Source organism: Canis lupus, chromosome 34 (genome assembly GCF_011100685.1).
Source record: "Canis lupus familiaris isolate Mischka breed German Shepherd chromosome 34, alternate assembly UU_Cfam_GSD_1.0, whole genome shotgun sequence".
Taxonomy (NCBI): Eukaryota; Metazoa; Chordata; class Mammalia; order Carnivora; family Canidae; genus Canis; species Canis lupus.
Window position 1 is genome coordinate 23,031,233 of NC_049255.1, and position 144,179 is coordinate 23,175,411.

Sequence of the window (144,179 nt, forward strand, 5' to 3'; positions counted from 1 at the left end):
TGGAATGCAGTTGTAAGAACTGTTTTTATGCCCCTGTCTACTAATTCCATCATCTATGTCATTTCTGGGTCTGTTTCATTTGTTTGTGTTTGTTTGTTTTTCTCTTATAATGAATTGTGTTTCCTACTTCTTTTCATGCCTGGGAATGTTTCATTGGGTTCTAGAGATTATTAATTTTACCTTATTGAGGAATACATTTAAAATATTTTGTTTCTATAAATGTCCTTGAAGTTTTTTGAGAATCTTTCCTCAAAACAAGTTAAATTGTTTGATCCTTTTTATTCTTGCTTTTAAGATTTGACAAATGGGACCAGAGCATGTTTAGTATAGGGCTAATTTTTCACAACTGAGGAAAATAAGGACTGAAAACTCTCTTCAGTGACCTTGGATTATGAAGTCTTCTACTCTGACTGATGGGAATAGAAATAGAAACATTTTGTGCCCTGTATAAATCTTATACAGAGATTAAGATTGTTTCTCTTAACTCTTTCAGGTGGTTCTTTCTATGGCCTTGGATAGGCTCCTCAATTAAATACCATTTAATCAGTACTCATTACAGAGCTGACCCCTCAAGGGGGTCAAGCTGACCCCAACTCTGATTTCCAGAGTTTTTACTCTGTGTAGTCCTCTTTTCTCTTGGACTCTGCACTGTTAACTTTAGCTACCTTGACCTCTCTGGACTCTAAAGTATATTTTCTCATTGCAAAGAGACTACCTGGTTCCACTTGGGTTCCCTCTTCCTGCATTGTTGCCTGGAAACATTCAGACATTAAGCGAAAATGATTGTAGGGCCTACCCTCTTTTATTTCTCACATTAAAGATTGCTATCCTTCATTGCATGATGTCAAATATCTTTAGAAATATTTTTAAAAATATATTTTATCTAGTGTCTGAGTTGTTTCAGTCATGGGGTATATCTGGCCTCTAAATTACGCTTCCTGTGTAATTTAGAGAAAGTTGCTTAATTTCTTCCAACCCAAATTTTCCTCAGATGAAAATGGAAATTATAAAAAATATATAAAAGTACATAATATCTTAGAGTATTTTGTGAGGATTCAATGAGATAAATTTTATAATGTAACAAGCATGCTATTTCATGCAAAGTAAATGATTAATGAATATTTATAAAGTACTATGGAATGAAATTAAAGAGAAGTATGAGAGCATATTGTGAGTGACCCATATTTTGATACAGTACAGACAAGCAAAAAGAATCAAAGTTTGAGAATCCCAAAGGGAAGGAAATATTCTGAAAGATAAAATTGGAGACTTTTACTTCTTTCATCCTCAGTAAGAATTTTTTTTTTTCCAGAACTCCTCTTGGCTTATTTTTTTTATCTTTTATTTTATTTTATTTTTATTTATTTTATTTTTTGGCTTAGATTTTTTTAATGTTTTTTGAGTTAGCCAAGGTATTTCTTTGTGGATCTTAACTATTCTATTAACATTTCTGAAACATGGTTTCTGAAACCATGACATGAAATTACTCACATAGTTAAAAATAAGGACCAGCTGAAGGAAAAGAAAATGTCTAACCTTAGCACTTTGAATGATTTGTAGAATATTACTGCCTGATTCTGCTGGAGGAGTCATCAAACTATACCCTCAGATTCATATAGAAAATAAATTTATTTTCAGAACTTTAGTTAGAGATTTCCATTAAGGCACTTAGCTGGCATGCACATGCACCGTTATCCAATTATTTCATGAATGTAAGTCACTTTTTCAGAGAGCAAGTCTTGATCCTGAAATCAGGGGCTATATCTGAAATTTCTTTATGGCTCTCACAATACTAAATATAGCCCTAAATATATTAACTAGAAACTTTCCTTAAGTATTTCCCTTTAAATTGGCACTGCCGGGATCCCTGGGTGGCGCAGCAGTTTGGCCCTGCCTTTGGGCCAGGGCGCGATCCTGGAGACCCGGGATCGAATCCCACGTCGGGCTCCCGGTGCATGGAGCCTGCTTCTCCCTCTGCCTATGTCTCTGCCTCTCTCTCTCTGTGTGTGACTATCATAAAAAAAATAAATAAATAAATAAGTAAATAAATTGGCACTGCCTTTCCCTACTCATTTTCATTTTCAAATACCCATATTTGGCTTAAATAGTAATACCTTGAAAAATCTTCCTCTACCCTAGCTAGGCAAGATGTGTTCCTCCTTGAACACTGCGGTACATTCTCTTGTTCCTATCCATTGGTGTTTACACCTTACCTGCCTTTTTTTTTTTTTTTTTTTTTTAAGATTTTATCCATTCATGAGAGAGAGAGAGAGAGAGGCAGAGACACAGGCAGAGGGAGAAGCAGGTACCATGCACGGAGCCTGATGTGGGACTCGATCCTGGGACTCCAGGATCATGCCCTGGGCTGAAGGCAGGTGCTCAACCACTGAGCCACCCAGGGATCCCCCTTACCTGCCCTTTGTGTGCACGCCTTATCTACTAGACTGCATGGTTAGTCTTCTTTATGCAGGGTAATAGTAGGTTGCTTCATGCTTTCTTATTTACAAAGCTTATTCAGACACATAATTTTATATGATTCTTATAATCTGTGGTGTAGCAATTTTATTATCTCTCTCTGAAAATCCTACTCAAAATTATTTGTAACTCGAAAAGCCTACCTTCAAACCCAGATATACCTTTTTTCTAGTAAAGTATATACATAGAGAAGTTACTTAGTCTCTTTGAACCTTAGTTTCTTTACTTGTTCAACAAATGATAAATACCTTTTGTTTAATGCTTGGTCTGTAGTTATACTCAGTAAATTATAGTCATTATTAACAGTGGCAACAATAACAGATAAATATATCAAGCTTGAATTGTCAATACATTTTAATCCAGCAATCCGTGTTTGCTTCTCTTCCCCCACTCCACAATTCTAAATAAGAGAGAACCAGAGGAAGTGGAACATATCAAATAATATCCCAATCCTATTTAAATTTGCTGTTTGTGGGGCACCTGGGTGGCTTGGTTGGTTGGGCATCTGCCTTTGGCTCAGGTCATGATCCCTGGGTCTAAGGCTTAAGATCTCATCAGGCTCTCTGCTCAATGGGGAAGCTGCTTCTCCCTCTCCCTCTGCCTGCCACTCCTCCTGCTTGTGCTCTCTCTGTCAAATAAATGAATAAAATCTTCTAAAAGATAAATAAATTAACTATTTGTCTCTGAACATATAGTTCAAAATTTATCTATGGTATCTTCTATATGTATTTATCATTTTACACATTACGAGTTTACACAAATATAATTTAGAATAATCAGATTGGGGACACTTGAGTGGGTCAGTGGGTGCCTTAGGCTCAGGGCGTGATCCCAGGTCTGGGGATAGAGTCCCACTTCGGGCTCCCTGTTAGGAGCCTGCTTCTCCCTTTGCCTATGTCTCTGCCTCTCTCTCTCTCTCTGTTTCTCATGAATAAATAAAATCTTTAAAAAAGAATAATCAAATTAATTAAATTTACTGTCTTCCGTTCATGAAGACTATATTTCTGAAGTACTATCAGAAGTGTCTGCACTTTGAATTATTGTTATGGCTCTTTGCCACAAAAAAATCACCCTATTAACTATCCTATATTTTAGATTCTAGAATTTGGGAGAAGCCAACAGACACCTATATAGGGGTCAAATCTATGACACTGAATTTTTGGTATCACGATGTGTCTGAGGCCGTTCTCTCAGTGTTAATTATATTTTCTAGAAACAGTATGTACTATTGACTTCAACTCCCTGATGGTGAAGCAGAAGTCTCAGCTTGAGTCCAGTGATTTTGAGTCTGAGCCCCTGCTGGTATTTTCCTCATCTAAAAACCTTCAACACATAATATGGTTGTGAAGAAGTGTAATATAAGTTAAAGGAGCTCTCCTTGAAAGGTTTTTTATGTTTTCGACATTTTTAAAGATCTTCTCAACTTTATTTGCTGAATTTGTAAGACTATTTTTCTTTAAAATTTTTTTTTTGAAAAAGGAACATTTACCCATCCAGTATGGCAGAAGTGTAAATGCCCATACTCTACGAGAGGATATTGTGTATAAAATGACAAGATTTTATAAATATAGGTCAGGCCCTTTCATGCCTCTCTTTCAAAAGTTTTGACTTGGGATTCAACTTTAAGAGTTATAAGGGGCAGCATACTTTGTAAATTCCAGCTAAGTAAGTTATAATTACAGTCCAGATTCCAATTAGGAAATTTCAGCATTGCTAAGCTGAGGAATGAAGCTTAAAGATACAATTAATATGAGCTTATATTAAAGACTTTAGTGGAATTAATAAACTCTGTAACAATAGGTTATTACTCAATCTTGAACACAGACAACAGGCTCTTGCTGTCAATAACCAACAAAGCAGCCAATCTTCTGTTTGCTGCTTTTGAATAGTGGTATTTTATCAAATAAAACCCTCTAACCAATGTAATTACAAAGAACTTGGATGATTTTAATGGAAAACAAAGAAAAAAACAGCATTTGGAATCCCACAGAGTAAAGTTTCCATTTAACCTTCAAACACAAATAATGCAACACTGATTCTGAAATATACAATAGAAAAAAAGGATAACGGAAAAGGCAAAAGAAAGTAGAGAAAAAGGATGCTTTTATTAGAAAAACTAGAAGATATCGAGGTACAGAAATGTTAGGAAGACAAGAAATAGGACTAGATTTTTGTTAGAAAGGCAGCCATGATGTATTGGCCAGATCCTGTACCTGGACCATTTCTTTTCAACGCAGGGATAAATTGGTCACTACACTGAGGGAACATTAGTGATTCCACTCAGTGACCTATTTTTTGACAAAATTTATCCAGGCAGTTCATTGATATAAATTCAATCAAAGGTCCATCCTTTTTTTTAAAAAAAGCTCCAACATCTGCATACTCTGGCATTAATGAAATTATATTCTATTTACCTCCAAAACTACCTTTCTTTGGGAATATCACATAACAGATGTAGTAGCCATATTGTTTAATTGGACAGTGTCTTTTCTGATTAAATATGGTTATTTTCCACTCTTCTTGTCAAATAACTATTTATGTTGAAGTTCTTGTTGAATATGTCTTTCCAAGATTCAAAGAAGGAGGAGGAGGTGGGGAAAGAGGAGGAAGACCATTTACTCCTTAAAAATTGCATTTTGAGGTACACCTGGGTAGCTCAGTCAGATCCTGGGATTGAGCCCCTGCATCAGGCTGCCTGCTCAGCAGAGTGTTTCTCCCTCTCTCTCTGCCCCTCCCCCATTCATGACCTCACTCTCTTTCTCTGAAATAAATAAATAAAATATTTTTAAAAATTGCATTTTGAGGAGTAATTGGGCAAGTATGTGAAAAAATGTTATTTACTTATGAATCCTTTGGAAATAGGACATATAGATAAAGTAAGCTATAGTCAAGCTCTCTCCTTGCCTTTTCTGTCCTTGCTCAGACCCCAGTTCCTCACCCATGCATATCAAATATTATGAGTATGCTTCTTGTCCCACTTTGGGTTATTCCAAAAGCAGAAACTCAGGTAAAGAATGAGTGAAAAACAGAAGTTGAAGAAAACATTAATGGGAGTTGGGAATTAAGACAGAGAAGAGATTTCAGCCAACAAAGGATATATCTTCAAGTCCTTTGTAGGCAACAGACTGAAGGTCTGTCTCAGGGTAGATAATAAGAACTGGAATCTGAAGAACACACATTTCAGAGTTATCCCACCCAAGGGACTGCTTCAGGCTGATGAAACAAAACACCAGGGCTGGTGGCTTAAACATCAGAAATTTACTTCTCATAGCTCTGGAGAATGGAAAGTCCAATACCAAGGTTCAGGCAGGATCCAGTTTCTGGTGAGAGCTCTCTTCCTAGCTTGCAGTTGACCTTGGGCATCCCCACAGGGTCTTTCCACTGAACACAAGTTGAGAGAGATCTCTGGACCTCTTCTTCTTTTCCTTACAATACCAATTGTAATGGATTAGATCCCTACAACTTATGACTTCATTTAACCTCTATCACTTCTTCACAGGCTCTGTCTCCAAATAAGTCACATTAAAAGTTAAGCCTTCAACATTTGAATTCTGGAAGGACACACACATGCAATCTATTATCTGGAGCTGAGGAATTTATATGCCAATTCCTATCATTTCTGGCACTTCTGGACTACAACGTGGATGAACAAAAGAGCTTTAGCAATCAAATTAAGATGTGCAAGTTCTAGAAGTGGGGCAGGTACATTGAAATGGTAAAGAAGAGGGAATTTGAGTGGGGTGCCAATATCAACTGCTTTATTTCCTTAATATTTTCCGAGTAGACTCCGAAAATTTCCCCCAACTAAATGAAGTTAGCCATATAATTGAGAACTCAGAAATTCCAGATTCATTTCAAATTGCCAATAGAAATGTGTAACAAGGATCAGTTTTTACTGAATCAGTTTTTTCTTTAATTTTATTTTTCTTAATATTTGTGTTCTCTTCCCATTGTGTCAAAATGAAACAATAGAATTGGACTCTAGAATCAGTTTCAAGTTTTGATTTCTTTGTAAAAGCATAGGAAATTGTTTTCATTTACCCATATATTCAAAGCACATCTTAATATTTATTGCACTTTTATTGCTTTCTGTACTTAATTCCTTGGCACTTTAAAATCAAAATTATTGTTTTGAGTTCTGTACCCTCAGCATGTTTGTAATATGATCCTTTGTAGTTAGTGGGTTTGGAAATTTCTGTTTATAAATTCACTAGAAGAATGGTAAGTTAGCAATACGAATTTATTTACTCCTCTTCCTGAGACCACACTATAGTTACATATGTATAGACACACACACACACACACACACATATACACATACACACATATATATTCCCAACATAAATAGAAAAGTCAGAAGTCATTAGCAAATTATATATTTCAACAATTTTCTTTTTTTCTTTTTTTAAATTATTTTATTGGAGTTCAATTTGCCAACATATAGCATAACACCCAATCCTCATCCTGCCAAGTGCCCCCCTCAGTGCCCATCACCCAGTCACCCCAACCCCCCCCCCCGCCCACTTCCCCTTCCACTGCCCCTTGTTCATTTCCCAGAGTTAGGTATCTCTCATGTTTTGTCACCCTCACTGATATTTTCACTCATTTTCTCTCCTTTCCTTTTATTCCCTTTCACTAATTTTTATATTCCCCTCAGCCATTAGAAACGACAAATACCCACTATTTGCTTCCATATGGAGGGACCTGGAGGGTATTATGCTGAGTGAAATAAGTCAATCGGGAAAGGTCAACAATTTTCTGAATGATAAAATGCAGATGGAAGAGTAGTTATGGACATCACATCACGGGAAACAGGAAACAAAAGGTTAAATTGCACTGATGAGTTTGCCTCTCACACTGCCTCACAGAAGGCAATAGCAGCAAGAAGGGGATTACTTTGTTTTGTTTGTTTGTTTGTTTGTTTGTTTTTGTTTTTTTTAAGGGGATCACTTTTTAGTGCAGAAACCCAGAGAATTTCAGGACTCTTTAGAGGAGCTGATTGGGAAACATATTTAGATGAAAAGTTTGGAGTAAGTTAGGATGTATTTCTTGGAAATAATGCAGTAACAAACAAAATAAAATTAAAACTAACATGGATGTGATTACTGGCACTACATGACCCATATTCATACAATCAAAGTAATCTAAGCATTATATTGACGTCCTATTTTTAGAATCAACTTATAATGAAAATACACTTAAGGTTATACAAAAGACGGGCAACCCCGGTGGCGCAGCGGTTTAGCACCGCCTGCAGCCCAGGGTGTGATCCTGGAGACAGGGGATCGAGTCCTTACATCAGGCTCCTTGCATGGAGCCTGCTTCTCCCTCTGCCTGTGTCTCTGCCTCCCTCTCTCTTTCTCTGTGTGTGTGTGTGTGTTTCTCATGAATAAATAAATAAATTAATTAAAAAAAAAAGATTATACAAAAGACAAGTGTAATCAGACCAGAGAGGACAAGAGTTCAAGGTGCAAGGCTCATTTCAGAGTGGGGAGTAGAATGACTTCTATGTTGACTATAAGGAAGAAATATATTCTTTCATACAATCCCACAATTTCTTATCTACAATTCCAAAATTCAAAGGGCTCTGAAAATCAGGAATTTGTTTTCTCTTAAATCAATTGACTGCAAAATTTACCTGATCTTAACTCATTTGGTGATGAAATGGGATTAAAATAATGTGAGGCTATTTATAGATTTTATCATATTTGTTGTGGCTATCTATACTTTTTGCTGTAGAAATACAGTAAAAGACTTTAATTGTAGAGTCTGCTCCAGATCATGCAAGGGGTGTAATATAACATATAATATTTATAAAGTAACACTTTTCTCACATCTGAAAACCTCTGAATTCCAAAAAACATATGACCACATAGGTTTTGAGTAACAGAGGATGGTCAGGCTCAAAAGAAATCAATAACTGTATGGGAATAACAAATATCAAATAAAAGGGGGGAGGTTTGAGGGGAAAAGAAAGAAAGACATCAATGTATTGACAATACTTTATTTAGAAACTGAGTAGTGGTCACATATGTATTTTTTATATTAATTTATGATCTTTTTCTTCCATGGAGGTAATAGGTGATAATGACAAAATAGGTGTTGGTGATAAAAATCCAGCAAAAAGAAAACTTAAAAATAGTGATATAGTCATATTGGAAGTGTATGGAAAGAAGAGACGAGCAGGTTGTTCAAATGTGCTAAGTTTTTTTTTTTTTTTGGTCACAACAGAAAGACAACAATAAATATATTTTCATAAACCAAAGAGTTGTACATGCATATTATTCAGAGATATGGAAATAATATAATAAACAACAAAATTAAATACAAGTCATCGCTTTTAGAAATTAAGATTGAGAATGGGTGAACAGTGTTGCCTTTAATCATTCTTATATATCACTTTAATGGTAACTTTAAAAATCAATGAACATTGATGTATTTCAAAGATCACATGGACTTGTTAGGTTTTGTTGTTTTTGTAAAACACAATTCTGCACTTTTATAATAAAAGGAAATTTATTAGAAAGTCATCAAGGTTTAAGGAAAATTGTTATTTTAGGAATAAAATGTAGTGAATATGAAATTACTATATAACCTGTGTATCCATATATATATATATTTATATGTATATTTACCTAGAAAACATTATATTTACAAACAAATGACAAACTGCCCCCATTTAATAAAATATAAACTCCTTCAATGTATGCTTTGTTATTCTTTTTGCTTTGTTATTTTTTATGAAACTTAGATACATACCACTAAATATTACTACAAACATACATAAATAACATTACCATAAAGCCTATTGGTGATGGGTACATCTTTCTGATTGTTGTTATTCTTGGTGTCCTTTTCCATTATAATCAGGAATCATTAAGCTTCTTCCAAATCATCACTTCCAGAGTTTGTTGTTCTCTTGCTCAAAAATCCTTCCAGAATTATCACTAATTTGACATTATATTTCAGGAACCCTCTACATTATACTTTCAGAAAGGATTTGTAAACAAGATTAGGTATCATACTATTCTTCATTGTGCCTCTGGGCACATTGTTATTTTTCTCCTTTACGCCTTGCTACTTAATATGTATGACCTAGAATATCTATTTCCCTCCATTCTTGTTATCCAAAAACTCCAAGGCCCAGCTCAGATGCATTGCTCACAATGCATTTCTTGACCACACTAAAAATTTTCTTTGGAGGTTTTCTCAAATTTAAAATGAGAGAAGAAAATTTGATTTGGTCTCTGAGGTCCATGCCCAGGAGTACTCCCAGTTACATAAGTGTCAGAGGACAGTTATGAGGTATCATTTATTGGCTCATTCATTCATTCGTTCAATCAGTCAACAAATATCTCAGGAGTATGTGCCAGGAGTAACACTATTTCACTTTTCAGGTTTCTACTAAGAAAAGTAGAATATGCTTCATGGTGGAAACAGCCAAACATTATTACTAGTATCAGATCATTGAGCCATAAAAATAGAAAATATTTTGGTTTTAAAACAAATTTCTTTATTTATTGAGAAAGAGTGAGCATGAGGGGGAGAGAGTGGAGAGAGAGAGGAAGAAGTAGACTCCCACTGAGCAGGGAGCCAGCCTGCCCAGGACCCATGAGATCATGACCTGAGCCAAAGGCAGCCACTTAACCAATTGAGCCACCCAGATGCCCCATAAATATTTTAGTTTTAATTAAAATTAAATTTTAGTGTTAGCTAAAACATGTTTTAACTGTTATGTAACAGAAGATGAGATGCAGTGCATTGAAACTAAGGACCGCAGATCTCAGAAAAGGAAGAGGTGCTGCATTTGGACCATGGGCATAGACTTGTTCCTTCCTAATCAAGTTTTTCCTTGTCTGGAGAATTTTTAATTTTATATGAAAACTATTATCTTAAAATTTTCAGTGTATAGTACAGTATTGTTAACTATAGACACAATTTTGTATGCCAAATCTCTGGAATTCAATCACCTTGCATAACTGAACCCTTATACCCATTGAATATGTTCTGAGCCTGAGCAAAAATTTATGTCATCAAAAAGGTTAATTATTAAAAACAAAGAGCATTTTTAGTGTTCTGGAAAAATTTCTTCCTAGTAATTACATTCAGTATTAGTTGTGAACATTGTAGAAAAATACATTTATTCTTTTACCTATGAATTATACAATGGATAGTACTATCTTGGCTATCTCTGTATCTCTCATAGTATTTGCTTGGGAACAGTACACTATATATGTTAATTACTCAGTGACTTCTTTCCTAATAGAAGGAGGTAAAAGAAATAAAATATTCCTCTTCTATATCTTGAGGTCCATACTCCAAACCTGACTCCAATTCCTATAATCACTCATTAAAACAAGTATACTGATAAAGAAATTTGAAATTATCATAAATAATTTTTAAATAATCTAAGAGATATGATCTTTTGGGGGGAGAGAATAGCCACTCTAATTCAGCTTTCTCTTTTCCTCTGAATAATTTATGCATTTGGCCTTTCTCTTCAATATTTAAAGAATGACAATAATATTCTTGTTCTTTAATATAAGTAAGTTTGAACAAACTAGTGGCTTTATTTTCATGACTAAAAAACAAAACACTGTGTGTAAGCATATTTCTAGCTTTAGTTCATCTTGGTAAATGCCTTAATTTTAACCCTGTGAATACAAGAATATGCCAAACCTTAACATTAGTCTTCACATTACCATTCATAGATAGATGATAGATAAATAAATAGAAAAGTAGAAAGATTGATAGATACACAAGTAATAGATACATAGATGAAAGGAAGGAATGAACTAATGACTATCATTCAATCCCCCTATCATTTCCATGGTTCCTTCTTTGTTATAGTACTTCATTGTCCCCATGCCTCAGCTTTCCTTTAGTGTTTTCAAAGAATTCTTAATATTTTTTTTGCTTTTTTGTCTTCCCTATTTTGCTATTTCATCCACAGGATATTATCTAACCCTTATTTTCTCCTGGTTATGTATCAGAGCACTCACCTTTGGAATAAATCCATTTCCTTTTCTAATACAGCTAATCTAGAGCAATTTCTCTTTTTTTTCAAAATTTTACAATCTCAATGCCTACATATCTTATTTTTAAGGAATGCTTGAAAGAATTATTTTAACGCAAGAAGCTATATAAAATAAGATCTCATGACAATTATATATCTATGGGTTAAATTTACTCCTACTCATACAGTTCTATATAATTACAAAAGTGTACAAAGTGCAGATAGATTATCATGTAGCATCTGATGGCTGCCCTTATGCTGCAAAGTGTGTTTTCAGAAATAATTTCCTGCCACATTCCTGACTGTATTTGCAGCCTGAGCTGATCCCCTTCCCTGCTGTTCTCTGATCTGCCCCTGGGTTACAAACAGCCCCAACAGACAGACTGGCTCATGCTACCTGCTGCTCAGACACAGATTAACTCACTACCAGCCATATGGGCTAGCGACTTCATAAATTCCTCTCCTTTTGCTTTTGGCTCTTAGGAAAGTTAATGGACAGTTTTCTGGTGGAGAGAAAAACAACCTGGTGGCGTGCAGGCTGGGCAGTAATCACCTGCACCCGACACAACTGGCACCTCCATCTGCCTTTCGGCAGCTATTTGTGTGAAGAGAACAGATTACTGCTTTCCGTGCTACTCCTGGCCTGTTGGCCCCGGCCATTTGCCTTAATTAGGAAGTCAAATGATTAAATACCGAATTTATATTTATATTATTTACGATAATGACTGAATGCATTTATTGTTTAAAAGGGTCTCAAAATGTTTCTAGAGTTAAAAGAAATAAAAGTCTTTTTGATCTATTGACAAGTATAATCTAACACCTATGCTGATTTTTAAATGTTATAAATATATGTTTGAACAAACAATGTAATGAAATTTTAAGATGATAGTCTGTAGGTTTTCTAGTCTGGGTTCATCATGATTTAGTTCCTTTTCTGTGCCTTAATCCCCTCTGAAATATCTGAGTTGGTGAAGGTAAACTGTAACAAAGCATAATCATGAAACGTTATCATTTAAGCATAAAACACCATTGTTAAATATTGACTTTTTTGGAACTCAAAAACAAAGTTTACTGAGGAAGCTATTCTAAATCTTAAAAATATTAAGTATTTTTCACAAGCAAGAGATGAATAACCCAGTCATAATGTTAATAAATCCAGGTGGTTTGCATTGTATCAATCTTCTGCTGATCTTGATCCCTGCCCCCACAAATTAGCCTTTTTGTTCATTTTACAGATAGAATAATAGAAATCAAATCATTGGCTTTAGAATTAAGAACTGATTAAAAATGGAATTTCATAAAATTTTTTTCCTCTGGTAGAGGTATAGCTTTCTCAAACTTTTGATAACATAATTTTGATAAGCTGAGGTATTTGATTAATATTTAGTGTTTTGTGAAGGTGATAATTTGGAAGTGATATTTATAAATAAGTTATTTTTCAGAGTTATCATTCCTTCATTAAATCTCTCATTTCCTTTATGCTTAATAATTCCTTGAATGAATTAAAAAAGAATAAACATTCTGTTTTGTTATTAAAATAATCTGTCAGCTTGAATGTCTTTTACATGAACATATATAAAATTAATACATAATTTTATATATGCGAACTATTTTTTGTATGTTTTATTTTATCTTTTATTTGAATAAGCTGGCTATAAAGGCTTTGTGGAAGTAATGTTAATTTGATACTGATTTCCATGGACAAAACAATATTATAATATCAAAACATTATTATAATTTTGTTATATTAGATGTATGATTTTACCTATGTTATATGTGTAGTACAATGTTTGTTAAATTATATGCATGCTGTGTGTGTGTGTGTGTGTGTGACAGTGCATTTTTGGCCAGGTACACAGTACTTTAAAAAGACTGGTATGTACTCAAAACCAATCATGTACTGTGTCTAATGAAAATGTATTTTACTATTCTCTCTACTCTTTATTTTTAAATATTTAATAAAGATGGGAAGCACACCTTAATTGACTTGGTGTATTACTGTCTATCACAACCTCAGATTATTAATTAGGATACAAATCTTCAATTGTTAAATGATTAAATGGGAGCAACCAGAATAAAAGACACTTGAGGGTCATCTATAATATGAGGGGTTATTACGCTTACCTGGCACATTAGAAATTGGAACAAGTGAATAAATTAGTGAGAGAATAAATGAACTGAAAATGCTTGTTAAAGACAGACCATGGTGAATTACATGAACAATAATCTGAGCTAAAATTTATTGGGTCCAGTATTTATTTTAAACTATATGATATATTCACTAAATTGCAAAGAGAAGTCATTGGCTAAAATTTGATATTGATCACTGACTATATATTATTTTAAGCAATCTTAATATTCAAAAATAACCTACAACTTCTCTCTTTGAAAAGACAAACACAGGCCCAAAATGGTATCACTTAAGCCAACCCATCAAATCTGGATTTAATACCTAACCTCATTGCAGTTTCAACCTCCTGCAAAAATGTAGTCTCAACTAGTCACTCAGGAATTTTCTGATCAGCATCAATGAGGTCATGTGTCGCATGGCCCTTTGCATCTCGCAAAGGAAGATGAGGTAATCTGCATAAAAAGGGCCTTGCTCTTTCCTATGATCTTGCCTGAAACAAGCCTTTGTTTCTTCTACTCATAACTTCTTGCCCCACCTTTCCTCTTATAAAAACCTTCCATTTTGTAAGTTCCTTGGAGCTCCCCTCCACTTGCTGAATGGGATACTTTCCAATTCATGAATCACTCAATAAAACCAATTAGATCTTCAAATTTGCTCAATTGAATTTTGGTTTTTAAATATTATGTATAAAATATACATATGTATTTAAAATAGTAAATTTACATATAATTTTCTACTGGTTTGTTTCTCTGGAGAATCTGACTAATGCAAGCTTATAATTACCCCAAAGCTGGAATGACCAGCCACATGTTAGTTCTGAGAAAAGCAAAGTGAGGTTATTAAGAATTCAGTTATTGTTCTCTGTCTAAAAATTTAGTGATGGGGAGCCTGGGTGGTGCAGTTGGTTTCCAACTTTTGGGTTTTGCTCAGGGTTCTGAGATCGAACCTTGGATTGGGCCCTGTGCTCAGTGTGGAATCTGCATAAGATTCTCTCTGCCTCTTCTGCTCATGCTCTCTCTCTCAAATAAAATAAATAAATCTCTAAAATAAAAATAAAAATAAAAATTTTAGTGATCTATCACTTACATTTGGCTAGTTGTCTGTTGGTTCTCAAGGCACTTTTACTTTGGTTTATTAACTAATTCTTTAGGCTAAAAAACACTGTCTTTTCTGATTGAAATGAGAAGCTCAAAACACTTTCTGTTTGGAAACCTTTTCTCAATTTCCAGCAGATTTCTCCTGCTGCAGCATCACCTTCTCATTCTTGCGAACAGCTTGCTATGGAGCTGTCTACCCTAACAGGTTGCCCTAGAGCACAGTATTACAAGCTTCACAAACTGTCTCACCTGCATTTTTTGTGCCTCTTTTGTCTATGGACTTCCATGAAATTAGTACCAAGGAACTTGTAGTAGCCCAAGATTGGACCTCATTTTTGTGTGCCAAAGGAAAAAGCCAGATAACAACAATAGAGGATTTGAGTGTTTGTTCTTAATAACTACTCAGAAAAAAAAATGCTCAGAAATACTTAATAGTGGTGTGCGAACAAAGTCATAAAAACTTAACTGTTTTTATTTGGCCAAATGAATACTCCTATTTCAGCCCATCTTTGTCATGATAAAAGAGCTCTTACATAAATCCTTAACTTGAGCTTTAAACATTTATGTGGGAAACTATGGATAGAAGGAGGGAAGACAGATCACATAAAATCACATAATATAAGACTTAAAAATGATTTTATTTATTTATTCATGAGAGACACAGAGAGAGGCACAGAGACATAGACAGAGAGAGAAGTAGGCTCCCTGAGGGGAGCCAGATGTGAGACTTGACCCCAGGACCCCAGGATCATGACCTGAGCCAAAGGTAGATGCTCAACCACTGAACCATCCAGGCATCCCAATACAAGACATTCATGATTCAAGAAAACACTATAATGAAAGACTTTCAATAATCAGCTCAGCTTAGGGTACTAGATGGATTGGATACTTCCATGGGTAGATGGGGCTTGCTCCTGGGGTCTCTAGTAGGTGAGGTTATTGACTATGCTCTGAAGGCAGGAGGGGTGTTCCTAACTGGGCTCCATATTCAAGTAGGGCTGTTGGCTGCGGTCAGGTAGAGTCATTACCTGTGTACTTCATTCACTTCTAGTCATATCTGATCACAGACTACGTTCCCTCTTAGGGTAGTACCCCAATTGGACTCTGCTATTGGACAGGAGCAATGGGCTGAGCTCCACAATTACTCCTGGTTAGATGGGGTCTCAGGCAGTACTATGGCCTAAACTCTGTGTTCAGAAGGTGTGTGGGGCCACAGATTGGGCTTCATGATTAAGTTGACCTCTGGCCATGTTTCACAGCTGAGCAAGGTCATTGGCTAGGCTCTCTGGTATAAAGGGGCCTTCAGCACCATCTTTCAGTTGGGTAGAGCTAGAGACGGTGCTCTGCACTCCCAAAGGGCTACTACCCAGACTCTCTCAATAAGTGGAGCCACAGTTTATGCTTCATGATTGCATAGAGTTACTGGCTGGGCTCCTCGACTGGGAGAGACAATAGGCTTTGTTCAGCAACCAAGCAAGACCATACCCTGGGTTCTGATACAGGGCAGTATCATAGGTTGGGCTCTGAGGCTACCCAGAGTCACTATTCAAGCTTTCTGGTTATGCAAGGCTGAACATTTGGGTGGGGCTGCTGGCTTGGCTTTTTACTCAAGTGGGGCTATAGGATGGGTTCTGTGGCTGCCTGTGTTCTCTGGCCAGGCTTTCTGATTGGGAAGGCCTAAAGACTATATTGAACAGTTGAGTGGGGCTGAAAATTTGCTTCCTTACCCAGGTAAGCTGTTGTATAGGCTCCATGGCTAATACAGCTTGTTCGTGAAGACTCGAATCAGACAGTACTATCAATCCAGCTGCCTGGCCAGATGGGGCCACCAGTTTGACTCCAGATGGGCAGATTCACTCTTGGGAACTGCTGCTGAAAGGAATGAGTTGGGCCAAGATCTGAGCCTTGGGTGCTATAAATTCATCCCCCTTCTCCGTCTCTATCTGATCCCCACTGGACAAACCATGTAGATTACCCCAGTGACCCACATGGGGGGAAACTCAATGCTGGGGGAACTGGATGTTCACCCTGGGGCTCTTTTCTACCTTTGGAGAAACCATAGATTGAGGAGGGGCTTCTTGGTGCAGTGCTATGCTGGCTGGGGGAAGGATGAGTATAGCCACATCTCTTACCCTTCTAATATGGTCCTTCTTAGTCTCTGTGGTCCAAGAAATGTTTCAGTCTCCTCTCCAGTTTCTGGGGTCTTCAGAGTAGTGTCTTATCTATGAGCGGTTGCTAGTTAATCTTAGGGGATCGAAGTCAGGAGAGACCTATGTTAACATCTTAATGATGTTACTCATCTCTCTGGAATTTCTATATGAATAATGGTTTATATGAAACAGTATGGTTTAACAGGGCTGTTTTCTTTATTCATGAGAGACACACAGAGAGAGAGGCAGAGAAAGAAGCAGGCTCCATGCAGGAAGTCCGAGTGGGAATGGGCTCTGTCCAATCCCCCTCAGTTTGCAATCAATCCACCCTCACTCCAAACCCAAATAACCATTTTTTAAAAAAGATTTTTATTTATTTATTCATAAGATACATAGAGAGAAGCAGAGACAGAGGCAGAGGGAGAAGCAGGCTCTCTGCGGGGAGCCTTATGTGAGATTTGATCCCCGGACTCCAAGATCACACCCTGGGATGAGGCAGGCACTAAACCGCTGAGCCACCCAGGCATCCCCTCATAGGGCTGTTTTCTAAAGAAGGACTATGAAAAGTGAATAATAGGTAGCCTGAATGTTGTTTCCTTGCTATTGATCTCCAAATTGTGCTGCATACTGATGAAGGAGGGCAAGACATTCTTGGATTGAAGATGCCCTCCTATCACTGAATATGGCACTGATTTTTGGGACAGGAATTGCTCATAGATAAGGCAGAGATTGGCATCCCAAGAAATAAATAGTGGTGAAATGTGGATCAATATTTAGTTCTCCGCTTTTTTTTTTTGATTCAGGCAAGCACTCTGGTATAATTATATAAAAAGAATCTTGTACTCAGAACTAGCTGCTAAGAATAAGTCAAAGAAAAATGTTTGATTTCATTGTAAAATTTAAATTAAAATTCCTTTCAGTCATTTCTGGATGAGTTGCTAGCCAACACACAAGTTCCTTAATTTTACTTTATTAGAAAGTTCTCTAATTTTCACCTAAACTTCTCCATGCCATTATCTAGGAATAATGCAGAATTCATTTTTTTCAAGTCCATACTAAACATTCATCAAGATAGACAAAACAAATAAACAGAACAAACAAAACACAGAAAAAAATCAATACATTTCAAAAGTATGTTCTCTAATCAAAATTCAATTAGTTTAGAAGCAACAAAAGAAAAATTTTTTTAAAAAAATTTTGAAATGCAGAAATAAAAAATACAACATGTGAAACTAAATGAAACTGAAAATAAGCTAGAAAAAAAGAAAGGTAGAAATCCAATAAGCTATGCTTATGTGTTAAGAAGTTAGATGAAAAGCTTACTAAACTCAAAGTAATTAGAAGGGAAAAATAATAAAGAGCAGAAATTATTCAAATAGAACCTAGAAAAAATGGAAAAAATCAATCAAATGAAATCTGGGTTTTGTTTTTAAAAGAGATAGGAAATTTCAATATTTTCAGAGAGACTGATGAGGAAAATAGAGAAGCTCAGGTTACCAGTACTAGGAACGACTAATGTATATCATTAAAGATCCTCAGACATGAGAAAGATAGCAAGAAAAAATTATGAACATCTTTATGTCAATAAATTTTTTAAAAGATTTTATTTATTTATTCATGAGAGACACAGGGAGAGAGAGGCAGATACACAGGCAGAGGGAGAAGCAGGCTCCATGCAGGGAGCCCAATGTGGGACTCGATCCCAGGACTCCAGGATCAAGGCTGGGCCGAAGGCTGAGCCACCCAGGGATCCCCATGTCAATAGATTTGATAACTGCAATTAACTAAATATTTGTGTCCCCTCCAATTCATGTTGAAATCCTCATTCTCCAATGTAATATCATTAGGAAGTGGGTCCTTTAGGTGGTAGTCAGGTCATGAAGGTCAAGCCATTATGAATGGAATTATTGCCTTTATAGGAAGGATCTCAGAGAGTTCTTGCCCTCGCTTTCCATCATGTAAGAAGACCACAGTCTGCAAACCCTGAAGAGGGCTCTTGCTGGAACCCAACCATGCTGCTATTCTGATCTCAGACTTCCATCTTCTAGAACTATGAGAAATAAATGTATGTAACTATCCAGACTGGGGTAATTTGTCATAGTAACTTGAATTGACTAAGACAACAACTTAAATGAAATAGACAAATTCCATATATATATATTATATGGAATATAATATATATAATATATAATATATAATATATAATATATATAATAAAAATTATATAATATATAATATATATAATATATATAATAAAAAAAATTTCTGGCCCAAGTGGCATCATTGGTGAATTCTATTAATCTTTTAAGGTATAAATAATACAAATCCTTCATAAGTTCTTTCAGAAAATGGAAGAGGAACAGAAATCTCCCAAGTCATCTTATGATACCAAAATGAGATAAAAACATTACCAGAGGGCAGCCACGGTGGCGCAGCGGTTTAGCGCCGCCTGCAGCCCAGGGCGTGATCCTGGAGACTTAGGATCGAGTCCCACATTGGGCTCTCTGTATGGAGCCTGCTTCTCCCTCTGCCTGTGTCTCCGCCTCTCATTCTCTCCCTGTGTCTCTATGAGTAAATAAATAAAGTCTTTAAAAAAAAAATAACCAGAAAAGAAAACTATAAACTAATATCTACAGTAAATAAATAAGTGAGATTTAACTCTAAAAATACAGACTTAACATTCAGAAATAAATCAATGTTATTTAAATATTGACAGAAAAAAAAGAGAAAAAAACATATGATCATATCAATATATGCAAGTATACTCTCATATATTTCCGGTGGAACTGTTAAATTATACAACAAGTTCAGAAAATAGTTTGGAAATTACTTATTAAGTTAGAAATACACATACTGGGGGGCACTTGGGTGGCTCAGTCAGGAAGTGTCTGACTCTTGATCTTGGCTCAGGTTGTGATCTCAGGGTTGTGAGATGAGCCTTGCATCAAGCTCTGCACAGGGCATGAGGCCTGCTTGGGATTCTCTCTCTCTCTCCCTTTCCGACTGCCCCTCCCTTACCTCCTGCGCACGTGTGCTGGCCACGTTCTCTCTCTCTCTAAAAAAAGAAAATCAAAGACAAAATTCACATACCATGAAACCTAGCAGTTCCATTCTTCGATTTTCACCAAAGAAAAAATTTTTAATAATTTCCTTCAAAGATCTATACATGAATGTACGTGGTACCTTTATTCATAATAGCCAAAACTGGAAATGACCAAATTTTAGAAGCCAAGTGAACAGCTAGGTAAATTGTAGTGTATACATAAGAGAATAGTATTCACCAGTGAAAATAAATGAACAATGAACTATTACTACATGGAACCAGATGCATGAATCACATATTACCCTGAGAAAAATAGCCAGGCACAGGGTATATATTGGAAAATTCTATTCATATATAATTCTAGAAAAGACAAAACTAATCTATTGCGATCAAAAGTAGAACAATGGTTATTTTGGGGGACACCTAGGTGGCTCAGCAGTTGAGCATCTGCCTTTGGCTCAGGTTGTGATCCTGGGGTCCTGGGATCAAGTCCCACATGAGGCTCCCCGCAGAGAGCCTGCTTCTCCCTCTGCCTCTGTCTCTGCCTCTCTCTATGTCTCTCATGAGTAAATAAATAAAAATATTTTAAAAAAATGGTTATTTGGGTTTGGAGTGAGGGTGGATTGATTGCAAAGCAGCATGAAAAAATTGTCTAGGATGTTGCAAATATGATACATATTGTTTGTGGTGACATTTACACCAAAGATGCATATATCCGCCAAAACTCATCAAACTGTAGCCTTAAAATAGTTTTTAAAAATTTTATCTTAGTAAGATTTATTTTAAAGAATAGTGGCCATTAGAAAGTTTTTTGAGGATTTTTAGTGTCCAAAGCTACATGGTCAAGGTTGTACATGGTTCCTCCCTTTCCACAGTATAATAAAGCTCTTCTCATTCAGGTGCCAAACAGCCCAGCTAGTTTAGTTCTCCACCCAGGGAGCTGAGCTCTTAATGAAACAGAGGCTAAAAGGTGAGCCCAAACTGCCCCACAACTGCTTACTCTGGAAAAAAAGGGCACCAATATCCCCGTAGAGGTAATCCTCTTAAAGATGTAAATTCACAGGAAACATTTTTTACAGAGTCCCTTCACTGCTCAGGCATTCTTGTAGTGTCTACTTTTTTTTCTTATTCTGAGGTTTTGTTTTGTTTTTAATCCTTCTCAGTATGATGATAGACTTATAGGCTGGTAGGGCGGGAAAGTAGCTAGATTAATGAATTAGTTCATTCAATACTTAACAAACTTTATCAAGCCTGGAACACTGTGTGGTCAAAGAGTAGTAAATGGACAAATGAGGCTCCTTTTCAAACCTTTCCCAAGACAAAAAAAAAAAAATGCAAATTGCAAGGGGACCAGGTGCCCTATCTTAATATCACTCCCTATCTTAATATCATTTTTTCTTATTTAACTCTCTTTAAACCAACTTGCAAAGGATAGTGACCAGGGAGAGAAAGGATTCTTTGTAAAGCATCAGTGCTCAAGTGAGAATATTTTCATTAATAAGTGGTAATCTGGGCCATGTCAGAATTGGTATAGTAGAAACACAACAAGAGATTCATGGCATAACAAACCAGGGTATTGTGGGGAGGAAAAATAATTTTCCCTCCATGCTTTTAGATTCTTGGCTGAAACCTCTCTGTAATAAAAGACAGATTAACAGGAGAAAAACAGAAATTTAATAACATGTATACATTGGAGATACCCAGGAAAACGAAGTAACTTCCAGAAATGGCTCAGGCACCACCTTAAAAAGCATCTCCAGCTAAGAATAAAGAAGACATTGGAGATGAGTTAGTTGTGGGAGGTTGCCAGGAAAAGCACAGCAACAAGGGTAAAGTTGTTATGAAGACTGATGACCTTGCTTTCTTCATTGATAAGTTTCTAGAGATTTAGAATCACCCTCCTCTTCTTGATACAGAAATAGAAATTTCTTTTTCTTTCTTTCTTTCTTTCTTTCTTTCTTTCTTTCTTTCTTTCTTTCTTTCTTTCTTTCTTTCTTTCTTTCTTTCTCTTTCTTTCTTTCTTTCTTCTTTCTTTCTTTCTTTCTTTCTTTCTTTCTTTCTTTCTTTCTTTCTTTCTTTCTTTCTTCAGATTTTATTTATTTATTCACGAGAGATAGAGAGAGGGGCAGAGACATAGGCAGAGAAGCAGGCTCCCTGCAGGGAGCCTGATGTGGGACTTGACCCTGGAACTCCGGGATAACACCCTGAACCAAAGGCAGATGCTCAACTGCTGAGCCACTGAGCCACCCAGGTGGCTCCACCCAAGACATCCTTCTTTTTAAACATGAATGTCTATTTCATGGTATACTGGGCAACGGGGCAATTTTGTCTCTTTCTCTCACAGTTTTTCAGTTGCAAAAATACTCTATTCCAGGAGCTGCCCCCAAGAAGTATCTTCTCCATCTTGACAGGACTTTGAACTAATGTTGTAAAATGGCAGGTCTTTGGTGATCTTTGGGGATCTTGAGGAGGCATGTTTATCTTTCATGTGAGATAAATGTTAATAATTTGTAATCAGAGGGTAGATTGTAGTCCACAAATTTGCATCCACAAAATTGTGTGTATAAATTATTTGATATTGCTCCTTTCAAAGGGTGAAGTTAAACACCCCCCTTGAGTGTTAGCTGGATTTAATGACTCATTTCTTATTAATAGCATATGGCAGAAGGTCTGGTTTGTAAGTTTGGTCATTAAAGACATTGTGAAGTCAGCTTCTCTCTTGGATGGCTCACTCTGGGAGAAGTCAGCTATCATATTGTGAGCACTCAAACTACACTGTGCAGTGAGCTTCATGGTGAACTGAGGCCTTTGGCTAACAGCCAGCAAGAAAGTGAGATCTACTTTTTCACAGTCACATAAATGAGCATTGAGATGGATCCTGTAGTCCTAGTCAAACCTTCAGATAATTGCAATAGTGACTGACATCCATTTCGCAACCTAAGGAAAGACCATTTACCAAAAAAGCACTTCCAAATTCCTGGCCTACAGAAACTATGATATAGTAAATGTTTGTTGTTTTAATCCATTAAGTTTTAGGGCAATTTGTTATATAGCAGTAGATAACTAACAATAGCATTCATAACCTAGAAGAGTGATGTTTTAGTTTAAGAGTGGGCAAAGTTTGAAGAGTTTATAATTAGCAAGAGGAAACAGGGAGTACTAATATTCTTTTAGCGCCAAACTTTTACACAAATTAAGTAAAATTTGTCAGTAAACAAAAAGCCATGATTTCCTTAACTTGAATTATTATTGAATTTATATCCATCTGGCACTCAAAATTGTTTTAACTTCTTCAATACAATCATGGAAATCCAAGGGTTTAAAGTCAGGTATCAATATACCCAATTAACAAATTTTAAAAAAATGCCACACGTCTTGAAGATATTTTTGGGCAGCAGAGAATTCTTCTCCTACATATTTACACATTTACATATTTTTTCTATCCAAGAGTAACATATTTAATGAAATCAAATGGTACGCTTTGAATTTTCTTTTTTTTTTTTTTTATTTATTTATTCATAGAGACACAGCTAGAGAGGGAGAGGCAGAGACACAGGCAGAGGGAGAAGCAGGCTCCATGCAGGGAGCCCGACATGGGACTCGATCCTGGGTCTCCAGGATCACGCCCTGAGCTGCAGGCGGTGCTAAACCGCTGTGCCACCGGGGCTGCCCTGAATTTTCAATTACTATCTTACTAGTCATTTCCAATGAGATATTTCTCCCTTTTTAGCGTGATTTTGAAGTGCCACTAATTAAAGCAAAATCTTGAAATCTTTGACACTCCTTAGAATTTATGTGCCACCAATATCCAAAAACACTTATTCAATTAAAAATTAAAAATGATAATAAATTGTGCAACAGAAGTATTATATAGGAAAAATGTAGTATTTGTTTAATGAAATTATTAAGCACCTGGAATGACTTTTATATGCTTAATATTTAATTACAGAGAGCAGAAGAAAAATATTTAAGTATTTTTTTCTTGCAAGATAGCAAAGGGAAGATAAGACATTTATCATAAGAAATGTGTTTTTCGTAGAACCAAATCCAACTAGAATGTATCTAAGGATTACTTGTATATGGGACAGAGTGAGTAATGGCTTTTCTGTCCTATACAACATTTGGACTGAAAGAATAATTCTAAAAAAATAAAGAAAGAAAGAATAATTTTGATACAGATCATCTGTACAGGTTGAAGGAGAAATGATAAATGATAAAGTGATGGAGATATATTTTTTAGAGATTGAGATCAAGGGGCCTAAGCAGTACAATTCTAATTCTAATTGTTTTACAGTAGAGGAATGGAACTTGGAGTCTACTGGCATATTAGCATAGCCATTTGTTCATCTGCCTGAAATATCAGACGTCTCGTGCAAATCTTTGCAAGCGCTAAATTGGCTCCGTTCACAGCAGAATTATCCATTATGTGATTGTTGTGCATGTGGTTGGCTTTCGTGAAAGTTTGAATCTGTGAATTTGAGGGAAGTAAGATGATCACTCTCTCTTAAAAAAAAAAAAACGGGGGGGATGCCTGGGTGGCTCGGTGGTTTAGCGCCTGCCTTCAGCCCAGGGCATGATCCTGGGGTCTCAGGATCGAGTCCCACGTGGGGCTCCTGCATGGAGCCTGCTTCTCCCTCTGCATATGTCTCTGCCTCTTTCTCTCTCTGTGTCTCTCATGAATAAATAAATAAAATCTTAAAAAGAAAAAGCTTTCTTATTAATTTGGGAGAGAGAGAGAAAGCAAGCACAAAGGAGAGGGGTAGAGGGAGAGAGAAAATCTCAAGCAAATTCCACCTTGAATGCAGAACCTAACAGGGGGCTTGATCTAAAATCCTGAGATCATGACCTGAGCAGAAACCAAGAGTCAGTTGCTTAACTGACTGCGCCTCCCAGGAATCCCTATCACTCTCTTTTGGATTTTTAAGAGACAGTTTTATTCCTCACGCAATGGTTCTCTTGGTTTTCATTATTTAGTGATGCTATAATGATCTTTTAAAATACTTTAGACCAAAGGGATTGTATTTAAACAGATATTGGCGTATTTGACCTGTGTGTGTGTGTGCATATGCACATGTACTCATATTCAGGGGCATGCATCTATATTCTAGATCCAGCTAACATGTCATTCTATCTTTTGAAGCTAAAGCCCAGAGTATAATTTTCCCCTTGTGATTATTCAATCCAGAGTATAGATTTGGGAAGAAGAAAACTTTGAAGAATGGCTAAGTTATTAGCAAGTCAGAATATGTGGAGAGAAAGCATACACTTCCTCCCTAGACCCCATGGCTCATAACCCTAGAAAACAAGACATAGGTTCTCCAATAACAGTTTATAAGAGACTCCTCCTACTCAACTTCTCTTCTAAACTACACATGTGCAGACACACATATACAGGCATATTATCCAAGAGTTACCAGTTATTAACTGCTTTTTACATGCAGACACAGTTCTAATAGTTTAACATGTATTTTTTTCATTTTATGCTTATAACATTCCTGTGATAAGGATATTAATTTTTTGGAGAAGGATATTATTATCTGAATTTTTGCCTATGAGGAAACAGAAGCACATGAAGTTTAAATAACTTATTTAAGGTCATTGCAGCTAGTGAGTGACAAAGCTAACCTTTTTTCATCTTTAATCAATGCTTGTAGTATGTGTTGTACTTTTTACCATAATAATATTTCATATCCTTTTTCATAATCTAAAACAGTAGGTGAAGCTGGGGAAATAGTCATAATAGGTAACCAAGATTATGTCCAATTTGAGTCCAGTTTTTAAAAATACACATATATACACACATATAATTTTCATGTCTATATAACTGTTATCCAGCCTTATCATCCTTTGCCCATGATTATTTTCTATAAATAACTTCTGACCTTGGGGAATGTGTTTAGTTTATTTATAAACTTGTGCGGTACACCTTTGTTTTAAAAGACCACATGTTAGGGGCACCTGGGTGGCACAGTTGACTAAGCATTCAACTCCTCATTTTGGCTCAGGTCATGATTTTAGGAACATGAGATCAAGCCCCATGTTGGGCTCCATGTTCAGCATAGAAAATGCTTAAGTTTCTCTCTCCCTCTACCCCTGCTCCCTGCTCCTCTCTCTCTTCTCTCCCTCTAAAATCAATCAATCAATCAATCAATCAACAATCTTTAAAAGATCCTATGTTAAAGGTACCTAAATTTGCACAAAAAGTCAGTCGGAAAAGCAAAACACAATGATTCAAAGATTTAGCTTTAGGTTTTGTCTAGGATCCTAGACTGAACAGACACATAGCTGGGGTTTGGGGATGGGAATGGATTGTTCCACACTGTGTCATTCCTTATTTTGTACTAACACTTCAAGTTTCTTAAGCATTTGTAATAAATTTCATATATTACATTGGAAAAGAGGGATTTTTTTTCTATCTAAGAGTAAAGCAGACTTCTTGAGAGTATCCCAGTAGGTAAGGTAACATGGTGCAATGAATAAAGCCTGAGTTTTCACACCATCAAACTTGAATTTAGACAACCACAATCCCATTTGCAAGTTGTGTAAATTGGACCAAGTCTCATAAATAATTTTATCTTGGTTTCCACATCCACATAAGGATTAAAGTTTCTGATAATATTTGTGTAGTATATAAAATTTAATTTCATCCTCATACAAGGAATAGCAATTTACTTACTGATTTATCTTTTACAGGGTTTAAGGATGATAAATTTAATTTTCTTGAAGTAAATTTTTATTTTTCATTATATTATTAGGCCATTATCTTGGATGATACAATTATTCTCAATTCACATAGGAAAAAAATCTCTACTTGTTGTCCAAATGCTTTGGTGCTTAAGTAATTTCCCTAGGGCAAGAGAAGTTCTTTACTGAAATATAAACAGTCAGCAGATTTTAGTAATATATTGTGAATCCAAGAAAAAAAATTGGATTAGAAGGCATTAAGGCAGTTTTAATTAAACAGAGTAGGGACACCTTCAGAAACCAAAAGTCAGTATTATGTTCCCCTTAGATTTCATCTGATAGAGAGTCTTTTTTTAAGATTTTATTTATTTATTCATGAGAGATACACAGAGAGAAGCAGAGACATAGGTAAAGGGAGAAGCGGGCCCCTTGCAGGGAGCCCGATGCGGGACTTGATCCCCAGACCCAGGATCATGCCCTGAGTCGAAAGCAGACCCCAAATCGCTGAGCCACCCAGGTGTCCCTGGTAGAGTCTTCATTCTGAGAAGATAAAATAAGTCCAGAGATATGAAACACCAGCAGCATCCACTCTAGGGAGCCCCCTCAAGAGTGCAGAACTTTATATATGAGTCATCATGACCTTTTGAAGGAGCAGAAAATAATTTATTTTTCTGTCTAGAACCTCAGTATGATGGAATGAGGAAAGATCAGTCTGTAGTAGTTGGCAGGACTCCGTCACATGCACAGGACATAGGCATAAGATTCCCCAACCCCCTAGAAAATGGTCCAAGAAGGTTACATGCGTGACACCAGGTCAGTCTGGTAACCATCCTGGATCTCCACCAGGTGGGGGCAATGTGCTTTTCCACCGACCCTTCCTAGAGCTTCATCTTTACAAAAATTTTTAAAGAGGTTGGAGAAAAGACGGATTCTTTCCCCCTTTTCTTGGACACGTTCACTAAGGAATCTACTCTAAGATAGGATTCTTCTTGTTATTTAGAGGACACTTCTTTACTCTGAGAATCTCTATGTATAGGGGTGGGTTCTAAACACTAGAAGCCTTAAGATTATGGTAGAAGTCCTGTGAGTAGGAGTAAAGACACTAGGCATTTGATTCGCAGAGTAAGGAAGGAAAGTTTCAAAGGGGAAAAAAAAAAAAACATTTAAAAGTGGGAGTTGTGTACCTATAAATATTAAAAATATTGTAATCTAACGATTTTATCAGGAATAATTTCCACAAGGTAGCCTCATAAAGAATGTTCTTTGCCTCTACATCTCACACCTTTCCTGCAGCTCACCCTTAAATTATTACATATTATAAATGTATTTCATGTTTGTACTGTGCCTACATCATAAAAGCATAAAAATATACTTAAAAATATTCCTTGAAATTTTCATGAGTATCCTGGTAAATCACTAAAATTCCCCAACATGAAACAAACAAAAAAACCATTCAGGTTATATCAGAAAAAACATTATGTATGATATAGATAAAGAGAATAATATCTGGAGTTAAGTGATCTAGGTCCTCAATGCAGCTCTTCCACTTACCTCTTGCATGATCTGGTCAAGTTACTGTACTGCTCTGAGTCTCAATTGCCTCACCTGTGCAATGGGGTATCAGTCCACATGTGATTGGTGAAAACATCACCAGGTGGGATTAGGGGGTTTTGTTTGCTCTTTTTTTTTTCTTTTTTTTTCTTATTTCTATATTTATGACTTTATTCTTACTTCTTTATATGGCTGTGTGTAATAGAGAAATGTATTCATAGTTTGGATCATCCTTATTAACAGGTATTGTTGCATGCAAGTACAGCAAACAAAATTCTCCAATTGACTCATGAGGTAGTAGGGAAACGTTTAGTTTTGAAACAGAGAAAACTGGGTTTAAATCTGAAATCTTTTCGGTTATTTACTTATTTATTTGAAGTGTAGGTAACACTCAATGCCACATTAGTTTCAAGTAATTTGTATAGCATAGTAATTTGACTTTTCTATACCTTACGCTATGTTCACCACCAGTGAACAGTGAAGCTATCACCTGTAACCATACAACCTTTTACAATGCAAATGACTATATTCTTTATGCTGTATCTTTTATCCCCATTACTTATTCATTCCATAACTGGAAGCTTATACCACTCATTCTCTTCACCCACTTTGCATATCCCCCACCCCCTCCCTCTTGCAACCATCAGTTTATTTTCTGTATTTCAGGTCTATTTCTGCTTTTTGTTTGTTGTTTTTATTCATTTATTTGATTGTCTTAATTACACATAAAAGTAATATTATATGGTATTTGTCTATCCCTGTCTGACTTATTTTACTCGGAAAAATATCCTCTATGTCTATTTATGTTGTAACAAATGGCAAGATCATTCTTTTTTAAGGCCGAATAATATTCCATTGTATATATCATTATTTATATATCTCAGATGTATATGCATACATATATATCACACCTTATTTATTCATTTACCTATCAATGACAGTTGTATTACTTCCATATCATGGCCACCTCATAAACATAGGTGCGCATATATCTTTTTTAAATTAGTGTTTTTATTTTCTTTGGGTAAATTACTGGATCATGTGGTATTCAGTCATTTATAAAATGTGATAAGGTTTATCTCAACTAATTGTTATAAGTTTAAACAAAATAACATGTAACTAGTATTTAACGTATGGTACATTGGATATTTCAGTTTCTCATTTGACTCAGTAAAGATTAATATAACTGTTTTACCTTCAAGAATCATGTAGATTTCTACTCAGTGTTTTTAATTTTTTGGTTTGTAGCCATCCTCTCACCTTCAAACTTTAAATATGTAGCAAGGATATATAAAACATAAAATGGAACTTTAAAAAGATATAGTCACATTAAAAACAATAAACATTCTATGACACAAATCAATACAGCTGAAGCTTTCCCTAGCTCTTGGTCCAAAATCAGAGTCAATCAGAAGTTCTGTTCTCAGGTAATAAAAGTTCTGCATGTGAGATGTGGCACTGACACCCAAGGCACAGTTTACAGTTAGGTGTTCCGCAGAACTCTCCAACTCTAATAAAAGAAGCTGAAAAAGCATCTGTTGGAACTCTGTGGTTCTTACATGGTGATGTGTGCTTTGGAACACAGGAGATCTCAGACACAGGCCTGAGTAGGAACCTTGGCCACATCTGAGAGATTGCCCACCATCATCTCAGGAGAGGATTTGGGATCTTATGTAGAAGATTATGTTCTAGATTAGGGTTACATGAGGTAGTATAACAACAACAACAACATCGACAATAACAACAACAACAATAACACTTAGGAAAAACGCTGGGGAATAGAGGTTGAGGAACCTCCCACTCTAGATGAGCCTTGGAATCAATAGGCCAATATTCACCTGGAACACTAAAGCTATTTCTAAAAATCAACAATTAGAGATAGGTTTACTATAACTGATATGAAAATACTACAACAATATAAAAATAACTATGAAATTATATGGTTGGAAGCATTGAATAAATAAATGAAATAATGATATCAAAAATTGAATAAGATATTATGAAAAGAACCACAAATGAATAAAAGAAAGATGAAAAAATTTAAAAACATGCTTATTTCATTAAAAAAATGATAAAATGAACTCTAGAATGGATACAGTAGCTGAGTATATGGAAGAAACAGGAGATAATATCAAAGAATTTATCCACAAAGCAGAGATAAGAGAGAATTTAGTAAATCTCTAGTTTTAGTAAATCTCTTTAGTTTTAGAACTTTTTAGAAACAAGTTAGCAAGATTATGAGTCTCCAACAGATATGTAAAAATAATATACCATACTATACAGTACTAATTTATATTTGAAAAACCCGTAATACAAACTTAAAATAGAAGGGAATTCCTTAATATGACAAAAGAATCTGCCAAAGAAAAAAAAGCATAACAAATAAATAATAAAACCATAGAACATTTATTTCAAAGACAAGGTCGCCCACTGTGCTCCCCATTTTCCTTCAATTTTACTCTAGGACATGACAATGCATAAAATAATAATAATTGCATAGATAGAAATAAAAGAACTTTATTTGAAAGGAGCTATATAAAAACCAGAGAATCCACAGTGGTGGGGATAAGGTAATAAATAGTAGAGTTCAGCAAGCTTGCTCAAAAGTGTATCAACTCACCCAAATCAATAATCCATTGGAAAATGTAATAAAAAAGGTGACATAATAAAATAAAAACCATTTCAAAAAGTAATAACATTATAAACTGCTTAGGAATAGGTCTTACCAAAAGATGTTCAAAATATTTATTGATATAACATAATCTAATTGAAACAAAATAACACTTTAATAAAGTACATCATGTTCATGGATGAGAAAACTTCCTTTCAGAAAAAATGAGTGGGAAATATCAGAAAGGGAGATAGAACATGAAAGACTCCTAACTCTGGGAAATGAACTAGGGGTGGTGGAAGGGGAGGTGGGCAGGGGGTGGGGGTGACTGGGTGATGGACACTGAGGTGGGCACTTGACGGGATGAGCACTGGGTGTTATTCTGTATGTTGGCAAATTGAACACCAATAAAAAATAAATTTATATATATAAAAAAGAAAACTTCCTTTCATAAAAATATGTTGATTTTTAAAAGATAATTTATAAATTTAATGCCATAAAAAAGAATATTAATGGAATTTATATGGAAAGGAAAAGGCCAACATGAGTCAAGAAAATTTCAAATGAAAAAAAAAAAAAGAAAATTTCAAATGACAAAAATGATGCGAGGAAGTTTTATAATTTTTGCAAAATAATTAAAATCGTGTGAATTATTGGCACAAATATAGAAAACAAACATTGGAAGAAAATAGAACAACCAGGAATATATATATAACATATTATTATATATTATATAGATTATTATTATATATAATATTTTATATATTTATAATATATAATATATTTATATTAATGTAATATATTTATATAATATAATATATTATATTATTGTATATTATTATATATTATATTATATATTTCATATATTATATATTATATATTTCATATATATTTAGTTGACATATGATAGAAGTGTCATTTTAGGTTAAGGGGAAAGGGAATATATCATTTTGGAAACAATTAGCTATCCATATTAAAATATAGATTTATACACAACATATCACACACAATTTTAAAATAGATTAAGTAGATACATGCTTTTTTAAGATTTTATTTATTTATTCATGAGAGGCAGAGAGAGAGAGGCAGAGACACAGGCAGAGGGAGAAGCAGGCTCCCCACAGGGAGCCTGATATGGGACTCTATCCCCAGACCTGGGATCACACCCTAAGCAGAAGGCAGATACTCAACCATTGAGCCACCCAGACGTCCCAAGTAGCTACATGTTAAAAACAAAAATTTAAGCATTTAAAGGGAAACTAAAAGTTATTTATCATTAATTGTTCCAGGAAAGTTTTCTTATACTAGACTTAAAAACCACTAATAATAAGGGAAATTATTGATATATTTGAATGCATTAAAATCTATGTCTTCTATATGACAAGGTAATACATATGAAAACTTACAAAGAAATTCAGACTGGGAAAGGTTATTTGCATGAATATCTAAAATAGATGAAAAAACTTCAGTGAATCATTCAGAAAAAATAATCTAATATAAAGTTAAGAAAGACTAAAAACTAACAAATCTCGAGGATGCTTCAAAATATATGTCAATGTATATTAAATTATCGGAAAACTTAATTTTTTAAAACAGCAAATATTAATTACTTGGTCTGGAGTTTGGCTTAGGTGTGTGGTTCTGGCTCAAGGTTTCTCATGAGGTTTAAGACAATAGGTCAACCAGGACTACTAGTGTTAGAAGCTTGATGATCTAGAAGGACCATTTCCAAAATGGCTCACCCTTGGAAACAAGCCTTATTTCCTTGCTAGTTGTTGGCGGGGGTGTCATTTTTTTGCTGTCTACTGTCAAGACATCTCAGTTTCTTGTTACATAGACTTCATAGGTTGCTTGAGTGTACTCATGATGTGGCTCTGCACTCCCCCGCCCCCAGCAAGGGAGCCAAATAGCATGCAGGCAGAAAGCCACAATGACTTTTATACTTGGTCTCTGAATGAGCATAGTGTCTCTCTCTTTCCTTTTCTATTAGTTAGAAGTGAGTCATAAAGTTTACACCACACTCAAGAGGAGGGAAAGTAAGCTCTAGCTTTTATATGTGTCAAAAAAATTGTACATATCAATCTCTTTTCTAGAGACACTTGCAACTCTAGCACAAGCACACAAAAGTACTACAAAAGTAGTAAGTCTTTTGGCATTGTTTGTAATAACAAAAATGAAATAATAGAAATATCCATCTATGGGAGAATAGACAAATAGCAATAAATCCATACATGTTTTTATTATACAGGTATAATAATTAATGAATCAGTGCTACATTTATCAATATTCATAGAATTTTAAAACAAGATGTTGATGTTTTTATTTTATTTACTTTTTAAAAAGATTTCATTATTTATTCATGACAGACACAGAGAGAAAGAGAAAGGCAGAGACACAGGCAGGCTCCATGCAGGGAGCCCAATGCGGGACTCGATCCCGGGACTCCAGGATCAGGCCCTGGGCTGAAGGCAGGTACTAAACTGCTGAGCCACCCGGGCTGCCCTATTTTATTTACTTTTTAAAAAGATTTTATTTTGAAGTAACCTCTGCACCCAATGTGGGGCTCAAACTCACAACCCTGAGATCTAGAGTCACATGCTCTACTGACTAAGCCAGCCAGGCATCTGGAGGTTTTTCTTTTATTTATTTTTATTTTTTATTTTTTATTTTATTTTTGGAGGTTTTTATTTTAAATATAGGTGCAGCATAATACTCTGTAGTAAAATTAAAACAATCAAAACTGTATATACACACATATGTATGTTATACTTATGTGTAATATATATATACATATATAATTAAATTCATATATGTTATATATAATACACGTGAAAACATCAATGGGAATGATAGATTTCCACTTTAGGACACTGATTTCTTCTGGAAAGAGAGAGATAAATGAATGAGTCAGTGAAGTTTACCAACAGATTTCAGAACTATCTGCAGTGCTTTCTTTCATTAAAAATTAAAATCTAAAAATAATAAATATAATGAATTTTGAAACTGGTATAATTCAATTAGTTTATTCAAGGCTCTCTGTAATTTTTAATGCTTATAATGCCAATATTTTTAAAAGAAAATTGAAATGGTAAACCAGACTATCTTGCCAGTCATACTACAGATTCAATAAAGGTAGGATTGGAATTTGGGATCTGTTGCTTTAAGTTGTGCAAACCAGGGAACATCATATCATCTCTTCAAGTTATAGGCTTTTTATTTTTAAGATAGGATTGTGAAATGACATCGTATTTTCAGAGTACCCAACACATACTAAATACTAAGTGTTAGCTATTTTGAGTTTGACTGAAGTGTCAGTTTTCTCTCCCTTTTAAAGGGTCACATTCTTCTGTTATATACTGGCAAAGATTCAGTTGAAATTTGATAGTTCTGGGTCATCTAGCTGACCATTGCTTCTCAGCCTTGTGGACTCTACTAATTATACCACTTCTCTTAATTATCTGAAGCTCATGACTATAATCACTGCCAGAAACTGCTTCTCCCTCTGCACAGGCATATTTCCCCACAAAAATATCACATCATGCTGTGTAGATATACTAAAATTTGCTGAATGGTTGGGAGTTAGCTATCCCAAGGGGGGTTAATGAGGGGAGCCTGGATGGCCTAGCGGTTTGGTGCCACCTTCAGCCTGGGGTGTGATCCTGGAGTCCCGCTGTCAGGCTCCCTGCAGGGAGCCTGCTTCTCCCTCTGCCTGTGTCTCTGTCTCTGTGTCTGTCTCTCTCTCTCTCTGTGTCTGTCATGAATAAATAAATAAAATCTTTAAAAAGAGAGAGAGAGAGAGAGGTTAATGATTATAATTGCACTGTATTTGACTTTCCCATAATCAGAATGAAAATTTTCAAGAAGATTCAACCTTTCACTAGAGGAATCTCATAGATACCTTAATCTGACTTCAGACATCATTTGGAAAGAATCCAAACTCACAACTGTTTCTGACTTTCACTATAAATCCTTTTCATTAAAAAAAAAAAAAAGATTCTATTCATTTATTTTTGAGAGAGAGAGAGCATGTGCACACTAGTGTGAGCCATGGCCAGGGGTGGTGGCGGGCAGAGGAGGAGGGAGAGGTACAAGTAGACTCTGCTGTAAGCTGGAGCCCAACCTTAGGACCCTGAGATCATAACCTGAACTGGAATCAAGAGTCCACTGATTAACTTACCCGGACACACAGGCTCCCCAATCTTCCTCATTTTTTAAGGAAACCTACTATGCACCCAATAGAATTGGTTTCCTTCTAGGACCTATTCTTTCTTTAGTCATATTATTCATTAAGGAACACACTCCATGAGTGTCACCAGGACAGTCTGGGGTGGCCTTTGGCATTCCTAGACCCACAGAATAGTTTAGGGTTGCGAGGTTGCTTAGCTACCCCAAGACTTGGAGAGCATTCCAGAGCAAGCATGAACACATCAAATCTGCTCCTTTTGGATTTGTGAACTATACAAAGCTTTGGGTTTCTTCATGTCCACCAGGTAACCCGTTTGATCTCTTATAAACATATATAGACCTACACATGTATTTCTCATCTCTCAAAGACATAAAAATAGCATCTAAACATATTTGGTGGAAAACACTTTCCTTAAAGCCTCCCAAGTATGCAAGACCATTTGCATCACAATAAAGTTGGCATTTCATATAATTATTTAAAAGATTGTGCAATTCTCTCACCCTTCCCATTCTCAAGTTGCACACTTATGCCAGAATTAAGAAGTAAGCTTTTTCTTGGGCCAAATACTATCTGATGATTTCTATTTTAGTTGTGAAAACACCAGGTTAAAGATTTTAAAATGCTACTTACAGCCGCTTAAGTTATTAGATAAGACTTAATCACTCTCAGCTTCTGCGGGTGGAGGGTAAGAGAGGTATGTTTGAGGACAAAAAAAGGTTGTTTTTAAATTAATTACTACTGCTGTTATTATTGTCATGATGGTTGTCACTATAAAATCAGAAAACTTTCCACATGGAAGGACTTACTATAAGTTTTTAAGCGATGGTTTATATTCAGGTTAACACTTAATCTTTGTGGGTTTTTTTTTTTTCCTTTTTACATGCTTTGTATATATGAATATGCCTAAAAATCTACATATACTTATAACTGAGTGGAATTTAAGAGATTTACATTTGCATTACTTGGCTTGGTAAGTCAATGAAGGAACAAATATTCTACAATCCTCATGTATCTAGACATCAAATACAGTAAAGAGGGAGAGGGACAGAATGAAAGAAAGAAAGAGTGAGCAAGAGAACTAAACATGAAGATTTGATAGACAACAGGGAGGTGTTCATTTTCAATCGAGCCAAGATGTGGTGTCGATTTTAAAGCAAGTTGCTATCAGCAAAGAGAATCTGTTCACCAAAAGGCAAACCAATGAAAATCCAATGGATTACATTGGATGAATGCCATTTTTCACTTGGACACTTTAAGTGAGATTATTCAGGCTTTTGTATTTCAGGTACAGTACTAAAAATATTGTGGCATGACAAGCAAGAGCCAAAAAATTAGTTTCTGCTTTGAGACCTAATCATCTCGTTTTTTTTTTTTTTTTAAAGTAAGGTTTTCTCCTACATAAAATCTATTTTATTGCAATTTGCAAAACAGCCATCCCTTTAAATTAAATCATTGTTTATCAAGGGAAAGTTAATTGAAAAACATGTTTTTCTAACTAAATGGAAGACTGCATCATGCAGGCAATAAACATTCTTGCTTGAAAGGAATTCTTGCTCCTTCTTCTAAGACTGCCATGGGAATAAAATAGAAAAAAAGGGGGGAGGGAGAAAAAAGCCCCACACAGTTCTGAAGTTGTGTCTGGCTTAGGAGCCAAATGGGACTGTGTAGCCCACAAGTTTTCTATTCACTTCTAAATTTAGCACCCACAAATTTCCCTTTTGGCAAATCGTGTTTTCCAAACCCAAGTGCAAGCCATTTTTGAGGAATGCTTGTGTTAGTTGCTCCCTGTTAACAACCTTAGCTAATCTGCCTTACTAGTCATTTGGCAAAAGTTGATTTTATAGTTCCTGGAAGCCCATACAAGTAGGATGACAATAAAAGCCTCAGTGGTGTATAACACCAGTACATGAAATGTGGAATTTTGGAAATGCTTTCAAATGCAAACTATCTGTGGGTCCGGACTCTGGGGAAGGTAGACTCTATGACATAGACCTATCCCTAAATAGGACACTGTGTTTTGGATTCTTTGCATCTACTTTTGGTAATAGGGAAAATTTCTTGCAGATACAATTTTACTCACTTTTCTCAGTGCTTTCATGGCACTTTTTTTTTGAGCCATTATAACAGTATCAAGCCTTGCCTTTTAAGGTTAATTGCTTTTTATGTCTGTCTCATTCACTTTTCAGTGAATTCTGTTTTATTAATTCCTAAAATCCTCATAGGGCCTAAATGAAGTTTGACCTATAGTATACATGTTTTGGAAATATTTGATAATGACACTAATATGATATAATGATATCAATTATAATAAAAATGACTATTTTCCTCTTTCTCCTATTTATTAATCACCTAGAGCCCCCAAAGATTTAGTGTTTAGAATAGAGAAGGTGATTCACTGGTGTCTATTCACAGATCTTTATCAGGTATAATCTCTGCACTTACAGGGAAATATGGCCAGGGAAATGAAACATACTCACATATTTTAGTGTCCCCTTTGTGCCAGATCCATTATCTTTTTAATCTCCCCCCAAATATTATAAATATATAACATTACCTCCATTGTTTCAAATTAAGAAACTAATTGCCTCAAACATGCAACCATTTTATGCTAGATATGGGATTCGAGACTAGATAGTAGCTCAAAAGTGTGTTACTGATCCCCTAAACATAACATATGATCACAAACAGAATCAGTCCATTTTAAGAGGAAAATGTGAAAATAAATTTATCCTGAATGAGAATCTTCTTGAATTCTTATCATATCAGAATGTTTTTATGATATTTGAATACAGAGACTGCAGAGTGGAAGCCAGATTTTGCACATTTACTTGCTTAGACTTTAAGGAAATGAAATTTGTCTTACCTTTTCATGAAGTTATCTTTTTAATACTTAGTCAACCAAATAACATTATGTGGTGGCATATGATTACTAGCATGTTTTTAGTACAAGTTTTTTTTTTTTTAATGTTTCTGAAATAATCAAACCTGAGGTTACCAAAAGACCATTTAGTATAAGAACACTCCTCAGAAATTCCCTCACTTATATGGGATTGAGGAGGAGCTCTTTTCCCACCAATTCTTGAGCTTCTACCCAAAGAGATTCTGCTTTTCAGTTTTTGAATTCAGATTGTACAAACTCGCATATCTATAATATCTTATATCTTATATAATCTATCCAGGTGACTAGAAATAAGTCCGTAGTTGAAATATTTGTACAAAATATGAGCAAAATGCACTCATTCGTCAACCCACATACATGCATATAGTCCTCCATAAAGGAATGATAGGAAAATGAAACATTATTCAGAGAAGGTCATAGAGAAATGCTAGAAATCTAAAGCTGCCAAAATGGTGTCCAAAATTGGTGTTCATTCTGTCCATATTTCTTCAAAATGCAATCTGTATAATAACTGATTTTAGAACAGTTGTATAAGTCATAATATCTTATAATAATATCTCTATGAATTAATCCGAGTAAGTTTCACTTTTTATAAACATGATGACTGAAGTGCACCAAAGTTTAGTGTTTTTTTCCTTTTGGATAAAAAGTGGAAGCTATTTAAATGGACAAATAGATAGGTGATAGATTGATATATCATTCATGAATTCTCAACAGGGCAATATCACCACGGTGAGTAAAAATTGATTTTTGAGGCATGAAAAATTATTACTTTTTAATAAACTCAGATATACATACAGTACATGACTAGATATACAATGTATCTGTGGTATTAAAATTTCATGGAAGGACAACTTGAAAAAATCTAAGGAGACTCCTTCAGGAGGAAATCATTTTTTAAAATAATTTATAAAACACCAAGAGAAGGAAAGAGAAAGAGACTGGTGCGACATGTGATATGCACATTCAGACGGTTTGCATAGATATTATTTTGTCATTTGTACTCTTTGGGATGCAAGAATTTTCCTGCATCTTTGATGAAGGGTTGAGGATTAAATTTACTTTGTGCTTAAGGATGGGAAAATGAGTATCCAGTTACTATGGATTCATACTCTGGTCCCCGTGAATTGGGACTATTATGATCTATGATGAAAGATTAATGAGTATTTGGTTTGAGAAGAGACTTACTTCTGAAACAAATAGGAAGGCAAAAGGAGGTCGGAAGATAGAATGAAGAAATAAATGAAAAGCATGACTAAACGGATTGTCAGAAGCTCAGGAGCTGACTTGAGAACATTTGCTCAAAATGGAAGTAGATTTGCAGTTGGTTAAGAGAAAAATAAGTGGATCTAGTAAAAGAGCACTATAAGAGGTGACATTCAAGAGGCCAGGATCCAAATGGAATTGGGTTTCCTATTTGAAACACATTATATTTTATTGGTCTTGCATTCTCTTCCTACTTTACCTGGTGAGCTCTTACTTATTCAAGAACTATCTTAAATCATTCTCCATGAAATATCCCCAGATCCCCCACAATGGACCCTAATGGTGATTATTAGTCCATATTAGTCAATGGATGACTAATATGTCATCACCCTGTAATATTCACTTAAAAGAGCATTTATCACATCTCATTATGATTGTTTATGCCCAGTGAGAGTGATGTTTTTAATATGTAAACTGTTAGTTTTTTCTTTCATCTTGGATTGTTTGTTGACTACATATATTGATGAATAAGATTTGCTCTACTTGGTACCTAAGCAAGTTAAATCAATGTATGGGCAGAGGGCATTATGCTTAGCTCCAAACTCTCTATCTTATGCATATTAGCCAGTTGGACTGAGAACTGTTAACTCCTAAGTCTTAAAGAAGAAAAAGTGGCTTATATTTGTTGTTGTTGTTGTTTGTTTGTTTTTGGATGGTGCAGACACCACAACATATAGAGGCACGAACTCCCTGCCCACTCAGGACAGTACACTTACAGCCTGGGAGTTCCCCCGCAGAATAAAAATAGCTGGTGATAGATGCAATATGAAGGCTTTCTCCTGGACTATGTGCTACTGGGTCCCCATTTTCAGTTGCAGTTATAAAATGGAGAGCATAAGAATTCAGTTGGATTTCAAAGTATCATCCTGATGGCAGTGTTCTATATAGTGAAACTGGACTTCATCTATCTCTTGTTTCTGCTTCTCCTGCATGCAATAGGAATATGATATTCACTGAAGTGTTTCTTTACATTTTTAAGATCACAAGTGATCTTTTTGTGATCACAAGTGATCACAAGATTATTTATCATTGGCCTTTTACTTGTGAAAAATAATTTCTTGTAGAATGTGGTTCTAAATTTTACTGACTCTTTTACCTAATGGAGCTTGATGAAGCAAATTTAGGACCACAAAGAACCAAAACCTTGTAGTCAGAAATTCTTGGAAATCTAATACTATCATTTGTATTTTCCCCCACAAACTTGATATTTTTCTATTTTCCTTTCTAAAGGATGAAAATCACAAATGGATTTTAGAGTTTCCTTAAAGTACATAAATATGTAGCATAAAGGTGAAATTATGCATAAGAAAAGAAATAAGGAATTCAGATTAGTAGTCATAGCTGGGGAAGGAGAGAAGGAATTATAATCAATGCTGGGTACAGAGAGGATCACAAATATAGTTTTCTCTCTTTAATGAAAATCTGAGCAAATGTTGGTACTTAAGCTGAGTGATTGTGTCACAGATGTTGGCTATGTTACTATCCATTCTTGTCCACATGTGTGAAATATTTAACCACTTAATCATAAAAAAATTAATCAGAAAAAAAATTCTTCAATAAAAGAAATTTCCTAGCCAGTTCACTGTGGCTAGTAGTGATACTTGTCTGTGCAATGGCTATTACCTCATCTTCTTTTTATGTAAAGATTTCCAATTTTTTTTCACCCTTATTTGAGTAACCTTGTTTTTTGGGTAGGCTGAGACTCTCCCCATCTGTAAGGAATGAATTTAATCATTTCTATGCCAATGATTGTTTTAGAGAAAGAAGTGTTATACAATTTTGGCCAATGAGAGGGATAGGGCATGGGAAGTGATTCTGGGAAGTTTTCTGGCTTTAAAAAAAGATACATAAAGCAAATTCTCTCTTTTCTACTTCTAGGCATTGCTACATCTACATGTAATTCCTGTAGCTACTGCAGACATCCTGATACCTGGGGAGACCAACCTTGACTGAATATATGGAAAAGCAAAGCAGAGAGGTGGAGGAAGGGATAGGTTATTTACTGAATTAATAAACTATGCAACTCTTGGCTTTATATTTCTTGTCATGTGAGATGACAAATGTTCTTTTTCTTAAAGCTATTTTTTGAGGCTGCTAAAAACTTTCCGATACATACTTGTTTGTTGATTCATTTTTATATTGGAATGTTAAGATAAATTCCCAAGAGTATTTTTAATCGCTCTTGAAATGTGTTTTAATATTATTCTCCAACATAATAACGTAAAGACTGCTAACTCTGGGAAACGAACTAGGGGTGGTAGAAGGGGAGGAGGGCGGGGGGTGGGAGTGAATGGGTGACGGGCACTGGGGGTTATTCTGTATGTTAGTAAATTGAACACCAATAAAAAATAAATTAAAAAAAATAAAATTCAACTCCCTAGGAAAATGCAGACTGAAAAATAATGACCATAATAATAACTGCTATAGGTAACTAGCCATGTTAAAAACTTTTGAGCTATGGATCTTCCATCCAGAAAAAAGCATCGCAGATGGGTCTAAATTCACAATATTGTCTAAAATTTCAGAGGCAGATTGGCTTCCTGGAACCAGTTCATTTTCTGTGAATTATAGATTAGGAATCCCTGATACAACTTTAAATTATATAATACTTACACATAAGTATGTCATTTAATGGTTGAATATGCTGATTTCTAAAAAATTCCACACCAATGCCTAGTTTTATTTATAAATACCTTTTTTTTTTTTTTATCCCAGCAATAGGTTGGGCTTTGAAGTTGATGTAATACAGTTTCCCTCCTCAGAATCCTAAACCATGTTATCCCTGGGCACCAGCCTTTCCAAACTTCTTTTAACTCATCAAACAAAAATTTCTTATGCAGATACTATTTTTAGATTTCTCCCTACTCTTGGTTTTTTAGGTCAAAGAAGGTGGCTCCAGCATTGTTGGCAAACACCAGGCATTTTTAATTATCATTAGCAAATTGTTGCAAACGGAGTGGATAAAGGAGCCTCTGGTTGTTAGAGCCATTAATGCTGATTAAAATGGGCTGCATGGGTCCGTGGTGCAAGTTTGTTTTGAAGCATTCACACTGTAAGGAATCCAGGCCAGCCTTCTCCATTGCCATGGCAATATCCTGATCTTCCTGTGTATATGATGGGTAGGGTATGTTCTGACAACTAAAACATGAGCCTGGTCCAAAATTGTACTCCAATAAATAAAGGGAGCATAAATGAAAAGGCATGTGTACTTGTGAACTTTTAACCCAGTCCAGCCATTAAAGCAGAATTATATAGACACTCTCATTCTTACCTTCACTTATTTATTCCAACGCACTAATATTGATACAACATTCAGCTTGTGTTTGAGCAAGCTCTTTTAGTCTTTTCCCCGGAATGTCTGTGTGTTAAAGATCCTTTATCCTTTTCATTGACTCCTTTTATTGTTAATACAGGGATTTTTAATTAAGAGAGGCAACCAAAACAACAGTGACACAAGCTCAAAGTATCAAAAGTCAGTTGAGCATTAATCATGCACATAATGCAATGCTGAACTCTTTATATATGTGATATGACTTAAGAATTCAAGCAAGTCTGAGATAAAAACTATTATACTTATTTTACATAGGAGATTGAAACTTAGAGACACTAATTAGCCCAAACTCAACTATACACAATAAAACCAAGATTCAAATCCAGTTTCACAGTATACGGACTTTTCTATATTTAAACATAGAGGTATATATGTTCCACATCCTACATCTATTAAATGAATATATATGTGTTTATATATGTCTTCCAGCTCATCTTTCACACTGAAACCTATTTATAGTGGTATAATTGACTATAACACTAGCTTCAGGTGTACAACATACTGATTTTCTATGTATATACATCATGAAATGATCACAAGTCTAGTTAATCCCTATCACCACACATAGGCACATACACACAGAAACATTTGAGGGCTTTCACGATTTACTTTTAGCAACTCTCAGAAATGCAATACAGTATTAACTAGTCGCCATGCTGTACATTACATATTTTTAATGTATTCATACAAATGGATATTCAACATTATGTATATGTGTGATTAAGTTACTCTCTAAATTTTATAGAATGCTTTATCTTAAATAAGAGTATAAGAAAAAAAGTTGCTCTTACAAACTTTTAGGAACACAAACCATACTCTACACAAAATTAAAGTGACTCCCTTACCTTTAATTTAGACTTTAAAAACCATAACACATATAAGTATTTTAGAAATGAACACTCACATTTTGACATACTAAGTTTACATGTACTGCATATAATTGCTTTTTTTCTGTGAATTCTTTTCATCAGGAGTGAAAGGGAACCCATTCTCATTTCTGTCATCACCCATTACAACGTAATGAGAAAAGTTTCTTGACAAACACGAAAGTATCCCCTTTCAACATTTCGCTCTTACTTCAGAGATTCAGATTGTTGGAGGGGATTTTCATTGAGATTGTTCTGATTGAGATTAGAACCTCAAAGGGGGTTCTAGTGCAAGTAAAATATTAAAACCTTGACACTGATGGATTCCAAGTACCAACTGCACATGTGCAGCTCAGATCATAGGAACACCTGAAAGTCACCTGAAGACCTTATTGCTCTTCACCAGGCCTTCCAACATGGTTTAGACAGGATGTTCTTCAGAGTGAATGTCTTTTCACGTTTTATTACCTTGATATTAAAAAAAAAAAAAAATCTTCCTCAACAGGGTCTCTTTCCTCTAGGAAAAAAGAAAAAGCAGTACTTTTGCGCTTTCCTGCATGTTTCTTATCTCCTTCACATATTCAGGCGACAGAGGAGGAATGTCCTCTCTTTTCTCTAACATATACTACTGGAAGCCGAAATAATGCTATTTTCTGGTCGAACGCCAACTCATCATTTATCTGGACCTCCCTGAAAGGACTTAATTTGTGTAACTAGTCAGTATTCTGTCTCTGTTTAAGGATTCCACACACACACTTGGACTTTTCTTTTAAAACTCACGTTTTCCCCCTGTTCACCCCAAACCCCACCTCCTCAGGCTTCCCCAAGTGAGAACTGACTGCCAATCCCTCCCTTTCACCTCCCTTCGGCTATTATTCCGTGCTCTAGTTACCACCAGCGCTCTGTCTCAAACCTAAGGACTCACATTTGCCTAAAATAAATAATAAGCAGAGGGAACAGACAACCAACTTGTTTGGCCACCTTTTCTGTGAGCATGAAGTAATGCTGACCTATTCAGCAAGTGCCTCAACTGGCTGACAGACATTTAGAGAATCTCAGTGGTGAGAGATGAGGAATGCCCCAGTGCAGCCTGGCAGCAGAGTCCAAACTAACACACAAGAGGCTTTTTAAAGGCACAGTGGGAAGAATTTTTAAAGTTTCCATTCAGAGAGGGATTTAACTGCACATTGACAAACCACCTAGACATTTTGTTATGCCTGGAGCTAGAATGTGTCTTTTCTTTCCCTTGGGCCCTTTACACTATTCTATGCAACTCTGAACAGGATCAATACTATTAAACCTTAATTTGTTCTATTGGCATTTCTTATTTTCTAGCCTGATTAAAAAAAAAAAGAAAATTAAGAATTTGAGGAAGGGCATTTTATTTTTTATTTTTTTTTATTTTTATTTTTTTTGAGGAAGGGCATTTTAATTTAATAATTCTCTATTTTCCAAGAATAATCAGCAGATATGATCTATTTACAGTTTGGAGGTCTCTGTAGAATTTTGTAATGGTCTTCTTCAAATTAATTCAATATATCTGATCTATAGATAGGACTACATTTTAGGATCCAGGGAGATAATAAAACATTCAAGATAATGGCCAATTCAGAGAATATATTACACACATATGTTTACATAAACATTAATGTGTGTACATGTAACAAACATGTATATGTGTGTGTTAAATATACATATTTAAACAACATATACAATGTGAAATTACATGTCATTCCCATTTATCTCACTTCTTTATCTGAGACTCCCTCCTATATAATAAGATTGGCAAGCTACAAGTCTCCAAGGTAACTTTCTAACTTATAATGAATCTGTAAGCTTTGAAGGTTTTAAGTTACACAGACTTTGAAGGAAAGTAGCTGATATGGGGTGGCATGGTTACAAAAATACGGAGGAAGAACTCAAGCAGTATATTGAAAGGTAGCTAGAATGTACTAGGAAGTATAGAATATGTGGAAGTAGATTTTTGTGAGTTTTTTTAAAGTTTCATCTATAATTGACAAATTATGTAAGTGACTAATCTACCATTCAAAATTTCAGTGATTAATGGAATTGGGAAAGCAAATCATTGCCTTAGTGAAGAAGAAGACCTGCTCTCTGCCATTTGTTATGAAAACTAGGGCACTGAAAGACTTCTTTGAGAACTGGTTCTAAATCCTACATTGCCCCCAAAGAAAAAGTTATGATCACAAATTTGTGCACTTGGTAGAGACACGTGAGAAGTTAGAATTATTTTTCAGCTAGTGATTTGGCTCTGGACCAGTGAATCAGGACTGGTAGAGTTCATAAGGCTTTGTGTCCAAGAATTAGGCTATGGACTATAGGGACCAGTTGAACAGCTTTTCCTCCCAGATTTATTAAAATATAATTAACATATAGCGTGTAAGTTTAAGTTATCGATCTGATATGTTTATGTATGGCAAAATAATTACCACCATAGGGTTAACTGACACCTCCATGATGTCATAGAATTACCATTTTTTTGGGAAAAAAATACTTTTTTTTTTGTGGGGAGAACATTTAAAGCTTAATGTACTCCCTTAGCAACTTTCATGTATGTAATACAGTGTCATTAACTACAATCACCATGCTGTATATTAAATCCCAAGAACTAGTTTAATTCTGGAAGTCAGGGCAACCCCTGGTGGCTCAGCGGTTTAGCGCCACCTTCAGCCCAGGGCCTGATCCTGGAGACCTGGATCGAGTCTCATGTCGGGCTCCCAGCACGGAGCCTGCTTCTTCCTCTGCCTGTGTCTCTGCGCCTCTCTCTTTCTCTCTTTCTCTGTGTGTGTGTGTGTGTCTCATGAATAAATAAATAAAATCTTAAAAAAAAGAAAAGACTGGAAGTCAGTACACTTTGACCAACATGTGCCTATTCCCCAGGCCTCAATCCCTAGCAACCACCATTCTACTTTCTTTCATAGGTTGTCTTTAACTTTACTGGATGTCTCCAAATTGAATCTCTATAGTAAGTAGTTGCTGTCTCTGCTCTATGGTTCATCAAATCATCTCAATTTAGAGCCATTAGAAGATTTATCTTAGGAGAGATAATAAGGAAAGAAAGACTGGTGATCATCAGTTGTATAACCCAAGAATGATGCTCATGGTATATATATTTGAAGTGAAAAAGAGCAGGTTATTACAGACAGAGTATTTTATGATGTATAGATGTAATATACAGATCCCACAAACTACTAATGTGAACCTGAAATTGGTCTTTGGCAGGCTTACAGAAGGGGAATTTGTGCCAGGATAGCATGAGATTTCCCAGAAGTAGAAAATGGTTATAATGAAGAGCAATATGGGATGAATTTGTTGTACTAGCTAAATTTCAGTTTTTCTCATAGAATTGTTAACTTTGTAGGTATGAGACAGAATGGAAGCATAGAAAGAATGTTAGGTCTAACTAGGAATCCAGGTGGAAGATGTGGTCTATGTATACAATGGAATATTACTCAGCTATTAGAAACGACAAATACCCACCATTTGCTACGATGTGGATGGAACTGGAGGTATTATGCTGAGTGAAATAAGTCAATCGGAGAAGGACAAACATTATATGGTCTCATTCATTTGGGGAATATAAAAAATAGTGAAAAGGAATAAAGAGGAAAGGAGAAAAAATGAGTGGGAAATATCAGAAAGGGAGACAGAACATGGGAGACTCCTAACTCTGGGAAACGAACAAGGGATGGTGGAAAAGGAGGTGGGCGGGGGTAGGGGTGACTGGGTGATGAGCACAGAGGGGAGCACTTGATGGGATGAGCACTGGGTGTTATGCTATATGTTGGCAAAATGAACTCTAATTAAAAAAAAGTTAAAAAAAAAAAAAAAGGAATCCAGGTGGATTATCCTTTGCGATGTTGACCAAACAGGTGTTATTTCTAGAAGCTTTAACAACCTCAAATGAACAAAGGTGTTCTAGTCAGTAAGGAAAGTATATGCCAAGTTGAAAGAATAAATATACTCTCAAAAACCTGCAAGGGTGGAGGTTAAAGCTAGTGGGAATAGTGTAGAAATAGAGGATTGAGACTGGCTATGTATAAGACTGCAGAGAGAATTCTTTCAGACAGCCTGGCACTTCTGGTTATTCCTGAATGTTCATATGCAAATGATTTTAAAACTTTAACCCCCTTCTGGCAAAGGAATGATATGGTCCTAATCTGTCCAAAATTTAATAGACATTTCAACTATACTTGAGACAAGTATAGAGAAATAAGGGTTGCATGAAAATTCATATAAATGAATCGATAATTAACTGAGTGAACTTCTTCAGGAAGTGGCTTTTGAATCTTCGCATTAACCTAGAGGAAGCTTCCCTTACAGTATGCCTAGTGATCTATGCTTGCTTCTGCCCTGTTCGATACTTCTAGTAATAACTTAAATTACTTAAACTTTCTAGTAAGAACTAAAATGCAAAAGTGACTACAGTGACAAGCAAAATAAAATATATTTAAAAGAATAAGAAAATATCTAAAATCTAGGATTTTAGATTCATTTAGGATTCACTAGGATTCATTTTTGAAAGAAATTAGGCTTCTAAATGACAAGAGGTGTATGCTAGATTCATTGATTAAAAGATTCAATATCACAAAGATATCCTTCCTATTCAAATTCATCTATAGACTTAGTCCCAATCCAAAGGCCGAAAAAACTTTTCTTGTGTTTCCAAAAAATGAAAAGTGATTCCAAAATATGTATGGAAATGTAAAAGAAAAATAACCAAAAAATCTTGATAAAAAACAAAATATACTAAACAATATAAAACAAGTATTTACTAAATATAAGACTTTATATATATGTGGGTGTATGACATTGCAAAAACAGTGGGGAGAGATATGGTCTTTACAAACATAGTACTCATTCAATTAAATACCTATGTGTTTTGTTTTTTAAGATTTTATTTATTTGTGAGAAAGAGAGAACAAGGGAGCAAGGGAGCACAGAGGAGGAACAGAAGGAGAGAGAGAATCTCAGACTCTTCACTGAGCACTGAACATCACATGGGTCAATCCCAGGATCCTGAGCTGAAATCAAGAGTTGGGTGCTTAACCAACTGAGCCAACTAGGCTCCCTTGAATACCCATATTTTAAAAATACATGAATATTATCATGTGCCCTCCTTAGCACTGGGTGTTATACTATATGTTGGCAAATTGAATTAAAATAAAAAAATAAAAATAAAACTTAAAAAAATGAATATTGGACATTACCTCATACTATCCCCAAAATTCAACTCCAGAAGAATTGTAGATCTAGGATTAAACCATAAAACAAGAAAAAAATCTACTCAACGATAACCCAGAAGGGAAACTCCTGTCTTTGGAGTAGTCAAAGTAGTCTTAAACAGGTTTCTTACACTAACCATAAAGTATTAACAAATTAGGCTTTGTGAGAACTGAGAATTGTGATTCATCAAAAGATATTAATAGGAAAATCAGTTGAAAGACTGGGAAGATATTTGTAATATACCTGTCCTACACATGTTGAAACAAACCCCTACAAATAACAAAAGTATATAAAACTCATTTAAGGGATGGGTAAAATACTAAACAATTACTTTAGAAAACAGGATATGCAAATGCCCAGTAAGTAAAGAAAATGTCTTCAAATCTTCAGTTATCAGGAAATTGCAAATTAAAACCACAATAAGCTATCACTACCCTCCCATTACAATGGCTAAGATTAAAAACAAAACAAAAACCACCAAGTGTTAAGCTGGATGTAAAAGATGTAAAGCAAGTAGAACTCTCCTACCTTTCTGCTGTGACCTTTAATGGATACATCTGTCTGGAGTATCTTTAAGTATTTATTAAATCTGAATACATAGGGGCATCTGGCTGGCTCAGTGGTTGAGTGACTGCCTTTGGCTTGGGTTGTGATCCTGGGCCTGGGATGGAGTCCCACATCAGGCTTCCTACAGGTAGCCTGCTTCTCCCTCTGCCTACGTCTCTGCCTCTCTCTCTCTCTCTCTGTGTCTTTCATGAATAAATAAAATATTTGAAATAAATAAATTTTGATATATAATGTCTTAAGACTTAATAATTCTACTCCTACATATAAACACAATAAAATGAGTGCATCCATGGACCAAAAGGACATACAAAAATATGAATAGCAGCTTCATTCATGATCTGCAAACTTGAACTTGTGGCATATTTATACAATGGAGTATTATACATAAATGTAAGAGAATTGCTATATGTAAAGAGAGACATAATACTGATGAAATGAAACCAGATAAAGGAAGTACATATTGTATGATTCATGTGTATAAAGCTTAAGCACTGATAAATCTATGGTAGTAGAGATCAGGAGAGGGTTTCTTTTGGGTGTTGTTTGACTGGGAGGGGTGTAAAGGAGGCTTCTAGGTATAGGTAGGAAACTGATTCTGGGGGAGTATACAACTGAAAATTCATCCAGTTGTAGCACTTAAGCTTTGCATGTTATACCTCAATATAAGAAAATGTAAAAAAACAAACAAACAAAAAACCTTCTAAAACTTAAAAAAAAAATCCATGAGTAGGTGTAGGAAGAGTTTAATCAAAAGAAGCTTATATTTCAGTATTATATTAGCTTAATTTTTGAAAATTTATCAATGCCATCAATGTTGTTAAGCATACTAACAGGTATTTCTTCATTAAAAGGAGAACAAATCATTTTGGTATATATAAAAAATTACCTGGTATAGCTCAAACCTATTTATGATTTAAAAAGAAGACAAACCTATGCAGACAGTTATAATTGTCAAGGAGGTACCAAGAGGTGCCCCAGTGAATTCCTAGGCTCACTCCTTTCTTCCTACTTGTGTAGCAACAACGCTAGGTCCCTTGTATAACCTAGATCTATCATCCTTGACACCTTTTTACCTGTTTTTCTATAGGCATAAGAAACTCCAAATGTTGAAGGAATAATAGGTTTTTGGGATCAGTGGAAGTTTGCTATAGACTCTGGTAAAAAGCACCTTCTTCCCTTTCCCTAGGAAAGAGGATTTCTAAACCAGCAGTGTGCTTAAAGGTGAATAACTAAGTGCACAATTCATAGTTTTGTCTGATATTTTCCTTCAGGGCCAACATCATTAGGGCAATCAATCTGTGAACCAGGCATAAATATTTTCTGTTAGGTATAGGGAGTTTCCAATGAAGTCATAAGTGTAAGTTGAAGGAATAGACTCAGGCAACAGAGGTAAATAATATGAGAGTCTGGACCATCTGGATATACACAGGCCTAATTTCAAACACACGATTTCTGTTAAACAGTGTGTTGTAACATTCGCCTGACCTTCTGTCATGATGGATCTGATAATGTTGCCTATAAAGAGTGGTCTACTTCTACGATCAGTTGCTCAGTTTCTGTAGGGCTTGGCAACATGCCCAAAGCTGGTCTTCAATGACAGATAGTCTTCTGCTACAGAAGTCATGGCTTGTTCCAGAAAGCCAGAGTCTCTAGTAATCTCCTATCAGGGGTCTCTAGAGCCTCCCATAAATCATCCTTGTATAGTATATGCTATATAGTATATAGGATATGCTGGGTCATATGGGCCAATAGATCGGAGAGTTTCCACTACAGCCTGGAAAACATTGCTCTTCACCCTTCACTCAAAAAAGTAAGCCTTCCAAGTCACTCGGTAATTAGTTACAACAATATTCCCAAATATAATACGTGCTACTTCTAGAATCCAAATAAATATGTCCTGATGAACATCAGGTCATTGAACCCCTAAATACTTCCTGATATGGCAGATCTTTGAGCTTCATGGAGATTATCTCCTACCCATATGTGTCTTGCAAAAGCTTCTAGAATATTTTATGTAGAGTCTGATTGAGATGTCATTAATGTAGTTGTAAAGCATAATATTCCTAGAAAGCCAACACGACTAAAATCTCTGCAGACTATGATGTGACAACAGGAGGCAAGACAATGAATGTATATGCTTTTTTCTCCCTCATAAATTATTTTTTGAACTTCTTTGCTGATGGGGACTGAGAATAGTGAATTCCTCAGACCAAGAGTCAAAGACCAAATGCCAGATATTTTGTAGATCCATTTCAGTGAAGACACCACATCTTTCAGAGCAACCAACATTTGAGACTTTTAGTTAAGCATATAGTAATTTACCATGATCTACCACAAACCATCTGGTTTCTGTAGGAGTAAACAGGTAAATTGAATAATAAAGAGTCCAACACCTGGTCCTTCAAGTCTTTGTGGAATTAATCTCTTCAATTATACCAGGGTATATTGCTTCTGTTTTATTATTTTGACTAGAGACCAAGGGTTGGGGGAGCCAATTTCAGAGACTTTCACTTGATTCTTTCTACCATAATGGTTTTTACTACACAGATCAAGGAGCCTGAAGGAAGTGAGGAAACAAGCTATACAGAATCTGGGACAATAGCACTCCAAGCTACTTTAAAAACAAAGACCTTAACTTTTGACTATGTTCAGAGTGTTTAAGAAATGCAAGGGATCCAGTTTGGCTGAGTAAGCAAGGGGAGCTTGTCAGTGAAGATTTTATCACCCATCTCACAAATTGGTAAACTATGCAGATTAAAAAAATAAAAAGATTAGAAAAGCCATCAATTAACCTCTTCTATTATTTACATACATTATCTTATACTGAGCAATCAGTGTGAATGTACATTTAACTTAAGGCAAATAAAGAACATTCATAAAAACTGAGGACTGAATGGATCATAAAGCAAGCTTATTATAAAAAGTATCATAGAGCTCACATCCTATGAAATTAAGTTAGAAATATAAAATATTGACAAATTCATCAACCAAAAATGTATATTTAGAACCTAAATATTTTAACCATAGGATTAATTAATACATCAGTAAGATTAAGGAGTACTTAGAACTAAACGATAATTAAGACTAATGAAGCTTATAGAAACAAGCTTCCAAACAAAGTGTTGTGGAAGGAGAAATGTAAAGGAAAAATGTGAAGTTTAAATAATTAGGTTTGGGGGTAAAGGCTAGATATTAGTAAGCCATGCATTCAAAATAAACAGACTGAAAAAAAAAAACCCAATAGAATAAACAAAAATAATAAAGGTAAGAAAAAGGAATGAATTAGAGAACTAATCCACATTTAGGAAGCAAACAAATAGAGTGAGTTCTTGGGAAAAATTAATACAATTGACAAAACTCAAAATATACATGAAGAAAAACATCGGATTTGGCAAATAGTTTGTTGCATTATCTCTGATCAAAGAGTAAATCCTCAAAAAGCAAAAACATTTAGCTTTTTGAACAGTGTGTGCAAAGACACATTCAATATTCTAATTGCTCATCCCTTTTATGGATATAACTAGATCTCTTAACCTATGAATTAATTTTTTCTAATGGACTAATTTATTAAGAAACCAGAAATATGCAGGAAAATTATGCAAAATACCACTGTTTACAAATTTGTATCTAAAACTTCAGCAATTGTGTACATAGAGTATAAGTGTATGACTTACAATTAATGAAAATTTAGAAGACAAAATTCCATTAACATCTCCATTTTTTACCCTCTTTAGTTTTATATAATCTTGAGAGCATCTAATTGCTTTTTTCCAGACTGAGAATGAAACTGTCTTTTTAATATATTTATCATTATCCAGGTTCAAAACTGAATATTGCCAAGTATTTTTAAAAATTGCCAAGCCCTATTGTCTACAAAAGAAAACATACCTCCTTCACTAGTGAAATTCCATCATCTATTGTTTAGGACAGGAAGCAGTATACATTAATATTTTTAAGTGAATTAACTGTGTCTAAGTATGTAAACCAAATCTGTTTCATGTATGTCCAGATACAGCAGTGACATTGATGACACTTTGTTTCTCTTGAACAATAGAGTTCCTCTGTGTACTAGATTTTGTGTCCCAAAACTCATCTAGTCCAATTTATCTCGATCCAGAAGGAAGAAGTTAGGAATTCTATGCTAAAATCTTACTGTAATCCAGTGAGGCCATTTTCATTATAGATAAGATACACTAATGTGAGTGAGTCAAATTTCAGGTCAGCCCCCTACTCTCTTCAAATCTAGAAATTCTTCTTTTTTCCTCCCTTTCTCTGTGTTTCACATTTGTAGATTCCAATCACCTTCTCTCCCCCACGCCCTACTTTCTTTCCCTGTCATTTGCGCCTGCCCCCAGAGCTTGGAGGCCCTCCAAGCACAGTGAAACCAAGAAGAGATCACCACCATCACCCCAGGTTAACATTCTTATTCATCATCACTGTACCCTCCCCTTCCTCCCTTCTCCTCACTATTCAAATTTGGTTCTGAGATGAAATCAACCTTGGCATTGATCATCAGCAATCTTTCTTTTCCTGCCCGCCCAGTTTTACCACTGCTCCTCCTTCACCCCAGCCTTTCCCAGTGCTTAGAAGCTTGTGAGAGGAGATTAAACTAATCCCATCCACCAACAAGCTCACTAAGCAGTTCCTGAGTAAAGTCCAAAATTCCTGCCAAGCAATAGAGCTGGGGGGAAAATTAATGTAACAATCAGCACATTATAGCAATAGCTTTTCCATGAAAATTCTTTCCCTTTTAATAATCCTATCCAAAGTCAAGAGAAAGTATGAAGCATGGAGTGTGTTTTAGGGAGGGGGAATATAGAAACAATTAGTTTTTTCTTTTCTTTTTCTTGTTAAATATAAATTAAACAACTAAGTATGTTGGCACCACCACACTTTTTTTTAAGGTAATTTAACCTATCCCTTTTCTTCAGAAAATGGGAATGAGTGTGTAAATAGCCAACATTTAAGTGGTTTTGGATTGGTTCATTTGCTAATTAATACTTAAGAAAGCAGGCTTAGAAAAACTGGGCAGGAGTAAGGCTATTTGAAAGTGTTTTGCCTGCAGCATATTGATGCCCTTGCTGGTAGCTCCAGCTCTGAGAGATGAGGAAAGCCAGATTCCTCACTCCATCTTTGGGAGAGTACAGTGCCTCTCACTCTCCTTATCCCACTACTTTGGCGCTCTCACCCAATGTATACAAGTTTCTCTAGAATAAAAGCCCAGAAATATCATTAGATAGGTAATATTTAAATCAGTATCTCCAATCCCTCTAGCTTTTCCAGCATCAGAATTCTATTTTTATTTTTTAAAAAGGAGCATATTTGAAATAAACACAAATCTCAAAAGCTGAAGTAGGCAGAGGTAGTCATTGCCAATGGCTGTGTAGGGGGTAAGAAATTTCTATTCAAATAAGGGTGAATGCAACTGGTAATGTTTAAAAAAAAAAAAAGTGGGAGGGGTTCAGGGGAAAGTTTAGCCTCAAGGGTAAATCCATGGTTTTATTCTTGGCATTCATTATGCCAGAGAATTCCATGTTAAAATGGAAAAGAGTTTTAAAAAATAAATGAACAGAATTCAAAGACACAACTGAAAGGCTGAAGCCACATTGAGGGTAAAACCCATAGAAGTATTAAATGGTGTCTTCTAGAACTAGCAGAGGAAGGCCCTAACCAAGTCTGCCAGCTTTTAGGTGCTTCTAAATGCCAGCCCCCCAAAAGTGAAAAGTCTTCACAAAGGCATTTAAACCACAGTTATGCAATGTCTGACTTCCCAAAGCAATGGATCACTTCCAAATACCCTCATGGTTTCCTGAGAAACTTTAGAAAGAGAGAAAACACCCAAACACCTAATTTGGTGTTCACTTCATTTTATATATATTTTAATGGAAAAAAAAATCAGCGACTGTGAATCCTTGATTTCTCTTGGCTATTGATAGGAACAACAACAAAATTTACCATTTCAACAAATGTTTACTGGTCACTTAGGAAATCACGGTTGGACACAAAACCTTGCACTCAAGAAGTAAAGCTATGTAAATGCTTCTTGTCTTATAATTGTTTTTTATAGTTCTCAAATTTAAATATATACATACATACTTTGAATTGAGGTTGTATGGAGGTAAATAATATCATACTCCATAGATTATTTCAGGTATAGTTCTTATGATAAACACATGGGAGGAACAATCCATTCTTCAGTTCCTTGTAGAAAGTTTTTGTTAATATTCTAGTTGTGAAATTTCAAGTATTATCAGCTACATGAATTTACTTAGAACAGTACAATATGTGATGTCCTTTCACATGCAGTGTCTATTAATTCTCACACCATTTTCTGGAATAGGAAAAATGTGAAATAATTAAAATGCTAATGGGGAGAATGTGGTATGTTTTTCTATGTCTTATGACCTGATCAGGAGCTACTGAATAAGGACTCAAAACTAGATTGTCTTGCTTCTGTCATATTGATCTTTCTAATACATATTGTTGGCTCTAATTCTACTGAATACATCACTCTTAGCAGACTGCAGCTTAACTTTGGGTATATTTCCTAAGACAAAATAAGAGAGGCATCAGGGAACTACACTCATTCATATATTTTATTTAAAATGATGTTGCTAGTTTAATCTTCCTCCCTCCCTCCCTTTCCTTCACAATTATTTTGACTTATAATGAGTGAGACAGGAGAAAGAGCAATGAACACAACAAACTCTTCCCTAAGAAAACATATAAATATAGAAAATAAGCTGATAGACTTAAAAATGCATAATATATTAGTGAACAAATATGGAGGCAAATTACTAAGGGACCACTAGGATCATGCCAACTTAGAGTGGTCAGGAAATGCCCTTCTGCTGAGATGACATTTGAGCAGACATTTCATGGAAAGGAGGACATCCAACATCCATGCAGTTTTCTGCGCAAGAAAATTGCAGACAGATGGGATAGACTGTACTTGCCAAAAAGAAGCCTGTTTCCTGTTTTTGAGGAACAAGAGGAGGCTAGCATGGGTGGAGAGGATTTAGAGGCAGGTCAGAGGTGTGAGGGATGTGATCTGCTCATGCACAGAAAAATGACAGAGGGCAAGATCATAAAGGGCCTTGTAGGGCATTGTATGGACTGTGACTTGTAATCCACCTGAGATGGAGAGCCACTGGGGGATTCCAAATAAAGTTGAGACATTTTATTTATTTATTTATTTATTTATTTATTTATTTATTTATTTATTTATTATTTTTTTATTTATGATAGTCATAGAGAGAGAGAGAGAGAGGCAGAGACACAGGCAGAGGGAGAAGCAGGCTCCATGCACTGGGAGCCCGACGTGGGATTCGATCCCAGGTCTCCAGAGGCAGGCGCCAAACTGCTGCGCCACCCAGGGATCCCGAGACATTTGATTTATACTTTTCACAGATCACCAGGGTCACTGGCTAGAAAATAGTTTTCAGGCAAGTTGGAAGCCAATCAAGTGGCTACTGTAATACTCAGATGGAAAACGATGGTGACTTGAACCAGGACAAGTGGTAGAGAGAAATGGTTTGATTCTGGATATGTGTTAGGTTGAAGTAGTTGAAATTTTTTTTTATAGGTGAAAAATGGTCAGAACTTAGCAATCTCGTATGAGTCCATGCAACATTTGACAGTACCAAAAGTATCTTGCAATGGATTAAACTATTGAGCTAGAAGACGAAATATATCACGGTTAATTGCAAGGTTTTTGACTTTAATGCAAATGGAAGATAGGACTGCCAGAGGGTGGGTTTTAGAGAAAATCAGCAGGTTATTTTCAAGATGTTAAGTTTGAGATGCTTATTAGATATTCAAGTAATGATATCAAATAGGCAATTGGATATATTTGCAAAAATTCAAAGTTGCAGATCTAAGCTTAAGAGTATCCGTATGAATAGTCATCTCAGAGCCGTGTGTCTTAGTCCATTTGGGTTACAGAATACTGTAGATTTTATGACTTATAACAATAGAAACTTATTTCTTTCAGTTCTAGAGGCTGGGAAGCCAAAGATTAAGCCAGGGACTGGCAGATTTGGTATCTGGTAAGAGCTGCTTCTTGGTTCATAGATGGCTGCCTAAGGTTTAAGAGGCAAAGAAGCTGTATGTTTTCGCTTTTAAATGGACAATTGATCTCACTCATGAGGCTTCTACTCTCATGACCTAAACACCTCCCACAGGGCCCACCTCCAAATACCATCACTTTGGGTATTAGGTTCCAGTATGTGAATTGGGGTGGGGGGACAGTCTATAGCATTCCACCCCTGTTCCCCAAAATTCATGTTCTTTTCATATGCAAAATGTATTCATTCCACCTGAATAGCCTCTAAAATCTTAACTTGTTGCAGCATCAACTTTAAAGTCTGTGTCCAAAGTCTCACTTAAATATTCTCTAAATCAGATATGAGAGGCTCAAGGTATAATCTATCCTGGGGCAAATTCCCTTCTAGTTGTGAATCTGTGAAACCAAACAAGTTACGTGCTTCCAAAATTCAATAGTAGGGCAGGTATAGGATAGGTATTCCCATCTTACAAGAGACGAAAAGGAAAGGAAGAAGGAGTGATGTAAGTCTAAGTAAGTCTAGAACCTAACAGGGCAAATTCCCTCCCTAGACCTTAAGGCTAAAGAACAGTTCTGTTTGGCTGGATATTTACCAGGAAGGCCCTTCAGCTGACTCTCTGCCAGGCTTGCACCCAGGGTTCTTCCCAGTTTGAGTCGCAAGGCTATTGGCACTCTGCCCTTTGAAAGCTAAATGAAGGTAACCATGCCCCTGGGCCCCTAGGTTCAGAGTACCAGCAGAGAGGCATGCAGGGATGCTATCAGTTTGCTGCCTGAACCCTCCAAAGGGATATCTTTGCAGCTGACTCCCTGGGATGGACAAGGAACTCCAAGGACCATGGCACTGGCTCTGGAGGTCAGGGAGCAGAGCTTGGAGTGTAAAGCCAGCCAACATAGGAGGAAATCACCTATCTCATGAGTAATCACAGTGAAGATTAACATGTGACAAACTTTAGGACTAAATTCAAATCCATCTATGCCACTTACTGTCTGTGCTTAAGAATGTCACTTAATGTGTTTTTATGCTTCAGTTTCCACAACTGTAACATGGAAATATGATTAGTGCTCACATCATAAGGTTGCTGTAAGAATTAATTGAATTAAGGTTTAATGCACTTAGAACAGTGTCTGGCATAGAGTAAGAGCTATGTAAGTATTAGGTTTTTTTCCCTAGCTTTTAACTAGGGAAGGCTGTGTTGGGAGGTTTAATGCCAATGCTAAGTTAAAATGAAAACCTATAAGCAACCTCACCTTCCTTGCTAAAGTATTAGGATTTCTTCAGGGTGCAAGTCATGATTCACAAATCATTATCATAGTTCTCACAGTTAGGATAATAGGTAGCAATAGGATGATTTTGTATCCAAGCTTTGAGGGGTTGTGTCTATTTTTATGTCTTCATGGTTATTTTTCAGCAAAGCTAGGAGAATCTATCATAGAATGCTCACTAGATGCCATTTTAAGCTGGAATCTCATTTACTATTATGAAGATCAAGAAATTAACATTTATGGGGTGCCTGAGTAGTGCAGTAGATTACCTGACTCTTGGTTTTGACTCAGGTTGTGATCTCAGGGTCCTGAGATTGAGCCCTATGTTGGGCTCTGAGCTCAGCATGGAGTCTGTTTACAATTTTCTCTCCCTCTGCACTCCCCTCTAAAAATATGTAAATAAATCTTTCAAAAAAGAAATTGACATTGATTATGCTTTTGCTATATTGCAAGAAATTATAGTAAATAGAGTAAAAATGCAAATATCAGTCCCATTACAGAATGATTTTTTATTTATTATTATTTTTTTTAATTTATTTTTTATTGGTGTTCAATTTACTAACATACAGAATAACCCCCAGTGCCCGTCACCCATTCACTCCCACCCCCCACCATCCTCCCCTTCTATCACCCCTAGTTCGTTTCCCAGAGTTAGCAGTCTTTACGTTCTGTCTCCCTTTCTGATATTTCCCACACATTTCTTCTCCCTTCCCCTATATTCCCTTTCACTATTATTTATATTCCCCAAATGAATGAGAACATATAATGTTTGTCCTTCTCCGACTGACTTACTTCACTCAGCATAATACCCTCTAGTTCCATCCACGTTGAAGCAAATGGTGGGTATTTGTCATTTCTAATGGCTGAGTAATATTCCATTGTATACATAAACCACATCTTCTTTATCCATTCATCTTTCGTTGGACACCGAGGCTCCTTCCACAGTTTGGCTATCGTGGCCATTGCTGCTATAAACATCGGGGTGCAGGTGTCCCGGCGTTTCATTGCATTTATATCTTTGGGGTAAATCCCCAACAGTGCAATTGTTGGGTCGTAGGGCAGGTCTATTTTTAACTGTTTGAGGAACCTCCACACAGTTTTCCAGAGTGGCTGCACCAGTTCACATTCCCACCAACAGTGTAAGAGGGTTCCCTTTTCTCCGCATCCCCTCCAACATTTGTTGTTTCCTGCCTTGTTAATTCGACCCATTCTCACAGGTGTGAGGTGGTATCTCATTGTGGTTTTGATTTGTATTTCCCTGATGGCAAGTGATGCAGAGCATTTTCTCACGTGCGTGTTGGCCATGTCTATGTCTTCCTCTGTGAGATTTCTGTTCATGTCTTTTGCCCATTTCATGATTGGATTGTTTGTTTCTTTGGTGTTGAGTTTAAGAAGTTCTTTATAGATCTTGGAAACTAGCCCTTTATCTGATATGTCATTTGCAAATATCTTCTCCCATTCTGTAGGTTGTCTTTTAGTTTTGTTGACTGTATCCTTTGCTGTGCAAAAGCTTCTTATCTTGATGAAGTCCCAATAGTTCATTAGTTCACTCTACATAGAAAACCCAAAAGTCTCCACCCCAAGATTGCTAGAACTCATACAGCAATTCGGTAGTGTGGCAGGATACAAAATCAATGCCCAGAAGTCAGTGGCATTTCTATACACTAACAATGAGACTGAAGAAAGAGAAATTAAGGAGTCAATCCCATTTACAATTGCACCCAAAAGCATAAGATACCTAGGAATAAACCTAACCAAAGATGTAAAGGATCTATACCCTCAAAACTATAGAACACTTCTGAAAGAAATTGAGGAAGACACAAAGAGATGGAAAAATATTCCATGCTCATGGATTGGCAGAATTAATATTGTGAAAATGTCAATGTTACCCAGGGCAATATACACGTTTAATGCAATCCCTATCAAAATACCATGGACTTTCTTCAGAGTTGGAACAGATCATCTTAAGATTTGTGTGGAATCAGAAAAGACCCCGAATAGCCAGGGGAATTTTAAAAAAGAAAACCATATCTGGGGGCATCACAATGCCAGATTTCAGGTTGTACTACAAAGCTGTGGTCATCAAGACAGTGTGGTACTGGCACAAAAACAGACACATAGATCAATGGAACAGAATAGAGAATCCAGAAGTGGACCCTGAACTTTATGGGCAACTAATATTTGATAAAGGAGGAAAGACTATCCATTGGAAGAAAGACAGTCTCTTCAATAAATGGTGCTGGGAAAATTGGACATCCACATGCAGAAGAATGAAACTAGACCACTCTCTTTCACCATACACAAAGATAAACTCAAAATGGATAAAAGATCTAAATGTGAGACAAGATTCCATCAAAATCCTAGAGAAGAACACAGGCAACACCCTTTTTGAACTCGGCCATAGTAACTTCTTGCAAGATACATCCACAAAGGCAAAAGAAACAAAAGCAGAATGATTTTTTAAAAGATTGTATCTACTTGAGAAAGAGAAAATCAGAGACAGAGCATGAGCAGAAAGGGAGGGGGGGCTAAGGGAGAGGGAGAAGCAGACTCCCCACCCAGTGGTGAGCCCAATGTGGGGCTCAGCCCCAGGACCCCGGGACCATGACCTAAGCCAAAGGCAGATGCTTAACCAACTGAGGCACCCCCAGAATTGTGGTATTGAGAAAGAGCTTTAGAGTCTAGCAGAATTGTAGTTGGGTCCTGATTCCACTGTTCATTTTGGAGAAAGATGACTCAACATGCTTGAGCCTCAGATTCCTCATCAATAAAATAGTAATAATAATAGTATCTAACTCATGATATAGTTATAGTAAGCAATGCATGCAAAACTCTGTGTAGAAGTTGGCACATAACAATTAAAAAATTGGCTTTCATTAGGTGGGAAAGAACAATGAAAGTTAAATACTTCTAATACAACTTGTATAAGCACAGTGAATAATGAAGAGACACACACAAAAAAGTGTAATGCATGGGTACAGAAAAGGAAAAAAGTCAAAGAGGTTTCCAAGAGAAAGTAGGCTTCACTTCAGCAAATAAAGATGAGTTAGTGTATTTCATTATAACAGAGACAGCAGCAACGAGGGAGAGCTCACAGGGTATATAATGGCAAAATATATATTTTGATCAGAGTGGATAATTCTCAAGGATGAGAGGGTGGTGAGAAATAATATTGGAAATGGTTTATCGGAGATAAATTTAGAGGGTAGTGATAGTTCTGAATTTCTGATAAGGATTTTGGACTTTGTATTAGAGTTCTCCAGAGAAACAGAGTCAATAGGATAGATACGGAAAGAGAGATTTAATCTAAGGAATTGACTTATGCCATTGTGGGGACTGACAATCCGAGGATCCGGAGGATGAGTCAGCAAGCTGGAGATCCAGGAGAGCTGATAGTGGGTCTCCAGTCTGAGTGGAAAGCCTCAGAACCATGAAGGCCTATGGTATAGTTTCATTGTGAAAGCTGGCAGGCTCAGAACGTGTGAAGAGCCCATGTTTTCAGCTTGAATCTGAAGGTAGGAAAAAGTCAATGTCCCACTCTGAAGGCAGTCAAAACAAAAATTATCTTATTGTTTGGGTGAGGGTTGATCAGTCTTGTTCTATTCAGACCTTCATCTGCCTGGATGAGGGAAGGCAATCTGCTTTACTCTGTCTACTGATTTGAATGTCAATATTATTCAAAAATATAAAAACTCCTGAAATGAAATTTCACCAAATATCCAAGCACCTCATGGCCCAATCAAGTTTACATGTAAAATGTATCTTCACAATACCTTTGCCATTTGGGAATCATTGAAAGATTGGAAGCAGGAAGTATATAATAAAACAATGAATTAGGAAGAAAATGAGGGGATGGGATTTCTGTGTCATGAAAGGTGTATGGAGGGATTTCTGTGTAGGAAGAGAAGATTATTGTAAAAGGCCTAAAATGAGGCAATGACAATATCAATCCACATGGAAGGAGAAAAGAAGAGAAAGAATGTGGAAAGGAAAACTATGTAGTACTATTTGCTAAAAAATGTCAAATCCATGTATACATATATATACATCTCACGAGTCTCTAGGTAGACTGGCTAGCGATCCAACTAATTCATAAAAAAGCAAAAGGACACTGATTAGAGAGTTTAGACAAGGATCCCACATAATTTAGTTTTGCATGGTTGATTTTAGTTGATTATGCAAAAGACATTTCCTCTATATTTTTCCTTGTTGAAAGAACTTAAGTGATTTTGTACAGGTAATGTTCTGGTGTCCAGAGGTCAGATAAAGAGCCACATGGAAACTGGACCCCTTTCCAGCCCTAGGATGTTGATTTTGAGTGGTTTAGGTGAGGCCTGGCAATTCTGTTCTTGTTGTTTAATAGTTTTTGGAATAGACCTATGATGCAATTTTAGCCAATGCAATGGAAGAAGTAATTTGCTGGGGATGTGTAGATGAGGTTTGTTGTTTGTTTTCCAGCCTTAAAGGATAGAAAGTACTGCTAATCAGAAGGGGAAATTGATAAGTTGAAATATATTAAAATTAAATTGATAAGTTGAAATATATTAAAATATATACTATATGTGTAGATGAGGTTTGTTGTTTGTTTTCCAGCCTTAAAGGATAGAAAGTACTGCTAATCAGAAGGGGAAATTGATAAGTTGAAATATATTAAAATTAAGAACTATTCTAAATGATATTGACCAGATACCATTACAAGATAGGAAAAAATAGTTTGCAAAAATGGAGGAGATATTTAAAATACCTTTAAACAAAGGGTAATTTTAATATATAAAAAAGTCCTTCTGACTAAATAGAAAAGACAACCCAATGGGGAGAAAAAAAAGAACGAAAGCTTTAAACACACACTTTACAACATGATAGCTATTTAAAAAGTAGAAAAAAATATGTCCTAATATGAAACAACAAAAATTTGTAAGTATAAAATTCATAAATATAAAATCTTTTATATCCATGATATCTATAAAATCTTATAAAATCTACATATATATGTATAAAATATTTTGTCTATATTTATATTACATTATATATTATATAGTAAATGAAAAAGTGTTTAGTATTTAGCCTTATTAGTCATGATGGAATGCTAACATATACTTATCAGGAGGATAAAATTTAAAAAGTTAATTATTAAGTGTTGAAAAGAATATAGAACAACTAGATTCATTATGCACAGTTGATGGGGGAATATAATTTAACAAAACATTTTTTGCTGTAGCTTCTAAAATTGGACATGCATACACCTTGTCTAGCAATTTTACTAAGTATATATGCTTTTGTTCACCAAAGAAATGCCGTCATTTGTTCACCAAAAGGCATTTCCTAAAATTTTCATAGCATAATTATTATTAAAATTTTAAAACTACATAAATGCCTATTAACAGTAGAATGAATTTTAAAAACCAGTATATTCAAATAATGAAATATTATACTAGATGAGAATGAATTATAACCACATGCAATATTAATGAATCTGACTAACATAATAATGAATGAAATAAACCAGATAAAATATAGCCCTCCATTAATATATAAAAAGCAAATTGATATTTTCTATTAGGAACTAGGATAGTGGTCTCATTAAGAATTGTGAGAATGACCATAATTAGGTAGATATGTGGCATGTGGACTTCATGCTAGCTGGGAGCTGATTTCACAGAAAGTTTTGTGAAAATTTATTAGACTATATATCATATAAGGTTCTCTAGAGAAATGGAACTAATGGGATATATATATGGAGGCAGATATTTAAAGAATTAACTCACACAACTGTGGCAAGTCTGAAATCTGCAGACAGGAGGGGCTGGAGGCTGGAGGCCCAGGGTAGAGTTGACGTTGCAATTTTGATTCCAAAGGCAGTATTCTTTCTTCCTTGGGACACCAAAGTCTTTTATGGCCTTCAACTGATTGGATAAGACCCAGTCCCATTAATATGCTTTACCCATATTCTACTGATTTAAACATTAGCTACATCTAAAACAAAAACAAAAAACCTTCATAGCAATAAACAGACTGAGGCTTGACCAAACAACTGGGTACCATAACTTAGCCGATTTAACACACAAAATTAACCAAGTTATCCCTTGTCGGCTTAGCACCCATACACATCTCCTTATATCCTATATAATCCCTTTCCTCAGTAGATGATGATAAGTCCTTGGGTGGTGTTAATTCTTCTCTTTGATATCTAGTAACTGAAATACTATGGTATGAGATCAACACATCTTATATGAGGGGGTAAGAGAGGAAAGAAAATATATTTTCCATATATATATATATGTGTGTGTGTGTGTATGTGTGTGTGTATAAATATATACACACCCAAACATTTAACAGAATAAGAAACAAATATTCATAACAAATTATAGATGTTGTTTCTGTAACTGGTCTCATGGCTATAGCTAGTATGTAGAACCACCTTCTTCTATTGCACAGCTCATATTCCCTTTGCCCTCACCAAGCACCATAGCTGGCTATGCCCTTTACCTAGAGGGTGACCCACACCTTTGTTCCCTAAGGGGGTCTGGGCCTTGATAATGTTGCCTAAAGTGGTTTATTGTGGTTTTCCATTGACTTTAATCGTGATATGATACTGAGAACAGAAGTCTTAAGAGATAGCCAGTATCCCAGACATACTTTCTTACCTCCATTGTGGAGTAGAAGTTCAGTTTTCTCCAGGTATTCAGGATCAATCATCTGAAGTAGCCATGTGTCAGTTTTAACTTCCAGTTCAGTGAAATCGTGTGTCTTCTGGTAGAAGCATTCTTCTCCTTGGAACTAAAACCCCTAGAGCAGCGGAACATGAGATCATGAGAAAGGAATAAAAAATTTTGGTGGGCCACTAGGAGTTCTAGAGAGTGGTATAGACTTCCATTTCCACCCCTTGATTGCTAGTCCATGAATCTTAGCCATGGGAGAAAGAGCACCATATACTCAGTGCTGATTTAGCACATATGCATCCTTGCAAAGAACCTTGCTTCAGCCCCTCAAGGTATTGCCGCCAAGACTGGTAATTAAGTCTTCAAAAAATACCATTAGACCATTGTATCAAGCCAGATGCTTGATTATCCATTTATCTACAGAAAGTGCCAGGGCTTTGTTCCAAAATCCTAGGGGTCTGCACTGTGATTGACCTCTAGGGGCCAACCAAAGATTCAAACAGCATCCCTACCTGACACTGACACTTCAAACACCACTATATATGCTAGATCATGTAACACAGGTGGTGAAACAGCTGGCACAGCAGCCTAAACCTGTCACAGAGCCCTCTTTTGTTCGGGTCTCATTCAAAACAAGCAGCTTCTTTAGTCACTAGTAAATGGACTGGAGTGGTATACTCCAATGGGGAATCCAAAATCCAAAGAATTGGATTTGGGGAATCCAAAATCCAAGGAATTCCACTAGGTATTGTGCCTCTTACTTGGTTGTAGGAGAGGCCAGATGCAATAATTTATTATTTACCTTAGAAGGATTATCTCCACATGTTCTCCAGAAATATCACTGAGGTAGATGCCCCTGAAATTTTTTCAGATTTCTCACCCTCTGACATACAAGTAACTTACCAGTAAGTCTACAGTGGTTACTTCTTGCTCATGAGGTCCAAACAGCCTTTCATCAATGTTATGGATCAGTAAAAGGGAAGGGGCAGCCAAGATCCCTGTGAACTAAATTATGACCTAGGGCTGGAGAGTTGGTACACCCCAGAGGGAGAACCATGAAAGTGTTGTGGCATTGCTAGCTGAAATCAAACAACTTCTGATGGTATACTGACAGGTATGGAGAGAGAAGCATTTTCTATATACATAGTTCCATACCAGCTACCAGAATATGTGTTAATTTGATCAAGTAGTGAAACTACTTCTGGTACAGTAGCAGTTGGAGTCACCACCTGGTTAAGCTTACGATAATCCATTGTCATTTCCCAAGATCCACCTGTTTTCTGCACAAGCCAATAGGCAAGTTGAATAGAAATGTGATAGGAATCACACTCAAGTCTTTGATAGCCCTAAGCTTTACAATCTCCCTGAGATTGTAAATTCACCTATGAATTCCAGGACTGGGAAAGTAACCACAAAATCAGTTTGACAAATATGAACTAAAAAGACCCATTAATCACTTGATTTCCATAACCCTACCTTGAGTGGTAGAACACGGTAAAATTTGGGTCTCCTTGAATTAGTGTCAGTTCAGAGCCAGTGCCCAATAATCCCTGATTATTTTCTTTTCCCTAAGGTAGTCACTTTGGTAAAAGTCTGTGGGTACCTTTGGGGAAAGCTGAAATAAATATTAACAGTACAAACTTTTGATGGTGTAAATAGGGTTCTTCCTCAAGAGGACTGCAGCCTCCCTTTCATTCCTGAGACTCTGGGTCTGTAAACTGACTCAAATCTGGGAATTGATTGTTTGAACATGACTCTATTTTTATTATTTCGGTTAGACTTTAGTTCACTTGACCTATAACTCTTTTGCTTATACAAATCAAGTACGAATTTAATAGACTGTGCATCTATTGACTCCTAGGAAAACCGTGCTCAACTAGCCAACATCATACATCTCTTCTAATTACACTATTCTGATGGCCACTTTGGGTCCGTTCTTCCTAGGACAACCATACCTACCTTGCCTTTGATTAAGTGCTTTCACTTGGCCTCTGCCACCCTGAAATCCAATTATCCCCTTGGCATCCCCTTAATTTAGTGATAGCAGCTTCCATCATAATTTCTAAGCTAGAAAAGAGTGACTACAAAGCTCTTTAAGGATGTTGGGGCTTCCCTCACAAATTTATTTCTCATAGTCCAAATGTAAGCTGTAAACTCTGGTGAGTTTGCAAAGGTGAGTAAGAATCTCTTACATGATAAATACATTTTAACCAATTTCCCTAAGCCTTTGTATCCTTTTACCAAGGCAGTTTGGGCATTTCAAGTTAATGTAGAGTAGGCCACATTTGGTCTATATTTCAGCCTACCAAACAGGGTTCTTTTCAACCCTCTATGCTGCAACATTACATCCAGATTCTCTGCTTAAAAGGCTGATATCAATAAATTCAGCCTGAGTAAATTTTGTGTTCCTTCTACCATTATTCCATATCCTCAATGTAGTTATTTTGGAGTATAGCCCACCTCTTCATAGGCCACACTTTGTACCTTAGTTTGCAGGGCCTGCTGGGACTCCAATCTAGTTATAGGTGTAGAAACCAAGAGCATGACGGTGGGGGAACCTGAAGAGAAATAGCAGTGCTGTAGTTATTTCAAGGGAGGCCATTATGGTTTCCTCAGGCAAAGCAGGGTTAATCATCTTAGATGGGGAATATAATTGGTAGTCTTCACATGCAAAGATGATTCAGCAAATTTAGGGGTCCAGCTTCATCAGGAATTTCCCATATGTTTCCATTCCCATTTTGAGAATCTTATTCTATCCTAATCAATGTCCTTATTTTAACAGCAGCACTCTGAGGTTGGGAATTCAACTTACATTATAATTTAGCGACTCTCAGGATAAGGCTCCAGGTTTGGTTTTCAACAATTTCAGCTCTGCAGCTACAGGAGATAAGGCTTTACTTTAAGGCAAACACAAATCTTCAGGTCATTTATGAAGTGCTTGAGCTGAGAATTGGAATCCCAGGATTATCCTTTTCTTTCTCCACTTTGTCCAGGAAAATTAGGAGTAACCAACCAATTTTATTACATTCAATTTGACCAAAATATTTTAAGGTATCAAGTATAGTATATTTCTGCATTCCTTTGTACATGCATGCATACCTCTCCTCTCTTACTGTACATATATATTCAATAAAAATAAATGTTTTCAATTCTTGTATTTTCTAAAAGACATCAGAAAGTCACTTTGGTTCTTAAGCATTGTGTGTGAAAGTGTTATTTTTGAAATTGCTGCAGCCATCATGTAACTAAGAGGGGATGAGACTTCAAAGATGAAAAGAACCGGGACCCTGTATGACATTGTTGATTCATTGAATCAAACAACCATCAGATACTTGGTCACAAGACTTTGTATTGCATGAAATTACAAACATTTCTATTATGTAAACTGCTTCAAGTTAAGTCTTCTGCTACTCGGATTATTTTAACTGATATACATATTGTGGAGAGTTAACAAGAATCAATTGAGTCAATATGTCTTAGTGCAGGGGAAAACACTTTGGCATTATATACTTTTCATATGATATATTATTATGAAGCAAGCTTGTGGCAATGCCAAAGCTAGAATTCAGATAACTCTGACACCAAGTTCATGTTTTTTCTTCCGTGGTATGCAGCGCACACATATCTTAAATATCCTTCTTTGTTCTGATATCAAGATCTATTATCCATATGTGCTTACCTTCAGTTCTTGCCTGAAAGATGGCCTGAAATAATTTTTAAAATATTTTTCTAATGAGTAGCTGGTGGTTCTCCATATGATATTGTTTTGTACCAAAAAGGTTAATTTTCTTCTCCATATTCTGACATTGCATAAAATAAAAATTCTTAGTGAACTCATACTCTCTTACCTATCCATCTCACAGATGGGTTGTTCAAAACTATCATCTGTTTCACATAGAGCACATCCATCTAGTTCTGTGAAAGTTTCAAAGAATAACCCAAGCTGAACTGAAATTAGTTCTTTGTCTCAGCTTTCCAATCTGTCAAATGTGTAGGATGAAAGATGATTGGCAAATAGTGTGGCTTCTCAACCCCTCAATCAAGCACAGTAAAACCTGGATGACCAGCATTTTCATGTACTATGTTTTACCTACAAACAAACATTCAAATGTTTAAAAGATCATAAGTATTCAGCATAGTTATATAAATTTTGTCAAAAATTTTAAATTTTTTGTCCTATTGAATTTTCCCACTTAGAATCTTACACAAAAAGAGAATTATAGACTATAGGATGTGATTTGATTGTCAGACCTCATCAAATCCAAGACCACATTTTTTTTAAGATTTTTATTTATTTATTCATGAGAATACACAGGGAGGAGAGAGAGAGAGACAGAGACAGAGACAGAGACACAGGCAGAGGAAGAAGCAGGCTCCATGTAGGGATCCTGACATTGGACTCGATCTCGGGACTCCAGGATCACGCCCTGGGCTGAAGGAGGCTCTAAACCGCTGAGCCACCCGGGCTGCCCCAAGGCCACAGTTTTTAAAGATGAAGAACTGAGGTCTGACAAGGTCCATAATCACAGAAGTGGTCAGAGGTAGAACTGTAACTTGACACTGTTTTTTAATCAGTGGTATGTAGAATATCAAGATATAATTTAATTAGCCCAAGTTCTTCCAGTTAAGACATGAGGAAGCCAGAATTCAAATATAAGTTTCTCTGACTCCCAAGTTCATACTTTCAGCCATACATATATTTCAACATATAATTGTGAGGTTTCATCATTCAGTATCAGTTTAGTTTATCATTTAGAATTCATTTAGAAAATCATTAAGTACCTTTTAAGTTCCAGACATTGGATTAAACAGTAAGTATACAATGGTGAATAAATAATCATGGTCTTCAGTTACATTAAATAGACAAAGTATATAGATCGTGGGGAGAATGTGGACATTGTGGAAATTGGAAACCAGATAGTGTAACCTGAAAAGATCCACATAACATGATATTTTATGATACCACAGGATTAAGCAAGAAGAATCTTGGTTTTGGTTTGGAGATGAGAAGAAGACTAGTAGTGGAATGCAACATATCTGAGAGTAAATGATATGTGTAAAGTGCTCTGAATTAAGAAGGAACTATAGGGGTTGCATGAGCTGTGGCTATGCATAGTAAGCAATTGAGCAGTGGCACAGAATGAGGATGGCGGACTGGGAAATAAAACATCATGTGTAGGGATGCCTGGGTGGCTCAGCGGTTGGGTGCCTGCCTTCGGCTCAGGTCATGATCCGAAGATCCAGAATCAAGTCCCCCATTGGGCACCCTGTGAGGAGCCTGCTTCTCACTCTGCCTATGTCTCTGCCTCTCTCTCTCTCTGTGTCTCTCACCGATAAATAAATAAATCTTTAAAAAAAAAATCATGTGTAGACTCAGTCTTTAGCTAAGAGAGAAGTTTGGAAGAGATCACATGACATAGTTGAGAGAGAACAAATGACCACATGACATAGTTGAGAGAGAACAGATGACTCTTGGAAAGTCAGTTGATATAGTAAGATTAGGCAATGTTAGGCAATGTTAGCACCTATTTAAATGTTGAGATCATGAATTTAAAGTGCAACTATTTGTGGTAGGTTAATAAATAGTCCCCCAAAGGTATCAGATCCTATATCCTGGAACCTGTGAATGTTAACTGACATTGTAAAGTTTTTGCAATATATGATTAAGGATTTTGAATTGAGGAAATTACCCCAGAATGTCTATGTAGATGATGGCATAAAAATGAAGCAGAAGAACATTATACACGGAAGAGGAGAAGGAAATATGACTCCAGAGGTAGAAATTGAAGACATCTGGTACATGATAAGTAATGCCAAGGGTTACTAGAAGCTGGGAAAGCCAAAGAACATATTCTCCACAGTAGACTCTAGAAGGGGAATGACCCTGACAACATCTTGGTTTCAGTCCAGTGACAATGATTTCAGACTTTTGACCTCCAGAACTGTGAGGGAATGATTTTATGTTGTTTTAGGCCAAAAAATTTGTGATGATTTGTTACAGCAGTTTTAGAAAATTAATATACTGCCCTATCTAGTTGAAAGACTCTAACTTCTCTGGTATATTCATAGAAATGATGGATGGTTGAGTTATTTTTGTAAGTATGATAGGGGCAGAAAGGGGAACAAAACCTTGGGTATTTTCAAAGCAATTATTGTAGTAGTGAAACATGGATTCTAAGCTGGTGATGTGAGAAAATAGAGATAAAATGGGGCTGATGGATAATGAAAGTATGAAGGCATTAAGGACTAGAAGTCATGAGTTGGTTGAAGAACTATTGTAAGTGTACCTGTTAGCAGTCATTAAATGTTGAATGAAATGAAATCAGATAGCAAGTTCAGGGTTCTTGTGTATTGCAAAGCTCAAAACTTAGCACTGAATTGCAGTTGGTGGAGATTACAAAAAAGTTTTGCAAATTGGCCTCTTGACCAAGATAGCCATTTACCAGGACAATATTAGAAATTATACCCTGTACAATGAAAAGTGAAATATTAGAATCACAGGGATATCTACTTATAAGATATTAGATTCAAGAGTTCACTGAGAAGTTAGCAGAAGAATGAAACACTTCAAATATTTAAGTTCCCTCCATATTCCTTCTGTATGAGAAAATTATTGTAAATTTTAACATTTTCTGATTTCAAAAAAGTGTTCTCAAAAGTAGAAGTCAAACAGTGTTAACCAGGTATATCCCTAGCATTCTGGTTCAAAATAAAATACTCAAAATGTGGGACACCTGGGTGGCTCAGAAGTTGAGAAACTGCCTTTGGCGCAGGGCATGATTCCAGAGCCTTAGGATCGAGTCCTGCATTGGGCTTCCTGCATGGAGCCTGCTTCTCCTCCTTCTTCTCCTTCTTCCTATGTCTCTGCCTCTCTGTGTTTCTCATGAATAAATAAATAAATTCTTTAAAAAATACTCAAAATGCATATAAAGAAAAGAAACATATTAGCGAAGCGTTGTGTTCTTAACATTTAGTTGGAGCTTTCTAATTGTTTTCCATAAAATAAATAAAATTGTATTTTAGGGTATAAATATGTGCCACTGGGACTCCTCACATATCAAATGTTTACACAGTATGCTCATAAATATGAGACCATTGAATTAATTTTGTTCATAAACATGCATTCTGAGAAAATCATCTCTGATCCTTAAATCATTTTTAGTGTAAAGTACTAGACATAGGCCTTAATTCTTTGCTAGGTAGCTCAGCTCAGTTCAATTTAATATGACATCTACATACAATATTTACTGAGCATCTATTCTGTGTAAAGCCTGTGCTTGACCTCAAGAAATTTTTCAGGGCTTATCCTTTGCCTACAATATTCTTGTATTTCAGTAAAGGTGAAGCTTAAAGGAATATTATGTTCTCTGGACTAATGATCTCATAAATGTATGATCCACTTAGGCCAGTGATCTTTATTCTCCCTGTTACTCCACAGGATCAGCCAGAGGAAAAAATTTACTATAGAATCTCTCTAGGGATTAATACCCTTCAGAACTAGGAACTACGAGTAGTCATCTTTACCAAATGTATTAAGAATTTCTTATTCCAGAATACCTTGGAATGGAAGGTTTAGGTTGAAGAATGAGTCAGAGTCCTATACTATATCTATATCTGAATCCCTTGTTCTACCCTTTGAATATTTCCCCCATTTCTCAAACTTTCAAAACCTTTTACTGTCATCTTTTTATTCAAAATTCATAGCTATAAAGAGTCAATTCTTGCTGCTTTGCTATGGGGCATAGTACCTTGAAATCTAAAACTTATTTCGGCAATCAGTGATATACTAAATATTTAACAATCAGCTCTGCTACAAGAGATATGGACTTATTTGTAATATCTGTGAAGTTCCATGGTATGGACAGTCCCTAAATGGCTAATTTCAAACTGCCATCTTGAAGTCACTGAAGGCAGAGTTAGAGATGTGCAGTAGTTCATTATTATCGAGGATGCCTGCCATAAAGATAAAATAGATGTAAGTAATCTTGGGCATCGGTAGTAAGAAAATGTAGTAAAATAAGGAAGTGATAAATTTGAGTATTATCTGTTTTTAAATATGCTTATTGTATTTTTATTTAATTTTTAATATTGACCACATATAACAACTGGCCTGGAAACTCCTTAAAATGTTAATAATAATCAGCTCTTGTGACTTGGTATGAACTTACCCCCGAGTTCACCGCAACATTATCAAAATTATATTCTTTTGTATCACAACTCCTTTTTTCTCTTCCCTTTTTTGGGGGGGGACGTGTTTTATAAGAGCATATCTGATATCACTTGCTCTGAAAAGGCATAAGGAGAATCAACTTTCTGAGATGTATACCCTAACCCTGTATGGTAGAAAGGATTCTAAGATGACCTTCAAATGAGTCAATTTCTTGTATAGCCCCCCCCCCCCCCCTTGATTGTGGATAGGAAACTATGACTGACATCTAGCAAAGGTGATGGGATAGTCACTCTTGTGGCTAACAGATGACACAGTAGGTGACTGGAGAAGGAGGTTATCCTGACTTTAATGAAGCAGGCTCCCATGTTGTAAGAGGGTCTGCAAGAGCCACAGTGCAAGGATCTGAGGGGTGCTGGAAGAACTAAAATTAGCCCCCACTTGAAAACATAAAGAGAGGATCTTTGCCCTATAGCCATGAGGAACTCAATTCTTCTAGCAACCTTTTGAGTTTGGAGAGGTCTTAGAGCCCTAGAAAGGAACATAACCCAGCCAGTCCCTAGATTACTGCTATGTGAAACCAGGAGCAGAGAACCTGGTTAAACCAGTCTTGGGCTTCTGACACAGGGGAGTTGCTCAGTGTAGATTGTTTTAAACTACATTTGTAGTAATTTGTTATGCAGCAATAGAAAACTAACACACTACTTATACTTGAATATTTTTGGTGTGGAAATCAAATGGAAAATTAAACTCTTTTCCAGTATTTTGAAATCTTGGCTCTTTTCCTGCATGACTGTTTTTTTTTTTTTTTTAATACCGTGCTGACTCCTATTCTTTTATAGGTAACCTCTTTAGCCTCTAAGAGCTTTTAGAAGTTTATTGTTCTCATTTTCATGAAATTCCATGAGGACCTGTCATTTAAAAGAACTAACAGCTTTTTTTGAGATACAAATCACATGCCATACAATTCGGATTTAAAAAGTAAAACTCTTTGGTTTTAGTATATTCACAGAACAATGCAGCCATAACCTCAATACATTTTAGAACACTTCATCACCTCAAAAAGAAATCCCATTCCACTGGCATCCCTCTTTATGCTCCATCAGTCCCCGCAGGCTTCAACAACCACTGTTTAACTGTATGTCTTACAGATTTGCCTCTTCTAGATAACTCCTGTAATTGGGTTCAAACTTAATATGGTCTTTTGTAACTGGATTCATTTTGCATAATATGTTCAGGGTTCATTCATGTCATGACGTTTATTATACTTCATTTATTTTTACTGCTAAATAATACCCTATAACATGGATATATATCCCATCTTATCCATTCATCAGTTGTTGGAAATTACCCTTGTTTCTACTTTTTTTGTCTATTCTAAGTAATGCAACTGTGAACATTTGTGTACAAGTTTTTAGTGGTCATATGTTTTTAACTGTCTTAGATATATAGGTAGGGGCGAAATTACTGGATCATATGGCAAATTCATATTTAATCTTTTAAGAAACTGGAATACTGTCTTATAAAGTGGTTTCACCATTTTTTCACTCCCACTAGCAGTACATGATGTTTCCAATTTCTCCACATCCTCACTAACATGTGTTCTTATCTGTCTTTTTTGATAATAGGAATCTTAGTGGGCAGAGAGTGCTTTCTCATTGTGGTTTTGATTTGCATTTTTCTGATGGCTAATGACATTGAGTATCTTTTAATTTGCTTACTAACCACTCATATATACCCTTTGGAGAAACTGTCAATTCAAAGCCCTCATCCAGTTTTAATTGCATTATCTCTCTTTTCATTATTGAGTTGTAAAAGTTTTTCTTTTACATATTCTAGCTTAGAGTCCTTTATAAATATGATTTGAAATGTTTTCTCCTATTCAGTGTCTTTTTTTTCCACTTTCTTGATGGTTTCCTTTGAAGCACAATTTCTCTTAATGCATGCCTTTGTTTTCTTCTAAGGTTTTTGAGGTATTAGCACTTAAATTTAGGCCTTTGGTCCATTTTGCGTTACTTTTTTTGTATGATAAAAGGCAGAAATCTAAATTATTTTGAACGTGGTTACCTAGTAATCCCAGCATCATTTGTTAAAAAGACTATTCTAATTGTCGTCAAATTTGGGAGATTTTAGCTCAATATCTTATTTTTTTAAGCTCTGTTAATTTTTCTTCAGTCTTTATCCCCATTGTTTTTTCAGATTCAATAGGCTCTCTTGTTCTATTTTATAGTTCACTGATTCTTCTTCCAATTCAAACCTCCTCTACTCAAATCTACTTTAAGGACTATTTCATTTTGGTTATTGAATGATACATGAAATTAGTTTGATAACTTCAATAATTTCCACTTCTTTTTTGAACTTTTAGTTCTTTATGGGTATTCACTATTTGATAAGATACTATCATCCTAGCTTCCTTTAAGCATTGCTTTTTTTTTTTTTTAGTTGATTGTGGTTATACTGCCTGTTTTGAAGTCTTAGTCTATTAAATTCTATATCTGCATCTTTTCCTGATTCTATCCTGAGTGCCTGCTTTTTTTGTAATGTGCATGAGTCATACCTTCCTATTTTATTGGGTAATATAGTAATCCTGGATGCTGATTCGCCTTATCCCATTCTGGGGCTTGTTTTGTTGTTATAGGCACATTAATTTGTTTAGTGAATTGGTTAGGTTATTTTAGTGAAGACTATTTCTTTGTCAGTGTGGACCCTCTGATATTGCACTTTAACGGACATAATTTTGGGAATGCACACAGGTCCATTTGGAATGATGGTGATTTTAGCAGGGTTCTCTTTGGATAATGTTCTCTGGTCTCTCTGTTAAATTATCAGCTTACTTTAATATCTATTCAATTTTAGGGTCCTCTAATTGCTGGCTGATGCCCCTATTGTTTTCAATAATGCCCTGGGGCATAAGTGGAATTATAGTCCAATACAAATAAACCCAAGCTGTGGTAGTTTTTGAGACTAGGCTTTGAGGTTTGCTCTGACCATAGGAGGGTTCTTCTTAACCGTCTCTTTCCATGGTTCTTTCTGGTACGATAGTTGGCCTGCAGTTTAGCTTTTGATATGTCATAAAGCTACCAACCTCCTCATAATTGCTTACAACCAAAAACTCCATTTCTTTTCTTTTTTTCTTTTTTTACCCCTCTTTATTTCCCCTTGCCAGCCACACCTTTGGAACTTCCTAAGAGTTTTGTAGGAAATGTCAGATTCTGCCTTCACTGCTAACTCTTAATATGATGTTCTTCAAAGCAGGTTTTTCAACTACTTCTGTCTGTATGCTGCCACCCACTATCCATTAAAAAAATGTAGATCTCAGCTATAGATGATCATCTATCCTTTTATAAGACTTAAAAAAGAGAGAAATTTATTTCAGCAATGTCAAATTGTGTGTGTGTACACACACACACACACAAAAAACTTTTTTTTATCACCCTCCAATTTCTCCTCTAAACTCTGTTGAGTTTGCAAACCCCTGAGAAGGTTAAGAGGATTTCACTGATGGGATGGACGTTCTAATTTAATGCTATGAGTCATTGATAAAATGCCATTTTCATTTGGTTGGGTAAAGGAATATTTTTTTTTTAATTTTGAGGAATTATTTTTACTGGATTGAATCAGCAAGATTTTGGATTGTGTATCTAAGAGCTTTGAATAAAAAAAAAGACTACATGAAGACCTTGAGGATATGGTTTAAAAAAAAAAAAAAAAGGTAAGGATGTATGACCAGGGGCTTAGAACAGGCTATTGAAGAGAGCCAAAGAAAATCTCCAAAGTGGAATCTATGCCAGCCATGCCCTATTGCCTGTCCAGGGACTGTCTTTGTTTCTTTTCACTAGCCTGTCGCAAATGGTTTATAGGGGGAATGTAGTCCAATTCTACCCTAGGTGGTTTGGAATTTGAGGTATATCTGTTTTGGAATGATTCAGAATGATGGGCTTTCTATCAGGTAACTTAAATGAAAGAAAAAGTGGATAAAAGTCACTTACATAGAGATATATGTGGGAAGTGGTAATTTAATGACTGGTCATATATCAACCTAAAAAATCTAGGGCACTACACAGAGGATGAAACTGATGACCATAGTTGAAAAAAGCAATGTAGTGAATGTGCTGTGTGTGTGTGTGTGTGTGTATGTGTGTGTGTGTGAAAGAAAGAACATGTATGTATTCAGGTAGGGTGAATGCAGAGGCAGCCTGAAAATATTAGAAAGAAAGCCAGAAGGTCTGAAATAGTGTTGAGGAGGGTGGGTGGAATTCTCATTTAGTCTCCCATCCCTGTTAGTGAATGTGAAAACTAAAATAATTGAGAGTCACCTGTTCCTTAAGAATTGGCACTAGTAGACTTCATAACTGCCCTTCCCTATAGCTCTATCACTAACCCCACTTACATTTTATTTTCTACCTCTGAGTCTCCAGTTCTTTGATTTACCTTAATATGAGATAAAATATAGAAATCTGGGAAAGCTCCAGTTCTCACTGTTTCTCCTTCTGAGATCTTTGTAGCTCACATGTCACGTAGATATTAAGTGGGATCTTAATCTGGATTCAGCTATTTTGTGAATGCTTTCATCAGTCCCAATGGGTTCTTACTGACCAATAGAGAAGTGTCATGTAGTCCCTACCAGCTACCAAGTAAATGTCATTTGGATTAAGACATTCTTTGAACTAAACCAGTGAAAGTAAAAACTGCTCATATGAAACATTACTGTTCTCTATCAGTAATTCAAGGATTCTAGCCACTTTATCTTTTAAAGGTTTCTAAATGAGTATATTTGCCAGATAAGTTATCTAAATAGTTCCATAGCCTGCATTTAAATCCCTCCCTCTTTTTTATACAATAAAAAGTAGTATGTTGGATTTTTCGGTTGCTTCTAAACTTCATTTTTCAAATAACCTATAAAATGGCTCCACCATGTGGTTGAAATATGTATTTTGTTCTCTGAAATCTAACCTGGCAAGAATTCAGTGTCAGCCCAGTTAATGGCGTTCTTTCAACAAATGTTTATTGAGACCCTACCTTGTGTTGGGTTTGTTCTTGGCACTGGAACACTATAAATAAAACAAATGCATTCTCTGACTGCTTAAATTTCGTATTCACTGTTCACCTTTTCATTGGCTAAGCAGACTAGATCAAACATTAAATACAAAAGCATATTTTAAAAATAATTTTCATTGGTATAAGAAAAAACAAACAGTTTAGTTCTGGCTTTGTCATTGACCAGCTATGTAAAAATACTCAATTTTCTATATGGGACTAAGATTTTTAGAAGTTGTTCCAGATAAATGGCTCCTAATTCTTATAATACCATAAAAACAATGACGATGTTTTTCTTGGTGGGGATGGGGTGGGAGGTGGGGTTGAGTGGTGAGTAAACAACAACAACAGTGTATATTAACACATTCCAAAGCTTGCCTACAAGCTAGCGGGGAGGTTATAGCCTCCTTGAATATTACCTTTGGTCCCAATGGGTCCACCTACAAGTAAAGTTAAAATATATTGGATTAGGGACGCCTGGGTGGTTCAGTGGTTGAGCATCTGCCTTTGGCTCAGGTCGTGATCCTGGGGTCCTGGGATTGAGTCCCACATTGGGCTCTGCTCAAGGAGCCTGCTTCTCCCTCTGCCTGTGTCTCTGCCTCTCTCTCTGTGTCTCTCATGAATAAATAAATAAAGTCTTTAAAATATATAGATAGATACATAAGTCTATAAAAAATATATATATAACCTATATCTATCTATCTATCTATCATCTATCTATCATCTATCTATCTAGGATTAGATTATTTCTAATGTCCCTTCTAGCCATAACAATATTTGACTCTTATGATCATAATTAATAAAAGAACTAATCCCAGGGTAGAGCTAGAACCTATATTCACGGCTCTTCTGTCTTTGGATCCTTTCCACTATATCACACCCAGTCTATGGTTGCTGAATTACAGCATTTATCTAAATCTCTCTCACATTTGAAATTCATCCTGGCATTTAAGGATTTCAGGTTCTTCTAGAAAACATCAGACAGAAATTTGCCTCTCCCCCTCTATTTTATTGGTTATATTAATATTAGCTTTCATTTTATTAAATTCACATTGTGTCAGGCACTTTTCTAAGTAAGCTCTTTAAATGCCATTATTTCTCAGAATGTTGGAAGGAGAAACCTATACACACCTCTCTATATTCAGTGCACAGAACAGCAAGGTTTAGGACCAGAGGTTAGAGTTAGTTCAATTCCAGGCAAGATACTATGGCAATTCAGCATGGGAGCTCTGGAATAAGACTATGGGTTCTAATTGTCCATCTATAATTGACTAACTGTGTGACTTTGGGTGAATACATTCCTGAGCCTCTCTGAAACTATTTATAGAGTTACAGTGACAATTTCACTGTATTGAAATTTTCTCAAATTTCAACATGGGATTATTAGGGCACTTGAGCTGTGAACGTCTGAAACAAAAGATTGAATTATTTTCTTTGCTATATTTTCCCACAATGTAATCTCAAATTTACTGTGTGCACAAGAAAAGGACTTCTTGACTAGGCCATCTAAATATTGGGCATATCACTGTGGGCTCTCATTAAATATTAATGGGGGATTTATGGAAGTTTGATGGGTAGGAATGTAGAAATAGATGAGAAAAAAATTCTGCCTTCAAAGGAAAGTTTCTAAATTCAGATGTAGTCAGATGTGGGAGACACGGTTAAACTGATTTAATTCCTTGTATTTGTGATTTCTTGAGAATTTTCTGTCTTGCTTGTGGTGTGTCCAATTGGACAACTGCATCCAATTTTTTTAAAAGGACAGTTTCCTGACAAGACCATAAATTGATTTTCAAAGGTTACAACGTCCTTCACAAACTGATTAAGAAAGGACAAGAAAAAGAACCACAGTTGGTTGAAAAATGGTTTCAAACTGCCCCAGGAAAATAGTGTATCATGAAATACCTTTTCTTATGTAGGCTGAAATAGGGCTGTTACCTGGCAGGGCAGCTGGGGTAGGGAGGTGAAAGGTGAAAGTCTTTTCTACTATATAGGTTAGCTCTTTATAGAAACAGAGTTTCATTTTGGGTTTTTCTCCCCCCTAACTTTTCTAAATGTTGGGCCTTCCCTGACTTCTGTGAGCATTTGCACATGTCCTAGAGAAATACGGTGGTGTGTGTGGTGGTGGTGGTAGGGGGTGTTAAACCCCAGTATGTTGTGTTGGATGAAACCAGCCTCCTTACAAGTGGTTTTCCATCCTCCTTTCTCTCCATTCTCCTTTCTACCACAATAAACTTCCTCATGCAAATGTTGATCATGTTACATCTCTCCTCAAAAAACCCATTGCCTTTGAATTAGGATAAATCTATTCAGCCTGGCATTTAAGGATTTTCTTAGTGAGAACACTAGCCTGTCTAGTTCCATTGCTTTTATTTCCTCTCTCAATACCTAACATCCCAACCACCTTTCATCTCACTTTTCCTGATCATGCCTCCACATTTTTCATCTCCATGCTTAGGCCTTTATTCACACGACTTCTTTTACCTGAAATGTACTTGTTGCTATCTATTTCCTAGCTTTCCCTATGCTGGGTGTAGAAGATTTAAGAATAATAAAAGGATGATATCTGAATATCAAGCTGAATAAAAGAATAATATCTGGGTGCCAAGGTGAATATGAAGTATGAAATCGCCATATTAGAAATGTACTTTAGAAAAGGCCTCTTACTGATCTGAGAGAGGACCAATGGGCCAGAAGAAGACTCAGATGTGGTGACCACACAGGGAGCTGTGACATTTTCAGGAATTCTGGGGCAAATAAACACAAGCAACCAGGACTGGGGCTGATGTACATTCATCCTAGGAGATGTGAGGTGCAGAGGTGATGGTGATTGTGGATCAGCTATGTCCTCCTTATCTATAAGGAGCTCTATAAGACTCCATGGGACATAGATAAAGCTCTCTGGAGAAAGCAATAGAAAGAAGCTCTGGTTTACCTGAGCTTACCCTGTCTAAGATGAAGCCTATGTTACCAACAGGAAGGGGCATTTGAGATAGAATATAAAAATTAAGATCCATTTGTTTGCTCATCTTAAAAAAAATCTTTCAGCCATTAATTTATAGTATCCAAAGTGTTTTTTTTTTCATGAACACTATTTCATTTGATCTTCACAATAACCCGCAAAGTGGGTGGATCTGAGGCTCAGCAATATTCAATGACTTGTTCACAATCGTTCAAGAGGTAAGAGGTAGAGCTAAAATATGAAATCAACACTCCTGAAATTACATATTCCAATTTCAAAGACTACACTCTTTGCACAAAGAAACACTGCTATCTCTTCCAGAAGGGCTTTTCTAATTTTTCCAACTTGTGTAATTCCTCCTTCTGTTTCTTTTTTTCTTTTTTTTAAAGATTTTATTTATTTATTCATGAAAGACACACACACACACAGAGGCAGAGACACAGGCAGAGGGAAAAGCAGGCTCCATGCAGGGATCCCAATGTGGAACTCGATCTCGGGACTCCAGGATCATGCCCTGGGCCAAAGGCAGGCGCTAAACTGCTGAGCCACCCAGGGATCCCCTCATTTATATTTAAAATATTTATTTAAAATCTATATTTAAAATATTTATAATGGCCTTATAAATATAAATGAAGAAATCCAGCTAGTTAATGCTGAGTCATAAAAGTGTGTACATCTTCATTTTCAAATTTAGCCTAAATAAATCATTTGGGTACAGTATAGAGTGCAGCATATTATGCATGAAGAAATATTATATATGTTTCTAAGGAAATTCAGTTAAGCTAATAAAATTGGATAGCATATATAGATCATGAAAATAAACTGAAAAGATCCCCACAGAAGGCATCCCAGTCATACTTTCTGATACAGACTCTCTAGACTAACTCAGAGCAAATTAAGCAAATCAAACACTTCCCATTTGCTCTAGGAGCAGCAGTGCCACCAATGGCAACTCATATTGAAAAATAAACACTATGAATGTACCTTCCACTACTGAGAATTATAGAAGACTTTTTCTGAAAGAGAAGGTTCTCTTGCATATGTATTTAAATGGTTCTTGGTTCCATGGGTGGAATCTCAAACAGGTTCACAATATGTATTTTTTTCTGGAATTGATTTTCATAATTTAAAATTAACTTTATGCGACTCTAACTTACAATAAAACTCCACAATTTTAAGTGTATAACTCAGTAAATTTTGATAAATATTCACAACCCTGTAACTATCATCCAAATTATTATAGTCTTTCCAAAAGTTCCTTAATAGTTGTTTTCACCCATACCCTGTCCTCATATCTGGCTTACCGCAACTACTGATCTGTTTTGAGTGTTCTGGAATTTCATATAAATGGAATCATAGAGTACATGGTGTTTTATGTTTGGGTTCTTTCACTTAGCATAATGCTTTTAAAAGTAGGGAGTATTACATGTAACAATAGGCTATTTTTATTGCTGAAGAGCATTCTATTACATGTATACACCACACTTTGTTTATGCATTTGTGAGTTGATAAGATACATGGATTGTTTCCAGTTTAGAATTATAATGAAATGAAACTGCAATGAGAATTTCAGTGTAACCTTTGTGTGAACATAGATTTCCATTACTCTGTGACAAATATCCAGAAGCTTACTTACATCATTGATTTCTGACCGTTTTTAACTAGTATAATTATTTTAATGCTATAGATTTTCCTGTACTTCTTTATTTTCATACTTTAATTTTTGTTTTCATTTTTATTTAATACTTTCTAATAATTCCTGTGATTATGTTTTTGACTCCTGGATTATATAGAACATCATTGTTTAATCTCCAAACATTTGAGAGATATCCCAGACATCATTCTGATAGAGATTTCTACTTTAGCTTCACTGTGGTTATTTGGTATCACTTAAGCCCCATTAATTTACTATGATTTATTTTATAGCCAGAAATAAATCTGACTCTGTGAATGTTATGAAATTTGCACATGAAATTTCTGATATTCTGTTAAATTTGGATAGAGCAATCCATAAAGGACATTTAGGTCAAGTCATTCAAGTCATCTTCTACAATATTATTGTCTCCTTATTCTATTGATTAGTGAGAGAAAAGTTTGAAAACTTGAAATAGGATTTTGATTTCTCTCTCAACCATTTCACTGCCTGCTTTCTGTTTTTCCTATTCATTCTTCTTTTCCCTACCTCCTTTCGGATTTTTTAAAATGATTCCTCTTCATCCCCACTATAAGCTAATTATCTATAACCATTTTATTTTTAAGTAGTTCCTGTGTGGATTAAGATATGATTCTTTATCTTCTCAGACTCTATAGTCAATAGTATTTTACGTCATGTATAATATAAACATTTTCTATTAGTATGTTTCCATTTTCTCTTTTCTTTATGCTGTTATTTTTATATACTTTACTTCTATGTTACTTCTACAATTCCTTGTTACTATATATTTTTTTAGATTTTATTTATCTGACAAAGCAAAAGCAGGAGCAGCAGCAGGGTGAGGGAAAGAAGCAGACTCCCCACTGAGCAGGGAGCCTGATGCTCAGGGCTCCATCCCAGGACCCTGGGATCATGACCTGAGCAGAAGGCAGATGCTTAACTGACAGCCACTCAGGTGCCATTACTATTTTTTATAAGATATGTTTTTAAGAGATTAATCATGAGACTAAGATATCTTTTATATTTATTTATGTATTTGCCATTTCTGATGCTTTCATTGTGTGTGTCTGTGCATGTGTGTGCACAGATCTAAACTTCCATCTGGAATCATTTTACTTCTGCCTGAAAAACTGCCTTTTTTCCCCCCCCATGTTCAGGTAAAATGACAATTATCTCAGTGTCTGAAAAAGTTATTTCACCACCAGTTTTAATATTGTATTGTTTTGTTTTTCCTTTAGTACTCCAAAGATGTATCTACATTATCTTCTGGCTTTCATAGTTCTTATGAAAGTCATCTATCATTCTTATCTTTGTTCTGTGTGTAATGCATTTTCTCTGGATGCATTTAAGATTTTCTGTGTATCACTGGTTTCTATCAATAAATTATATGACTTGGAATGCGTTTCTTTGTGCTTATTTTTACTCGGCATTAATTAAACTGCTTTGATCTCTGAGCTTATGGTTTTCATCAAATTTGGGAAGCTTGGGGGCAACATTTCTTTAAATACTTTTTCTTTCCTTCCCACTCTTATCCTTTTGGATGCCCAGTTGCTGTATTTCATTTATTTTGCAAAAGTATTAATATTAAAATAGCTAGGCTTTATTGAATGCTTTTTTTGGTCAGGCACCGACAAAGGAGATTAAATACATTATATTTATTGTTGTTTATACTCAATTTATTTAAATTAAGAACAAAACATTTCTCCCAATTCTTTTACCCCTTCTTCCTACTCCAGAAATCACCAATTTGTTCTCCATATCTATGAGGATTTTTTTTTAAATTTTTTAAAATTTTTATTTATGATAGTCACAGAGAGAGAGAGAGAGAGAGAGAGAGAGAGGCAGAGACACAGGCAGAGGGAGAAGCAGGCTCCATGCACCGGAAGCCCGATGTGGGATTCGATCCCGGGTCTCCAGGATCGCGCCCTGGGCCAAAGGCAGGCGCCAAACCGCTGCGCCACCCAGGGATCCCCTATGAGGATTTTTTAAATGTATTTACTTTTTGAGTCCACGTGTATCATACAGCAGCTTTTTCTTCTTGCCTGACTTACTTCACTTAGCATAATGGCCTCAAGGTTCATCCATGTTGTTGCAAATGGCAAGATTTCATGCTTTTTTATGGCTATTATTCCATCTTACAGGAAAAAGCTTTCAGTTTTTCATCATTGAGTATGATGTTAGCTGAGGATTTGTCACATATTGCCTTTGTTATGTTGAAACGCATTCCCTCTATTCCTTCTTTGTTAAGAGTTTTTAACATCAACCATTGTTGAATCTTGTTAAATTATTTTTCTATATGTATTTGAGATCAAGTTTTTTTCATTTTGTTATTGTGGTGAATAATATTGACTGATTTGTGGATGCTGAATCTTCCTTACATCCCTGGAATAAATCTCATTTGATTACAATGTATGATCCTTTTAATGTATGTTGATATAGGTTTGCTAATATTTTAATGAGAATTTTTTTGCTCTTATGCTCATCTTTATTGGCCTTTCTTGTGGTATTCTCATCTGGTTTCTGTAAAATTAATTTAGAAGACTTCCCTCCTCTTCTATTTTTTGGAAGAATTTGAGAATGATTTGTATTGATTTTTTCTTTGAATGATTGGTATAATTCAATAGTGAAGCCATGTGCTCAAGAGTTTGGTCAATAATTAAAAAATCTCCCAATAATATTGTTTCTAGTATTCAGGCTGTTCAGATTTTCTAGTTCATCATGATTCAGTCTTGGTAGGTTGTATGTTTTTAAGTATTACCATTTCTTCAAGATTGTCCGATTTGTTCACATAATTGTCTATAGTAGTCACTTAGGATCCTTTATATTTTTGTGCTAGCAGTTGTAACATTACCTCCTTAATTTCTGGTTTTGAGATTTTTTTTTTTCTTTGTGAGTCTAGCTAAAGGCTCGTCAATTTTGTTTATCAGCTTTTAGTTTCATTGATTTTTTTTCTATTGTCTTTTTAATCTCTATTTCATTTATTTCCACTCTAATCTTTATTATTTCTTTCCTCCTTCTAACTTTGTCCTTTGTCCTTTTTCTAGTTCCTTGAGGTATAAAGTTAGGTTGCTTATTTGAGACTTGTCTTTTTTCTTAAGATAGACATTTGTTGCCATGAACTTTCCTCTTAGAACTGCTTTTGCTGCATCCCATAAATTTTGGTAGATTAGTGGTGTGTTACATTTCCATTTATATTTGTCTCAAGGTATTTTCTCTTTTGATTTCTTCTTTGACCCATCAGTTGTTCAGTAGCATGTTTTTTAATCACATGTTTGTGAAATTTCCAATTTTCTTCTTGCAATTCTAACTTCTTAACACCATGGTCAGGAAATAATGTTTTATGTTATTTCAGTCCTCTTAAAATTTTTAATAGTTTATCTATTTTATTTTTTAAAGATTCATTCATTCATTCATTCATTCATTCATGAGAGACACACAGAGAGAAAGAGAGAGAGAGAGAGAGAGAAAGGCAGAGACACAGGCAGAGGGAGAAGCAGGCTCCATGTAGGGAGCCTGACACGGGACTTGATCCCAGGTCTCCAGGATCACACCCTGGGCTGAAGGCAGTGCTAAACCACTGAGCCATCCAGACTGCCCCAGTCCTCTTAGACTTGTGACCTAACATGTGAGCTATCCAATAAAATGTTCCATGTGCAATTGAGGAGAATTATATTCTGTTGCATTTAGGTTGTATGATCTGTAAATATCTGTTAAGTACATCTGGCCTAACATGTTGTTTAAGGCCAAAGTTTCCTTTATCCGTTTTCTGTCTGGATGATCTATCCTTTGATGTAAGTGGGGAATACATGATATTGTCATATAAATCATGGTGTTCTCTTCATTTTTGGGGGGTCTTTTTCAGAATGTGCTTTATCTTTGACAGCTTTTTGTATGTGTGTGTCCATGTGCATATGTATGTGTAGGTATTTGTCTACAATGTTTAAACTGTTATTAATTCCACCTAATGTAACTGTCATGTCACATAGTTTTTCTTCTGTAGTAGTTTCCTTTTGTGTTTTTAAAGATAGCTTTCCTTTTTCTTCTAATCACAGTTGTGTTCTATTTGCTTAAACATTTGGAGCATATTTATAACATCTATCTTATCATCCTTGTGTGTGAGTTTCATTAAGCCTATTTCTAAATTTGTCTCTATTGATTTATTATGATTTTAGCAATATTTTCCTACTTTGTGCATGTCAAGTAATTTTCAATTAGATATCTTACATAAATCTTATTGTTGGTTGTTATTTTCTCCAATCCTTTAAAGACTGTTTATTTTTCAGATGCTTAGTTAAATAAATTGGAAAGTTTTTAATGTTTGCTTTTAACTTTCTTGGGGGAAGATCCAGAGAAGGTTTTAGTCTGAGAGTAATTTAGCTGTACTTCTAAGGTGACACCCCTCTGAAGATGCTATCCATTTTAATGTGTAAAGTCTTTCCTGTCAGGCTGGTGGGAGGATGAATTATTGAATTATTCCTAACCCATTATGGGATCTTGTTATTGTTGTGCTTTTTTTTCTGTTCATTTCTCCTAACCCTGGTTGTTTCTGCTGTGTATACAGAGAATACTCAGCTGAAGACTTTAGAAGACATCTCTGAAAAATTCCTGAGCTTGAGCCTTCCATCTGCAGTCCCCTTTTCTCTGGTACTCTGCCCCCAAAGGCATTTTGACCTTTCTTAACTTTGACTTCTATTTGAAGATTAAATTCTGTCCTTAATTCATTAGGATCATCAGGTCTCTTTAATTATTCGTGAGTTTAGTCTAGGCACGTACTGTAGGTGTTAAGCTGGTAAAATTTTATGGCTTACCTTGTTTCCCTTCTCTCAGGGATCACAGTCCTGTGCTGCTTCACATATTTTGCTCAATTGTCTGTTGTCTAAGTGTAAGGACAAATGTGTTCCCTGTTGCTCTATCATAGCTCAAGTGGGAATTTTCATTTATATCTTTTGAGCTTTAAAAATACTACATAGTTGAATGTTTTATTTATGATTTTTTTCCAATTTTTAAATTCACAGAGCTTGCTTTATGTGGTTAATTTTACTTGTAATTTTGTAAGGGTGTGCAGTCCCACTTTGTATTAAATCTTAGGGTTGGGATCCTTGGGTGGCGCAGCGGTTTGGCGCCTGTCTTTGGCCCAGGGAGCGATCCTGGAGACCCGGGATCGAATCCCACGTCGGGCTCCCGGTGCATGGAGCCTGCTTCTCCCTCTGCCTATGTCTCTGCCTCTCTCTCTCTCTCTCTCTCTCTGTGACTATCATAAATAAATAAAAATTAAAAAAAATCTTAGGGTTGTTTTGTGTTCAATTTTTTGTTTTGTTTTGTTTTGTAATAAACATGAAACAACACAACACAGGACATAAAGTTCAAAGGTAGTAGATCTTTCTGCTTTTGATCACCCAAGGTTGAGTAACAGTCCTGTTCTGGTCAGTTTAAAGAGTAAGGAGATACAATGAATTTAACTGTTGAAATAGAAGAGATATTTTAGAAGATAAAGATATAGGTATAAATTAATATACTGTGAGCTAACGAAAGGCAGAAAACCAACATTGCCTACCATAATGCTTTTGGGTAACAGTTCATCAAATTGAATTGAAAATATGGAAAAATACCTATTTATGATCTTGGGACATTTGGAGCAAAAGTTCTATGATTTTAATAAATGCTTTAAAATGGGGATAATAATCTTGTCTTATTAGGAATGAAATAAGCTTGAGCACAGTAATAGAATGCTTTGAAATGCTTTACTAACACTTCATCAGAAGTGTGTGTTTTGAAAAATTCTAATCATGAAACTTAAATTTCTTTAAACTCATAGTTAGAGGGAACTTTGCATTTTAATAAAAACACAAGAGGCATACCACTTTAGGAAAAATACACATTTTAGTTTACATGCTTCAGATATTAAGTATTAAATATGAATATCAATGGCAAATCTCTGAGATTTCCTGTATTTATGAGCTACTTGATCTCCGCTTTTGAGGTTTGTAATTTACACAGAATCCAAAGAACAATTATGGCTATGTGCTTATTTTCTCCATTTTTAAAATTCTTTATTGTTCTAATTTAAAGTTTTCATGTATACAAAACTTTTATAATCCCATGGTAGACAATGTTTTCTCCATAGCATTCTTGGTTTTCACACAGGAAACTATGTTTTGCCTTGTAAATGTGTATGACAAATTTCCTAAACTGTTAATATCACAGTCTCTGAGTGAATGATTCACTCTTGTTTTGAGTTAATATTTTTAATCATCAGGAGGCACTCATTGTTCTGCAACACAAAACAGAATGGCATGGAACAATTTTAAAACAAATAATCTTTCCTAAAACATTAGTATTTCTGATGAAAGGGATGAATAAAAGGTAAAGGTAGATATGAATCTAAAAGAACACGAAAACCTTTTTATTTTTACTTTTCCAGTTCAACTTGTCAAGCAATATAACAACCCATTTTAAAGACTTAATGCCTTCATGCCACACATTTCATACCTGATTCTTTTATAAAGAGAATCATAAATACAGAAAGAACAATTGCGAACAAACATTTTAAATATAATTGTCTCTTTCATTTATTAATTTGTTTCTTATTTGGTGCTTCCTATTTGCAAGCATAAACTCGGTGCCTACAGTACAATGTTCTACAAAAGCCACTCAAAGCCTCTTTGAGCTTCTCTTCTCTAGATTTTAAATCTTCATAAGGTCATAGATCTTTGACATGTGCATTTTGAAGCTCCTCATAATATTTGGCCTAGGAGTCTGAATATATTTACTTATTTATTTACCTTTATTTTTCTTTAAATCATTCTCCTTTTAAAAGAGACTGTATCTTCCTTGTGGACCAGAAATCTGTGTATTTTGTTTGCTTTTATAAACATAATGCCTAGAACAGAGACAAGAACAATGGAGGCATGAATCAGGCATTCAAATACTTATTAAGTAAATAGATGAATAAAGGTATTTCTCATAGAAATTCTTTTAATACATGCGCCTATCTATTTTAATCTCTTCTCTTACAAATGAGGATGTTGAAGTCAAGCTAAATAAGGTCATACAGTTGGTTAGTTGCTTTGATGTAGAAACTATGGCTCTTCTTCCTAGAAGCAAACACTAACAACTAGGCTGATAACTTTTAGATAAGTTTTTTCTCTCTTTGGTATCTACTCTAGTTAGAAGAACCATTAACCCTAAGAAATAGCTACTTCTTCCAGCTACAGAAAGATGAATAAAGCATGTTAATTTTTTATATGACTATGGGTCAGCCATGTCTCCTCTCCAGACTAAGGTATCCTTATCTATAAAAGAGATAGTTGGAATAAATTATTTTGGAAGCCTCTTTTTGTTTTAATATTCTCTGATGATTTTTATCCAATTTATAGTAAGGAAGCAAGATGTGATGGTTAGAAGTGACCTTAAAGATACTCTTCTCTAGCACTACAGAAAGAAAATGGCCTTCCCAAGGGTCACACAGTAAGTGGAAGGAATCTAGCATGAACCCCATTCTTTTACCAGTCAGACCAAGATTCTTCCCTCCTAGTACAGAACCACCTAGGTTATCACCTTGATTAGTTTTAGATGTTATATTTCATTAAACATTATATATACACATATATATATATGTGTGTGTGTGTGTGTATGTATGTGTATATATATACGTGTATGTGTGTGTGTATACACACACACATTCACACCTTCTTTCTCCATTTATCAATGGACATTTGGGCTCTTAACATAGTTTGGCTATTGTGGACATTGCTGCTATAAATATTGAAGTGCATGTGCCCCTTCAAATCACTATTTTTATATCCTTTTAATGAATATCTACTAGTGCAATTGTTGGGTCTTAGGGTAGCTCTATTTTTAACTTTTTGAGTAACTTCCATACTTTTTTCCCAGAATGGATGCACCAGTTAGCATTTCCACCAACAATGTAAGAGGGTTCCCCTTTCTCTGTATCCTTGCCAGTATCTCTTGTTTCCTGAGTTGTGAATTTTAGCTTTTAGCTATTCTGACCAGTTTGAGGTGGTATTTCATTGTGGTTTTGAGTTGTAGTTCCCTGATTTGTAGTTTCCTGATTCTGAGTGATGTTGAGCATTTTTTCATGTATCTGTTGGCCATTTATATGTAGTCTTTGGAGAAATCTGTTTATGTCTTCTGCCCAATTCTTGACTAGAGTTTTTGTTTTTTGGGTATTGAGTTTGATGAGTTCTTTATAGATTTTGGATATTAGCAGTTTATCTGATTTATCATTTGCAAATATCTTCTCCCATTCTATTGGCTGCCTTTTAGTTTTGTTGACAGTTTCCTTTTCTGTGCAAAAGCTTTTTACCCTGATGAATTCCCACTAGTTCCATTTTTTGCTTTTGTTTCCCTTGCCTCTGGAGACATGTGTAGTGAGAAATTGCTGTGGCCAAGGTCAAAGAAGTTGCTGCCTGTGTTATCTTCCAGGATTTTGATGGATTCTTATCTTACATTTAGGTCTTTCATCCATTTTGAATATATTTTTGCATGTGATGTTAAGAAAGTAATCAGGTTTCATTCTTCTGCATGTCACTGTCCAATTTCCCAATACCATTTGTTGAAGGGGCTGGTTTTTTGTGTTTTTTTTTTTTTCTCCCATTGGATATTCTTTCCTGCTTTCTTGAATATTAATTAATCATAGAGTTGAGGATCCATTTCTGGGTTCTCTATTCTGCTCCATTGCCCTATGTGTCTGTTTTTGTGCCAGTAACATACTATTTCAGTGATTATAGCTTTGTAATACAGCTTGAAGTACAGAATTATGATGCCTCCAGCCTTAGTTTTCTTTTCAACATTACTTTCACTATTCAAAGTCTTTTCTGGTTCCATGCAAATTTTAGAATTGTTCCTTCCAGCTCTGTGAAAAATGCTGGTGTTACTTTGATAGGGATTGCATTATATACATAAATTGTTTTGGGTAGTATAGACATTTTAACAACATTTGTTCTTCCAATCCATGAACATGGAATGGTCTCCCATTTCTTTGTCTTCCTCAATTTCATTCATAAGTGTTCTATAATTTTCAGAGTACAGATCTTTTACCTCTTTGGTTAGGTTTGTTCCTAGGTATCTTATGGCTTGTGGTACAATTGTAAATGGGATCAATGCCTTGATTTCTCTTTCAGCTGCTTCATTGTTGATGTACAGAAATGCAATATACTTACGTGGGTTAATTTTATATTCTGTGACTTTACTGAATTCCTGTATCAGTTCTAGTAGTTTTTTGATATTCAAATGAAAATTGATATACCTCTGTAAAGGTAAATTTATTGTAAACAGTCTGTAACATGGGTTAGATTTTCTTGACTATGTAAATGTAAATTTCAAGGAAAAGATATATGTCCAAAAATAATTCATAAAAATTTAAATTTAAAATAAGGAAGGTATAAAAACATTCTTTCCGTTTCAATCACGTCAGTAAATTTTAGTATCCTATAAGATTTTCATACTTTATTCTTAATGGAAATATATTCTGTCTATACATTTTAACTTTTGGTCCATATTTATTAATTACTACATAGAAGAAATTAATCTCTCCAGTATGATCCCATGGCAGTTTGTATCTCCATAGATTAATTCATTCTGCCTTGATTAAGAGTTATAAATTTCAGTGACCTTTAAAGAAAGCATCTATATATTTTTTCTTAGTCTATGTAAATTAGTATTTAAGAAGCCTTGGAGATAATTTAAGCCAGCTCTTTCTTCTGGAAATTAAGAAACTTCAAAATACTAAAATGTCAAAAAAAATTAAAATAAAATGTCAAAATGGGCAGATATTAGCTACAAAAAGGCAATTACACCTTTCAAAACTGTTTTGTTTAGTTTATTTTTACTCTATTTACCACATAGTAACATGCTGGGGAAAGATGAGCCCTCCACTGCCACAGGGGGTGACTGTGGGTCTATACCAATCCTTTAATTCCATTTATTTAGATATATACAGAAGACATAGTCCTGGTCAATGATTTATAACAGAATGTCTGTTGAAATGTTCTACAAAATAATTTTCTCCAATAAGAGATGAGAAGAAAAGTGCCATAAAACTGTTCTCTTTCTCCCAATCATTGCATTACTTAATTAACAAACAGCTTTATCTCCAGACTTATTGTCGTATGAATTTATAAATTCCTATGGTTTTGCCCATTGAATCTTGTTCTTTGTTGTTCATAGCCAGAAGAATCCTAAATGAAAATGAAATTTAGATGATGAAGCATAAGTGCATTGTTTGCTGTAGAAGGCACAGATGCAATAAGGTAGGCTATTTTTTTGGTTTATTTTGGAAAAGAATGTTCACTGACTTTGGACAATTAAAAATGATGTTTAAAGTGGATATTATTTTTCCCCACTCAGAATCATATCTCCTTTCCTGTCTCATTTCCTCCCTCTTATGACACAGAGATGTTCTGTTATAGAAGCCAAAAAAAAAAAAAAAAAAAAAAAAACCCAAACACTGATTTCCTCAGCTTCTCTTATTAAAGAAATTAAAGTATGGGTGCTCAACCTTGTTTACTGATTCAAATCTAGACTTAAAAACTAGTTATTTTAAGAAGACAGGGAATCCATTCTTGCAAGGGAGATATTCTCCTTGGAGTAAAGGCGGTGTCCAGTATTGATGGTGTTAATATTAGAATCTATGGTCTCTCCCAGTATATTCATGAAAACCATTCTAGGACATAATTTTAGGCTTTAGTGTCTTAAGCTCTATCACTATCTGTCTAGTCTTCTTGGAGCTATAAAATATCCTTTTGCCATTTCCTTTTTCAATTTAAGTTAGTCTTATTTAATTTCTGTTGCTTACAAAGCGCCTTGACTGATATAGTAAATGAACTTCTGAGGGCCTCACAGGAAATGATTCACAAGAGTCAGATACTCAGATGAGAACCTGGCTTCCGCTTTAATTTAACTGAACCCAGAGATTAAAAACAAACCACCCCCCCCATACTCTCAGCATTTAAAGAACTGATTCTGTAGAAGGAATGCAAATCATGCATACCAGTATCAGTAAAACAAGGTGGTGCGGTAAGTGTGTCAAAAGAGAAGTATAAACTATGGTTTACCAAAGTTTTGAGTGAGAAATCACATCCCTGTGGAGATTGAGTGTGGTTTCCAGACAGAACTGTAATTCAACTTTGAAACCTTTTTCCAAATGCCTAATTGTACAGGTTTTATAGTAGAGAGAAAATAACCATTGTAAAGGAATAAATTAAATTCAGGCAAAGACTGATTTACAATGGCTGGATTAAGACATATGAATATTATTAGAAATATAAAATAATTACCCTAAATTGTGAAAATTACTTTGCTTTTGTCTTTTTTTTAGGTTATTCCCACCTTAATTCCTAATGTGTAACCCCATGACTATAAAGAACATGGACCTTGAAAGATTCACTAAAATGAACCAGCACAGCATTAATAAGGTATAATGACTAAAAAATTCAGAATGGTTTTCCAGGTAGTATTTTAAAACTTCTATTGCATAAGTACTGTGAGGTACTTCATTCAAAATATTGTAATGCCCAGAAAACTTTGCCACCCCCCATTGAAAGGGAGCTCATAAGTAAAAGTATGATTTTACATTTAAAATGAACCCTATCATAGTCTAAGAGCTTAGGGTTGTAGAATCTTAGAACTGGAAAAGAACCTAAAATTCTTCTAGCCTATTGGTTCCCATGACTTTCTGTACATCAGATCACACCAGGAACATAAAATACACTAGGCTTCACCCTAGAGTAATGCAGCCTAATTTAAGAATCACAAATCTATTTAGATGGCTTCGGATATACAACTTTTAGACTTACCAAGACACATACTAGGTTAAAAAATAACAGTTATTAGCTGTCACATTAAGGTATATGGGAAAAATAATTTTTGCTAAATTCATGTTTACTGTTTTGATAAGTTGATAACTAGCAACTTAGAGAGAAAGGAAGACAGTAGGTAAATAGCTGGGAAGTTGGAAGGACCTAGCACATTTAAGTTTTCTTTTGTTCTTAACAAAATAGTAAAAGCAGCCAACTCTAACACAGTTTGGTCTTTCTTGCATGCAAAATACATTTAAGATCCTGAGAAAACAAGCTGTGAAAGTTAAGAGCAACACATCTAAGCTACTTTCTGCTACTCTGGAAAAAAAAGGAATATCACATTACTGTAACAGATGGAAAAAGCTGTGGAAGAGAACAGGAGATTCAATGTGAATTGCAGGATTCTCTCAGCAAACACCAAAGTTGAAATGAAGGAAAATGGTCAAGATGGAAAGAAAAAAAAAATATGGTAAAATGCCAGCCACACCGTTTCTTTTTGTGTGGACAGTCCTCTATTATTTCATTGTTAAATTTTTTCAGCCATTTTATGTGGTATATTTTATATGGCATTTCCAAGTCTTAATGGTAAATATATGTCCAGGTACTAGGATAGAGAAGAATCTGAAATACACATTAAATGTCCATGCATGCTAAGCTCATTTTCCAAACAAATTTAGAGTATTAAGATTGAATTTACCAAATACAAAATTGAGAGTAGGATGGTAAGGGATGACATTATTCATTCCAGTTTACTGTTGTAAATGCATGAACATGGATGGATAGGATAATTATTCCTTTTGAGCATTTGCATACATTTGCTAGTGAGTCTTCCAGCTGAATCAGACACTAAAGTGCCCTTATAAGGCTTGTGGAAACATTGCCAAGTAGTTTTCTCAGAGGTTGATTTTGCTGATTATCAACTGCTGCATTGATTCCTTAAGTTCAAAAGAACCAGTTCTATAGCTAAGTAAATTGAATTGGAAAGCCTAGATTGCATAATAAAGAATGGAATAATTTTTTCAGTACCTGCTTGTGTACACAGAACACTTAAAAACCCCTAGAACTTATTATAGTAGAGGTAAAAAATTATGACATGGTCTACATATTCCTCTACTGCTGCCTACTCTTCAGACATCATTTTGGATCCCACCACCTTGCTCTCAACCTTAGTAACAATGACACTTTCTTCTTTCTCAAATTCCTCTCATTATATCCAAAGATGTTTTATTCCCTGTGTAATAAATTCCTCTCCACTCCCTCAGTTCATCAATAAACTCCTAGTTACCCATAGGGTATCAGGTCAGATTTTATTCTTTTTTTCGGGGAAACCTATAAACATGCTGGATTTCTCTGTTACCTGCTTTGTTCCTTTTCAGTGTTTCCCACCACAATTGTTATTTTGCACATTATTTGGGTGATTAAGCAATATCTTTCTCTTCTTTTAGATTTTAATCTTTGGGAAGGAAGGTCTGCATCTGGTTTTTCCTCCATTTTAGCTCAAGTGTTTAGAACAAAATCTAGAATAGAGTAGACTCAGTAAGTCTATGTGTGATGAATGGATTAGCCACATTATTCTCCATATAATATTATACTCTTGAGTAGATTAACAATTAGAGAAAATTAATAAGTAGCCAAAATAACTGGACGAATGAGATAAAACCAGATTTCCCTAATTTAACTTCTCTGGTCTTTCTGTCATAGAAAACTCTGTCTTCTAAGGGCTCATATTATCAGTTTAGGTTTTGGCATTAGTAGATATAAACAAATTACCCATTGTCAATGTTCTGCAGATAAAGGCTACCAGGAACATATTTTTATTGAACAAATTGGTTTTATTTTTCATTACCATGTAGGAGAATACACACCATGATTTCCCATGGTGATAGAATCTTAAATTATAAGGTTTAGGATTTGGTTTGGAGGAGAATTTGGGGGGATAGTTGGAAGAAGTATGAGGTTAGAAAGCAGGGTAATTCTAGGAATGTACATCTTAATAAATCTCATCTACATAGAGAAGAGACTAGAATGATAAAATTATAATTGATAAAAGCAGCAGCAGCCATTCATTTAGACCAAGAAAGAGAGTTTGGTATTTTGTAAGTGGCACAGTGATCTTATTTTTGTTTGTGCTTTATACAAAATTATGAAGTAATTTTGCTTCTTTCTCATTCCATCATGACTTCAGTGTAGCCTTCTTTGGGATTGGTACTCTGCAATATGGCTTATGTTTAACAGGAGAATAGCATGTCTAGTGGAGAGAGCCAGGCTGAATATCAGCAGCTTCTCTCTCTCTCTCTCTCTCTTTTTTGTTTTTTTCTTTCACCAGTATGAACAAGATCAACACAGTTGGAAATATGGGAGCGGATTCAAAGATGGGAATAGAAATATGTGACTAATCAGCACATGGGTGGAATCTTCAGTTGGGTTCCTCCCTCACCTGAGGAAGAGAGAGAAAAGCAAATAGAAGGCAGGAAGTGCCAATTGAATGGCATCCCCATTTAAGAAAGGAAGAAGACTGAGGAAAGGCAATGATGTCATCTTAGAATATCGCAAGAGTTGTTTTCATATTTTTCATTTGTCTTAGAACAGGTTTACAGGAAAATAGTATTATTACTCATGTATCTAAGACAATGACTGCAGTAAATGCAGTGATTCACAGCACAGACCTTCCTTTGAGAAAATTGTACTTACTCCTCCAACTGGAAGTGTGGCCAGAAGAAAGTCTCTAGGCCTTGAAGAGATTGCTACGCTGAAAAGTGCCACTAGTCCAAAGTCATGAATGCTTCTTCGTGCACTGTGTTTTTCAATACCTGACCCATACAGGGGTATTAAGGTCTGTTCCCTCTAACTTACCCGATCTCAGGACAACTCTGAATGTTCATATCAGTTTCAGAACTTGGTACATTGTGGCTGTAGTCTCTGTTGAGATCATCAAAGGTCAGCTTCTCCCTCTGCTCAATCCTACTTCCTTTCCTTCCCTTCCATGGGAATTAATCTCAGGAACACTCCCTAAAGAGCTTCCTGCACACTAATTTCTGTATCAGGGCATGTGTGTCCCAGAGAACCCACGCTGCAATTGTTGATATCAGAAGTGATCAGAGAAAGCAGGCATGGTGTAGGATCTTAAAGCTGGTTGACAAGGACTCACCACCCAGCTAGCAATAATGATTCCATCTCTGGTGGTAGATAGGACACAGATAGCCCTGACATACAGCAGCGGTGTAATTGTTAAAACTTCTCCAGTTGGTCTACTAGTGTACCAGTGGGAGGGAATGCAGTAGAGACAGATTTCCCAACATCAACACAATTGATATTTTGGGCCAGAAAATCATTTGCTGTGGAGGACAGTCCTATGCACTGTAGGATGTTGAGCAGCATTCCTGGCCTTTGTCCATTAGATACCAGTAGCACGCTCTCCCACACTACTCCCGTGTATGCCACAGGAGTGTATGAGTTCTGACAATCAAACAGGCTTCCCAGATATTTGCAAATGTCTTTTTTGCCTTTCCTTTCCATGCTTTTGTTTACTTACGTCTTTAATCTAGATAGGTCTCCTTTCTTTCTACCTGTTATTTCCTACCTCCTTTGGGGGGGCCTCCATGCCATCTCTTTGGGGGGGGGTCTATTGGTCCAATGCCATTTCTACCTAGTCTTTTTGTAGATATCTAACATTTAATAATTCTTCTTTGCCACTTCCTACTTATTCTAATTTCTATGTAATCTACATGGATCATGCTTCACTAGTATGAATCAACCTCACTTATATTAATGTCCGTTTTACTATGATCTGAACTTCCATGTACTTTACAAGTAGGAAACCCAGTGTTCCACAATTTCTCCTTGGTGAATATTCCATGAAATTCAAGGGCACTTATGTCCGTGTTGGTCCTCTCTCGTTATTAGTGCTACTGGCCACTGAATTAGAAACTCCTCTCGGTAACCCTGAGTTGAACAGCTAAGTTTCAAGCACTGATCAATTGCCCATACATGATTCCAGCAATTCTGGTTATGTAATGCACCCTGTGCAGATTTCTCCTTGCTTTCACAGTGCAAATACTTACCAGTTTGCTGAAGCCAGCGTTGTTCTTGAGACGGGAAAACATTTTACCTTTCATCTGCTTGAGTGCCTTCCAGCAAAGCTTGGGCACTAATGTGTCATAGTTCTCTATGGTGCAGGTCGTTCAAATTACTATACGACTGGATAATAATAGCAGCATGGTTTAATTTTTGTGACATTTTCTTACCCACTGTAAAAGTTATTGTAAAAAATATTGTCTCTGTGTGAAACTCTTACAATACTGAGTGACTGAGCACATTGAGTTGTATTTGCTCACATGCAGTACACAAATTGATTATATTAATATTAATTATACTTAGGGAATGAGCCTTTTAATTTGAATATGATGACTTATATTAGATATTTCAGTTGTAGAACTCAAAGTATCCTTAAGATAATCTTAGTAGGACTTCTTTCATAGAATATAAACTGCTACTGACTCCCAAAGTTAAGGAATGACTTACCTCTGATTGACTTATTACCAGATGTAGAGCAGAATACAAGTTTCCTGATGCCTAGCCCAGGGCTCTTGTCTCTGTGCTGGGCACTTCTCGTTTTTAATATGGCCAAATATAAAGCTCTTATTTTCATCTTTTCTCACACAATTGGCTGTTAGAAAAGTTAGTGGTCAAAATAAGATTTTATCATTCAAATAATAAACCTTCTATTCAGATTTGGGCCAACTAGCTGATCTTAAAATTATTCTAGACATGAAATGTAACAAATAACGTGGAAGACATTGTTCTGTATAAGACTCCATAGCATAGTGACTTATAAATAGTAGAATATATCCAACCCTCCCTCGGATTTTCATGACCTTCTGTTTATTTCAGTCTTATGAATTTTTTTTCATTTCCCATACTTTGTGAACCTCTTAAGAGGAAGCACCATAGAATATTCATTATGCTGAATACAATGGATGTTATGTAATTATTTTTGAATGTTAGCGAATAAGATATGTGTTATAGAGGATAGCTGGTAGACTTTGATTCAATTCTTCTAATCTAAAACAAGATATCCAAAAGACAAAAACAAACAAACAGAAAAACACAAACAAAAAAAGATATCCAAGGATACTTACTTGAATAAATAGGTCTGTTATCACTTCCAAAACTCCCACAAACAATTTAATGATTTTCAGAAGAGAAATAGGAAGAAAACTACAATGATTTAGGCAGACTACAAATGCCCTCCATAAGGATGAGGATTTATAAAGTAAAACACAACCATTTCTGAAAATGCTAACAAGCAAACTCAACTTCTAGTAATTAAGATCTATACCCAAACCGCCCCCCCCAAAACCCAACCAAACAAAACAAACAGCTGATGGGAGACTTTATATCAAGTTTCATCTACAAAAGATCAGGACCCAAAATCTTTACCTAACTGCTTAAGTCTGGCCATGTACATGAGAATATTAGTGTAGACTTCCAGTTCCCTAGCTATAAAATCATTGGTTCCTTGGATGCTTCAGAATGTCTTTAGCCTGGAGAGATCATTCTACCCATTTCAGAACTCTGAGAAAATTCTGTCACATGAAAATATTTCAAGTTTTTATTATCCTTAAAAAGGAGTATTTCCCAGCTACTAGGCCTAAAGGGTAACTCAGGTTTTTGTTTTTGTTTTTGTTTTTAAATCTCAGGGTTTTTTGGAACAGTTGTTGAAAATATGAGATTCCAGCTCTCATTAAAAAAAAAAAATCACTTGGGAAAGGTAATATATATGAAATAATCATGGAAGACAAATACCATATCTTTTGCATGGATTCTATAGTACTTGCAAGATTGTCTGAGATCTTGAGAGCCCAGCAAACAATTCTTTAGTTTTTTCTTTTTTTAAAGATTTGTTCATCTTTTTAAAAAAGATTTATTTATTTATTCATGAGAGAGGGAGAGAGAGAGAGAGAGGCAGAGACACAGGCAGAGGGAGAAGCAAGCTCTTTGCAGGAGCCCGATGCAGAACTCGATCCCGGATCTTGGGATCACACCCTGAGGCGAAGGCAGCTGCCCAACCGCTGAGCCACCCAGGTGTCCCCGTGCTTTGCTTTGCTTTGCTTTGCTTTGCTTTTTCTTTTCTTTTCTTTTTCTTTTCTTTTCTTTTCTTTTCTTTTCTTTTCTTTTCTTTTCTTTTCTTTCTTTCTTTTTTCTTTTTTCTTTCTTTTCTTTTTTTCTTTCTTTTCTTTTCTTTTCTTTCTTTTCTTTCTTTTTTCTTTTCTTTCTTTTCTTTTTTCTTTTCTTTTCTTTTTTCTTTTCTTTTCTTTTTTCTTTTCTTTTTTCTTTTTTTTATTCTTTTTTTTTTTTTTTTTTTTTTTTTTTTTACAGTTTCTTTAGGTTTTAAACTATGGTTCATTCACCAGGAGATCTTCAAAATATTTAATTTCTAATTCATTGACTCATAGAATCTAGGACTTGAAAAAGACTTCATCTAATCATACCATTTTACTGTTTATCTTTACATTGAAAAAGGATTTGTCTATAATTTAGTCATGGCTTTGGCTTTGAACCTAGGTCTTTGATTAGCCAGGAAAGTTTCTCTGAGTAGAGAAAACACAGAGTTGAGAGAACAATGTATGCCTGTCTCATTTTACAGATGCAAGAAAGTTCAGAATGTTTGTTGACAAGTACATGCTTTATCAGCATCATAGGCTGACATGGGACACTGTGTTGTGTCCTAAAGTTTGTATTGATCTCTGATCTCCTTATTTGATATTGGAGTCTACTTGAATTTACTGGTGATATAATATATCCCCTGAACTGGGTCACAAGGAGTTGAAGATTTTTTTTTTTTTTTTTTAAACAGCAGTGCTGAGGGGAAACATCTGTTTTCAGAAATTTGCCTTTGAATAAAGGGAGATTTGAAATAAATGAGGTTCTTTTCAAAAAGTGTCATCTTAAAACTCAAGTTGATTTATGTGATTTATATGATTTATATCTGAGGATATTGTTAAATATGGCACTGTTTTTAACTATGTTTCTCCATGTTGCCATGGATCCTAGAGATGTATTAACTCTAAGGGCATTTTGGGCTTTTGTTCTGTATCCCCTTGGCTCTTCTGAAATGTATCTGATTGATTTTAAACAGTATATTATTTTTCTAATTTGAGAAATAGGAAACAAAAACTAAAATGTTTTTAGAGTCCATGCACTCAAATAAATGGAGACCTCTGGGCCTATAAAATAACATGTATTTATTTATTTGGGAAAAAAATAATAAACACAAAACATTTTTTTTCCTCAGTAGAAAGGGACTTCTTTAAGAAAAAAAAAACATGAAAAGGTGTTATCCATTTATTAATTTATCCTCCTACTGAGAATTTGTTGTGTGTTCACAAAGAAGTGTCAGGAATCTATTGAAAAACTCTAATAGGATAATTTGCAAATTAATACAATAAAGATCAAATGTGTACTGAAATATAAATAGGGTGACCCAACCTCAACAAGTCTTATATTCATAATAAATGGCATCTCTGAGGCAATGTACTTAGTTTTGTTTTTTTATAACTTCTGTCAATAAGTTCCTGGCTGGCTCAGTCAATAGAGCATGTGACTCTTGATTTAAGGATTGTGAGTTTTAGCCCTACACTGGGTGTAGAGATTGCTTAAAAAAAAAAAAAATCAAGGATATCTGGCAGATAATGTGTAGTCACATTTTGTTCTTTTTCCCCTAATTATCTTTTCACTTCATAAATATATCTCTCACAAGAAAATGAGTAGTGAAGATTAATATATATAAAAGAGAAGCTCCCAATTTTAGCTCCATAATAAATGCAGACACAGCCTTTCTGGAATAGTGGAAATCAATAGAGGAGTAGAATTCTTTTAATACAACAACATAATTTCAAGTTTTAACTGATTTGTTAGAAATATATTTTTAGGGGATGCCTGGGTTGCTCAGCAGTTGAGTGTTTGCTTTTGGCTCAGGGTCTGATCCTGGAGACCCGGTTCAAGTCCCACATTAGGCTCCCTGCATGGAGCCTGCTTCTTCCTCTGCCTGTGTTTCTGCCTCTCTCTCTCTCTCTCTCTCTCTCTCTCTCTGTCTCTCATGAATAAATAAATAAATAAAATCTAAAGAGAAAGAAACATATTTTTAGGATCTTAAAAGAAAATGTGTTACAAATCTCAATGCATTTAGAAAATAAAATTGGAGTTTTCTGAGCTACAAATTAACAAGAACTTGGGTTACCTAGCTAGGATACCTATTCAGCAGGTAGAAAGCAGCCATGTGTCCTCTCCGACTCTTGGTCGATGCCTGCCATTCTTCACCAATGCACTTTGCGAATGAAGTTATTAGTCAAGTTTGATTAGCTTCCTTTGATGGATAAGGAGGCCCCAAAGGTGGAAGGGGTCTATCCGATTCTTTTATGATGAATTTGTCTGACACAGAACCCAAGGACCAGACTCTATTACTCTTATCATCTCTCTCCTTTCCTCTCCTCTGCTGTAACTGATGTTATTTGGAAAGAGCAAAATTATTTCAAAACTAATGAGATTTTAAATGAGTGTGTAATTTTTTATGTAATTCAGTTTATGTTCTTTAGGAATGGACTGTATATTTCAGGCTGCCAACTTTCTGTAATCTGTGCCAGTCTGTGGAGGTAGGCAGGCTCCGTGTCAGTTTGGGGGCAGAAGGTCATCCATCCCGGTGTCCCTGCAGCAGTTTGGGGTTTTGGAAAACACTGTAGAATTAGATACAAGAAACTTGGTTTCTCTGCAGCATGGGGAAGACTACTTAACCTCAGCAAAACAGGAATGATAATCTTCCCTGCCTTCCTCATAGTGAAGTTATGAGGAGTATTTAATATAATAAGGATAAAAGTGATTTATGAACTTAGCACACTTTCTAAATGAGTTTTAGGCAGGATCATTTTCATAGGTATCAAAGATAAAAGGAGAAGTTGGTATAAGCAGCAGGTCTAGAAATCCTGTGAATGATTGAGGACACAAAGCAGCACCTGCCAGAGATCGTGCAGACCAAAGACTCCATCTTATCTAATTGAATGAAAGTTCAATTTCAAGCTAAAAGACTTGGTATAATTCACAAGTAGAAAGGCTACTGGATTCTGAATTTGAATCTCTGGACTCTGATACCAGTTATTTGACCTGGAACAAGGTAACACCTGTCATTTACCCTCTCCGAAAGAGAGAGAGAGTGAGCAAAATAATTTCTTTTTTTCTTTTTTTTTTTTTTTTAGCAAAATAATTTCTGATCCACATTTTTTGCTTTTGGAAATAACTTCTAACTCCCACCCCCAAAATTTATATAATGTGATATTAATGCAGGCAATTTATTTCTATGTCTCTCTTCTCTCTAGCTTCCTCTTCTGAATTATATAAATAGAAGTATCAAAATCCAATAGTAGTATCTAAATTTATAACCTATAGATAAGGAAGGAGTTTATTTTGGTAGTCTTAAAGTTTCAACCACATAAATTATCTTCATTTAAAAAATAATTCAGGGATCCCTGGATGGCGCAGCAATTTGGCGCCTGCCTTTGGCCCAGGGCGCGATCCTGGAGACCCGGGATCGAATCCCACGTCGGGCTCCCGGTGCATGGAGCCTGCTTCTCCCTCTGCCTGTGTCTCTGCCTCTCTCTCTCTCTGTGACTATCATAAATAAATAAATAAATAAATAAATAAATAAATAAATACCTTAAAAAAATTAAAAAAAAATAATTCAGTTAAAGCCCTGAGAGGTTAAATCACTTGCCTACCATGATGCAGCTATAAAATGTATAAGTATTATTCATTTGTACTCTCCTACAATTATTTCTCAGCCCTTGACAAAAATCTGCGATAATTAAGCCGTCGTTATTCAGATATTTATACAAATGTGTAGCAAAAAGTTCTCCAAATTATTAAGCCCAAATGTGTTGTACCCTAGTGATATTTGGATTCAAAAGAAGTTCTGGTTTGCTACTTAAAAGTGCTTTAGCTTTAGATAGGAAACTTGAGGCTCCAGGTGTTTTTAAAAAGATTACACAGATTTGCAGAGTAAATTAACTGCCTATCTCATTGGAAGGAAGGTTCAGAAGAAAGAGCTTAGGTAGACTGAGATCACTGATGAAGGGCATTCTGAGGAACAATAATGAGCTTCACTGATGGTCAAGTTTGTTTTCTTTAGTGATAGTTCTCAGAGGTCAATGAGAAAGCCAGAATATGTTACAAACGAGTTTAGATTTTGGTCTTTTTGTGAAAAGGCACTGATGTGCATATTGAGAAGCAGATGAAATTTCAAGATATCTATAGTGGAAAACACAGGCACGTCACAGATTTTGGAGTTGTTTCTTTTCCACCTGCCACCCCCACTCCCTCATCCAAGTTTGCTCTTGTGTGGAGTTTGAATAAGGTTTATGGAGAGCTGTATTAAATGTGGAATTTCTGGTCTTCCTGGAGAATTTCATAAAATAATTCTTGTCATTCTAATATTCTAATTTCCCTTTCTTGGGCTCCACTTCCCTTTTTTTTTTTTTTTTTTTTTTGCCTTCTTTCTATTTTCCAGTTTATTATAATGATGCTACCTTCATTTAGTGAGCGTCAGTTCTGTTGCTCAAGCCCTTAAAAATTATTTTACTTCCTTTCCTGGAAGAAGAGAGTATCCAGCAAAAGCCTTTTTGATTATTAGCATGAAACCCACCTTGCCCTTGTGCTCAGTTCCTAAAATAATAGTCATTCCCTATCTTTGACTTCATTTACCTGTTCTCACATTAACCTTCCTCTTGCCACTTCATCAGCTTGACCATTAGCGGAGTATCTACCGTGGGCTGGAAGGCTGTGCTTATGGAGGCTTGGACTCTGTGGCACTTAGCCTGGACTCACTGTTCCTTAAGTAAACTTGAGCTATTATTTGCCCCAGCTTATAGGTAAAGGACATGAATTTCATAGGTTTTAAATAGTTTTCTTAAGGATGGATATTGGATGAAAGATAGACACAAACATATTTAGCATTATTTTCTTTTAATATTTTATTTATTTATTCATGAGAGACACACAGAGAGAGGCAGAGACACTGGAAGAGGGAGAAGCAGGCTCCCTACAGGGAGCCCGATGCGGGACTCGATCCCAGGACCCCAGGATCACGCCCTGAGCCAAAGGTAGATGCTCAACTGCTGAGACACCTAGGCGCCCCCATATTTATCATTGTTTAGTTGCATCGGGACAAACAAAACTACCCTCTCCTTTGCCCTCAATCTGGATAGGTGGCATTCTAAGATTTTACATATTCTTTCTAAAGGTATTGGAGGGGAAAAGCCTGTCCTCAAAGGAAACAAAGTAAAACACAAAACCAAAAACAACACAGCAAGAAAACATGAACTGCGTATTTTCTATCCACTTCCCCTTGATATCTATCATCAGATAGATTTCAGGCCAGTTCTGGGAGTCCAGCATAAAACTGAGCCCATAAAGTAGAAAACAGCAGTGTTACATGAGTTGAAGGAAGACTGGAGGAAAAGTTCACAAATAAGATTCTTGGAGAGAGGAAAATATTTTGATATTTAAGTTCTGTGGTTGAAGAAGAGAAACACAGACCAAAAAAGAAAATAGTCACTGATGGACAATTTTAAAAGTATGAGTCATTTATTAAATGACATTTTTCAGTATAAATTAAATTGCTATTAAGGCAATTTTGTGGAAAAGTTACCATCACGTATTTATTAAACCTTTTGCATTGTGAGGTACTGACTCTGATCATCTGTAGCAGAAGCGGAATTTTATACAGATGAACTAAAAGGAAAATTAAGAATTAGACTCAAAGCACAAAAACAGGGCAGTTCCAGGTCTAGTTAGTATGAACTGATGAGCAATTTTTGTAGGAACTCAGGCCAGTAATTTAATAACAAAATTTTCAGACACTAGAGCACTCTGCTCAAGAGACAAATCCCAGAGAAAGTATTGAGTATAACTTGGGCTGTATGCCTACATCCTGAGGGGGTAGGACTGGGACACTTCAATATTCTCATCAGACTCACTTCTAAGGGGGACCATTCCTTCACTGAAGCAAAATAAGACTACTGTTATCAGAAAAGAAGAAAGATGCTAGGCAATTAAACAAAAAAGTCCTTTTATGCTTATAGTTTATACTTAAATATTCCTAAGAGTACTGGAAGGAACTAGATGAACAGCAACCTTATTACTTGAAACCGATTACTCAGGAAATTTAAATACGTGCTACTTCCATATCTCTAACACCTAACCATGCCTGTATTCAGTTGAATGTATACGTGTATCCATGAATAGACAAATTAATGAGTTCTCTAGAGCAATCAGGAGCAGCCTAGCACAGAAGAGAAAATTTTGAGTTTTCTGGATAGTCACAGAGCATGGACTAAGTTTCCACAGTCGTTTAAATCAATCTTGAAGCCCTTTGGAAATGTAAATTTATTTTCAGAGCATCACAATTTATTGTATAGTTAAAGTATAAAATGTCATCAATATTTACATTTTTAAAGGGGAAGATATTCATTGCAATAATACTTGATGAGTGAATGGAGAAAAGCTATTCTTAGGCATAGTTGTGATTTTTTTTTTCCTATTATGATTGACTCAAAAACAATCATGTTAATTCCCCCCTCCCCTGTTGATGAAGTTTCTTACCAAGTCAAATTTTAATTGTATATTTCTACAAGCACCCACCTCCTCCATTTTCTTTCTGGGGAATTCATGATATTTCTATATTAGGAATTATACATGTTAATACAAAATCTGAGTTCTGTCCCATATGGCCATGTCCTATTTTTCAAAAATTATTGTTTCCTGATTCCCTATATAAGCCTGGTGTGCAAGTAAAACTATTATTCTAAGAATATGTGAATAATCTACTCACCCATTTTTTTGAAGTATTCCTTCTTCCTGGAAAGGCTTATTCCATTCCATTGTTTATCTAGCACACCTATGTCCGTATCTCATATAACCCCTACATTCTAGGAGAACTGCACGAAACAGAACACACAAATTCTACCAATTAACTATTCATGTGGCGTGAGGCTTATTATAACTTATCCCTTAACTCATTGCTTCTCTCCAAAATAAGGTTAAGACAGTGGGACTTGAAGGTCCTTAGTTACAAATTCTCAAAGGAGGCAGATCTGAAGATTACTTTCTATACATCTATTTGTACAATTGCTCACCAAATTCTCCAAAAAGTATTGTCTATCCATTTGTTTGTGAAAACTTTCAGAAATCCTCTTAGAAAAAAAAAAAAAGAAATCCTATTAGGACCCTGGAATTAAAGAATATAAAACATAAATGCAGAGAATTTAGAGTTCTAATATTTCTGAAAGTTGGGGAGATGCTCTAAAAAATAAAAGAGTTTGAGATAGAAAACACTACTTCGTTTTTATTGAATCTAGTTTTTCCACACAATTTTAGCTGATATTTGTCATTTTATTGGCATTCAAATACTTGAATGTCATTTTATTCGCATATATTATAAAGCTGCACTATTATGCTACAGGGACATGATCTGTTACATGTTCCCAGTACTTGCCAAAGCTAAACGTTGTTTATAAGAACAAAACTACATGGAATTGGTTGGATTATTATTTTTCTTTCTAATGTTTACATTTTCCCAACTAGGATAAAACACACACAAAAAAATCTAACCTCAGAAATTATACATGAAATTTAAGAGTAATAAAACTTTAAAATGGACAGAATTGTAAAAACTATACTCTCTCTGGGGTACCTGGGTGGTTCAGTCTATTAAGCATCGGCTCAGATAATGCGCTCACAGTCCTGAGATTGAGCCTGAGTCCGGCTCAGGTCAGCAGAGTCCGCTTGAGATCCTCATTCTCCTTCTTCTCCTGCACCCCCACGTGTGTGCATACGCATGCTTTCTCTCAAATAAATGAATTTTAAAACAAACAAAAAAGCCCATTTACAAAACCTATACTTTCCCTTCATATTGTGGCAAAGAAAGTAGATTCTAATTCACGGATTGTGAATCCTGGGTTAAATCTCTTGTCCTAATCTCTGTAAGAGGAATATTAAAATCTTACTTGGAACATTATGCTCTTACATGCTATTCTTTAAGGACTTACCACATTTGCTTCATCTACACTACCTTTCCCTTTTTTGTCTTACTTTAAAGCAAAACAGAGACTCTTTATTTTACCCCTGTATCCATCAGTATATACATCTCTCTGAAAATATCTGGATATTTTCCTATGTAACCAGATTTCCCCAATTATCTCACAATATATATTTTCCAATTGATTTTTCCAAGTAGGACCGAAGGAGGGTCCGCATTTTCTAATTGGTTATTATGTTGTTTACCTCTCTTTGTATCTAAAATGGTTGGTTAGCCATCCCTTTTATCTATTAACAATGATCTGTCAAAGACCCCAGATCAGTTCCTATTTAATATTTCCTATATTCTAAATTCACTTTGCTGTTCATTTTGTGATGTTAATTTCTCTATCCCTAGTATTATTTATATACTAATTTTGGCCGTAAAATATGGCAAAATTTGGGATTGTTTTGTTTCTTTTTGAAAGAATATCTTTTAAGTGTTGCCATTTATTTTATCTTGCATCATATTTAGAGACCTATAACATCTAGTTACCCCTTTATAGTCATGCTATGATTGATTGTGCAGTATATTCAGATCATAATAGCCCTGCTCAGAATTTTGGCTTAATACAGACCTCTGATTTTGGGCCACAGATAGTCTGAATCTTTCCAGCTATTGACCTCAAGATATGGATTAAATGACTACGTAGAATCCCTTTCTTGAGTTCTCAGCAAGGAGAATAAAGATCTGGGAAATTAATTTGGATGTGCATGTGTATTCTAATATAGGCATAACTAAAAAGCTTTAAAAGTAGAACACTGACTCACAGGACCTGAGGCCCTGTCCCTCAACTTCTCTCCCAATTTTCCATGAAAGTATCTTTGAAATGATATAGATAGGAAGAAAGAGCAATGACAATTCCAGAAACAAAGCATAAAAAGAGTGGAAATGTCAGGACACTTGGGTGGCTCAGTGGTTGAACATCTGCCTTCCGCTCAAGATGTGATCCTGGGATCCGGGATCAAGTCCCACATCGGGCTCCTTGCGGGGAGCCTGCTTTTCCCTCTGCCTGTGTCTCTGCCTCTCTCTCTGTGTGTTTCTCATGAATAAAAAAAGAAAAAAAAAAAAAGAGGAAATGGTGGGCAAGGGCCTTCCTTGTGGTTTCCACGGGAAGGAGCAGGCAAGACAGGTTAAGCAGGCTTAATATTAGCTAGTTTGAATAATTTCAATGGCCTGGGGCATAAGGACTGTTTCTCTGTTGTCTAATACCTGACCCTAGTGTGATTATTGCAGGTGAATAGTGACCCAAAGTATGAGAAACCAAGGGAGAAATTAGTTGAGTATGGACTCTGGTTGATTGGTTTGCATTTTAAAAGCACATGAACAAATCATTTATTAAATTGTTCACCACTGCCCTACCGATGTGAAATAATGCTGTTTTCATATAGCAATTTCTCTTTTATTCTTGGATCTGTTTTCTATCTGAATTCTTTCCTTGTATCCATTTTACACGGTTGAACTGTAATCATTTTTAAGTAGATGATGATTTTTAAGCTTCTTGTTTTGAAGTAATTTTGGACTTGCAGAGAAGTTGAAGTAGTACAGAGTTCATGTATGTGTTTCAACCAGTTTCCCATGATAACATCTTTGATAAATACAGTACAATGGTCAAAACCAGGAAATTAACAGTATTATGATGTTATCAACTAAACGAAGGCCTTTTTCAAATTACACAAAATTTTCACCAATGTCCTTTCCTTCTTCAGGATCCCATTTAGGACTTCGTATTGTTCTTTGTTGTTGTGGCACCTCCTTCTCCAAACTGTGGCACTTTCTCCCTCTTTCATCTATCCATGTCTTTTAAGACATTGGTATTTGGATGACTGCTGCTCAGTTATTTTGCAAAAACATTTCTCAATTTAGGTTTGGTTTTTTCTCATCATTAGATTGAAATTATGCATTAAAAAATAATACACGGAAGTAGCGTTATGTCCTTCTCAGTGTACATATCTATGTATTTTCTTACTGGTGATATTAACATTTATCACTTGGTTAAGGTGGTATCTGCCAAGTTTCTCCACTGTAAAATTACTATTCTTTCCTTCATAATAAATGAGTTTAATGAGTTCTGATAAAGGATTACACCTAAGTAACCTACACACCTGTGAGGATATGGAACATTTCCATCTCTCCAGAACATTCACTTATGTGGCATCCTAACAACCATTCCATAGTGACACCCCAAAAAGCAAGCCTTCTGACTTCAATTGGCATATGTTCTACTAGTTCTTTACAGATTTATTAGGCTATTCTACAATCATCTTGTTTATGAATTTCCTTTCGATCTTTGTCTTTTATTATTACATTGAGCAGCACTTCGAGTAAAATGCTAGATAAAAATAGTGGTAAAAACAAGCATGGTGTTGTTCCAATTATGAAGCAAGTGCTCTGATTTCTGCCATTAATTAAGATGCTAGTTGGATATTTTTTGAAGATGTCCTTTATTGGGCTAGGAAAGTTCCCTTCTTTTCCTGGTTTGTTGAGAGTTGTTATCCTGAATTGCTGTCGAATTTTGACAAATAATCTTCATTTATTTAAACACTCATGATTTTTAGTCTTTTTCTCTGTTGATGAGCTTAAGTATACCAATTGATTTTCGCATCAAAAATCAGCTAGCATTCTTGGGATGTACCTAAATCCATCACTACTAATTATCTCTTGATAATTAATCAAAATTATTGCTGGATTGTAACTACTAAAATTTATGGCTATTTAAGTTTGTGTTCATGAATGATATCGACTATAATTAACCTTTCCTTTAATGGGCTTGTCCTGATGTCAGGGTTATTCTGTATTCAAAAATATGTTGAAAAATCTCTCCCTTCTGTTTCTGAAAGAGTTTGTGTAATAACTCTATTCCTTCTTCCCTAAGTATTTGAAAAAAATTCATCAGCAAAGCTATCTACACCTACAGTTTTGATGGTAAATCAGTATGAATTAACATTGTTTAATAGATATAAAGTTATTAAGGTGTCCTATTCCTTTTGTGGATCTATTTTAATAGTTTGTAGTCTTTCAAGAAATTTGGCACCTAATTCTCAAATTTATTGATAATTGTCCATAATATTTCCTTATCATGTTTTAATGTTTGTAAAATCAGTTAGTGATGTTACCCCCTTCATTCCTAACATGGAAGTTTGTGTTTTTCCTACTTGTCTTATTTATATAGATATAGTTTTATCCAAATTTTTGACCTATAAAAATAATATCAGATTTTGCAAAGTTTCTCTTTTGCTAGTATATTTTGGATTTCTCTCCTTTCTATTCTTTATTACCTTTTTCCTCTTCTATTTGGGTTTCTAGTTTCTGAAGGTCAAAACTTAGAGTGTTTTAATTTTTATTTATTATTTATTTATTTATTTTAAGATTTTATGTATTATTTGAGAGAGAGCGAGCAGAAGCAGGGAGGAGGGGCAGAGGAAGAGGGAGGAGCAGACTCCACACTGAACAGGGAACCCAATAAGGGACTTGATCCCAGAACCCTGAGATCATGACATTAAGGCAGATGCTTAACTGACTGAGCCACCCAGGTGGCCCTATTTATTGTTTAATATAAGTATTTAAAGATTATAAAGTTCTCTTTAAGTACCAAATTAGTTGCATCCCACAGATTTTGTTATACTGCATCTATGTATTGCTTTGTACCATTCTACATGTTCTTCTACATTATTATTTCTCTACTCTTAAGGAGGAACAACTCATGTTATCTCTCAAACTCTGTCACTCAATGCAAATACTGATTCAATAATCCACTAACATTGTATCCTTGTATTCTTCTGAGAATTTCTTTGGAATACATACCCAGGAGCATAATTTTCTTCCTATATCCAACTACCTTGCTTCAACCCTATTAATCATTTTAACAATTTACATGCAGTTTTTTGGGGGAGGGGAGGGATTTCCATGTAAATTATAATGTTCAATTTGTGCTAATGTAATTTTTTTTCTTTTTCAGTCTATGTATCTTATTTTTTTCTTTTGTGTCCCACTACAATATTGAGTAGAAGTGTTATAACATGCATCTTTGTCTTATTCCTCCTATGAAAAGACTATCTTAGACATTTACAGAAAGTATTTTTTAGTGTTCTATTTTCAGAATAAAGTCTGTCCTAATATGCCAACCGTTTTCATCATTAATGACTATTAGGTTTTAAGAAAACATTTGTAAATATAAAGGTATTGCATGGTTTTTAATATTTGATATATTTATTGTAATGATTTATTTCCAAATTGAATCCAATGTACATTATTGGATCAACATAATTTTATCATATTTTAAAAATATATCACTTTATGTATTTGCTCTTTTTTGAATATGTATTCATAATGAGATTAGCTTATTTTTTTATCCTATCCAAATCTTGTTTGAGCATTAAAGTTATACTAGTATCATAAAAGTATGGCACAATCACTTATAATTTGTTCTCTGGAAAAGTTTGTGGTTCTATTCCTTGAACCTTTGGCATATTTCAACTCTTAAAATAACTGGATTGTGTAAGAGTGTGTGTGTGCATTTATTTAGTGGTAGTATGTCTATTTTTTCTATTTGACTCACTTTTTGTAAATTATATTTTTCTAGAAAAGTGTTCATTCTTAAAATAATTTTAAAGTAGGCACATAGAGTTGTTCATTGTGTTTTTTTACTTTATCTATGTTTAATCTAGAGCTCTATTCCTTTTATTCCTGATATTTTTAGTGGGTCTCCTAGTCATAAACATTTCACTTTATCTCAAAGAAATCTCTTACAATTTCTGTAGTTGTTTTCTGTCTTACTATTTTTTGACTTACTGTTTTAATTTAATGTAATATTCAACTGAAATCTTTTATCTTCATATTAATCATATAACATATAAGGCTGACATCCATAACACCACACACAAAAAAATCTCTCAGTCAACTATTCACAGAAGGCCACTTCTCCCTCACTTTATGTTTAATTGTACTATGAAAATTGATTTTCAATACTCAAACCCCTTTGTGCAGAAGATGGGACTTCTGAGTCCTCACAGGATCTTTGTATCCAGGCTTTAGCCAAAAGAAAAGAGAGCATATAAAAATTGCTTAACTCCCCAAGGATGACATTCAACACATACACTCACTTTCACTGATGAGATCTATTTCTTGGCCAGAACTCTATGCTGTATGTAGTCTAGATGTAGACAAAGCAAAAGGAGAACACAGATATTGTTTAACATTGTGTTGGTTATACTGGAGTCTGTATTTACAGCCACCTAATTTCCATTTTCTCCTCTATGATGACATACTTATGAGAACCATCTCAATGATATATCCTGTCACTGTATACTGATCAAAGTCCAAGATTTTCAGGTGACTTGCTGTCTTCTACATATCCAAACATGGTTCCTGTTCCAGCAATGAATTAAGTAAGAAAACTAGTTTTCTGGTCCCTTCTACACAGTTTGCATAGTGTTAAACCAGAGACAGAATAACCACTATACATGCTATGATTCAGAAAAGAGAAGAATAGGAGACATATAACAATCATTATTCTGTATTCAAAAATCTGCCTGGTCAGTCTTAATATAGATAGTATCCTTTTACCCACGTATTGGAGATAAGAGTTCTTTGCATTCTTTGAATTAACTGGGTGTCTTTCTACTCTGATGGGAACTCTTCTGTCCATTGTTCTCTGGGAACCCAGACTCTAATCTCTATTAAATTATTCCTTTGCCCATCACTTGTCCTACATCCCTTTCTATTTCATCAGTGTCACCCAGGTGAGGTAGCAAAGTCCTCTTTTGACTTTGTTCAGTTGCTGCTGACCTTCATGATGCTCCTTTGTCCTTTGTAGCACATCCCAGGTTAGTAAGTGGAGCATCATCAGAATTTATTCCCACTAACAACCTTCTAGTCTAGTAGAACTCTGGATTCTGGATAGGACAGACTTGTGTTTACTTACCCAACACACTTCTCCCTCTAGTGTGTGGTGGATGGTATGTTACTTTCTCCTACATTACTCTTTGCTGGTTGCAGTGGTTTGGCTTTTTTCCTGTCCACAGGGCCACAGATCTGGAAAGGTTACTCTCTCCCTATAGCTACATTCTCAGATTCTGTTGGTTACTCATTCTAGTTCTCTGTTGTTCCTGACCCCAGGGTAGGTTTATCATTCCTCTCTGAACTTACTTAATCTTATCTACACTTTGGGAAGTATCTCATTTATTAAACTCTCCTCCATCGCCTTATCTGAGGATCTCCTTTCATTCCTACTGGGAAGTAAATGGTGATAAAAACAAATCTGACTTTAAATTCCAACTCTGCAACTTACTTGCTTTAAGGACAATTTTTGTGACAAAAAAATTATTTTTGCATACTGTAATTATAACAGTATTTCTTGTACTTGAGCTAAACTAAAAATATATGTAACATTCCTTGTGGTAGGAATGGTACCTTACGCATAGTTAAATAATATTTAGCTTTGGTTCTCCCAAATGCGGAGCCTGAGATGAAGTTTTACACACAGAGAGTAAGCTCAGGGGACAGGAGTAGTGAAATTATGAGAGTGAAGTAGAAAAGAACTAAAGACTAATACAAAGGTTCATTGAGTTGTTCTGCTATGGACAACCGGAACTGAATTCCCCTGAGGAGTTTCAGAAGGACTTCTGAAATACATGAAAAATATCTCAGACCTGTCAGCCCCAGATACTCAGAGAAGCAATTCTTATCCCTTGACTCCTAATCCCCACAAGTTAAACAGTATGTGACCTTTCTAGCTATTCCAGAAAGGCTGTGTCAGCTCCCACATTATGCTACATTGAGACATAAGAGAAGCCCTAGGCAAACACCAAGAGACTATGGTACGGTGGAGTGAGGAACTTTTAGGGTCTATCTGCATATACCTGATTGTCACAGCAATAGCCAGAGCCAAGAGGTGGTAGCAATTTATAAAACTGGGCAAAAAAGTTGTTTGATTACCCACCCATCCCTGATTTGGTAATTTACATATAGTGGGGATCAATAAATGTTGGTTCATGAGCACATGCAAACTGTTCTTTCATAGTCACTTTAGATTTTATTCCTCTTGATAAACACAAAATTGGCAAGCTTTTATAATGAAAACACTGATTTTTGAGCTAGAAACATTGGGACTGGGGGAGACTACAAAGATTGTCTTCTAGGACCCAAGAGATATATTGTTCACATAAACTGTGACACTCATGTTGCCATAAATGCCATTTGGAAACTTTATGACTTCCATTAGTTTTCTGTATTGATCCAGACCTGCATTTTCCATTTGTTTGATTTATCCTATTTTCTGTTTTGTTTGTGAAGACACCTGTAACACTTATAGCATGACAGAGCAGTTGAGAATTTTTTTTAAAGATAAATGTTTGTATGTGAATTTCCTTTGCATTAATTTATATTTGAATTTTAGTCCTAACATATAATCTAGTATGTTCAATTCAATTTCATCTAAATTTTTAATCTCCCTCTTTCTCTAGTCTACCTTAATCCTTAGTAGGATTTACATGAACTTTAAAATAGGAGGAAGCCTCTTAAAAAGAGATATACTTGACTTTTGTATCAGTATTTAAAAATCAAACCATATTTTTGAGGGGCATATGTATTTTTTAAATACATCTTTTTTTTTTAGATTTTATTTATTTATTCATGAGAGACACACAGAGAGAGAGAGAGAGAGAGAGAGAGGCAGAGACACAGGCAGAGGGAGAAGCAGGCTCCATGCAGGGAGCCCGACGTGGGACTCAATCCCAGGTCTCCAGGATCACGCCCTGGACTGAAGGCGGCGCTAAACCACTGAGCCACCTGGGCTGCCCAGTACATCTTAATTGGTAGAAGAGGACAATGGAAATTAACTTGACAGTTTTATTGCAATGACTTGTAGATTCATTGTGCTTTGTTGTAAGTAATAAGAATCCACTATTTACAGAATAATATCATTTTAAGTATTAAGACCTGCAGTTTAATTCAATACTGGAAATCTGAAATGTAGAAATTATTGAATGCCTAAGATATTGGGAGTCATTTAACTCACTTTAGATTAGGCATTTTTCATATCTATTTTTTCAATAAACAAAAAATATGTGCCACATGCTTATAACTAGTTCGATAGGAAATACACATTTATAGCCTCTTATGTACATCTCCCTTCCCATCAATGGTTAAAGGAATACTGGTGTTTTTAATTTTCTACTCTTTCCTCTCCTTCTCCTCCTCAAGGCATGTTTTCTGTTACTTAACAAATTACCAAAACTAATATAAGAAAATCTGAATAACCATGTATATCTTAAATAAATGGAGTTTATAATCATAAAATTTCTCATAGAGCTCCAGGCCCAGATAGCTTTGTTGGTGAATTCTATCAAACATTATAAATTCCAAGAATACACAAATGTTTTTAGAAAGTAGAGAAATAGAGTGCATTCTCCAGCTCTCTTTATGAGCCAGTATAACTCTGGTACCAAAATTTACTTGAAAATGGTATTACATACAAGACACCAGTTCAAAAATTTGGGTTTGTTGTTGGTAAAGCCATTTGACATACATCTCTTAGGTCTTTTTCATAGAGACACATACAAATTTATTTTAATTAAAGCAGACCTGTTTTGTATATATTGCTTTGTAATGTTTTCAATTAAATGCTATATTATGAACACTGCCCCATGTTATTAAATATCCATGTTATCATATTTTTTAAAAAATTCTTAAAGCAATACCTGTCTATGTAATCAGTCTCAATTGGCTTTATTGAAGTACTGCTTCTGAGTATTTCACAAGTTCTTTCTTTTTTTTTTTATTTTAAAGATTTTATTTATTTATTCATGACAGAGAGAGAGAGAGAGAGAGAGGCAGAGACATAAGCAGAGGGAGGTGTACGCTCCATGCAGGGAGCCTGACATGGGACTCAATCCTGGGTCTCCAGGATCCGGCCCTGGGCTGAAGGTGGTGCTAAACCACTGAGCCACCTGGGCTGCCCTCACAAGCTCTTTCTACTGTGCATTAAAACACAGGCTATGGAGTGCCTGGGTGGCTCAATTGATTGTCAGCTCTTGATTTTGTCTCCCCCCCTCCCCCCCGGCTCTTGATTTTGGCTCAGGTGATCTCAGGGTCGTGAGATAGAACTCTATGTTGGGCTCTATGCTCAGCAGAGTGTCTGCTTGAGATTCTCTCTCTCTCTCTCTTTCTTTGCCCCTCTCCCCCTAAAAAAAAAAAAAAAAAAAAAAAGTCACATAGATTATATGAAAATTTCCTTTATGGTTCAGCATAATATTATTTTAGAAGTTATTTTGATATACTTTAAGTAAATTTCCCTATGTCCTTTTTAACAGAGTGTTAGCTTTAAAATAGTTTTAATAAGGGGTGTCTACGTGGCTCAGTCATTTAAGCCTCAGACTCTTGATTTTAGCTCAGCTCATGATCTCAGGTTCCTGGGATCATTCCCCATGTCCGGCTCCAGACTCAGAAGGGAGTCTGCTTCCCCACCCCCACCCTTCTCCCCATTCACACACTGTCTCTCTCTCTCTGTAAAATAAATAAGTAAATAATTAAAATAAAATAGTTTTAATAAGTTTTAACAAAAGGAGCTTTTATAATGCAAAAATGTATGACAAATATTTCAATATAGTAATAAGTAGATCAAAGCTCCTGGAAAAAAGTGAATAATGAACTAAATACTTCATGTTATAAAAGTTATACAAAACACCAATATTTGAAACTTACCAGATGTTGGTCTTTTACACCTTTTTTAAGCATAAGGTGTAAAATTTGAGGAAAGCATTCTCTGTCTCCCTGTCTCTGTCCCTTTTTTTTTTTTTTTTTTTTTCTGTCCCTCTTTCTAAGAAGAAATTTGTGTGGCTAAATAACTCATTTAAAATTGTGGTATGTCAAAGATCTTACAGGTCTCATGTGTGTTATCGACCTATGCAAACTTATGGGGTGTGGAAGGGAGAGGCATCATCAGATGTTTATTAGATGTAATTGTTAACAGAAGTCAAAATAGAACAATTTTTTATGCTTAAGTAAAATAAGGGAGATGTCATTGACCATGTTTGGAAACTGAAAAATAAATTTCCTCTCCTTTTTGAGGAGAGGAAATGAAATTTTGGTTCAGATATGCTTAGTGTTAAGTAACTAACAGGCTCCAAATAAAGATATTCAAGAAGTTTAGGCGTGAGCATTAGATTGGGGGTCAGCTGAGAAGAGCATTTGAAAAATCTTATTATTTAAGAAAAAAATTTAATAAAAAATTTCCTCAGAAAAATAAATACTTGTTTATTCTGTTTCTGCCTTCATATTTTTATTTATTTTTATTTTTTGTATGTTTTTTTTAAATTTATTTATGATAGTCACACACACAGAGAGAGAGAGAGAGAGAGAGAGGCAGAGACACAGGCAGAGGGAGAAGCAGGCTCCATGCACCGGGAGCCCGACGTGGGATTCGATCCAGGGTCTCCTGGATCGCGCCCTGAGCCAAAGGCAGGTGCCAAACCGCTGCGTCACCCAGGGATCCCTTTTTGTATGTTTTTATTGGAGTTCAATTTGCCAACATAAAGCATAACACCCAGTGCTCATCCCATCAAGTGTCCTCCTCAGTGTCTGTCACCCAGTCACCCCAACCCCCGCCCACCTCCCTTTCCACCACCCTTTGTTCGTTTCCCAGAGTTAGGTGTCTGTCATGCTCTGTCACCCTCACTGATATTCCCCACTCATATTCTCTCCTTTCCCCTTTATTCCTTTTCAGTATTTTTCATATTCTACAAATGAATGAGACCATATAATGTTTGTCCTTCTCCGATTGACTCATTTCACTCAGCATAATACCCTCCAGGTCCATCCACTTCGAATCAAATGGTGGGTATTCATCATTTCTAATGGCTGAGGGATATTCCATTGTATACATAGACCACAGCTTCTTTATCCATTCATCTGTCGATGGACACCGAGCCTCCTTCCACAGTTTGGCTATTGTGGCCATTGCTGCTAGAAACATCCGGGTGCAGGTGTCCCGGCGTTTCATTGCATCTGTATCTTTGGGGTAAATCCCCAGCAGTGCAATTGCTGGGTCGTAGGGCAGGTCTATTTTTAACTCTTTGAGGAACCTCCACACAGTTTTCCAGAGTGGCTGCACCAGTTCACATTCCCACCAACAGTGCAGGAGGGTTCCCCTTTTTCCACATCCTCTCCAACATTTGTTGTTTCCTGCCTCATTAATTTCCCCCATTCTCATTGGTGTGAGGTGGTATCTCATTGTGGTTTTGATTTGTACTTCCCTGATGGCAAGTGATGCGGAGCATTTTCTCATGTGCTTGTTGTCCATGTGTATGAACAGAAGTTTCACCAAATAAGACATGCCTTCATATTTTTAAAAGGCAAAATATTTACTCTTTCTAACAGGCTTCTTGAATGTCCATCATCAAGCCTTCTAAGGGCAATTGCTTCTTGAGGATGTGTTTGGTCACCCAACTTTTAAGCAAGATTTTAAAGAATTTTGACAACTCTGTATAAAACCACCAGCTTATATGTGAGTGTATAATACCTATATGCAAATAAAAGAACATATCCTAAAGATATCCTACTTTTTCAAACATATTTCCATTTCTGCCATAATCCAGGGAGATTGTAAAATAGCTACCTTGATGTACTTCCTGAAATAAGGACTGTTTAGCATCAAGAATGGAACCTGTGTGTAAAGACTTCCAAATCAAATTCAGTGTAGGCTCCTAGTATCCTTTTATTCTTAATATTGGTATAAAGTGCTGATCAGGGAAATTGACATTAGATTTCCTAATTTGAATTCTCTTTTTCTCATGAATTCCATAAAGCATTTTGCCTTTCTTTATTGTTAACCATACATGAATATTGTATATTCATGAAAATTTAATAAAAGTTAACTTTAAAAATGTACCACAAAAGAGAAACAGCTGTAAATGCCAAGGTTTTCACTGACTAATGCAATGGTAGTCTGTAATCACAGACTCCAATCTGCCCCCAAACAAATTACACTGTGACAAAAACTGTCTGCAAAAGAAACGTTAAAATGAATAGAGTATTGGAATCAGCTTCAGTGGCGTGATCCAACCAAATTGTCACTAAAGATTAAAATGGGATCTGACAACAAGGCCAGATAGGACTCCTGGGTTCAGAGTGCAGAGGTTTATTGCAAATGCTGAGCTGGAATCCTGGCCTGGGAAGGGGGGGGTGACATCCAGAAGGAAGCCACCCTGGCATTGGAAAGCAGGCTCTGGCCCATAAGGGTTTGCGATGTTGAAATCCGTTCGTGATGTTGAAACCTCAGAAACCTCGGAGGTTCAAATTGGGTAAGTCAGTATTTCAGAGTGGCAGGGTGGGGTGACCAGCAGGGTTCTGCTGAGTAGCGAACTCCACATACTGGAGCAAGGCTTGCGGGGCTCCGTTTCCAGCCCTGGCTCTCACCCTCCCGAGAAGTCCGTGTTGGCCACTTAACATTCTCTGCCCCAGTTTTCTTCTAAGTATAATCAGATGAATACATTTACCACATACTGAATTTAGTAGGATGTTACCAGTTAGTGTTTTAAAATAGAAGAGAATAAAATAGAGCAGAACAGAAATTATAGAGCTGTAAAGGATTTTACAGATCCACTAATCCAATCCTTTCAACACCCTGGCTTAGAAGAGACATACCCTAAATCTTGTCATCTTGTCAGTGCTTTGAAAACTTTTCTTTTTCAACGTGGAATTAAAAACTGGGATATGTCCTTTGAATGCTGTAGCGCATCTGGGGCTAGACTGATAACTATTGCTTTGTGAAGAGTGAAAAGCTACGTTGTAGACATTTAGCACCAAAAACAGTAATGATACCTGCCTTAATGAAAAAATACTATAAAGCCATACAAGCTCGTTTCTATAAAACTTGAGTAGATGTGCATATGCCCCCAAGAGAGAAATCGAAGATCCATATCAGATAAGCACAACTTTTAGCTCTATGGTGAAATTTTATGTTATTTCCATTTTCTTCTTTTGGTTTATCAATGATTTGTAACATTCTTAACATGTATTCTGTTTGTAGTAAAACAAACAAACAAACAAAAAACAGAAAAAAAACTATATTCTATGGCCTAAACCTCAAAATATTCCAAAATATGAAAAATTATATTTTGAACCTGGCATGGGTTTCTTTTGGTCCCCTATATTCTGATGGATCTCAAACCTGTACTGCCAACTCAAACCTCACTTTTCAGCTCCAGACTCATTTCACCAAATTTCCTACCTGGAGTTGAATCCCACTGCTCTCCAGCTGTGGAGTCTCCTCTGAGATATTAGCTCTCAACCAGTCACTCCGTCACTTTCGGAGGCATGAATGGATACTTGATACCAAGGCCTCGGGCCCTCTGTCCATAACAAGGAAAATGAATAGCTATTTCCTAAAGTGCAAACCTTCTCTGGTTAGCACCTAAGCTTTTCTACCTCTCAGACTAATAATAACAAAATCTCAGATTCTGACCACAATCATCTCCTATAAATTCCAGCTGATTGGCTCATTCACCTTCAGAACAGCTGAACTTCAACCTCAATTGCAATCGTTGATTGATTTAAATCACTGCTTGCTTCCATCTATCAGCTCTGTACACTCCTCCCATCAAGTCAGAGTCTAGTCATTATTGCCACCACTCTCTTCCTGAAACTCTCTGCCCATTCCTCTTTCATTCCACCTCTCCAACAAACCACCTTCCTCTGATCAATGATATTTGCCTTTTCAACATTTTTGTGTCTATACCCTAAAGTACAATACACTACTGGAGGAAAAAAAAATCACAGCTGGACTGATTGATTTCCTTATAAATTCACTATCATTAGTCTTAACCCTACAAGAGAGTGACTTCACCCTGGGCAGTCTGATTCTCCCCTGACATTCCACCAAAACTGCTTCACTGTTATTTTCAATGTCCTTTATTTTACCAAATCCAGGAGGAACATTTCATTCCTTAGCGTATTAAGACCATTCAGTCATCTTCAAACTGGTCAGTGGCTTTCTTCTCCTTAAAATATTTTGTTCCTTTAACTTCTATAACTTACAAACTTCTAGTTCTCTTTTTCCTGGCTGCTTATTGTAGTCTTATATGAAGGCTCCTCTTCCTTTACTGAACTATAAAATTTCTTTATGGATCTGTCCTAGCCTTCCTGTCTTCTGTTCTCCACCACCTTCCGTCTAGGACTATATCACCAATTCCACTCCTCTGGTTTCAATGACCACTGTGGATTTTAGTGAATACCAAGTCTATACTGCTAACTCACACTCTTTTTTTTTTTAAGGATCCAGGCCATATATTCAGCTGTCTGTTTTACAGCTACATTTAGATGCTTCATAGGCACATTGAATTCAACAAACATTCAGAGCTATCTTTTATTTTCTTCCTCCTCCTCCAGTAGCATTTTTTTTTCATTCAGGGTTGCTCAGGGCTGCCTAGTTAGTGACCCTACTTTCTACCAGCTGTTCAAGGCCAAACTCAGTTGTCATCTTTGACTCCACTCATTTTCTTTCCTCCCAAACCAGCTTCACCAGGAAATTTTCTCTTCAAGATAGTTCTCAAGCCATGCATGTCTCAATTCTCAGTGCCGGCACCTCAAATGAGGTCACTGTTATTGTTTACCTACAATGGACTCTGATATGACCTTCATCTACTCTTCCTTTCCTCCAACACATGCTCCACATTGCTATCAACATGGTCTTTTTTCTTTTTTTTAACACGGTCTTTTAAAGATGAATACTTGGTCATTCTGTCTCCTATCAAAAATCTTCATATAGCTTTCCATCACCTGTGGGATGAAGGCCAAATCCTTAACAATATCTGCAAGACCTTGCCTGTTCTGCTTCCTACTTTATCCCTTCTCATTCAATGACAGTGACTGCTAGGAAACTAGAACTGTGACACAGGACAAGAATCATCCCCACTTGACAGCCAAGGGGATGATTCTCTGAGAATTTAAATTATTTTCTTGTTGTCAAATACTTAGTAGAGCCAAGATTCTGGCCTTATCAAGTTGGTTCCTATCTTCCTTTTCAGAGTATAACCTTATAGCCACAGCTTCAAATTCATTTAAAATAATACTAAGTCACAAAAAGAGGATAGTATTGAAATCAAACATTTCACATTAAAAAATTCTTCCAGAAATAAGACTAAAATTCACTAAAATATTTTTTGGGTACTAATAGATGGAATATTAATAGCCAATATGTATTGAGCACTTACTCAACATGATCATACTCATTATGTATTCCCCTAAGAAATTAACGAAGCCTGTAATATTTCTTCTTAAAGAATTTATTTGTTTATTTTAAAGATTTCATTTTTATTTGAAAGAGAGGAGAGAGCACAAAGGGAGAATGAGAGGGAGAAGCAGACACCTTGTCAAGCAGAGCGCTTAACATGGAACTCGATCCCAGCACCCCGAGATCATGACCTTAGCCGAAGGCAGATGGTTAACTGAGCCATCTGGGTGCTAGAAGCCTGTATTTTTTTTTCCTCCACTTGACAACTGTCTAACCAGAGGGATGGTAAGAAAAGTATTTGTCCAAAGTTATATATGAAGTAGAGAAGCCAAGTTTTGAAACTGGGCTATCTACCTCCAGATTTTTATCTTTCCTAAAGTTCTTTTAATGTATTTTTAAAGATAGTGGAAGATGGGCAGTAGGATTCATAGGGTGGAATAAGATCCAAGCTCTTCACTCACTCTTCTAGATTTGTCTCCACCATATTGCCTCCTACCACCACTCTATACTACAGATTTTGCTCACAAGATGTCACAAGCTCCTCCTGCATTTTCCAGTCCATGTGCACATGATCGCATTCTGCATACATGTTACTACATTTTCCTTCCTTATAACCTTAATTACTCCCTAGGGAGAGGTAGCACATTCTGAAGTAGTACTAGATTAATGTATGTTGAATTGGCTTGGTCTTCCAAAGATAAGAAATGCATATTTCCTTAAACTCACATGTTAGAGCTGAAAATCCACATCAACAGTTCAACTTTTGCCATGAAAGTGAATCAAAAGAATGATCTATATCATTATAAGTTGAAAGAAAGCTAACAAAGATATTGTTAAACACTTGAATGTTAGAGCGCAATGTATAGTATATAGAATATTCAGAACAAAACAAATGAAGCTGATGATCATAGTTAATACATTTGCATGCAAACTGATTTCTAATATGCACATTCAAGATGAACTCCATGTCTTATATTCACACATCATGCTACCTTTAGAACGTATATAAGATTTTCTTATATTTTCCTATATTTCAAGATTCTTTAAGCAATTAGTGTTCCTATCTTACATCCTATGAACATACCACAATTTAATTTTTTGTTATTTTTTCTATTTGAGATTTTTAGAAGGAAAGACGCTTATATTTGAATATTTAATATATAACCCTATATTTGGTATCTAGTTTAACCAAACAACTCTGATTTCTGGGTTCTTTCTTCTATAAGAGACTCCTTTATTATAGTGACCAGACAATCACAGCCTTACAAATCCCATGCAGGCTGAGAACATGTCTTATGAATAAGCAGGGTGTGGTTGGTAGAGCCCCAGGCAAGGAATAGAGAGACTTGCCTTGTATGTACAATCAATCACTCAACATCTTAGGGCAAATATTTGTTCAATTATAAGTTGAGGGATTTTTACTATATAACTTCAGAGGTTTGTCCTTCCCCTCTTAAATTTTGATTCTAGGCCATGCAGGGAAAATTGTACAAAGGTACTTTCTTAAGCTTTTGTTTCCACCATTGTTTGACAGGGAATCTAGGAAACTCAGTAATACTAAAATTCCAGTCTGAAAAGCCAGAATGGTAATAACATTTTGATACTGTTCATTTTTGATGTGTAATTGTAGCTTGTGTTTCAGTGCATCAGCAGTTTATCCAGAAATCTGAAAGCACATGCACATGGCAGGAATCCATGGTACTAATAAGGACATGCATTCAAGCTATAAAGTACGCAAGGAAAGGGTTTTCTTCTTTTAAGAAATGTGGAGAATCAGAAAAGGTGCTCTGAATTCTTTTATGGAAGCTCCTAGGTGGAAAATGGTTCTGGTCAAATGCCTTAGAAAGGAAAATAAATCTTCCTTTCCCTCAGAGCTACCATATGACAGCCTAGTTCTAGGGATGACTTCAGCCCAGAGTCCAGTCTTTGTGGCCCAAGAAAGGGTCCTTTGCTCAAAGCTGCAAGAAGAAGGAAAATAAAAAACCCAAAGTTAAGCATGACCATCCAGCTGGCACATGTGCCCGGGCCACAATTGGCTTTGGCAAGTCCTCATCCTCGAGGTCTCCAATGGCTCTGAGGCACTCACCACAAGAAAATCATGGGTTTTAAAATACAAGAATTAAAGAACACATTGATGTAATTTTGGTGCAGGAGCATTTAGAGAAATGTGTGTTTGTCTTTGAAGGTTGGCTAACCTTGGGAATGCTTCAGACCTGCAATGGGACTGTTTGCCTGGGAGTTGATTCTACCGTCCCTGAAAAGATTTACAATATTAACCATCCCCAAAGTGCAGCCTCCAGCCTTGGGTCCAGAAGGAACAGTCTGTGCTCAAACTTCTTTTTTAAATCAGAAATATCTTTATGCATCTTAACTAATCACCTAGACTCTTGGAGTAACTAGAAAAATGAAACCAGTTCTTGAACTTACTTGGAAGAATTTCTCTCAAGTGATTATAATCTATTTGACTCCTTTGTGAGGGAATTTTAAGAATGCCAATCTTGTAAAACAGTCGTTTATTTTCTGAGCCAAATGGATTTATTTGGGAATAGAAGAGAAATTGCAATTTGGGACATCCAAGCTATGGCAAATCATAGGCAGGTCTGGAGATCAAAGGAGGGGAACATTACTTTATGGAGAAAAGGGTGGAGTTGGGAGCAGCTAATTTGAACAAAAGTCCATTGGAGGAAAGCAAAGGTTCAGGGTAGTGCCAATTTCTCATTGGCTGGGTTGTGATATTACTGACTGACCTATTGCTGGGCAAGGAGAAATTCTTCCTTTCTCCTGCTGGAATACTACAATAGGCTTCTTTCCATTGGGAATGCAAGGTATGTCTCTTCCTGTTTGCGGCTGCAACTGTTGAAAAGTTGTAGGGCATGAGAACTCCCCCTACAGGCCTCCCAACTCTTTTATTTTGTTTTTTTTTTATTTTATTTTATTTTATTTTATTTTATTTTATTTTATTTTATTTTATTTTATTTTATTTTATTATTTTATTTTTTATTATTTCATTTTTCTTCCTGACTCCATTTTAAATGAGACTTCCTTTATTCACTTTGACAAGTTCTTCCAGATAAAGAGTCAAATACTTCTCTCTTGAATCCCACTAATCCATTATTTTTCATCCCCTAAGGGCCACAAAGAATAATCCAGCCCCTTTGCTACACACCCTCCTGCAATATGTTTTCCAGAATAAATATTCCTGTTCTTTCACCTAACGTCATGATCCAAGTACTTCATCACCCTAATTATTCTTTCCTGCATGTGCCCAGTTTAATTTTCATCTTTTAAAAATACTTGCTAAAATTAAAAAAAAAATTGTCTAGGTGGCCTTGAAATATTAGTATAAAATAAAGCAGAATCTTGATGCCTTATGAAGTAGATTTACTCATAGAACTCTGGTTCATTTCTAGATTTTAGAACTAATTCTAGATAAAGAAAGTCCATGACCATCCTCTCTCCAGTAACTATCATCTGAAATCATACCAATTAACATTTAGAAATCTAAAACATATAGCCCTTCCTTGTGTTATGGAATATGTTTAAGAGATAAATTATAATTAACATTATCTAAAATATGTGGTTTGGTACTTTAAGTCCAGATTCTTCAGATTTGATTAGATGGGAATTTAGACATGAACAGCTCTCTCTGTCTGTCTGGAAAAGAGGAATGAGGAACTCAAAGGAGTACAAGGCTTGCCAGAGCACTGGACTACAACCTCAAATCATTGAGAGAACTAGGATCTTTTCCTCCATCACAAAATTCCTTCTCAGGAACCCTTTGTGTCCAGACTTCCATACATTATAATTAGATTCAAATGTTGCCTTTATTTGTTAAATGACTCACCTTACATCCCATGCAGAGATAGAACATAACCATAAAACATTGCTGTTATTAATAAACATGACAATACCATATAAGCAAAATGTTATAAGAAATAGCCCATAAGACGTCAAAATCTTATAAGAAATAGCATATATAGAAATAACACATATAGAAAATGGCAATTCACTTCCATGTCAAGAGAATCTGCCTTTGAAAGTGTGACCTTTAGTGACCAATTCTAGGTACTGAATTATGTTTCTAGATGCTAGTTCTGTTGTTCAAAATCAGCTTACTAAGCTGTTCAAAGGGTTCATACTGCACACTAGGTGCTCTTGTTTCTGTTAACTATCCTGCATGATTAACTCAAAGCTTAATGGCTTAAAATAATAATCATTTGTTTTCTGTGGGTAGGATATTTGAGGATCCTCCTTGAGCATAGCTTGCTTCTTCCACGTGGTGATAGGTAGGTCCTTTTCTGTTGCATTCATCTAGAACATCGGCTCAGCTAGAATGCTAATTGTTAGTCATTTCTAATTTGAAAATTAGCTTATTCTTTTTAAATGTATTTCTTTGATTATTAATGAGGCTTATTTTCATGAGTTTCCAAGGCATACAATAAAATATTTTCTACCTCTTGTATATACATATATCACATTCATATGTCTATATACACACACATTCACTCGTAAAACCAGAGTTTTAGCAATAGTTACTTTGGAATCTTGTTGGTAAGTTATAAGTGATTATTACTTTTATTTTTTCCTATATATTTCCAAATTTTCTCTATGATTAAGATGATTATATAAAATTATACAATGGGGGTGCATGGGTGGCTCAGTAGGTTAAGCGGCTGGACTCTTGATTTTGGCTCAGGTCATTATCTCAGGATCCTGGGACTGAGTCCTATGTGTGACTCTGTACTCAGTGGGGAGTGTGCTTCAGGATTCTCTGTCTCCATCTGCCCCTACCCCATTTCCTCAAATAAATAGATCTTTAAAGAAAACATACGATAGAATATTGTTCTCCTTCCAATTCATTCTTTAGGATCATAATACAATGATTTGTTCTCAAACAGTTTGAAAACTTCATTAGAAAAAATTCTTAAATTTGATAGGCATGGTACAGTGTGAGTGTTGTGTGATGGAAAATAGAAATATACACTTATTTAATAACCACTGCCTCCCCACTTCAAACATATATACCCAGAATAGGGTGTAGAGCCTGCCACTTATTTTCAAATAAACATGGTTTGGACCAAGAAGTTCTTTTATTCTGTCACTATTTCAGTAGTAACATTCCTGGGTTGTAGCTGTGGTGAACTGGTCTTTTCCTTTTCCTTCTCTTGGCTAAGTACTTTATCAACTTTCCTTCTCAGTTAAGCTCTGGTATCTGCTTCCTATAATCACTTTGGCTCCATCTTTTAGCTGCCAGCTTGCCTTGGCAACTTATACTGTTTCCACTCCTTCCCAGGGAAACACTTTGAATCCCAGCCAGGATTTAATCTTTGCAGCTTTGATCTTCAAACCTCCATATACTCCATGAGATATAGTCTTTACTAATTACCTATAAATTACATCCTCAAAAAGTATGATACTTTTTTGTATTAGAATAAATATCACATCAGATATTTATATCTATTTCTTATCACCCCTTACTAGATGGCGAGCTTTTGATGATAGTAAAGGGGCTGAACATGTTTTAATCATCTCTCTATAATTCATCATGCCCAGCTGTACTTTGCACATAGAAGTTGCTCAGCATATATTTGGCTGAAAGAATAAATGATGTGGCTATGTATCAAAAATGAGTGGTCCATCCTAGGAAAAATATGCTTCATACAAATCACAAGTTATTCTTAGTAAATTTGGGTGACTAAGAGAAGGTAATTAGTAAGGTAAGTTTCAGAGGCAGTGATGTTAGAGGGTCCATCTTGATTTATACAGGAAAATAATTTCATTTTTCTACGAGTCACTTACCCTTTCCAGAACTCAGTTTCCATATCTATAAAAAGAAAGTGATCAACAAGCTAGTCTTCATGACCTCTTATAGTTGGGGCATTTTTAAATTCCATTCTTAGATTTCATTCAGTCTTGACCTAAAAAGAACTTGAACATCTGGATCATCCCTGGAGCCAAATGAGCTTTAGAGCCAGGGGCTAGATTAAATGTAAAAGAGGTCTCAATTGTTCTTTCCTGGATCTGCACACTTGAGCCCATGTAAGAGTGAAATTGCCCTCTACAGCTGTTGAGTTCAAATTAACTTTTTTTAAAATGATTTCTTTACATTCACTCTGCTGATAGATTTCTCTTAGAAATCTTAATGTCTCTTAGATTTAACATTTCAGTAGTAGTCTGCTATTGTAAAAAATGTTCTAAAGCATGCAAAACAAATGTGTATAAATTAAATCCATTTTCTAATGGAATGACATTGCAATTTCCAATATTAGATCATTTTATTACTGATTAATATTCAAGGGAAGTATTTTTGAGGCTAAAACTTCTTTGATAGCCAGTCTGTCTGTGAAGTAGTTACATCTGTTAAAACAAAGATGCAAATATATTAAACATCTTCCCTTAGAGTGATTCTTCAGGGAAAATCTCTTGCTATTGGGAGGCAACTCCTAAGTAATCAACTCTATAATTTGTATGTTAATATTTCTGACATCTTTAAAGTAGAAGATATCACAGCATTTATTACAATAGCTCCAGGTGAATCTTTTTGTGGTCCTGAAATTAAAACATTTGGTTGCAGGGGTGCTGTGCTGGGTGACTCAGTTGATTAAGTGTCTGACTCTTAATTTCAGCTCAGGTTTTGATCTCAGGGTCATGAGTTTAAGTCCTGTTTCAGGCTTCATGTTGGGCTTGGAGCCTACTTTACACACACACACAATGAGAAAACTTCTGTTTGCAGAGTTCAGGCAGTGTCTACAGTATTCTTAAAATATATTACTTTTGTCAGTTATCTGTAAGTTAATTAGACTGAGTTGAAAACTGTCATTAATTGTTTTCACATCTATGGTTTTACATTAGATTATCAAAATCATTTTCATAAAATCATTGTATTTCATTATGACTAGTAGCAGCAGTCTAGGAAGAAAAAAACACATGGTTATGACACATCTTAAGAATGTATCTTACTTTGAGGATTTTTTAAAAAGTATTTTTATATTTTGCATTTTAATTCCATCAGATTTACTAATGCTATCATGAAGAAAAATATAATGTAAATTTACTAGTGACTTTGCCTCTGACCGGACTGTCTTGAACAATAGAGATACTTAACCCTATGTTGGAAATACCTATTTGAGTAAATATTGTGCATCAAACATATTTGAATATTTGATTTTTGTTGTTTTTATTGGTCTCTTGTAACTCTAACTCTGGATTTGGTCAAGAGTAGCCCCAGTTTTAGCCTTATACTGTAGATCAGTACCACTTCTTGACCGAATCCAGGACAAGATAAAGAGCGTGTATCAGAATGTAAGCTATCATTGACTTCTTCAGCAAGTCATCCTAAGGAAAACTGTCAGCTAAAATAGAATGCTTCATGATCTAGTTTATTTATGCTCTGGTAAAGTTCCTTATTTCCTCATGGACCAGTTAACAAGTAACAAGTAGTTCATGGTGTCAGTTGAAGTAGCACTGCTTTAGAAGTTCTCCACTGTTGTCCTCTTCTGGCCATGTTCCTCTTACAAGGTGAGGAATCAGTAGGCTAAGAGACATGCCTAACCAGAACCACACCCCAGCTTCTAGACCATAGTTTGGTACTCAAGATCTTGGGATTCTTTGCTCAGACTGCTTGAATGAATAAGGGCCTCCTCTTGCAGTCCTTTTCCCCAAAATGAACCATATCACTAAGTGCCTTTGTGTGGATATGTGAAGAGAGCCTGAATATGTGGACTGGGGTGGCCACACTTGTGGCCCCTCTGAGTACAGGTCAGTGGAGTTAGAGATATAAAGGAGTGGTGTGCTATCTTTGAGTCAGGGCTAGTTCTTCCTTCATGCCCAATTTTCTAGCACTTAGATAATGCTAAGCTTCTATCTTGGCTTCCGGGTCAGTGTAAGAAGACATTTCCCTATACAGTGTATGACCATCATTTGTACCTTGTGCCAAACCCTGCAAATGTTAAGGAAAACCTCCTTCCATAGCCCCATGTATCACCTTGAAAAAACTCAAAAAAATTTTTTAGATCTGTAACTCAAAAATGCTCAATCCCTGCTCTTCTAATAGTATTTGTTTACAATTTTTTTTCAAATGTAAAAAAAAATGGGTAGTACTAGGTTTTTTTTTTTTATGTCTTCATTTTCTTAGAGGAAACTATGTTTTTCTCACACTATTCTGTTCAACAGAAGTTTCTCTTCCTCTGTCATTGCCTATTGAGTCATATGCATCCTTCAAGTAGTTTTGCACCAGCACTGACCTTCTCCTCATGCCTCACACCTTTTACCATCCCAACTTAGTAATAAGATCTTTTATCCCCAGAATTAGATAAATCCCTCAGACTGCTGACTGTTTCTTTCTGTTTTAGAGGACACTGTTTGAAGTTCTATTCCTTAATAAGTTTTTTTAACTTCATTTTTTCCCTCTCATCTCTGTGCAGAGTATGCATATATCCATGTATTTTTATATGCCTGCATATTTAGATATTTATACATATATAATTTATATTTATTTCTCCCCCTTTGGCTGTAAGCTTTTTTCAGGAAAGTGACTATATCTAATTATTCTATTTTTCACAGAACCTAATACAATATCTGTCATGTAGACACTGAATAATTTGTAATTTAAACAAATCAAACAAAATAAGATTGTTATATATTATTAAAATATAATTTACAGTGAAAAGGAGTTACCTGGATATGTAAGATTTTAAAGCATTTCAATAATAAAAGTAGAACATAGAATGGCACATATTCTTATATACCATTTCTTCAATACCGTTTCTTCAATACCTCCTGTAAACTTGAATGTCAAATTAAGGATTCAATCAAAAAGCCAATATATATAAGTAATGCTCTAACTCTGGAAAGGGCTCAGAATAGGAAAATAATTTTTGATTTGCTTTGTCATTGGGTTTTAAGAAAGGATGTCTTCATTTTTAATATATTATTTCAAGGAAACAGAGGGTTTCCTGCCAGTGCTGTTACTTTTTTTATACTTACATTTGGCTTCCCATTGAAACCATTCATTTATTCAGTTTCCATAAAACCCCTAAGAACTGTTTAAATTTTTTTCTGTTCTTGGCTCTTCTCTAAATCATAAATACAATTTTAAAAACTAAATTTGATTTCAGTTCAAATAATTTCTCTCTCTGTGCTCATCCCCAGGAATAACTAAAGAACTGCAACTATGTCCATCAGTATTATTTATGATAGGCTCATATCTTTTTCCCTAGGAAATGGGTAGCCTGCTATAGATCAGATGACACAGAATCATTGTCCTTTTCTCCAAGTTAAAATAATGTAAATTTAAGAGTGAAGGAAACTTTGCTTTTTAACTGAGAGAATCAAATGCAGTTTTCAAATGGCTCCATTATGCCTGTTTGTTTTTAGTATCAGTAGTTAAATACGCTATAGCTACTGTAAAAGCAATTCATGAGCAAATTAATAATACAGTAACTTTTAGGTTGTTTTGTTTATTAAATATTATGTGGTCAATTTTTGCCTTTGATACAAGTACATTTGTTAGTTATAAAAATACTTTTAAAGTTTATGCTTATAGCCACAGTGTCCTTGAAAGTTTTATTGTTTTCAAAGTTTGTGAGATTTTTTTTTTTTTTTTGAGGGAGGAGAGAAAGGTGAGGGAAAGGAGAGGGAGAGAAAGAATCCTAAGCAGGCTCCATGCCCAGTGTGGAGACCCACAAAGGGCTTGATCTCACAACCCCAAGATTATAACCTTAGCCGAAATCAAGAGCCAGTCACTTAACTGACTGAGCCACCAGGCAACCCCCAAAATTTGATCTGAACAAGATATATTATCTATTCTCCTAGAAAATGAATATTTTTCTATTGTGTGGCCTCAATTTGTCATTGACCACATACAGTGTTATATTAGTTTCAGGTGTATAATATAATGACTCAACAATCCTAGACATTATTCAGTGCTCATCACCATAAGGGTACTTGTAATCTCCTTAATCTATTTCATTCATCCCCTCACCCACCTCCTCTCTGGGAAACACCAGTTCTCTGTATTTAAGAGTCTAGGGTTTTTTTGTTGTTGTTTATCTTTTGTTGTTTGTTTTGCTTCTTAAATTCCATATATGAGTGAAATCGTAGGTACTTGTCTTTCTCTGATTGGCTCATTTCACTTAGCAATATACCCTTTAGCTCCATCTGTGTTGTTGCAAATGGCAAGGTTTCATTCTTTTTATGGCTGAGTAATATTCCATCATATACATATATATCTTTTCTTTATACATTTATTTATCAATGAACACTTGGGCTGCTTCCATAGCTTGGCTGTTGCAAATAATGCTGCAATACACAGAGGGGTGCATGTTTCTTTTCAAGTTACTGCATTTGTTTTCTTTGGGTAAATACCTAGTAGTGGAATTACTAGACTATCTGGTATTTCTGTTTTTAATTTTTTGAGGAAACTTCATAGTGTTTTCTACGGTGGCTGTGCCAGTTTGCATTTCCACTAACAGCGCACAAGGGTTCTTCCCCCCCCCCCCCACATCCTCGCCTACACTTAATTGTTGTGTTTTGGAATTTAACCATTCTGACAGGTGTGAGGTAATAGCTCATTGTGGTTTTGATTTGCAGTTCTCTGATGATTAGGGATGTTGGCCATCTTTTCATGAATCTATTGGCTATTTGTGTGATTTCTTTGGAGAAATTTCTGTTTATGTCTTCTGCCTGTTTTTAACTGGATTATTTGGGGGTTTGGTGTTTACTTGTATAAATTCTGTATATATTTTGGATATTAACCCCTTATCAGATGTCTAATTTGCAAATATCTTCTGCCATTCAGTAGGTTGCTTTGTCATTTTACTGATGGTTTCCTTCATTATGCAAAAGCTTTTTTTTATTTTGCTATGGTACCAAAAGTTTGATTTTGCTTTTGTTTCCCTTGCCTCAGGAGACATACCTAGAAAAAAGTTTCTATGGCAGAGGTCAAAGAAATTACTGCCTATGTTTTCTTCTAGGAGTCTTCCCTTTAGGTCTTTAATCCACTTTGAGGTAATTTGTGTGTGTGGTTTGAGAAAGTGGTCCAAAATCTTTTGCATATTTTCCCAGCACCATTTGTTGAAGAAACCAGTTTTCCATATTATATGTTCTTGCCTCCTCTATCACCGTATATGTGTGGGTATATTTCTAGGATCTATTCTGCTCCATTGATCTATGTGTCTATTTTACTGCCAGTACCATGCTGTTGCAATTACCTTAGCTTTGTAGTAGATCTTGAATTCTGGGACTGTGATACCTAAAGCTTTCTCTTTCTTTCTCAAAATTGCTTTGGCTATTCAGAGTCTTTTGTGATTCATAAAAATGTTGGAATTATTTGTTCTAATTCTGTGAAAAATACTGTTGGTATTTTGATAAAAATTGCATTAAATCTGTAGGTTGCCTTGGGTAATGGGACATTTTAACAATGTGTGGTCTCAGTTTAATTTATAATTATTTCAGTATATTACGTTAGCAACAAATTTTAGGTAACTGTATTAAAATTTCTGTATGGCAGAACCAAAATGCCTCCTGGGAGAGAGAGAACACTTTTAAAAAAATGTATTCTTGGTGTGCTTATGGTAATCAGTATAAACCTACTGGAATATGGTATTTTCATTTCTTCTTTAGATCATATAAGTTTTTCTTTATAAACAGGACTGGTTATATGCCCAATGAGGTGTTTCCCTGGTCATTAAGAAAGTATTTAAAATACTGACTATTAATACTTGCAACAATAATAATATTTATATACATAAATTGTTATTTAAATATGTACATTTATTTTCTGCTACTATTACCAGGATGAGCTCTAGATCTATACGAATATGATCTACACTATGAGATAGTCATTGCCATTTTCAGTATTATCTGGATCCAGAAATTAAGGCTTAAGGATGTATAAATGACCTCATAATGTCTCTAAATAATAAGTATATTTGTCTATTGATTATCTCTACTCTGGAAGGCTGGAAATGTTTCATGAAAATTAAAGCTACTAAATTATGGAATGTGGTCACATCTTAAAATACCTAGAATTATATGTCAAAAATTAAATTCATAATTAAGCTAATACTAAACACACTTGCATTTGGGTAATTCCAAAAGCTAAAAAAGTGTTCATGATTTGTGCTAGATTATGAAAATTGTTTAGATAAATTTCTCATTCAACTTGTATTAAGGAACAGGTGCTGTGCCAGATACAAAATCATAGAATTCTAAACTATGGAAACTCCCAAATTACATTTTCTAACCCCAAACTAAGGAAGGAGGCTTAAATTTTAAGCCATCTGTATGGCTACTCTTCTACAAATATTTGTTATTTTCTGTTTTCTTAAAAACTCTCGGGGAAGTTTTCATACCCATAACAAAAATGTATTTTAGGGCTTAATTGCTTTAGGACTTTCTAATTTCTGATATAAATCTCTTCTTCTTACTGGTTAGCATGTTTTCTCTGAGCCTACAAAATTAATCAATTATTCCACCTAGTACCATCTCTATAATAACTTTAACCTACTCTGTTTTAAATTTCTCCAGAATCAATTACTTAGGTCACAGTTGGATTAAATGATAATAAACAGTTGTCACTGTCCACATTGCTGAGGTGCCATAAAAATAAAATTATGACCCAGAGCTAAAGACTTGAAATTTAAAATGCTATTTTATTATTTTTATTTTGAGAGACTAAAAAGTTATGTAAATCAAAATTAAAACATATTTTATGGTAATTTTTATACTGTTATAACTTTATCATATTTTAGATAGACTTAACCTCTTTGTCCCGACCAATCACAAAAAATTATTAATGATAAAGGCAAAAGGCAATATGTACCAAATAAGACACTTCCATTCAGAAACCTGCCTACAATGTTACTAAAGGAATTGAAAGATGTTTATTAAACATTTATAATGAGCTCTAGGCACTTAGATTTCAGCAGCAAACATAATAGATAAAACAGATAAAATATATGTCAATCAGATAATATGTTTCCGTCATTAGTCATTCGGTATATATGAAGTTCAGCATTAGTTGATACTACCAAAGAGTTGTAAAAGTAGTTGTCATCATATACTACCTTGTCCATAGTTGGTATTATCGTCTTATTTTTAGCCATTTTGGTCTGTGTAAAGTAGTAGTTTATTTTTATTCTAATTTACATTTATCTGATTATTATTTAAGTCGAGTACTTTACTGGCTATTTGTATATCATTCTCTAAAGTGCTTGCCCAGTATTTAAATCAAGCTGTCTTGTCTTTTTCTTACTAAATTACAGGAGTTTTTAATATATTCTGAATGTAAACTTTGTTATGAGTTTCAAATATCTTATCCAATTCCATGGCTTTCCTTTTCACTCCAGTAATGTATTTTCATGAGCAGAAGCCTTAAATTTCAACAAAGTCCAATTTTTCAAATATATCCTTTTTATGATTAGAGCCCTATTGCATTCTATTTAAAAGATTTTCATCCCCAAATAAAGAAGATTATTTCCTGTTTTCCCCTATTATATGTATTGTTTTATCTTTCACATTTGTGTCTACAATCCATTTGGAACTGGTAAATTTAAAGTATGAGATACAGATCAAAATTACTTCAAAATAGATACTCAACTAGCCTAGCATCACTTATTGAGGGAAAAACTGAATTAAAACAAACAAACAAACAAAAACCCTAGTCCCCAGTGCTGGGTCAAGAAAGATTTGTTAAGGTGGGCAAAATCTCAGCCAGTTTGAATGTTGACAGGAAAATCCAGGAGAGAAGGAAAAACTGATCGGGTGTTTATAGCTCAGTAAGTTAAGCATCTGACTCTTGGTTGTGGTTCAGGTGGTGATCTCAGGGTCATGGGATGAGCCCGGATTTATCTAAGTGCTCAGTGGGGAACCTGTTTGAGATCCTCTCCCTCTCCCTCAGCCCCTCCTCCGGCTCACTCCTTCTCTCTTTCTCTAAAATAAATAAATAAATGTTGTAAAAAAAGAACAACAAAAAAAAAAGAAGGATAAACTGATGATGTGGGAAAGAGTAGACCATGAACTGTGGTAGACAACCATGGATGTGAAATCAGCACAAAGAGATGGTGGCCTGGCTGAAAGCATAGAATATGCTTTACATATATAAATATATGTAGAGAGAATATGCATTATATATAAATATAGAATATAGAATATATATAACATTTTATGTTTAATTATATATAAATTCATATGTATTTATATGAATTTTATTTTGTAAAAACTCCTTATATGTGTAAGTATTTTATGTACATTCATAGTATCATTAGAGAATATATATGAGAAAACAATTAGTATATATATTGGATACTACATTCATTTAAAAATACCATGAGATATTGATTTTATGCAAGAAGTTTCAGAGGCAGAGAATACTTAAATGATTTGACTTGCCTGGTAAAGACAAGGTTTAAATACAGGCATACATACCCAAAATTTGTAGGTTTAAACTACCATGCTATTTTTACACATAGATACTTTTTTGATCAGTTTAGCTAATAATGAATTAACAAATATTTATTAAGCATCTATAATTAAGTCATTAACTACATATCTTATTTACATATTTTTCTCTCTTTTAAGAGATGTCCTACTAACCAAGCTTAAAATAAATGAAAAGAAATTATCTCATTTCTTCTGCGGTTTTCATAAATTTAGCTTATAAAATCAATATGAGAAATAAATTTGATCAATCAGTTTGAATTTCCTATGTGATATATCTAAAGGAAAAGGAGACCATTCCTCCTTTATCTGAACTCTGTCCTTCAGAAAAACACATGTTAATTAACAAATCCAGCTTTCAAAGTTCCATTTTTGGTTGTATCCTGCTACACTCCTAAGATGTGAATTGAAAACTGCATGGGATGAATCCAAACGCTACAATTATTTCCTCTCTAAACACATGCAAAGTTGCCCTGGTGCTACTTTTTTAATATGTTTGAGTGGAACGTATACATGGTTTTTAAAATGCACATTTTAGTCAAATTGTAGGCTTTAATATCAGCATAACATTTGTGTGGTTTTACAACAAATCAAAGTCCAAATAAACTCCTTAGCACTGGAACCTCTGGAAAGCAAACTTCAGCATGATACACATAAGACATCATATTTCTCTGTTGCCCATTAAAATGCTGGCATATATTGGACAGTTCAGTGATATTCAGGCCAATGCAATCAGAATGAAACCTGAACTTGTGTTTAATGTCACCTAAGTTTAACTCCCTTCCCCTAGATGCCCCTGCAACTTTTCTGAGGCTTTTCATTTATATGTTTTTTAAAAACATGTACATTGGTCATTGTATTTCATGATTTAAAAACACTGCTGTAAATAGAGAGTTGCTAAATATACCACACATACACTGCCAATTTTCAAAACAGGGAGATAACATTCCAAGTAATAGAAAAGCCCAAAGATAAGAATAAGCATGTTACAGCATGTTTGGGAAACATGAGGCAATATGCTTAGCTGATGTATAAAAAATAAGGGGATAAAAGCGGTAGGACTTGTGTGAAGTCAGACTATAAAGCCATGGAAATTAATTCGAGGTGTTTAATTAATTATTTAACTAATTCTAATAATTCATTGAGTACTTAACTCAGCAGGCACGTTGCTATGTACTGATGATTTATATTTGAACAAGATAAGATACCTGCTCTCAAGGAGCTCAGAAATTCATAGAAGATACGAGAAAACAATGCAATATAGTATGACAGCTCTAGACAAGACATATGTAAAATGCAGTAAGGACTTAAGGCGAAGGTTTATTCATTCTTCCTAGCAAAATGAGACAAGAAATGCTTTACAAAACAGGTTTCGTTTCTTGGTATTGAAAAATAAGTGATGGTTTATTGTGAATTTTGTTAAAGGAATCAACAGTTACGAAAATCCAGAGGCAGATATTTTAATTCAGGTAGCACATTGTCAGATTGCGCTTTTTGCTGTGCCCTTCTCTCTAAATATTGCAATGAAAGATAAAACAGATTTTTGAAAATAAAATTTCAGACAGAAACACATTCATGTTTAACCAGAACAAAAAATTGTAGAGGCAATTGTTGGCTTAATCAATGATACATGAAGCAGACTGAAGCAATCAGTTTCTATACTACCGGGTATGTAAGTATGGTAGATTATGGAAGCCACGTTCATTATATTAAATCAGAAACTAGATGGGTTGTTCCAACCTGTGAGAGAAGGCTAAAAATCTGTGCCTCCTTGTTGTGATTACTTTTTAAGTGGAATTGTGTATCTGAGAGGGTGAGAGAAAGGACACAAAGCCACATACACAGTAGCTTGGTCAGGCCAGGAGGAATTCAGTGAACAAACAAGTCTTCCTGTAGTTTTATCACAGTAGAATAGCACCCGGTTGTAAGTATTTGATCTGGTTCTGGATTGAGGGATGAGGATACAGAAATGCACCTGCAAAATAGCTATCCTAAATACAGTAACTACACAGATCAAGAGAAAAATAAACCACAGATACAAACCTCCCAGTCAAAATAAGCCTCCAAACAAATGTCTAAAGCGCATAGGAAAATTAAAGCTGAGTCACTCCATTCCTGCAGTCTGGAAGATAGCCAGAGTGACCCTCATGATTAAAGCTATAATAATGTATGAAAAAGGTTGCTTGAAATACATATGCACTCACACACATGTACATACACATTTTGTAGGACTTATTGTAAGGTGACATGAAAATATGGATATGGTGAGTGGAATAAACAGAATGGTAATCCTGGGAAACCTAAGGGTGCACAGCCAGTCTTCACTCTGAGGATGTCAGCTCACCTTGAAGAAAGCAGTGTGATGACTATGTGTGATATGGGCAGGAGCAGAAGATGAAGTTTGAGAAACTCCCAAGTTGAGGATTGCCAATTAAAACTGGGACCTCAATGGACTCTACAGAGTAAGAGTGAATGACAAACACATCACAAAGACAAAAATAAGAACTTGACTTTCTCACCTCTGGCACTCGGTTAAAAAAAAAAAATAGTGCTCTCCCCTTAGAGATCCTTTAAAAATATTTTTTAATTGATTGTAACTTATATATATTTAAGTTCACAAACTTAAAGTATACAGATATTTGAATTTTGCATTTGACCACAACAGAGATAAAGATAGAGAACATTTCCATCATCCCAGAAAATAATATTATGCCCCTTTTCAGTTAATATAGCCCCTATTCCTGGAGTAACTATTATTATGGCTTCTAGAATTATAGATTAGATTTGCTTGTCCTTGAACTTCATATAAATGAAATCACACAGCGCATCCTGCATGTGTCTGACTTCCTTCGCTCACTGTAAGAAGCAGAATAATGGACCACCAGAGATATCATCAATCACTTCAGCTAAAGTCAGTAACAATTTTCTTACCAGCACTTCCAGTTGAATTTAAATTTAGAAGAGCCATATGAGGACATTTTTCTTCATGAGGAAGACTCTAGTGTTAGATCTTAAAGATAAAAGATCATTAATGTACCTTTTTCTGTGTACCCCTGAGGGTTTCCATTGTTCCTTCCATAGGTGCCTGGGTTATTATTCTACCTCTATTGTCACAAAATTGGTGTGTTCCATTGATGTATCTATAGCTACTTTTTTTTTTCAACAATTCCCTGCTTACACTAAGACCCGGCATCTAAAAAGGTCAAGTGTGTAACTGCCTGCCTAGCTATGTTGATAGAGCATGAGACTCTCAGAACAAGTGCAAGAGGGACAAAGGCATTTTTATTAAATGCCCTTATATGTTACTTAGGGGTATTTAGTGAGCAGCTTATGCAACAAAATAGTAATTATCTTTATGATTTAGGCCCACATCAATCCAACAAAAGGATATAAGTGGTTGAACCACAATTAGGTTTGAATTATTAGGCCCTCATTCAGCTGGGTAACCACTTGAAGGTAGTATCAGACAGTCCAGCCTGGGGGACTGAAAAAAGCATCATGCTCAAGAATCTATCAGTTAGGGTCTAGAATTTTCAAAATAAAATAAGTAAGCAAGAGATGATCCCTTTCTGGGAAATAGCCATATTTAGTGACCAAACTGATTGTGAGAAGTTGAGAAAGATAGCGTCAGAAATGTTTTTTAGCCCACACTTGAGGAAGCTATTCCAATGCTCATTAATACCAGGTGGTTGTGAGTAGATAGTAGGCAGAATGGAAGGTATATCAACTCCCTTTGGTATAGGTCTATTTTTGAGTGGGTTTTGCAATAAAAGGAACACATAGCCAGATTGCAAAAGAACCACATATCTAAAAACATGATTAGTTTCAGAGGTCATTAATTGAATCAGCTGATCAAACCAAAACAGCAAGAAGTATCAATAGCCATGAGCTACTACCTACTGCTCTGAGAGAGTATCAGTAATATAATGTAGTCAGGCCTTTGGGAGCAGGCAAGGGTCACTTCTGCAATGTGGCCTCTCTTACCACAGATCAAGTGAAGAGTTCAGGTAGGACAGGCAGTGAGATCTGCATTAGAAATACTGATTCTCATAATGTGTGCTCAGTCCATGAGGGTGGGTATGTTGCCATGTCTAATGCAATGATGGATCCAGATAGCAATCTGGACAGAGAAATTCATTCAGCAACTTGATCTAGTTCCTCACTAAAACTGGGCCCTAATCCTGGGCGTCTATGAGTGACTCAGATAGCTCAATCAGAAGCTACAAACTGTCTCCACATTCATGGCTCCAAAGAAGAGTACCTCAAGCTGCTCCTTCCAAGTGGGATATCATAGGCAATAGAACCAAATATAAGAAGGTCCCTGCAGGGGAGTGGAACTAAAACAGGTATATTAAAATCTGACAAAATAGATGTGCAGGTTCAAATCATTACTAGTGATAAGGATAAATGACTCAACTGACCAAAAGCACATAGCAATTTTCTAAAGATTTATTTATTTATTTATTTGAAGAAGAGAGATCAGGAGGAAGGACAGAGAAAAGGGGATAAGCAGATTCCCTGATGAGCATGGAGATCAACATGGGACTAGATTCCAGGACCCTGATATCTTGACCTGAGCCAAAATCAAGAGTGAGATACTTAACCAACTCAGCCACCCAGATGCCCAATCACATATCAATTTTAAACTTATATGCACATAATAACAAAGTGTCAAATTATACAAAATAAAAATCTACAAATCAAAAAGGAGTAGACAATATCACTTCTTTTACTCAGAAATTCAGCAGTTGCTTTTAGTAAGAGATTTTAGCGTAATATTTCAGTAGTGGTTACACTAAACAAAAAAAATGTAAGTAAGGATATGTAAATTTTGGACAGTACACTTAACTTCTTTTAATGGGCACATTTAGAACCCTGAATCCTATAATTAGAAAACACAAAATCAAAGCATATAAGAAACCCTTAGGAAAATAGGCCATGTAACCAGGCCATAAAGACTAGTCTCCCCAAATGTCAGTGGTCTATGGTTCTGCAGACCACAGTCTGTGACCACAATACGATTAAGTTAGAAATACATAAAGACAGCAACAATAAAAGTGACAACTTGCTTTATAAGAAAGCTCTCTCAAACTTTTACGGAATATAAAACTATAATTTATACAAGTATTTAAAGATCATTGAAAAGGAGAGGATAGCTATTTTTTAAAGGTGTCATAACCTGTATAACCTTGTAATCGTTAAGAACCATTATAAACTTGAAAACAGAGAAAGTGACAATATAGCTGCCATAGACAGAAGGTTTGTGTCCTAAAGCTTTGTATGTTGTAACCTAATCTCCAGTGTCATAGTATTTGGAGGTAGGGGTCTTTGGGAGGTGATTAAGGCATGAGGGTGGAGCCCTCATAAGTGGGATCGGTGCTCTTATAAAAGAGACCCCAGAGAATTCCATCATTATTTTCATCATGTAAGGGCACAGTGGGAAGATAGTTGTCTGTGAACCAGGACACAAGTCCTTACCAGACCCTGAATTTGCCAGAGACTTTTACTTGAACTTCCCAGTTTCCAGAACTGGGAAAAATAAGTTTTTGCTGTTTATAAAACTGCTAGGACCAGTCTGTGGTATCTTGTTATAGCAGCCCAAATGAACTAAGACAACAGGAAATGGCAGTTACCACCCGTTCC